At 38.2% G+C, this 121,384-nt stretch overlaps 6 protein-coding genes across 6 annotated transcripts; all 6 read right to left on the bottom strand.

Moving 5' to 3' along the window:
- Positions 1-69,688: 69,688 nt before the first annotated feature.
- LOC127665940 (keratin-associated protein 20-2-like) lies at positions 69,689-69,877 on the bottom strand. Its single transcript, XM_052158572.1, has one exon. It carries the CDS (start codon positions 69,875-69,877, stop codon positions 69,689-69,691), a length of 189 nt encoding a protein of 62 aa, XP_052014532.1.
- A 12,320-nt stretch (positions 69,878-82,197) lies between these two features.
- On the bottom strand, positions 82,198-82,362 carry LOC127665953 (keratin-associated protein 20-2-like). Its single transcript, XM_052158587.1, has one exon. The coding sequence runs from the start codon at positions 82,360-82,362 to the stop codon at positions 82,198-82,200; it is 165 nt and encodes a 54-aa protein (XP_052014547.1).
- Positions 82,363-86,186: 3,824 nt separating this feature from the next.
- On the bottom strand, positions 86,187-86,354 carry LOC127665949 (keratin-associated protein 20-2-like). Its single transcript, XM_052158582.1, has one exon. The coding sequence runs from the start codon at positions 86,352-86,354 to the stop codon at positions 86,187-86,189; it is 168 nt and encodes a 55-aa protein (XP_052014542.1).
- Positions 86,355-90,388: 4,034 nt separating this feature from the next.
- Positions 90,389-90,532, bottom strand: LOC127665962 (keratin-associated protein 20-2-like). The gene has a single exon (XM_052158594.1). It carries the CDS (start codon positions 90,530-90,532, stop codon positions 90,389-90,391), a length of 144 nt encoding a protein of 47 aa, XP_052014554.1.
- A 4,400-nt stretch (positions 90,533-94,932) lies between these two features.
- LOC127665939 (keratin-associated protein 20-2-like) lies at positions 94,933-100,353 on the bottom strand. Its single transcript, XM_052158571.1, has 2 exons — positions 100,251-100,353; positions 94,933-95,051 (listed from the first exon to the last, which is right to left on the bottom strand). Exons 1-2 carry the CDS (start codon positions 100,351-100,353, stop codon positions 94,933-94,935), a joined length of 222 nt encoding a protein of 73 aa, XP_052014531.1.
- A 15,203-nt stretch (positions 100,354-115,556) lies between these two features.
- LOC127665943 (keratin-associated protein 20-2-like) lies at positions 115,557-115,733 on the bottom strand. The gene has a single exon (XM_052158575.1). It carries the CDS (start codon positions 115,731-115,733, stop codon positions 115,557-115,559), a length of 177 nt encoding a protein of 58 aa, XP_052014535.1.
- Positions 115,734-121,384: the final 5,651 nt, after the last annotated feature.

A 121,384-nucleotide genomic window follows, 5' to 3' on the forward strand; every position in this document is an offset into this window, starting at 1 on the left:
TCCCCTGAACTTCAGGAAAACACGTAGTCTTCAAGGAAATTTCAAAGAAGGTCCCTGTAAATGCCTCTTTTTTGTCCTTCTCCAGAGCTTTATAAAATTACAAAAACTTGGGTTTTAGTGACAACTTATGAGAAGTATTAATTGCAGCCTATCATTTTAATCCTTCAGGCTCAATGAGACATATACACATACACCCCCAATATCTTTATTCATCATTTAATAAACATATAAATTGATTCCATAACTTGAATTGTGAATCTACAGCAAAGATCACTATGCAGGAATCTCTGTTATAGGTTGTCTTAGAGCCTTTCAAGTACCTATCAAAAAATAGTTTAAGTGACTGAAGAGATGGCTCAGTAGTTTGGAGTACTGATACCTGTTTCAGATGATACGGGTTTAATTCCCAGTACCACATTGTGAATGAAAATTGTAATTCCACTATTGCTCTGTAGTAAAGTTTAAAGTCTGGGATACTGAATCCCCCTGAAGTTTATTGTTGAGAATAGTTTTAGCTATCCTGGGTTTTTTGTTATTCCAGATGAATTTGAGAATTGCTCTTTCTAGCTCTATGAAGAAGTGGGTTGGGATTTTTATGGGGATAGCATTGAGTCTGTATATTGCCTTTGGCAAGATGGCCATTTTAACTATATTAATCCTGCCAATCCACGAGCATGGAAGGTTTTTCCATTTTCTGAGATCTTCTTCAGTTTCCTTCTTCAGAGATCTGAAGTTCTTGTCATATAGGTCTTTCACTTGTTTGGTTAGAGTCACCCCAAGATACTTTATGCTGTTTGTAGCTATTGTGAAGGGAGTCATTTCCCTAATTTCTTTCTCAGTCTTCTTATCCTTTGAGTATATAAAGGCTACTGATTTGCTTGTATTGATTTTGTAGCCAGCCACTTTGCTGAACTTGTTTATCAGCTGTAGGACTTTTCTAGTAGAGTTTTTAGGGTCACTTAAGTATACTATCATATCATCTGCAAATAGTGGTAGTTTGACTTCTTCCTTTCCAATTTGTATCCATTTGAACTCCTTATGTTGTCTAATTGCTCTAGCTAGGACTTCAAGAACTATATTGAAAAGATATGGAGAGAGGGGGCAGCCTTGTCTAGTCCCTGATTTTAGTGGGATTGCTTCAAGTTTCTCTCCATTTAGTTTGATGTTGGCTACTGGTTTGCTGTTTATTGCTTTTACTATGTTTAGATATGGGCCTTGAATTCCTGTCCTTTCCAAGACTTTAAGCATGAAAGGATGCTGAATTTTGTCAAATGCTTTTTCAGCATCTAATGAAATGATCATGTGGTTTTTTTTCCTTTGAGTTTGTTTATGTAGTGGATAGCATTGATGGATTTCCTTATATTGAACCATCCCTGCATCCCTGGGATGAAGGCTACTTGATCATGGTGGATGATCGTTTTGATGTCTTCTTGGATACGGTGGGCAAGAATTTTATTTAGTATTTTTGCATCGATATTCATAAGGGAAATTGGCCTGAAATTCTCTTTCTTAGTTGGATCTTTGTGTGGTTTTGGTATCAGCGTAATAGTGGCTTCGAAGAAGGAGTTGGGTAGTGTTCCTTCTGTTTCTATTTGGTGGAAAAGTTTGAAGAGTACTGGTGTTAAGTCTTATTTGAAGGTCTGATAGAATTCTGCACTGAAACCATCTGGTCCTGTGCTTTTTTTTGGTCGGAAGCCTATCTATGACCCCTTCTATTTCTTTAGGGGTTATGGGTCTGTACAATGTCAGGCAAGCAGATCAATGGAATAGGATTGAAGACCCAGAAATAAACCAACACACCTATGGTCACTTGATCTTCGACAAAGGAGCTGAAAGCATCCAGTGGAAAAAAGATAGTCTTTTCAACAAATGGTGCTGGTTTAATTGGAGCTCAGCATGCAGAAGAATGCAAATCGATCCATTCTGATCTCCTTGTACTAAGCTCAACTCCAAATGGATCAAGGACCTCCACATAAAACCTGACACACTGAAACTAATAGAAAAGGAACTGGGGAAGACCCTTGAATACATGGGCACAGGGGAAAAATTCCTGAATAGAGCACCAATAGCTTATGCTCTAAGATCAAGAATTGAGAAATGGGACCTCATAAAACTACAAAGTTTCTGTAAGGCAAAGGACACTCTCAAAAGGACAAAATGTCAACCAACAGATTGGGAAAGGATCTTCACCAACCCTAAATCCGACATAGGGCTAATATCTAATATATACAAAGAACTCAAGAAGGTAGAACCCAGAGAACCAAATAACCCCATTAAAAAGTGGGGTACGGAGCTAAACAAAGAATTTTCACATGAAGAACTTTGGAGGGCTGAGAAACACCTTAAGAAATGTTCAACATCATTAATCATTAATCATTAGGGAAATGCAAATCCAAACAACCCTGAGATTTCACCTCACACCAGTCAGAATGGCTAAGGTCAAAAATTTTTTATGTTGTGTAGTTCTGATATACATTGTTCATCCTTCTTTTCCTTTAGAAACACATGTTAAGTAGGAGGTATAACGCTATACATTGCTCTGGTAGAGCATGTTTTCTAATGTGGTATCTGGGTTCAGATAATTCAGGAATATTAGAAGAACCAGGATCAAGTGGGCCATTTTTCTTTCTGTACACTTCCTACAATAGTATAATTTTTGTGAACATTAATGTCTCTGTATTCCTAGTTATAGAAAAATGACATGATGTCTTGAATGAAGTACATCTCTTAGAATGATTTGACTCACAAGATAAATACACTTCTTACATCTCTTTCAATCCTTCAGAAGTGAAATCCTGACCCTGGTTACATGATCTGCCTGCTGGTCTCTCACTCAAGTACTCCACAAAGAAGAAATGTTGGCAATCAAAGAGTTATCATTGCTAAACAGAGTACATTTGGGGACTTCAAATATTTTTAGAGCCTTGGGTTTTTCAAATGAGGAATTTTGCATTGAAGACCTAAAGAAGAAAGAGAGCACATTTTTTAAAAGTTCTTGCTATATTGCACTTGAGAGAGGACTGAACAACACTGGCCTCTGGGCAGCTTCTTTATTTTTTAATTGGTTGAGTTGTCCAAAGGATGGCTTGAGTCTTGCACAGGTCAAAGGGGGTTTGAAGATCCTGAAACCATCTACAGAAAATTGTCCATCTCCGGTCAAATGCTCTGAAGTAAGTGCCTGTGGTGTTCTGTTGGTTCTTGAACAAGTATACCAGGGAGCCAGAGTGATGGCTCTATTCTATAGAACTGAAATTTTTAGAAAGAATTTGGCAAAGGGTATTAGAATAGTGCTGGGGACAGATTGCCAGCCAAAGAAATCATGCACTATGCCTCCCTAGAAACATATAACAAATGTCTTTAACTCTAATTGTTCTCAGTGTAAATTTTCATTTATTCTGAAAATGAGTTTTCTTCTGTGGTTATATTTGTTGGTACAAAACAGAAAACTAATTTGCATTAGCTACATTGATCCATGGGCAATTATATCTTTACTTATGGTGACCACATTTTTTTAAAATATATTTTTCTTCTTTGAGATTTTTATACTTGCATATGATGAACTTTGAACATATCCATCTCTACTCTTACCTCTAAATATTTTCAGATGTACTTCTAGATCACCAACCCTCCAAATGTCACGTGATTTTTTTTTTTTTTTTGTAATCTCCCATACCTAATTTGTGCTGTTCCTATACTCATTTATGCAGAGCCATACACTGGAGTCTAGTCAGACTACCAGAGACTACACTTTTAAAGAAAACAAACTATCCTTCTTAAATATTGTCATGACTTGTCCCACTTCTTACGTGGTGCCAGGAAGGGAGAATCATTCTTCTTTTAGGGTGTGGTCTCTAGTTAGTTCCCCAAACTCCAGTGGATAGCCCTGTAAGCATGCACATAGAAACAGTGCTAATTGGACATAATGGGTTATTATCAGGCAAAAGAGAAGAAGTCGTGAATCTGGAATGGTCATAAACTTGGGAGACATAATAAATGAGATTGTGAGTGAGCGGAAGAGGAAATGGGGGAATGGATATCATCACATTTTATTGTATCCATCTATAAATATCTTATGGGATGAACATCTTAATGAAAAGAGAATAATTTCTCTTACCATTTAGATAATCTTTGATTTTGAGACAGAATATCATTTAGGCCAGGCTCTCCTCTAACTTGGTACGTCATGGAGAATGACCATTGAGTTCTGATCCTCTCTCCTCTAACTTTCACACTTTTAGGCAAGAAGCATGCTCTACCATGGCTGGTTCATTTAAATAATTTTTACACAATATCTTTGCAAACCTTACCTATATAGTGACTGTGTCTCACATGTCTATATGTTGTAAGCTTGGACCTCCAGTGATAGTCTGGCACCATTAAATGGATGGATTGGGGGAGTCCTCAGAGCAATGGTGCCACTGTTTATGAAAGGAATTAATGTATTTCTCATTAGATTTGAATTTATTACCGGACAGTTATATAATAAAGAGAAAGCCTGACTCCTTTCCATTGTTTTGGTTTCCTGCTTTGCCATATTGCCTTTCTGTAGGGACTTTCCCCATGATACAGTCCTCTCTGAGGTAGTATAGCCAGGGTGGACTTCACCAGATTTGCACAAAACCTAATGCCCCGATGTTTGGACCATCAGCACTCACACTGTAGGCTTAGAAACATTCCTTCCTTCAGTCAATGCCTACCCTAAGATATTTTGTTACAGCATTGGAAAAATAGCTTAGTGCACTTACCAAGACAGATAATTTTGAGAAAACACGATTTTTAGAGTAGTTACACTTAATATAATCCCTAGATTTTCCTTCCTGGCTACATATTCTTTATTTCTCAGTGATAGGCAGGGAGACCTCTGCACATTCTTGTAAATCTGATACTTTTCCTACAGTGTATGCTCATGGTTGTAAGCAAATGCTTGCATGCATTAGTTACATTTTATTTACTTTAGATATTGTCTAAAATTTGTTTGTCTTAAAAAAAATCACTTGGTGACTCTGGGCTGATTATCATTGTGTTCCCAGCTTTTACATATTGAAGAAGTTCTCATTATGTTCTTGCTTGATAAATGATTAGAATAATGAATACATGCAGAGAAACTCAGTGGTTGAACAGCCAAGTATCTAGTATCAGAGGATTCATCATCTAGTTCTGGCCTTAGCACTAATTATCTATGTCACTTGAAATAAGCCTCTATAATTCTTGATATTTTAACTGGGGCTTTGTGCTAAATCACTGATTTCCAATCCTGCTCGTCCATTACAATCTCTCAGAAAGCTCTTTTAAAGCTTTTAATTTTAGGTTGTATCCCAATTGAATTATGGTTCCTCTGTGTGGGCACCTGGCATGGTAGATGTATACTTTAGACATTCCAGGTGTTTCTATTGAACATTCAGTTTTGATAGAAAGAGTTTCTTTTGTTTCCAAATCGGTTATGTTGCTTGTTTTCCCAGAAACGCAGAGCATCCTACTTTATCTGAGAAACTGGCACATTCTCTGTACATAACAGAATCTCTGGACACGTTTGCAGCTACTGAGCATGAAAGGCCTGGTTATCAAACACAGTGGATGGCTCTAGTTCCTGCATGCGCCAGCCTCTCCCTTTCTACCATGTTTAGATAAAAAATACTTCACAAACTCACAAAACAAATGGCACAGCATTTGTAGTATACAAATAATAACAAGCAACTTGTGGCTGTGAACACAGACAAATGGATATCCTGAAACAAAGTGGAAGTCACACACTCGACCCTGCATACATACAAGACTGAATTCAAGCCCTATTCATATACCAAAAATCCCAATAAGAGGCTTTATGATAGGAACTTTTATGACCTAGGAAAGAGATGACTAACATAGGATGAAGAAAGAATCAAGATCAGTTTTCTTCACACTTTGGGTCCTGACCCCTATGGGAGGCTGAATCACCCTTTCACAGAGGTCTAATATCAGATATTTAAATTATGATTTATAACAGTAGCACATTTAGGAAATAACAATGAAATAATTTATGTTTGGGAGTCATCATAGCAGGAGGAAGTGTATTTTGAAGGGTCACAGCCTTAGAAGTTTGAGAACTACTCATCTAAATAAGGATGCACCTATATTTGAGCTGGTCACTCTGCAGATACCAGGCTAATCACTATGATTGTAGTGGGATTCCATAAAGTGACTCTACTTGAGCAAAGGTGACAAGGGAAGTGGCAGTCCATAGGAAACCTTCATCTGTATGTGTTACCCCTGAAGAAGCTGGCAGTTACCCTCACACAATTTAATCTTTGTCTTCAATATGGAATTTATTGACTTGATATCATAGGTTTTAACTACCAAGGCATTTTAGTTACAAGTATATGGCTAAATAAATTACTTCAAAATGCAATTACTTAAAGCCACAAAGGCTGTTATGCCATTCTATGATGTGCTCAGGGATTCTGATATGGATTCTCTGGGCTTTTGTGTGTGTGTGTGTGTGTGTGTGTGTGCATTTCTTATAAGCATCCAGAAAGTGATTAACTGGGAACAGCTCCATAGTCATTGAGACTGGGTACAGACTGTCTTCAAAGCCTATTCACATGGCTGTGGAAAGGATTCAAACTTTTCTGTATGTTGGACTGATGACTTAGCTTCCCTGTAAACACCACTGCTCCATAACTGGGTCTTCCATCCGAGTGTGTATAAAAGAATGCTTGAGAGTGTCAGCAAAACAAAGACCTCCTTTTGTACCCTGATTGTGCAAATGGCATTGTGTTATAGTTTTCACATCCAATCCATTAGAAACAAGCCACAATTTTGGTTTTGCACCCAAGAGCCTAAACAAGGACACAGAATGAGGAAGCTGAAGGGCATTTAGCATCCATTTCAGAAGACTGCATGCCATTCATTCATGGACTAAATAAGGAAAACATGCCTCTGTTCATTGCTGTTAAGTTCCTTCTAATTGAGTTCTGAACATTCATGAGATCCTTAGTTGTCTGGTTGTTGTTATGACTCTAGTGCTGGCTATTACAGCATTTGAATTTCTAAAGAAGACAGATTATTGTTTCCTACTTTATAAATGATGTGGTCTCTTCTACATTCGGATCATGGTATACTCTATTAAAACTCCCACAGTGTAGCTAGTGCTCCAGTATTTCTTACCAACTTCCTCTCTTCTCGGCACCACTTTATCAGGTGTAAGGAGTTTAGTCTACGACCATAATCTTTCATTCAGTCACACTTTGAAATCAGAGTGCTTGGAGGCACTGTGCTCAAAGAAGGCATTCATAAATAATGACATTGGTTTTTATAACCCCTGGTTGTGTTGCTTATATAATTTATCTTCTATTACCTCCATGAGGAAGCCAATGCAAATGAGTTCCCTAATAAACTTACTTAGCTAAGCAAGCCCGCTATTTTTCTTCATTAACACACATCACGAACTTTATAGTCCTTTATACTTTATTGGACCTTGTGATTCCCACAGGGATCAGGTCTTTTATGCCACATAAAAGAACCACACTGAATGATGAAACTTTATAGCTTCACATCAACACCACTACCACCATGCCTTATTTATACAAATACGCATCACTGAATTAGGGTAGCCCTGAGGAAAGGGTGGTACTTGCCTTTCAACTTATGTCATGTAGAGCCTTTAGCCAGGTTGTTCTCAGACACAGCACAGGCTGATGATAATGATCAACTTTACAAAGAGAAGCTTTCAGTGTTCAGGTGAACCTTTCAGGAAATAGTTACTAGGTCAATATTGTACAAAAGACCCATCAGCATAGCAGAGTGTGTTGATATGAATGATCAGATTCAAATAATTTTATGACACTTATTCACACAGAGATTTGGGGAAGGAGCTGACAGGTATGAGCTATCAAGTAGCAGGCAAGGCAGCATGATGAAGTTAATTTTGGTAAACCTCATCAAAAGCCTATAAGGTAGATAGACTTTACAGTAGAATTTATAAATTAAAAAAAATGAGGGCATAAATCATAAAGTGATTTTATAGTAGCTGCCATATTGTTTAGGTTCTGACTGGATTCCATTGATTTATTCCATATTATATATATATATATATATATATATATATATATATATATATATATGACTTTGTGTTTATTTTATAGTTAACTGCATAAAAATATGCTCAAAATAATTTCTTGCCTTGCATTCAAAATGATTATATTTTTTATGTTTCCATGAACATTTGTTTAATCTGAAGATTTATATACTTACAATGAAAAGAAGTATAATATCTGCTGTCTACAGCACAATTTTGAAGTGTATTGGGATACAGTCTTAAGTGTTTTTCTATATATGCTAATAGAAACTTTAATATTAGAAAGGACTTTCAATAGTCCTTATGATTATTTTCAATACTCCTTTTAGGCAGATGTCTTCTCTTTCTCAACAAAGAATTAGCAATTGCATTGTTTAATATTTTCCTTTTCTGGTTACTCTTCTACTATTGAAAAGTCACAACCCTGCTCAGATTGGTGGCATTCACCATGTCCTAGTCTTTCAGTAGAGCAGTGGGCAGTGTGAGGGAGAGGATGGTAACCTGGAGAAACTCCCCAACACTCCAGTTCATGGAGGGCTTCCTTACTCTGCTCCATTTGTCTTTAGCATTAGGGTCCGTTTTAATACCTTGAAACAGCCTATCTAAAGTCACAACTTTCCTGAGGTGACCCATAGTTTATGAATTACCTAATCATGTGGAATACAGGCCTAAGTGGATGAATCCAATGTCCTTTTTCAGTGCCAGAGCACGTTGTGGGGTGGGACAATAGTATGCAGTAAGAGTTGCAGTGTGATTTCTTCCCCATTTATCCAATCATACTTTTTCTACATTTTTTTTAGGGTGTTGACACCAAAGTAACAACCTAATAAATACCCATGGCAATGATGACAATTTCATTTTTGATTTCTAGAAAACACAATGCATGGGCAAAATTTTCAATCATCTTTCAGTTTGTATCCAGATTACTATATCTAATATAGCATGGGCTATTCTCAGGATTTGTCCCTTCAGATTTCATAGAAGGTGAGAAAGCCTGCTAAGTTAAGAGGTACTTAACATCCACACACTGGGATTATGAACTACATATCTATTTTAGATTTTCTGTTTCCTTATAAGAATTTTCATCTTTCTCTCTCTCTTAAAACATTATTTTTATGTATAAGTGCTTTGTATACATGTAAATATGTGGACAAGATGAGTATCTGGTGTCCATGGATGTAGGAGTGTATTGATCCCTTGGACCTGGACTTATGGATGGTTGTGAGCCACTGTGTAGGTACTGGGAACTGAACCAAGATTCTCTGATAGCACAAGTGCTTTGAACTGCTGAGCTATCTCTCCAGCTCCTAAGAATCTGAAACTTTATGCCCCCTGGATTTAAAATTCTGTTGCAAGATAGGAATCACATTCTTAAAGAATTCTGTAGTCTTCATCGCTATATTTTAAGAGGTTCAAACATCAGCTTCAAAGACCGAAAATAATGTATGGTCTGTTCTCTCTCTATATTTTGTCTTTTCTTTTGACCTATTTTTCTTCAAAGAGTAGAACACATTTTTTTAGTTTGTTTATTTTGTTTTTAAAATTTTAAAATATATTCTTCTCTCATCTATTATATTCCCGTCTTAGTTTCCCCTCCCTCCTCTCCTCCTCTCTGGCTACTTTCTCATCTTCCTCACCACTCCTACCCAGTCCTCTGTTTTCCTTCAGAAAAGGTTATGACTTCCAGGGATATGAACCAAACATGGCATATCAAGTTGCAAAAAGACGAGGCATCTTTCCTCATATTACGGCTGAAAAAGGCAACCCAGTATGAGGAAAGGGGTCCCAAAAGCAGGAAAAAGACTCTGAGACAGCTCTGCTCCCACTGTTAGGCATTCCACAAGAAGACCATGCATACAACTATAGCATATATGCAGATCAGACCCATGCAGGTCTCCTGATTCTCAGCTCAGTCTCAGTGAGACCCTATGATCTCAGGCTAGTTAATTTTGTAGGTGTGTGTGTGTGTGTGTGTCTGTGTCTGTGTCTGTGTCTGTGTGTCTGTGTGCCTGTGTGGTGTAGGTTTGACCTTTCTGGTTCCTATAATCCTTCCTCCCCGCATCTTCCTTGGGATTCTCCAAGCTCTAACTGATGCTTGGTTGTGAGTCTCTGCATCTGTTTCCATCAGTTGTTGGATGAAACCTCTCTGATGACAATTATGTTAAGCTCCAGTCTAAGGCATAGTAGAATATCATTAGAAATAATTTCATTGACTTTTTTTTGCTGGCCTTCATGCTTAGTTCTATCCTAGGTCTCTGGTCTATCCAGCCTCTGGGTCCTGGACCTCCAGCTTCAGTGTCAGGAGTAGCCTCACTCCCATGGCCTGGGTCTCAAGATGGACCAGTCCCAATTTCTTTATTCTTAAATATAATAATTTACAGAGCCTAGTCTAGTGTTAATAATGACCATTGTTTTGATTTGCATTTCCCTAATGACTAATGAAGTTGAGCATTTTTTAAGATGCTTCTCCACCATCCGAAGTTCTTTAGGTGAGAATTCTTTGTTTAATTCTGTACCCCATTTTTAAATAGGGTTGTTTGGTTTTCTGGAGTCTAACTTCTTGAGTTCTTTATATATATTGGATATTAGCCCTCTATTTGATGTAGGATAGGTGAAGATCTTTTCCCAATTTGTTGGTTGCCGATTTGTCCTTTTGATGGTGTCCTTTGCCTTACAGAAACTTGGTAATTTTATGAGGTCCCATTTGTCAATTCTTGATCTTAGAGCATATGCTATTGGTGTTCTGTTCAGAAACTTTCTCCCTGTACCGATGTCCTCAAGGGTCTTCCCCAGTTTCTTTTCTATTAGCTTCAGAGTGTCTGGCTTTATGTGGAGGTCCTTGATCCATTTGGATTTGAGCTTAGTACAAGGAGACAAGGATGGATCAATTCACATTCTTCTGCATGCTGACCTCCAGTTGAACCAGCACCATTTGTTGAAAAGGCTATCTTTTTTCCAAAACAACCCTGAGATTTCACCTTACACCAGTCAGAATGGCTAAGATTAAAAATTCAGGAGACAGCAGGTGTTGGAGAGGGTGTGGAGAAAGAGGAACACTCCTCCACTGCTGGTGGGGTTGCAAATTGGTACAACCACTATGGAAATCAGTCTGGCGGTTCCTCCGAAAACTGGGTACCTCACTTCCAGAAGATCCTGCTATACCACTCCTGGGCATATACCCAGAGGATTCCCCACCATGTAATAAGGATATATGCTCTACTATGTTCATAGCATCCCTATTTATAATTGCCAGAAGCTGGAAAGAACCCAGGTATCCCTCAACAGAAGAGTGGATGCAAAAAATGTGGTATATCTACACAATGGAGTACTATTCATCCATTAGAAACAACGAATTCATGAAATTCTTAGGCAAATGGATGGAGCTAGAGAACATCATACTAAGTGAGGTAACCCAGACTCAAAAGGTGAATCATGGTATACACTCACTAATAAGTGGATAGTAACCTAGAAACCTGGAATACCCAAAACATAATCCACACATCAAATGAGGTACAAGAAGAAAGGAGGAGTGGCCCCTTGTTCTGGAAAGACTCAGTGAAGCAGTATTCGGCAAAACCAGAACGGGGAAGTGGGAAGGGGTGGGTGGGAGGACAGGGGGAGAGAAGGGGGCTTATGGGACTTTCGGGGAGTGGGGGGCTAGAAAAGGGGAAATCATTTGAAATGTAAATAAAAATATATCAAATAAAAAAATAATGGCCATTGTTTGGCCACTTTTATTGGATGCTCCCTCCTCTTCTTTATAAATCTTTTTAATAGTGAAAAGCCTGTGTAGGAGGTTTACAGCTGCATTGGGAACTGGGAAAAATGATTCCAAGATCACTCCTCTTCAAGTGAATACCTTTTGAGATTAAGATCTAAATAGATGGTCAATATGCCCATCTACACTGTCTTGGTCTTGATGTAGCTCACTTGCCACCAACCGCACTGTGGGCCTCCCCTTTCCAGAGGTTGACAGTTGATGGAATTCCTAAGATCTCTTTATCTGAGACAAGTTCGCCCTCTGGTTGGTGATGTTTTCTTATCCCAGTCTGAGAACCCTAGGACAAGTCCCATTGTTCCCTAGGGAAAGTCCGTTGCTTTAACAGTCAAAGAGTCTGTTGGGTGTCATCACAACAAGTGCATCTTTAAAATATCACCATTTTCCCAAACCAGCTACATTTTCCCACTTTATGCTTTAAAGTCTTGAGGTGGAATTTGCTTATGTCTGGAACAAATATAATAACAGAGCCAGGTGTGGTGGCACACACCTTTAGTCCCAGCACTCATGGAGCAGAGGTGAGTTTGGTATAGCTTGGTCTATAGATCATACTCCAGGACAGCTGGGACTACACACAGAAGCCCAAAATAAAATAAATTAACAATAAACAGAACATAAGTAGGAATCAAGGTTACAGCAAACTTGCTCTGTGCCAGGCAGCACTGCATAGGAATCATTTCTCATAACCTCTTGGCTTTTAATTACTTCTAGAAGCAGTGTCATAAGCAACTTGGTTTTTTTGGTTGATACAGGGCCAACTGCCCCATAGTGGCATAGTAGGAAGTTTTTATGGTTGTGCCCTAAAAAGGCATGTGGATATCCTAAATTCTAGTACTTTAAAAGATGACTTTATTTGGACTTAGTGCCTGGTAGAGGTAAGTTGTTAAAATGAGGTCACCTAATGCAATAATGACTGATGTGCTGGTGAGAAGAAAAGCGACCCACACTCTCTAACCAAGAGAATACTTGGAAAGCCCAGCCAAAACCTCGGCTTTGGAGAACTTACCTCCAAAATGGAGGGATTAGATCTCTGATTTCAAAACCATCCAGGTTGTGGTACTTTTGCTACAGCTGTCCTAGGTAATTAATGCAATGAGTATGTTTCTGTTCTTCCTGCCATTGTCTCTGGCTATTTACTTTTAATTGAGGGAGAATATCATGTAGCCTGGCTGGCTCTCAGTTCTCTGGGGGATAGAAAGAATGGCTTTACATGCCAAATGTAAACAAAGCATATAGAAAATAAAAATATTAAAAAAAAGAAAGAATGGCTTTGAAGTCTGTCTCCCTCTTTCCACCATCCAAGTGCTAGGATTACAGATGTACAAAGCGTGTCTCATTTGTAGATGTGAGGACTTGAACCTGGGGCTTTGTGCGTGGAGTGTAAGTACCCTTGCTACTGCCCTACCATCTCATTCTGGTCTCTGGCTTTTAAATTCTGAGCATATATTATGTTTAGAAGTCTGAACAGAAAGGAAATGTACTTAATCATGAACAGGCAAAAGTAAATAAGAATCAGATCTTATTACTTATTTCATAAAAATGCTAGAATATATTTATTAAGCAGCTCATTTTTTTCTCATAAGCATTTGTCCATTCCCGAAGGATATATCAGCTATAGTGAAGGGAAATTTACTTTTGGATTTTAAATGAGGTTACCTATAACATTATAAATTTAAATGAGTTATGTTAAAAAACAATGTTTGCAGGGATTAATTAAGCATTTTTATTAAAAATGAAAATGTAAGCTTTTTAAGATTTCAAGTATCAGAAAAGTAGTTAATATCGGAGCTAAAAATAAATTTGAGGAGAGGGGTTGGAATTAAAATGTTGAGATTTGCAATTCAAATGCCTAGTTGTCTGAGAGGCCAGAGACTCTGAGGAGAGGAAGAAAGAGGTTTCCTCCTTCACCCTTGGTGGCCAGCACAGAGGGGCTTCTGAGCAACAGAGCCGTAACTACGGTTATTATCATTGGATGAAAAACCTAGGCTCCCTTGTCTGTTGAAAGCGAGCTGATGAATCCTCAGGTAGCTGTTTTAGTTTTAGATTTTTAATAGAAGCCACAGGAAAGTTCAACCACACAGTAAAATGTATGTCAGAAAAAAATATCACCTCCATCATAACTGTTCTTTAACTTGTTCCATGCTTTCAAAGTCTCTACCGTAAGCACGGCCTAGATGTCCACAGCTGCATCAGCTACTACCATGACCTTCAGTGCAATATCAATATTTGCTATGGAAGACTCCGAATGTATGAATATAGGGTATAAAATCAACATCAAATGTCCTAAGTTTACTGTTACTATATATATGGGCTATCTATACATCAGGATTGGGTATGCAAAACTATAGGATTCCAACTTTTTTTTATTTAATGTATATGAGTACTATATCTTTAAGCATTGTCAGCCTGAGAGAGAGTGGGCACCTGTTCCCATCATATATATTTACAATCCATGATGTGGTTGCTAGGAATTAAACTCAAGACCAGGAAAAACAACAAGTGATCTTAACTGCAGCGCCATATCCAGCCCCACAACACTAATTTTTGATCTTACAATTTGTGTCAAATTATATCAAATTCTTCTACATATGAATCAATGACAGTTTTAAACAAATATATACTTATTTATTTATTGTGTGTGCCTGCATACATGACACAGTATGAATATGGATAGCAAAGGGCAATTTGTGGAAATCAGTTCTTTCTTTCTATCATGTGCTTCCCGGGATTAAACTCAGGTTGTCAGACTTGGTGGCTATGCACCATCTTACTGGCCTTGAGTACAAGTTTTTAAGGCAGTTGGAATCTTTTTCTTTTCTTTTTTTTTTAAATTTCACAATCAATTAAAAATCTGTTTGTTCCGTGACTCAAATGACAAATACATAGCCTACATGTGACATATACATTTGCATATAGATGAAACATATTCCTTCATAGGGATGAAGGATTCAGTTAACCACAAAATATGCCTTTAGTTTCCTTTATATTCTAAGCAGATGTAACCTCTTTGCTTTGGTTAAAAGATGAACATTTTCAAACAAGTTTTTGCTTGCACTGCTTCTTAATGTCATTTCATGACACCAGGCTGAAGGCAGTCATCTGAAGATGTACTATAATGGTTTTCACTGAATAGGTTTGTGTTTCATTTCTGTTGAGATCCCATTCTCTAAAAGTAATGATTCCAGCTCTGCACCGCAGAATTCAAGTGTGCTGCATTTTTTAAAAGTATACAGAAATATATGTAGAGAATACAAAATCAAGCATTTGCAAGCAGAGACACTGGGAATGAATATTATTCTGTAAATAAGCTTCAAACTGAATCTCAAGACAAAGCGATTTAGCTGGAGACCCATCGAAGATACTGTGGATTGAGGGCACGTCAAAGCCACATTCATCATGCTTACTGGGATCCTGGCAACTGAAATGCATAGTTGCCAGCAACATTGGGCTTTTGCAAAATGATAACTGCCTATAAGCTTATGAGATGACAGGGCGTGTCAGAGTTTAGTGTGGACTTTTCATCATTGCTTGCACAGCACATAGATAAATGGATAATAAACCCATTCCTCTGGGTGGAAAACAGTCAAGTAGGTGACAAGAAAATAAGATTTGTTGTTGTAGGAATCTGATTAAAAAATATGATGGGGAAGTTTTTGACAGTGAATTCCACCTGGAAGTCACTCCTCCCCAGTTTCCCCAAAGCTTCAATAGTTGCAGAGTAAAGGAAGGAGGAATCAATTTGTATCACCAATGTGTTAGCCATGATGCAAAGCATTGTCCAGCCCAATGATAAGTGATTGGAATAAATTTAAAATAAACAGTATGCATGGCTATCCTCTGAAAGGCTCTATCAACAGTTAACTGAGACAGATGCAGTTACAGTCAACCATTGGACTGAGGTCGGGCAACACTATGGAAGGGATAGGGAGGGATTGGAGAAGCTGAAGGAGCATAGGAAGATGGACAGTGTCAACTATCCTGGACCCCTGGGAGCTCCAGACTGACCCAAAGGGCAGTGCATGTGCTGGTTCAAGGCCCCAGCACATATGTAGCAGGGGGCTGTCTTGTATGGCCCCAGTTGGAGAGGATGTGCCTAATCCTACAGAGACTTGATGCTCCAGGGTGGAAGGACACCAGGGGTGGGGCATCCTTACCTCAGGGGCAAAGGGGAGGGAGAATGGGGAAGGACTCTGCAAGGAGGACCAGATACATTTGGGATGTAAATAAAACAATTAATAAAAATAGAGAAAAATAGCATAATTTGTGAAGAGGGATGAAATTGGAAGGCAAGAAGGTAATGAAGAAATCAATCTAATGAATGCACAAAGCCTAAGGGTGGTGACATTCTACAATGCAGTCTATTTTTATTCATTTCTCAAAACAGAGAGGTGAAAATGGATTCTCTTTTAATGTATTCTGAATGATGGATCAAGATACATTTACAATTACATCATGTCTCTATTTAAAATTGCTAACCAGTGAACAAAACAATCTGCTATGTGCTATAAACTTTTTGCATCACATTCTGATTTTAATAAGAGACCATTATGTGGACTGTAATCAGCTGGATCCAGTAACTCTTATCATTCCTTCTACTGTAGAGAAAAGTTACATTCAGGGATCTACTGAAATGGTTTATTACATAGGACCTGTTCACATTTTGGGGTGTGTGACACACAGACATTCTTGCATGTATAGAGGTCTTAGCTTTCCAACATAAGCCTGAAATGGTCAGGTTCAATACTGGTGTGGCTGAGGTTTAGATTAGGACTGTAGGAAGTCTTAGGACTTAGGACTTGGGGGAAGTCTTATACTTTTGCACAAAGATATAACACATATTTCTTTTAAGTTTGTTTTTCTGTACAAGAATCTAGCTCCTATTTGAAATCCTAAAGAACAAAGGTTTTATTTTATTTTATTTTTATTTTTTTATTTTTTATTTTTTGGCTCAGTTGAATTCTGGCTTCAGTAGGATTTGGTAGGATGCTTTCCTCTTGGTAGTTAGAGACCCTGGGACCTCCTTTGTTCATGTTGTGGTGGATGCAGGACATCATTGACAGGAGTGTCTGTGAGTGACTGTGACCTTGCTACTGGTCAGACAGTTTAGATTTGCAGACAGAGCTTAAGTAGTTGTGTTGTTCTGGGTATTTTTCTATTTCATCTTAAGTATCTAATATGGTTGCATGAAGCTCTTCAAGGGTATTCCTCATAATATCTATATGTTTAAAGTAAGTGGCAACATCTCTCTCTTCAAGTATAATTTGAATGGTTGCCAAGTTTTGTTTCAGAAGCTCAACCTTAGCTCATTTTGTTGACATACCTCTACCCCAGGGACAAACCTTAGTCCTATCAACTCTCTCTGTTGATTCCTATCCTGTATTTATTCACCATTATTCAGTTCATTATTCATTTTTTCTTTTAGCTTTGGATTTAGCTTTTGTTTTCCTTTCTAATATTTTCAGTTTGCTTTTAAAACATTGTTGAAATACATGCTTTTGCCTTTATAAATTTAAATCAAATTTATTTGTTATTTGATGAATGCATTGTTATACGTATAAATGGAAGATATTCTATGTTTCAAATTATGTATACATTAGGTAATGTTTAAACTAGGTTATAACAATGTTATTTCATTATGGTAGAATATTTGAAATTTTTTCTTTTGTGTCTTTGGACTATTCCATAATGTTCGTCTCTTCTTCCATTTGTGTCTAACAGAGTTTATAGAAACAATGTAGTACAGTGTGCATCCACTCTGGTTATTAGCTCTCCAGACTATGAAACTGAACAAATAAACAATGTGGCTCTTCCACTTTGAATCATAACATTGGGCTATTTCAAAAGGTGCTAAGCACCATCACAGTTTGTTTTGGTATAACAGAATATAAATTCAATTATGTGGTATGTATCTGCGTCTCCGTTAAATACCAATATAGGATGGTGGAAGCTTCTAAGAAAGGCAAGGAATTTCTCCTGGAAATGGAATAGAGGGCGCTTGTTAAAAATAATGATAATGCTGCAATTACGTTTTACATTACCTCATTTGATTGAATTTTGTGCACAATGTTAGCAGTGCTTTAGAGAAACTTGGATAAATACCTCTTCTTCTCAGGCTTTTAAAGCAAGGTAAACTTGATGAATACAAGAAATTAAGAACAAAGTATCAGCTGCTTATAAGCCCAAAGATTCCACACAATAAACATCAGCAAATAAATCATAGATTAAGAATGAGAAAATAAAGCAAACTCCAGAGACACTCTTGGCCCAGGGCTCTATGATTCAGAACTTTACTGTCTACAGCATTTACTCAGTTTATACATATTTCCTACATTTGATGTTTTCCTCTTTATAAAACAATACATATCTGTAATATGCAAATGATATGTAGAGATAAGGTGTCCATCATCTTTGATCTGAGTCAAAACACTAACCTTTATCTGCTTCTATTTCTAACATGTAAATTTGTCTGTGTTCATGTGTTAGGCAGAAACGGTGATCTTGGAATTGTTGTTTTAAACAACAACAAAAACGGCATCATACTGGGTTTTTTATATGTATCCCTTGTTTTGGAAGGACCCAGTGAAACAGTATATGGCAAAACCAGAACGGGAAAGTGGGAAGGGGTGGGTGGGAGGACAGGGGGAGAGAAGGGGGCTTATGGGACTTTCGGGGAGTGGGGGGCTAGAAAAGAGGAAATCATTTGAAATGTAAATAAAAATATATCAAATAGGAAAAAAATACCTAGTAAGTCAATAGATCCAATATTTATACTATATACACTAGAAGTATAAGCACGTACTTATGTTGTATATAATATTGTATTTGGAATTGTTTCAGAGATTCTTTTTTATTTCATACCTCTTTCTTATTTGTTTGTCTCATGAATTTCAACATTATATTCCATAAACATCTCCAGGCAAGAGAGACAGAAGAACAGGAGGATAAAAAGAAATTAGTCAGTTAATTATTTATAATCTACATACATGTATACTTGGTTGCATATATAGGGATATAGATATTTAATATATAGATATGAGTTTTCATCTTATTATTGTGATATCTTTTGAGCTACAAAAGTATTGAGCTCTTTACAGTATTCTTGAACCCTTATAGAGGCTTTGAACAAATTCCTTTGTTTGCAAATATATTTGAGTAAAATAGACATTGAGGGTTTTCAACCTCTTAAAAGTCATAGCCTAAATTTAAAATGGCCACAGAATGGTGAAATAGTAATAATGATGATGAATATCAAAATCCATTTTCTAAGCCTTAGAGAATTCTCTGACAGGCAAAAGTTTTCTCACAGACTATGTCCCTAGAGGAAATAATTTTCTGTAATTTAACATTCTTCTGGTCTCTAAGTGCATCTGTGTTTTCCTGATTCACAAATCAATTCTCCACTCCAATAAAATGGTCTTTGCTCTGTCTTAGAGTCATCTGTGACTCTGCTTTGAAAAGGGACGGGAACACCAGTGCTCATTGTCCTCTGTAGAGGGAACTTCTCAATGGCCTTTACTACCGTTTTGCTCTGTAATAATATGTCGGTGTAATTTTCTTCACAGACCTTTCTCAGAAACTTCCCAGTGCCATCACTTTGTGTGAAGTGACCCTTTTGACATCTCATAATGCTATATTTCTATAGTAGTGGAAAAGTTCATGTTTCCTTCAAAGATTTACCCTGGGGACTTTGTAAACACTGAGTGATATTTTATCTGCATTCATATGAAGGAAGCCAGGCTGAAAGTTTACTGCTCTGAGATTAATAAATAAGGAATTAGCAAACACCAGCATTCAAGGTCAATGATAGTTTCAAATTCACTTACAGCATTTAGACTTTTCATTTTGATTTTGGGGATAAAACTCAGAGCCACAAGACTGCTAAACAAATCCAGTATTATTATTCTACCTTTTCAACACTTAATCGCTTCTTTTTCTAATGGTGACCACTTATGGAGATTTCTAGCTTGAGAATTATTTCCTATGATTTGTCTCCAAGTAAAATGTAGAAATAATTGTTTGCCAGGTAGGACCCACACAGCAAACTTCAAACTGGCTCTATACAAGGACTAAAACAGAGCTAGTGATAGCTTTAGAGCATTAATATTTAAAATTTTATCACAGAAACATAGAGCTTGTGTGCTAATGCTTGGGATTTTCATCTTGGTCTAGGGGCTGGAAGTGTACTTAGCTTTGAACAATGTTTAGAGTCCATATTTAAATGGCCCTTCCCTTCTTAATCATAAAAATGTGCTCTCATGGATATTCCAAGATTTGGGGGCCTTAAGAGACACTTGCATATGACCACCAAGGCTTCTGCTGCGGTTTTTTTATTCATCTTGTTGATGATGTATTTAAAGCTCTGTGACAGCCAAGGTAATGTCATTATGTATAACTCGGTATCAGAACTGATGAGACCATGGGTTCTATGATCCTCCCAGAAAGAAGTCAGCCTGTTTCAAAAGCTGGATCTTGATTCCCTGCTGAGATGCGCTTTTCTGATTCACTTTTTAGCTTCCTTCTTTACTCGCTTTGCAATCTCACTTTCTCTCACCTGCTTCTAGGTTTTGGACTACTGTATTTGAAGTTATTATATTCTTCTCAAATCTACATCTCAAATATAGGTCCCCAGTTGCCTCTTAGAGTTAGAGATATCTACAGCATGGTACCACTAAGGTGCTTCTCTTACCTCCCATGGGAAGCAAGGACCTGTGTTTATACCTGGCAGTTCTCTAGATTTTCATCTTGATTGTCTTTGAAATTCTTTGCTCCTTGTAATCTGCCTCCAGTTTCACAGTCATAAATAGGTGGATCTCCAGTCTTGTCCTTAATATATGTTCTCCATTAAAAGTTTTCCTTATCTTCCTCATTCTCACACCAGATGAACAAGTCTTGTAAACTTTTAATTCTCAATATCTATTTTTTCTTTGTTCTTAGTTGTGGTACTTTTCCATTAAAACTTCACATGGACTGCATTCATCCCCCTTTAATGATATCTAGGTCTCCACCTCTTGAGAAAAACACCAGACACTGTTTTTGCAAGACAGAGAGAAATGAAGTCAAAACTGAGCTGAAAACTTCCTTTCTACTGGTACTCTTTTATGGTGATGGGAGGTGCTATGCAGGTTATTGGGGCATAAAAGGCATTGATTATCATACCCAGCTGTAAACCCAATCCATTACAAGGCTAACCATCCAAGCTAACTACGTCCACTGGCGCAATAGTGGCATAGCTCTTACGGGGCCTACTTACCACTCCCTAAGCGTGACAGACTTTTATACCATACCTGTTGTATAAACTTTGTCCATTCTATTTTGTTTGTTGAAGATTTTTTTCTCAAGTGTTACTTCCATATGCTGTGACCATTTCAGTCATTCTCTTAGCTCTTGAATGTTTCATTGTTTGCTACTGGTTTCCCTCAGCCACTGCATCATCCGCCATGCTGTAGCATGTGAAACAAAGGTTGTTTGTCCATTTAAGATACACCACTCACCAGTCAGATTGCCAGAGTCCACATCAGATATTTCCAGATATTTAGCTTCATATCCAAAGAATAAAAAAGAACAATTTACACATATTTTTGAAACAATCAGACTTTTTTTGGAGCAAAAGTATAGTTCAGGATATGGAAGGATATTGTCAAGATATTGTCAAGACTAACAACTATGTGAGTGACTATTGTTCAGAGGAAGAGTTGGTTACATAGGGGTTGTTGGTGTTTTGTCTAAGCTCCACCCCACACCTACCTGGCAATAGCCAGGTATGCCCTGTCCCAGAGATCTGGCCCACTATAAGAGAGGCTACTTGCCCCTCCTCTCTCTCTTTACTCTCTCCTCTCTCCCACATACTCTCACCTCTCTGCCCCTTGGGCTTTCCTCCCCCACTATATGTGGTCATGACTGGCCTCCACTCCACCCCTCTCTCTGTCTCTGTCTCTGTCTCTGTCTCTGTCTCTGTCTCTCTCTCTCTCTCTCTCTCTCTCTCTCTCTCTCTCTCTCTCTCTCCCTACCACTAACTCCCATCCCCTACTCTGAATAAACTCTATTCTATGCCATGCCTGTGTGTCTGTGGTCCCTCAGGGGGCAGAGGTGCCCAGGCAAGGGCCTGCCTGGGCATCCCCTTCCCCACACTGTTGTGCCACAGTCCCATAACCCCCCCCCCCATCCTCCTCTTTTTAAGCCCTCTTAGGGTTGGCTTCCTGTTTGCACTGATAGATAAAGTCATTAATTAATTAATTTATTTTTTGACCTCACATGACTCTCCACAAAATGTGTTTGCTTTTCATCACACACACGGTGAACAATGCAATAAATTAAATATTTGCATAAGATGGCAAATGAACGATTCTCTTTAAAATATTATGTAGTTTGTCTTACTGAATACAGGCCCCAAGCCAGTTCAGGCAGGATCAGCTCCTTATATGGCAAACCATGGTATACTAAATATACTTGAATAGAAAATGTGTACATTTAATTGTTACCAGGGGGGTGAGTTAGATAAACTTATACGATTGTTCAAAAATATAGCATGTATAGATCAATGAAGGTTGGGGATATAGATGGTTTTGAGGAGGTCAGGTACATTGTTTGGGGTAGGTTCTGTGTATATAGTACTTTTAGGTGAAGGAATTAGATGCATTATAACAATGGATTGGTGTGTACAACCCAAAACCAAATTCAAGGCCCAAGCTAAACTATCTCTTATACATTTCTGCCTTGTTATCATACAAGAAACATTATGTTCACACAGGTCTTGGGTAACAATTACTTAACAATGTGTAAAAGCTAATAGCGATGTATAACAAACCCTGTTACCTTTGTTCAGCCTGTTTAATATTAGTAGAAATTAACCTAAAGCTCTCTACTTAAGAAACACAACTTAATACAGCCTGTATAATTACACAAAAATATTTACAAATATAAGATACATTTATTCTAAGATGTTGCTCTAGGTGTGACATGAATTTAATTATACATAGTTGTTGCTTAAGATCATTTGTGATCATTAACAATTTAAATCGCATAAACAAGTAGAAAAGAGGCTTGGTAAGAGAATCACAAGAGTCAATATATGGTATGCAATCCATGTCTGTGGACAAGCATTTCCTCTACAATAACAGTGACAGCAGCCAAATCTATACTCATTACCACTATAGTCATATAGTTAGAGCTTACATTCTTAATGCAAATGAGTCATGACACAGCTACACCTGCAGAATAGCCACAACCCAGGCTTCCATGCTGGTTGCTACAGCAGCATATTCTGTTACTGTAAGCATTTAACTAAAGGCGAAATAGTTTCAGCAAGAAGGAATAAAGTTTTGATGTAATCTCATTGTGCTTGTGGGAAGCCACAGAGACTGCAGATAGTTTTGAATAAACCAAATATTGTTCAGTAACTTCACTGATTATATTTCATTCAATAAAGAAGACTGAACATATTCATGAAAAGAGTTCTTGGCATTTTACCTGCACCCCTCCCCAATTGATAAACCATAAACGAAAATTAAAAAATGCAGAGTTCATTGGCTCATTGTCTTGAATGCTGAGTTTGCCCTGCTGCCTGGCATCACATGGGGAGGCAAATGCCACTTTCTTATTATGATTATTTTTGATAACAATGTCCTTTATCATATATGCAGATTTTAAGCTCAGTTAGCACAGCTGTAATGCGATCCACATAAATCTTAAGAGAAAACGATATCTTTTCTGTATAAACTACAACCTTTGCCAATTGCATATTATTCTGTGGCTTTTGTAGTACGGTATTTTCTTGAAGGTAATGTCACTTACATGCATCTTCCATGTTTAAAAAAGTTATTCCATTCTTCTTGGACATACGTTTCTACATGAACAAGGAAAACATTTTTTTAAATTTTTTATTCGTAATAATTTATTTACATTTCAAATGATTTCCCCTTTTCTAGCCCCCAACTCCCTGAAAGTCCCGTAAGCCCCCTTCTATTCCCCTGTCCTCCCACCCACCCCTTCCCACTTCCCCGTTCTAGTTTTGTCAAATACTGCTTCACTGAGTCTTTCCAGAAACAGGGGCCATTCCTCCTTTCTTCTTGTACCTCATTTGATGTGTGGATTATGTTTTGGGTATTCCAGTTTTCTAGGTTAATATCCACTTATTAGTGAGTGTATACCATGATTCACCTTTTGAGTCTGGGTTACCTCACTTAGTATGATGTTCTCTAGCTCCATCCATTTGCCTAAGAATTTCATGAATTCATTGTTTCTAATGGCTGAATAGTACTCCATTGTGTAGATATACCACATTTTTTGCATCCACTCTTCTGTTGAGGGATACCTGAGTTCTTTCCAGCATCTGGCAATTATAAATAGGGCTGCTATGAACATAATAGAGCATGTATCCTTATTACATGGTGGGGAATCCTCTGGGTATATGCCCAGGAGTGGTATAGCAGGATCTTCTGGAAGTGAGGTGCCCAGTTTTCGGAGGAACCGTCAGACTGATTTCCAGAGTGGTTGTACCAATTTGCAACCCCATCAGCAGTGGAGAAGTGTTCCTCTTTCTCCACACCCTCTCCAACACCTGCTGTCTCCTGAATTTTTAATCTTAGCCATTCTGACTGGTGTAAGATGAAATCTCAGGGTTGTTTTGATTTGCATTTCCCTAATGACTAATGAAGTTGAGCATTTTTTAAGATGCTTCTCCGCCATCCGAAGTTCTTCAGGTGAGAATTCTTTGTTTAACTCTGTACCCCATTTTTTAATAGGGTTGTTTGGTTTTCTGGAGTCTAACTTCTTGAGTTCTTTATATATATTGGATATTAGCCCTCTATCTGATGTAGATCTTTTGGTGAAGATCTTGGTGAAGATCTTTTCCCAATTTGTTGGTTGCCGATTTGTCCTCTTGATGGTGTCCTTTGCCTTACAGAAACTTTGTAATTTTATGAGGTCCCATTTGTCAATTCTTGCTCTTAGAGCATACACTATTGGTGTTCTGTTCAGAAACTTTCTCCCTGTACTGATGTCCTCAAGGGTCTTCCCCAGTTTCTTTTCTATTAGCTTCAGAGTGTCTGGCTTTATGTGGAGGTCCTTGATCCATTTGGATTTGAGCTTCGTACAAGGAGACAAGGATGGATCAATTCGCATTCTTCTGCATGCTGCCCTCCAGTTGAACCAGCACCATTTGTTGAAAAGGCTATCTTTTTTCCATTGGATGTTTTCAGCCTCTTTGTCGAGGATCAAGTGGCTATAGGTGTGTGGGTTCATTTCTGGATCTTCAATCCTGTTCCATTGATCCTCCTGCCTGTCACTGTACCAATACCATGCAGTTTTTAACACTATTGCTCTGTACTATTGCTTGAGGTCAGGGATACTGATTCCCCCAGATTTTCTTTTGTTGCTGAGAATAGTTTTAGCTATCCTGGGTTTTTTTGTTGTTCCAGATGAATTTGATAATTGCTCTTTCTAACTCTGTGAAGAATTGAGTTGGGATTTTGATGGGTATTGCATTGAATCTGTATATTGCTTTTGAAAAAATGGCCATTTTAACTATATTGATTCTACCGATCCATGAGCATGGGAGGTTTTCCCATTTTTTGAGGTCTTCTTCCATTTCCTTCTTCAGAGTCTTGAAGTTCTTGTCATACAGATCTTTCACATGTTTGGTAAGAGTCACCCCATGATATTTTATACTGTTTGTGGCTATTGTGAAGGGGGTCATTTCCCTAATTTCGTTCTCAGCCTGCTTATCCTTTGAGTATAGGAAGGCCACTGATTTGCTTGTGTTGATTTTATAACCTGCCACTTTGCTGAAGTTGTTTATCAGCTGTAGGAGCTCTCTAGTGGCGTTTTTTGGGTCACTTAGGTAGACTATCATGTCGTCTGCAAATAATGATAGTTTGACTTCTTCCTTTCCAATTTGTATCCCTTTGACCTCCTTATGTTTTCGAATTGCCCGAGCTAGTACCTCAAGTACAATATTGAAAAGATAAGGAGAAAGGGGGCAGCCTTGTCTGGTCCCTGATTTCAGTGGGATTGCTTCAAGTTTCTCTCCATTTAGTTTGATGCTGGCTACCGGTTTGCTGTATATTGCTTTTACTATGTTTAGGTATGGGCCTTGAATTCCTGTTCTCTCCAAGACTTTAAGCATGAAAGGATGCTGAATTTTGTCAAATGCTTTTTCAGCATCCAATGAAATGACCATGTGGTTTTGTTCTTTGAGTTTGTTTATGTAGTGGATTGCATTGATGGATTTCCGTATATTGAACCAACCCTGCATTCCCGGGATAAAGCCTACTTGATCATGGTGGATGATCGTTTTGATGTGTTCTTGGATTCGGTTGGCAAGAATTTTATTGAGTATTTTTGCATCGATGTTCATAAGGGAAATTGGTCTGAAGTTCTCTTTCTTTGTTGGATCTTTCTGTGGCTTTGGTATCAGTGTAATTGTGGCTTCGTAGAAGGAATTGGGTAGTGTTCCTTCTGTTTCTATTTTGTGGAATAGTTTGAAGAGTATTGGTGTTAACTCTTCTTTGAAGGTCTGATAGAATTCTGCACTGAAACCATCTGGTCCTGTGCTTTTTTTGGTTGGAAGACTTTCTATGACTCCTTCTATTTCTTTAGACATTATGGGACTGTTTAGATGGTCTAGTTGGTCCTGATTTAATTTTGGTATTTGGTATCTGTCAAGGAAATTGTCCATTTCCTCCAGATTCTCCAGTTGTGTTGAGTACAGTCTCTTGTAGTAGGATCTGATGATTTTTTGGATTTCCTCAGTTTCCGTTGTTATATCTCCCTTTTCATTTCTAAGTTTGTTAATTTGGATACTTTCTCTGTGCCTTTTGGTCAGTCTGGCTAAGGGTTTATCTATCTTGTTGATTTTCTCAAAGTACCAGCTCCTGTTTTTGTTGATTTTTTGTATGGTTCTCTTTGTTTCTACTTGATTGATTTTGGCCCTGAGTTTGATGATTTCCTGCCTTCTACTCCTCCTGGGTGAAATAGCTTCTTTTTGTTCCAGGGCTTTCAGGTGTGTCATTAAGCTGGTAATGTATGCTCTCTCCATTTTCTTTTTGGAGGCACTCAGGGCTATGAGTTTTCCTCTTAGCACTGCTTTCATTGTATCCCATAGATTTGGGTATGTTGTGTTTTCATTTTCATTGTGTTCTAAAAAGTCTTTAATTTCTTTCTTTATTTCTTCCTTGACCAAGGTATCATTGAGTAGAATATTGTTCAGTTTCCACGTGTATGTGGGTTTTCTGTTGTTTTTGTTGCTATTGAAGATCACTTTTACTCCATAGTGATCTGATAGGAGGCATGGGATTAGTTCGATTTTCTTATATTTGTTGAGGTCTGCCTTGTGTCCAATTATATGGTCGATTTTGGAGAAGGTACCATGAGGTGCTGAGATAAAGGTATATTCTTTTGCTTTAGGGTGAAATGTTCTATAAATATCAGTCAAATCCAATTGGTCCAAAGCTTCAATTAGTTTTACTGTGTCCCTGTTTAGTTTCTCTTTTCCCGATCTGTCCATTGAGGAAAGTGGAGTGTTGAAGTCCCCCACAATTATTGTGTTAGGTGCAATGTGTGCTTTGAGCTTTAGTAAGGTTTCTTTTACTAATGAGGGTGCCCTTGCATTTGGCGCATAGATGTTCAGAATTGAAAGTTCTTCTTGGTGATTTTTCCTTTGACCAGCAAGAAATGTCCTTCTGTGTCTCTTTTGATGACTTTAAGTTGAAAGTCAATTTTATCTGATATTAGAATGGCTACTCCTGCTCATTTCCTGTGACCATTGGCTTGTAAGATTGTCTTCCAGCCTTTTACTCTAAGGTAGTTTTTATCTTTGACACTGAGGTGTGTCTCCTGTATACAGCAAATTGTAGGGTCCTGTTTCCTTATCCAGTCTGTTAATCTATGTCTTTTCATTGGGGAATTGAGACCATTGATGTTAAGAGATATTAGGGAATATTGATTATTACTTCCTGTCATTTTTGATGTTCTTTTTATATTTGAGTGGTTATCTTCTTTTGGGTTTGATGAAGGAAGGTAACTATCTTGCTTTTTCCAGGGTGTAGTTTCCCTCCTTGTATTGGAGTTTTCCTCCTATTATTCTTTGCAGAGCTGGGTTTGTGGAAAGATATTGTGTGAATTTGGTTTTGTCATGGAATATCTTGGTTTCTCCATCTATGGTGAATGAGAGTTTTGCTGCGTATAGTAGTCTTGGCTGACATTTGTGTTCTCTTAGAGTCTGCATGAGATCTTCCCAGGATCTTCTAGCTTTCATGGTCTCTGGTGAGAAGTCTGGTGTGATTCTGATAGGTCTTCCTTTATATGTTACTTGGCCTTTCTCTCTTACTGCCTTTAATATTCTCTTTGTTTAGTGCATTTGGGGTTTTGATTATTATGTGACGGGAGGTATTTCTGCTCAGGTCCAGTCTGTTTGGAGTTCTGTAGGCTTCTTGTATATTCATAGGCATCTCTCTCTTTAAGTTAGGAAAGTTTTCTTCCATAATTTCGTTGAAGATATTTGCTGGTCCTTTCTGTTGTAAATCTTCACTCTCATCTATACCTATAATCCTTAGGTTTGGTCTTCTCATTATATCCTGGATTTCCTGGATGTTCTGGGATACAAGCTTTTTGCATTTTGCATTTTCTTTGACAGTTGAGTCAATGGTTTCTATGGTATCTTCGGCATCTGAGATTCTTTCTTTCATCTCTTGTATTCTGTTGTTTATATTTGCATCTATGGCCCCTGATTTCTTCTCAAGGTTTTCTATCTCCAAAGTTGTCTCCCTTTGTGATTTCTTAGTTGTTTCTACTTCTGTTTTTAGGTCCAGGATGGTTTTGCTCAGTTCCATCATTTGTTTGTCTGTGTTTTCCTGTAATTCTTTAAGAGATTTTTGTGTTTCCTCTTTCATGACTTCTGCCTGTTGACTCTAGTTCTCCTGCATTTCTTTAAGTTTTTTTTTTTTTTTTTTTTTTTTTTTTTTTTTTTTTTGCCTTTCTTCTTTATTGGCGTCTATCTCTTGGGCCTTATTCTCCTGCATTTCTTTAAGTGTTTTTTGTGTTTCCATTATATGGGTTTCTAGCTTATTCATGTTCCCCTGTATTTCTTTAAGAGATTCATTCATGTCCTTTTTGTGTTCTTCTAGCAGCATCATGAACAGTGATTTTAAATCCAAATCTTGTTTCTCTGGTGTGTTGGCATAACCAGGACTTGCTGATGTTGGAGAGTTTGGTTCAGATGCTGCCATATTGCCTAGATTTCTGTTAGTAGCATTCCTGCGTTTGCCCTTTGCCATCTTGTTCTCTGGAGCTAATTGGTCTTGTCTCAGGCTGGTGTTTTAGCCTCTTGAGAGGCTCTAGGGCTATTTCTGCAACACTGGAGGGCAGGGTTTCCCCTGTTGCAGACTGCTGATGTGCTTTCCTCCTCTTGGGTGCCCTTGCAGCCCTAGTGTTCTTTGTCCCAGATTGTGTCTGTGAGCCAGAAGGTGCCCGTTTGCTCCTTCAGGGAGTGCTGAGGCTGTATGCTGCAGGGACCTTTTCTGCATGCTGATCTCTCTGCTGGGCAGCAGAACTCCCAACCGGGTTGGTGCACACAAGGCTAGCCTAGCTGCTCGGGCCCTGAGTCTAGGCAAAAGCCTGGCAGGCCAATGTGGGAGCAAAGTTCCCCTCAGCTGTGAGTGTTAATTGGGTCTGTCAGGTGGCCAGGATGGCGGAGTGCGAACACTCCCTGAGAGTGCTGGGAGAGTCTGCTGGGCTAACAACCTCCTGGCCTGGTCAGCACACAGATGGCCCACCGAGCAGCCCAGGGCCTGGGGGCAGTCCAGGGCCTGGCCGTCTGAGACCCCTGCTATGTCCGCCTCGGCCTATGCCTGTTAGTTGGTTTGGTTTTGTCTGCTAGTCTCTCTGGCTTCCCTTAGGCAAAATGGCGGTGGTGCAGGCGCCGGCCAGGGGGGAAAAAAACCTCCTGGCCGGGTTTGCACCCTGGTGGCCGCCCCCCCCCATCAGCCCAAGGCCTGGGTGCAGGCCAACGCCCGTCGGGCTTAGACCCCCGCGATGTTGGTCTCAGGTTATATTTGCGTACCTCAGTCTGATTTCTCTGGCGACCGAGAACCAATATGGAGGCCTCGTAACTGACTGGCGGGAGGCAGAGTTCTGATGTGGCTTCTGTGTGGTGAAAGGCGCCGTAAATCCGCCGCTGCTTGCAGCCTGGCTGGCCAGCGATGGCCAGTGGTCGTGGGCGCAGGGTCTGCCTGGACCCTGTCCGCTTGGTTCTACTGCTGATGGCCCTTCCTCTGGACCAGCCGCCGCTGCTGCTGCTGCTGCTGCTGCTGCTGCCGCCGCTGCCGCTCTGAACAAAGAAAATATTGACAATCATATTTGACTCCAAAGCCAAAGAAACATAGACTAGACATCTAGAGTCTAAGTTTGACTTTACTTTGCATACAGTCTGTACATGTCACATTCAGGCTTAATTTTGTAGAGAAATATTGGATTTGGATGTTATCTGCATTGGTTTGTAAATGGATTTTCCAAATATCCTTACCTTATAGGTTAAATTTCATCTGCCAAATACTTTTGATCATAGATTTTGGGAAACATTTGAGATTAGGAGGAAAAAAGAATATAATCTACATATATTTATAATTTATCTGATAATGGTAACATAACAAGCTTGGTAACAAGGCATGTGTTCCTGGAGAGTCCTAAAGACATGAAGGACAGGAAACTGCCTAGCATCTAGCCACTAGGCTAAGGTGCTATTTTTTAGATGTTTTGACTTTGAACTGAAGAGGATCAGACAGCGGCTTGAGGATGACCCAACAGCATAGCTTGAGTGACTGCACAGCTCCTGCAGGCAGAAAAACCCTCAAGCCTAAGGCATAAGGAACACTGAAGTTTCACTAATTAACAGCCTTAACCTGATGTAATGTGGACAGAAGTAGAATCATTGCATGCCCAAGGAACTGGGAAGAAACAGCTTTCAGTGAAGTTATTAAAAGAATGAAATTTAAAAGATAGCAAAGGGATTTCTGCACACTTTACATACAACACATAAATCTTACAAGTATTTGTAAATGAACCTAGATGTTAGTAACTGTATACAAGTTCACTGAAAATAAGTAGAAAATGTTCACATTGGGTTAGAATAGTAACAAAATGTTACTACCACAAAGTAAATTAGCTTTAATAAACAAGATGGCACAGATAGTTTTGGTTTATTGAGATTGAGATCTGCCAGATCTGAGTTTAGTATTTCAGATATTCTAGTATGCTTGTCATGAATCATAATAGAACTGTCAGAATGAAGAATAGTGGGAATAAAGACTGAATCAAAGAAAAAGACACCTGTCTGAGTTACTTGGAAAAATCCATACTACAGCCCACGGCAACAGAAGCTGCCTCTGTGCAAGGAGTGACTGCAGAGTGTTTGGGTAGACAAGCCTTTCCTGTAGCCAAAGTCTAGGTAACCCTTTGAGATCTACAGTGGTTGGAAAATATGCATGACAGACTATGGGCTTATACACTGGAGAACTGATGCACAATTCCAAGGAGTCTCAGAACTACAAGTTAGAATCTTGTCCTATGAATTACATAAAGTTTGTGTCTTATGAGTTAGCAAAGCTTATCAAGATAGAACAGTAGGCATTAGGTGATATTTAATGTCAATTTACTGGTTTGGACATTGGCGCATCTTTTGGACTCTAAATCTTGTAAACTACTTTTCCATAGTAAATGTGAATACCAATCATGAATGGACTCTGGAATTTCCAGAAACCTTCCAGTCCAGAAGCACTAAAACTAGGAGCTGTGTGTTTTCCTCTTGACCTCCACAAAAGTTTTGTTACTGCTCATGCTCCCCTCCCCTCCCCTCCCCTCCCCTCCCATCCCATCCCCTCTCCTCTCCTCTCCTTTCCTCTCCTCTCCTTTCCTCCCCTTCCCTCCCTCTCTTTCTCTCCTCAGTTTCAGTGGCTCTCAGTTTTTCTTTCTTTGTTCCATTCTCTTTTCCTCTTACATACATAAACACCACTGATTTCACAAAAGCCATTTAAAACATTGCTTACAACATGGAAATGCTTATTGAAATATGTACTACCATTTTCACATTTCTTCATTTTAACAAGAATTAATGAGGAAATAAAGGAGCTGTATCTCTTAATGATATACAATTAGAAGAAATGTAAAGGCATTAAGTAATAAAGATTTCACATGTTAATGTGAATTATGGTTTTCCTATTATCTTGGGTGAGTTTTCCCATCAGAAAACATGTAAGAGTAATGGTAATGCCATACTTGGTAGGAGCTGGATGAGTCTAAACAGGGTGAGTGGATCCTGAAGTGGCTTAGTAGACTCCGTAGGACCAGAATCTCCCACAGCAACATGGGCGGCAGCAGCCATATCCAAATCTGCCACAGCCATAGCCATAACCTAGGCCTCCATAGCAACAGCCACAGCCAAAGCCATAGCCAAGAGCCCCGTAGTAGTCTCCATAGTAGGACATGGTGTCAAGAGTAGGGTAGTTGACAAGTAGAAGATGTCCTATGGTTTAAGCTGCATTTCTGCAAGCCAAGAGCCTTTTATATATAAGGAGGGGAGGGTGGGGCAAACCACAAATATTGCACTCTCATAACATAAAGTAACTCCCACAAGAAAATGTATTTGATGTTTTGTTTACCTAGTAAAGGAGAGCTCCCCGGGAGATTGTGTTGCTATTGCATAAAGCACCCGAAGTTAAATCATGTGATTATTTTAGATGTTTTCCCAGCTATTTTGAATACCAATTACTAAGTTTTATCATTTTTTTCTCCACCCTCAAAAACCAATGAGTTTTCAAGCCCACGAACTACATTTTCTGAGAGGAATTTTAAAACAAAATAATTTCATGAATGGGAACCTAAAGATGCAAGAAGCTTTAGACATTCCAGAAATGTCAACATTTTGGATGCTGTCTTCACCACTGAAATGCGGCTATGTTTATTAGATTTATATTACAGTACTGCTAAATATTACAAGTTTTGTCTCCTCTGAGACTGCTCTTCTTTGAGTCTAACTGTCCCTTGAAACTTAATGTATTAAATAACTCTTTTTTCCAGTTATTTGGGGTACGTCTGGCCTTTTGATGTTGCAGCTCTGTCCCCTTATACCCTATCTGTGACAACGCTCTGCATCATCACAGGACCATAGCAATCATGTCAACAGTCTATGGGTGGAGTATTCTGCCACAAAAACCAAAGCTATGTCTTCTAGGATCATGTAAATACAAGATGGCTGTCAAAGAATTACAAGGCAACTTCTTAATTCTGGGGTCCTTAAGGATTTATAAAGTTGGCTACAGTATGTTGTTGTGGCAAGTGTAAGGTAAACAGACAAAGGATAAAGGTGAGCTGGGACTAAAGCCAGCCTACAAACATCATGGGAAATATTAAATTTTGTAATTTCAAGTGTAGCATCTAGGTTACAGAATAGCATTGGGCAGCCCTTCATTAGCCTTTCATCAGCAGCACACATGATCTCTCCCTCCAGGTGAATCACTACTTCCTGTGGCACTCTTTGACAGACATTCCACGTCGCTGGCATTTCTATCTCCCTAGAATTTCTGCTGTAGCTTCATGCTGCCAGTAACTACATCATATATTATTATCTCAGGGATTTATCCCAAGGATTCTCACAATACCATGCATTGCCTGGAATCCAAGGTCTTCTGTAAAGTCTGCGTAAAAGCCTCTCTGACACCGTGAGCTTTCTGTCTTGCATCTCTGCTACACAAGCATTATATTTAGAAGCAGTCATGTGTCACTGAACTACAGATTCATTTGTGCCTGGGTCCCTGAAGGCTAAATATGGGCAAGCTCTTCCCTATGTCTTTCTGTGAGAGCAAGGCATACTAGGGTTCCAGTTTTTATTTATTTATTTATTTATTTATTTATTTATTTATTTATTTATTTATTATTCGATATATTTTTTATTTACATTTCAAATGATTTCCCCTTTTCTAGTCCCCTACTCCCCGAAAGTCCCATAAGCCCCCTTCTCTCCCCTTGTCCTCCCACCCACCCCTTCCCACTTCCCCGTTCTGGTTTTGCCCTATACTTCTTCACTGAGTCTTTCTAGAACAAAGGGCCACTCCTCCTTTCTTCTTGTACCTCATTTGATGTATGGATTATGTTTGGGGTATTCCAGCTTTCTAGGTTAATATCCACTTATTAGTGAGTGCATACCATGATTCACCTTTTGAGTCTGGGTTACCTCACTTAGTATGATGTTTTCTAGCTCCATCCATTTGCCTAAGAATTTCATGAATTCATTGTTTCTAATGGCTGAATAGTACTCCATTGTGTAGATATACCACATTTTTTGCATCCACTCTTCTGTTGAGGGATACCTGGGTTCTTTCTAGCATCTGGCAATTATAAATAGGGCTGCTATGAACATAGTAGAGCATGTATCCTTATTACATGGTGGGGAATCCTCTGGGTATATGCCCAGGAGTGGTATAGCAGGATCTTCTGGAAGTGAGGTGCCCAGTTTTCGGAGGAACCGCCAGACTGCTTTCCAGAGTGGTTGTACCAATTTGCAACCCCACCAGCAGTGGAGGAGTGTTCCTCTTTAGGGTTCCAGTTTTAAAGCAAAGCTATCAACCTCTATGTGGAAACAATTGCAATAAATATAGAATTTTTGAAAGAGTAAAATAATTGTTGCATATCAAAATTAAGCCCAACATGGTGAGGTATGTTGAGTATAGTTTTTCATTGTGCAGGTGAAATGGTCTATGAAACACTTTGTGCTGTTTGAAACAGGGAGTAAGTTACTTGAGAAAAGAAGCATGGAAGAATAATCACATGAAGTATTTGGGAGTTCTATTGTCTGAGTGACCCCCCAAAATTCTCAGTAGAATCCACATGACCGATTCTTACCATAACAAGATGGGAAGCAATAGAAATACTCTACTCTACAACGGCCATAACTATAGCCATAGCTCAGGCCACCACAATAATTGCTGTAATAGTTCCTGGTGTCAGGAATGGAAAATGAGGTTGAGAATCAGAGAAATACCTTAGCTTCTGTGTCATCAGCCACCTTCATTAAGTGGTATTTGAGGCAAGCCACAGGCTTTTCTTGGCCTCATGAATGGGAATATCTTGTGTTTGAAATTTTTATTGAATCTTTTGTCTACTTAAGCAAAAAGAGTTCTGTGTGGATAAGATGGCTTTGTTATTGTTCAAAGTCTCACAAAGTTCAGCCACATGATTTCATAAAACATGCTTATTCTATTTTGAAAAGCAATGGTTTTATGTTTGGTTAGATAGATTATTAATTCATTACATCTATTCAGCCCCAAATAACTTTAGTTGAACAACCCTAGAAACCACACTTTCCAAAATGAAAAGATTCTGTATGAAGTTCTACCAATAAGATATGAGACTGCAATTTTGAAGGCATTATATGCAGGATAGGTTGTCTTCTCTCTAGGTTCTCACAAAAGAAGTGAAAATATTATTGCCAAGCTTGCTCAAGATTTGCGTTCAAATGGCATCTTTGAAATCATGTATCTGAGATAGTCTATTTACCCTTTCTTCCCCCATGGAAACTCACTTACTATTGTAAATGATATATTCAAATTGCTTGACATAACATAAGGCACACAGCATTGTCTATAGAAGAGTGCAAGTTTGCTTGTTTCCAAAAAATACTCTCCGTTTCTCAAAGCACAGTAGAAGATGTCTCAGCAGCTGTGAACACTTGCTGATGATCTGAGTTTAAGTCCCATGAACCCACATAGCAAGTGAAATATGGTGGTATGTGCCTATAACTCCAGTGCTGAAAGGGGCAGAGACAGGAGAAAAAATGGGGCTTGTTGGGCATTAGCCTAACTCTGGATTCAGGGAGAGATCCTGTATCATGGAAATAGGGTAGAGCAGTATAGAGCCTCTTCCTCCCTCCCTCCCTCCCTCCCTTTCTCCCTCTCTCCCTCCATCCCTCCCTCCCTCTCTCCCTCCCTCCCTGTTTCCCTCCCTCCCTCTCTCGCTCCCTCCCTGTTTCCCTCCCTCCCTCTCTCCCTTCTTCCTTCCCTCTCTCCTTCCCTCCCTCCATCCCTTCCTCTTTCCCTCCCTCCCTCTCTCCCTCCTTCCCTCCCTCTCCCTCCCTCCCTCTCTCCCTCTCTCCCTCTCTCCCTCCCTCCCTTCCTCCTCCCCTCCTTTCTTTCTTCTTTCTTTCTTTCTTTCTTTCTTTCTTTCTTTCTTTCTTTCTTTCTTTCTTTCTTTCTTTCTTTCTTTCTTTCTTTCTTCCTTCCTTCCTTCCTTTCTCCCTCCCTCCCTCCCCCTTCCTTCCTTCCTTCCTTGATTGCTTCCTTCCTTTTTCTCATAGACTATGCACCACAACTTCACATATAGCTTTACAGCACATATATACCACTCCTCAGGTTCCTTGAGTTTTGCTTCACTTAATGAAAATGGCTCATTACCAACTTACTCTGGTTTGTGTCAGAATGACATGCTTCAAATCAACTTATTTTTATTTCCCTAACTTTCTGTCCACATTAGTTCATATTTACTAATTGAATTAATAGGTCCCCATTATTTGTTGTGGCTAAGATGGACAGTGGATTCTCCGAATTTTGGATTCTTGAGTTGCTTCCCCCAAGTAGCTTAAACTTCTCAGAATAAATTGCAAGAACACCATTTACCTATATGCCTTTGTGAATATATGGACCACACAAAGAAAATGGGACTGGACAGAAACGATCACTTCCTCAGTGTGGAATTTCTGATTTTAATGATGTATTTGTGTTTAGGATCTGCAGATGCTGCCGCATAGGTTCCGTGGGGGCTGTGCTAATTACAGGCTCCATGGGAATGCTTGTTATAAGTTCCAGGTTCTGAACATTCTCAAAATTACCTGGTATTTTCAGTTTCTAATTTTATCCACTCCGATGGGTGTGCAATGCTGTTTCCCTGGGGTAATAATTTGCATTTTCTTGCTCTAATGAGATTGGCCACCTTTGTTTTCATACCTATAAAATGATTGTTGGTGTTTTGGGCTCTCTTTAATTGTGTTGTGTGGCCCTTTTCAGTGTTTTATTAGTACTTTATTTTTTCTATGATTCTTGTTATATACATGTATTATAAATACCTTCTCTTTAGAGGTGACCTTTTCTGTGTTCAGAATGAAACTTTAATTTAATTTAAATACTATTCATGTCTTTCATGGATTCCTTTCTTTTTGTCATTTAAAGGAAATTGTTACTTCAACTATTAAAGACCTTATATCTTGTTTTGGTGCACGATGTGAATCAAAATAGTTCTTATGTGGTCATCAAATTATTAATGTAACATTGCATATAGTTTTGTTTTCTGTTTGCATTCACAGTTCATTTTTACAATCTGCTTACTTATATGTGCCTGAGTGCAAGATCCTTTTCTTTCTCTTGGTCTCTATGCTCCTTTGGAGATGGGTTCACCTATCTTCTCATGATTACACCATTTTCCAATAACACAAGTTTGTTTCCTTTTATTAATGTGTTAATTTCAGTAGTTGTGATCTGTGGTACAAAGGCGAATCCATACTCAGTGATACTCATACTTACCTTCTCTATTGTCTCAAGGAGAAATCAACCTGTATTTCACTATCAGCTGTGATACGTAAGCTGTGAATTATATGCAGGTGCCGTCTTCCAAACTGAGGAAGTTATTCCTTGTCCCACTTTACTGATTTTTGAAAATTCACAAATAAGTATTAGGTACCATCACATTTTATCTTAATCTATTTAATTATCCACATAAATTTCTTTCTTTTCCTGTTAATATGATGGATTGCATAGGCTAAATTTCTAAGTGTTAAACCATTCTGGTATGGTGAAAACTTGAAGTGTATATATAGACCATTTGATTTGAACTGTTGATGTATATTTTTAAAAAAGGGAGTTTTATAATAGTATTTCTCTTTGTGTGTGTGTGTGTGTGTGTGTGTGTCGCGAGACTCCATCACACAATCTCAACCTAGTGAGTAATTTTGCCATTTTCCCATTCTGAAAACTTGTATGGATTGTTAGTGCTTTCTGCTTCTGGGGCTTAGCGATTTCCTCAGTGAAAGCATCCAGGCTTAAGGTTTGGGTTGTGCAAAGATATTAAAATGTACATATTTTCTTTTGATAAATGTCAAATATTCAGGTTTATTTCTTATTCTTAATGACATTACCAAAATGTGATTTTCTCAGATAAATTTAATTTTCCTGTTGTGTCGTGGTAAGAAGACACATTTTCAGCAAATGAACAGTACCGTGATATTGAGAGTGGGATCCACAGAGGAGAGCATCCTTGATGTGTGGTGAAGCCCCTGAGCCTGATGCCGAGAGCTGTTCACAGGACACCTTTATGTGGAAATCCCTGAGCCAGATGTGCAGAGCTGGTCACAGGACGCCTCTGTGTAGAAACCCCTGAGCCAGATGTGCAAAGCTATTCACAAGGACATCTCTCTGGAGACCTCTCTGCAGATGGAGGCGGCATGAGCCAGTGAAGTAACAACTGTGATGTTTGCCAGATAGTTTCCTCTTGTTGTTTAAACTTTGGAGGATCATTTAAAGAATGTCGGGTGGAAGTAACAAGATGAGATTTCACAAAGAAACCATGTCACCAGGAGTCTGCCATAAGTTCCAGGCTCTGAGCATTTTCAAAATTACTTGATTTTTTTTCGTCCTCTAATTTTATCCACTCCGATGGGTGTGTAATGCAGCTTCCTTGCGGTGATAATTTGTATTTTCCTGCCCTAATGTTTTCATACGTATAAAATGATTGCTCCTGTTCTGGGGCTATCTTTATATCATTTTATATGAGTGGATTAGATAAAACTAGTGAATGTTTTATTTCTTTTCTTGAAAACATTTTTGTAAGTGGACAAGTTATTTTGGAGAGAGTTTGATATTAATGCAAACAATCTCTCCTTAACAGAACATTCCTATGTTGACATTTCTGTACATATGCCTTTACTGTTAATTTTTCACATCTGACTCTCTGCTTTCACTCATTCTCCATCTGAAATACATATACTTATATCACAAACCCACTGTCCCTAATCTGGGTTTTGTAGAATAATGTTCTGACATTATTGTACATCAATTGCAGAATCGGGGCTTCCCAAACAAAATTATGACAGTTTTGTTTACCTTTTTTGAGTCTGCTGTGATCCTAAGTTTACCAAGACTTGGGGAAGACATTTTTCTTTAGAGTTAGAAGATGTGAGACCATTTTAAACATTTTATTCTTCAGACAAGAACAGTTTTGTCTGTGGCAATGGACAATTTTATGTTTGGTGAGTCTAAGTCAAAACACAGAGAAGGAACATGGTCTAAAAATGTTATTGAAGATTTTATTAGCAAGTGCTATGTGTATCCAGTGAAATATTACATTACACACCATTAACATGCATTTCCTTTGCATGCTAAAATTTGACAAGTGAGTGCACACATCCCCATGTGTTGTATTGTTGTAAAGAGGTATATAACTTCCTTCTCACTCTCAGTGCTATGGATTTTGCAGTCCGGATGACCAAAAGTTAAACCAGTTGGAAATTCTACAAATTTGAGATATTACTCTTACAGAAGAATATTAATAATGTAATTTGTAGTGCCACCTTAATTATGCATTTTAAATAATTCATCAGTGAACACACCTGGGCCCAAGTTTCTTTTGCTTGAATTTCTGTAAGAAATTTCTCTCTTTACCTGACATTTGCCATTTGACATGTTCCATGAAAGGCCATTGCTCAGATGAAGTTCTATTTTGCAGCCAATTCATGTGTGAGTGGAGATGGAGGGTCCTGAACCAAGCAGAGTGCTGTGACATCTAAGAGCAAGTTTGCATCACTGGTTCCTTAAGAATCAGTGAGAAAAGAGAAGCCCAGCCACATAGCAATAGTGACAGGTTCTTTGTGGCAATCCTTTTCTTTTCTTTTTTTTTTTTTATTTCCCATTTTCCTTCCTTTCATCTTTTTTTAAATTTATTGATATATTTATTTACATTTCAAATGATTTCCCCTTTTCTGGACCCCCACTCCCCGAAAGTCCCATCAGTCCCCTTCCCTCCCCCTGTTTTCCCACCCAACCCTTCCCACTTCCCTGTTCTGATTTTGCTTTATACTGCTTCACTGAGTCTTTTCAGAACAAGGGTGTGGCAATCCTTTTATGCTTTGAGTTTTGTTTTCAGTTTTAGTGCTTGGCCTTAAAGACGCCTGGCATCCACTCTAAGCACAGAGTGGTATTCCCAGCTCAAACGTAACACCTTCTGACAATTGGACACATTCATTTTTATTTTCTAACTCATACATACCTTACATTAGTTAAATTAGCTACCAGCTCAGTCCTGTTGTTGGTATTTTATATAAAATTGACAGAGATAGAACCAGCAATGAGCAGACATTGCAAGCTTTCTAATCTTTTGTTATCTCCTTGAATTGTAACAGAATTATCACAAAGGTGTGATGTGAAGAAACATTGCTATCACACAGAAGCACAGCAGTGTCAGGAAATTAAGACAGTATGTATGGGGGAATAAGTGTTTTTTATGTTGGCAATATATCACTTACATTTTAATATATGAGAGAAACAAGGCTGTTAGGTCAGTTCCAGATAATGAGTTATACAAAAGCAGATAAAAACATTTTATACAAGCTATTGTCCACTAGGCATTTGGCATTGTAGTTTATTTCTAAAATATTTAGTATAATTTACATTAAAAGAATTTAAAGATAAAAATATCAGGCCAGTACACACACACTCTCACACACACTCACACATACACACTCTCACACTCACACACACATACACTCACACACTCACACATACATATACACACATTCACACATACACACTCAAACACATACACACAGTCATACATATACACATACACACTCACACACACACACACACACACAGTCTTCTCTCTTCATATTACCTAATCATTAATATTTCTATTTTTAAATTAATATTTTATTTACATTCTAATTGTTTCCACCTTGTTCCCCCCCTCACACAGTTCCTCATCTAGTTCCTCCCCATGCCCCTGTCACCAAGGCAGAGCTCTCCCAGCCCCAGGTCTTCCCCTTTCCTGGGGGCCTCAAGTCTTTCAAGAATTAAGCACTCAAGACACAATTAGCATATCAAATGATTCCCATGAAGAAGGAAGGAGAGGGCTCTTGTCCTGGAAAGGCTTGATCCAGCCTTGTAGGGGAGTACCAGGACAGAGAAATGAGAGGGGGGTGATTGGAGAATGGGTGGAAAGAAGAGGGCTTATGGGACATATGGGGGGGGGGCGGGAAACTGGGAAAGGGGAAAACATTTGGAATGTAAACAAAGAATATAGAAAATAAAAAAATTAAGCACATTTTCTCTCACTGAGGCCTGACCAGGCAGGCAGTCCTCTGCTATATTAGCCAGGGACCTCAGGACCTGCTCCTGCATGTTCCTGGTTGGTGACTTAGTCTCTGGGAGCTCCCTGGGGTCTGGGTTAGTTGAGACTGCTGGTCTTCCTATGGGGTCGTCCTCCCCTTCAGCTTCTTCAACCCTTCCCCTAATTCAACCATAGAGGCTCCCAACTTCAGGCTAGTGGTTGGGTGTAAATATCTGCTTTTGACTCAGTCAGCCGCTGGTAGGGCCTCTCAGAGGACAGTCTTGCCAGGCTGTTGTCACAGCATCAGAAATAGTGTCAGGCCTTGGCACTCCCCATGAGATGGATCCAAAGTTGGGCTGGTTTTCAGACTGCCTTTCCTTCAGTCTCTTCTCCATTATTGTCCCTGCAGTTTTTTTTTTTTTTTTTTTTTTTTTTTTTTTTTTTTAAGACAGGAACGAACAGTTCTGGGTCAGAAATTTTGACTGTGGGTTAGTAACCCAGTGCCTCCACTTGAGACCCTGTCTATCTACTGGAGGTGGACTCTTGGAGTTCCCTCTCTCCAATGTTGGGCATTTTGTCTAAGATCAATCCCACTGATTTCTGAGAGTCTCTTACCTCCCAGGTCTCTGGTACCTTTTAGGGGGTCACTGAGCCTCCTACTCTGGAGGCTGATTATTTCCATTCATTCTCCTGGTCCTCTGGGGGTTTCCTCTGCCTCTCCTACCTATACCTGATCTGTTCCCCTCCACCTCCTCTCTCCCAACCAGGTCCCTCCTTTTTTATGCCTTCCCTGATTATTTCCTTCCTGTTCTACGTGGAATTGAAGCATCCTCACTTGGGCCTTTCTGCTTGTTGTACTTCTTACTGTATATGGGTTGTATCTGAGCAACGCTGTACTTTTTGGCTAATACACACTAATCAGTGAGTACATATATTGCATGTCCTTTTGGGTCTGAGTTACCCCACTCAGGATGATATTTTCTAGTTCCATCCATTTGCCTGCAAAATTCATAATGTCCTCATTTTTAATAGCTAAACATTTTCTGGATCAACTTTTCTGTTGAGGGACACCTGGGATTTTTCCAGCTTCTGACTACTGCAATTAAGGCTGCTATTTACATGGTGAAACATGTGTCCTTGTGGTATGGAAGGGTATCTTTTGGGTGTATGCCCAACAGTGGTATAGCTGGGTCTTCAGGTAGAACCATTTCCAACTTTCTGAGAAACTGCCAGATTGATTTTCAAACTTCCTGGGTAGCAAGGAGGCTATAGCCTGTGGGCAGGTATTAGGTTACTCAATTGGTCTGGGTAGGAAGAGAACTGGAAAAAATGTGGAGTTGGGGGTTGAGGTAGGAGGGCGGACATGGGTGGGAGGGAGGGGTGGGTCCTGTGTCAGCTGTGCCCTGTGATTGTCCCAGTTGGCTTGGGTATTTGTGTGTTTCCTTACTGTGGACCTCCTGGGAGGCTCTCAGGCTGTAGCCTGCAGGCAGGTATCTGGCCACTGATCTCATCATTAATATTTCAATACATTTAAATTTTACTAATTCCTCTCTACCTCCCTCCTCCTCAGCTTTCTTCTCTACCTCTGCCATCTTATCTTGAGACATTTATTGGTTAATTTGCATGAGACCTGAAAATTCTACACATTCTGCATATTTCCCAGAGGTACCCCTGTGGGATTACACTTCTAGGAATGGGGTCCTTCCAAATAGCATCCATTTTGAAAGTCACCATTTGTTTGTGGCTGCTTAGGGTTCCTGAGAATATTACAGAGCAGCAAAAGCAGAGAAATACTTTATCATTTAGTTTCCTTCTGATGGGAAGAGAAGAGCTTTGTGCAAGTGCATAATGTTTTGTGTTTATGGAAAGTCAAAATCATTGGTTAGGGATGGCTGGGCATAAGATTGTTCCTTGGGATTCAAATGTAACACTGTGCATCCTACTGACTATTCATCAAGGAGTCGGCAGGGGGCAAGACGATGCCTTGGTAGATCTCCTAAAGAACATAGCGAGAAACTGACAATAAGCTTGGTCATGAAACTAGAAATGCATAGAGCATTTCTCAAGCCATCTGCTTTATGCTCCCACACTAGGGAATCACATTAGCACTTTTATTTGTTCTTAAAAGTAATTTTATTCGTTAATATAGTTTTAAATAAAAGAAATTTCCGGCTGATAGAATGACTCACTTAATCGCTGTGTTTTCTTTGTATTCCCTACACTCTAGGTGGATGGAACATACTTGCCTTGATTTTTACATAACTGTTGAATAGATTTCCCACTCTTAGCTGTGACAAAAAATTGCCTCTTTACACTGTCATCTGACCTGGCAGCTACTCTAGATAAATAAATTCATTTCTGTTAAGTTTCCTATTTCATCCATATGCACACCTTAACATTCACATAAAGTAACAGAAAAGTCAATACAAGTACAAAGTATACTCCAATGATAGACAAGCTTTATTAGAAAAGCGACAACTTTTTTCAAATCAAAGCTGTCAAGCTACTGCAAATGAAGAAATAATACAGTATCAACTCTATAAACATGTTCTTGAATAGTGAGCGGTTGCATGTGGCCTTGGAAAAAACCTAGCTGAAGCACTGTGAAGCCAAACTAATAACTGAAATAGTTTAGAATACATTTTTCAATATGGTGAAAAGGTCCCTTATATAAAGGAAAGTAGATAGATAATTGAGAAATACAGGAGGAAGAGTTCTATAGGCTGAGCAGCTCCAGGTGTTTTTCAGTAGAAGACGTAGAACTAATATCTCCCATAGGAATATGAGCAGCAGCAGCCATAACTGTACCCAGCATAGCCATAGGCACAGCCACAGTAGTAGCCATAGCCACAGCTGTTTGTCACAGTAGTTGCTATATTAGCTTTTGGTTCTGAGGGTGGAAGGCTTTAGTTGAGCAGATTGTCAGTTTCTCTTTTTTGAATGTCTCCAATTGCCTGTGGCTTTTATACACTTTCCATGGTTGGAAGGGCAAACACCAGGCAGGTGTTACCCTCATATTAACATTAATGGAGATTTTCAAGATTTAGGCTGTACAGTTTCATAGGGACACAGAAGTCTTCATAGCTAAGGATCCTTTGGCATTATGTCAGGATTCCAATAATCTGGAGATATCTTTAACCGGGAACTCTAGTTATTTGTGACTGCCCAAGCATTCAAGACAATGACTTTATTGGTTTACTGTCCATATGAGTTTTCTCTGGAGGCACATTCTTCTCATGTTTTGATATCATTTTGTTACTATGTTTTCACTCCTGGTATACTGGATGGTTTGGTGTGTCAACTTGACACAAGCTGGAGTTATCACAGAGAAAGGAGCTTCAGATGAGAAAATGCCTCCATGAGATCCAGCTGTAAGGCATTTTCTCAATTAGTGAGCAAGGGTGGGAGGGCCCAGCCCCTTGTGGGTGGTACCACCCCTGGGCTGGTGGTCTTGGGTTCTGTACAAAGCAAACTGAGCAAGCCAGGGGAAGTAAGCCAGTAAGTAACATCCCTCCATGGCCTCTGCATCAGCTCCTGCTTTCTGACCTGCTTGAGTTCCAGTCCTGACTCCCTTTGGTGATGAACAGCAATGTGGAAGTATAAGCTAAATAAACCCTTTCCTCCCCAACTTGCTTCTTAGTCATGATGTTTGTACAGGAATAGAAACCCTGACTAAAACATCCAGTAAGATGTATGTCTAGAATGTATGAATACTTTCATGTAGACTTTCAATTTCATGACTGGAGATATCAATGATATTGTCAAGCCCCTTATCTGTTTTTAACATGCTCATACTATTTATTCCAGGATGGGGCTTGCCGAGGCTTCTGCCCTATGACTTTTTAATCTTTTCCCTTGCTTTTATGATGCTGCCACTTCATCCATAGTGATTTTTCTGCTGTACTTATCACATTTGCCTAAAATGTGTGAGTTGAAACTCTGCACTGGGTAGAGAGAGGTCTTTGCACATTTGAAGGCTGCAGTGTTGTCAGCTTGCTGTCCGAGAGTGGGGTACTGAAGATACCTCATGTCTTTTTCCAAGAGAGGGAGGAGATCTTCCTGATTTTCTCTTTGCCCTTCTCTGGAATCCTTGCCTAGAGTGGCCCTCGTTAAGAACAGGGGTCCTCACCCTTCCTAATGCTGTGGCCTTTTGATACAGTTCCTTATGTTGTGGTGATCCCCAATCCTAAAATTATGTTTACTTTTACTTCATAACTGTAATTTTACTACTGTTACGAATTGTAATGTAAATGTTTGATATGCAGAATATCTGATATGTGACCCTTGTGGAAAGGTCACTCAAATCCAAAGGGTTGTGATCCTCAGGTTAGTAAATGCATTGGTTTTAAGAGCATGATGAACATTGTTGGCCTTGCACTTGGCCAAGATTTACATGTGGTATGGGTAGGTAGCTGTCACTTTAAGTAGGGAAACAGGGTGGGTCTTCAGGTCTTTGAGACATCTTCTTTATTGGAGTTATAAGATCTAGGACCCCTTTCTATTTGTCTCTTGAATTTCCTGATTATGAAGTTAGCATTTTTTGCTATCAAATACTCCCACCTTAATTGTCAAAAAAGTGGTTAGTGCAATAATTTTAGAACAGATTTATTAAAACATAAGAAAACAATCATTTATTTTTGTAGGTAGATTGTCTCAAACAGCTTTTCACTTTAACATAAAGTAGAAAGATATATATGCTTCAAGTTATGTGAAGTCATGTAGTTGATGTTTCTTTTTCTTGATTTAAAATGAACAGTACCTTTCATGATATTATTGGGGAGGTGAAATCCCACTAAATCATAATTCCATACTCATTGACAGCACCAGTCTACATTTAATGCCAAATAATTATTTTTCAGGGATCAAATACACCCATTATTCCTCCACTAAGAAATACTAAAAATTGTTTTCACAGTAGAAACAAGGTCTCAAAAGAAATATGTGAATTGACTAAGTTATGGGGGCCAAAGAAAGGTGAGACACAGTTACATTTAATTCTTTGTGAATAACCATCACTGTGGAGGGAATAGCGACATAATGGAGGGTGCCACAGAGGCCTGAACCATTTTGGAAAGCAGGAGGCCATTCACCTGGCTTTATGTAGCATGACTGAGCAGCAGCTGAGTCTACACTGTGGTTGTTTGTGGAAATGAATAGAAGTGAAGCAGCAATTGTGGATATCAGCTGTTTGTCAGCCAAATGCCTTGCAGTTTATACATGCACACACACACACACACACACACACACACACACACACACACACACACACACACATATAAAATCTCTTTACTATGTTGGCTGTTTTGTTTGATATTTTTAAGCTTTTCATCGGGCTACAATCCCATTGCCTATTTTTAGCTTTTGTTTCCAGAGATTCTGTAGCTTTAATAAAAATCATCACTTCTAACACCACAGCCAAGTAGTTTTATCCATAATTTTGACAGTAGTTTTATAGTTTCAGGTCTATGTGTAGGTCTTACATCTTAGCTGATTTTTATGTATGGTATTACACATCTATTCTATTTCATTTTTTTGCACGGGGTCATTTGGTTTTTACAGCAGCACATATTAAAGCTATTGTTTTTTCAGTATTGTACGTGTGTGAGAACCTTGCCAACGTTAAGATGAAAATATGTGATGGAAATTTTGTGAGTTCTATATTATGCTTTATGGGTCTGCTTCCCTGTTATTTTTCTATAGTACTTTGACACTCCCTCTTTTGAACATAATTTAAAAACAGTCAATTAGATGCTTCTGGATTACTTGATCATTTGCAAAATTCTTTTGTCTTTCAGGGTCTTCTGTGGGTTCTGGTTACATTTTAGGATTGTTTTGTTTCATATTGTTCTAAAGAATGTCTTTGAAAATTTGATAAGGCTTTCATAGGATACTTTGAACACTACAGACTATTAATGTTTCCAATAAATGAATATGGAACTATTTTTCTTTTTACTTGTTCATGAATTTTCTTTATTCATGTTATAGTTTTCTCTGTGTAGTCTTATATCTTTTGAATTATTGTTAGTTCTACTGATGTAATTTTGTCACTGCAGAAAGTAGGGTTTTCTTGGTTTGTTTCCCATGTTGTTTATGCATACAAATGTCATCGGTTTGCTAATGGTTTTTTTTTTTTATGTTTTTGTGATAGGTAACCTTATCCCACTGGTTTATAACTTTGTTTTTCTCCAGATGGTTTTCTGTATTCATTATTATAGGCCATCTTCAAACAAAGTTGAATTTGCTTCTTCAATTTTTACTTACATGTTTTACTTTATTAGGTGAGGTTTGTTTGCTTGATTCAGTCAGTCATGTATACCACAACCGACTTATTTATTCATTTCCGTTATAAGGTATTCTTTGTGTCTCTAGAGGTAGAGTGGAGGCTTATTATAGGCTAAACCTACATCTGACTTTAATTTGCTTGTTATTATTAGGGAGGTATTTCTGTCTAAACTCAGAAATCTGAAAAGGGCTTCATAATGGACCATTATATATGTATATGAACAAATAGAAAAAATACATTTCTTGTATGGAGAGACCTATGGCATAGAACTCTCTGAAAGTCACTCATTTTCATTCTCTACTTTTTATGTTTCATTTATCATAAGAATTGGACACTGAAGTTCTCAGGATCTTTGCTTTGAGGTATTTTTAGAGAAACTATTTCAGTGATATGTATGCTCTGGGCCAAAATTGAGCAACATAGGTTAAAAAGAAGAGAAAACCAAATTATCAGAAGATACCAGAAATATCATATATGGTACTGCTAAAATGTGAGTTTCTATGTGAACTACTGGCTACTCTGCCAAGTCTTCCCCAGGTGCGCCCCCCCACCGAGGTAGAATCGTAATTATGATCAGTGGAAAAAAGCATCTCTCACTCTGTACCTCAGGAACCTCCAGTAGATTATGAAGCTACTATTCTTTGAAGTCTTTCCTTGTCTTAAAAAATTATGAATGTATTCTGTTTTTTTTGCAATTCCCATTTAAATGTTTAGCATAGTCTTACTATTCATACAATATTATAAAGTAGATGCAGATTTTAAAATTATGTGCAATTTAATCTCTACATGTTAATCATGTAGAAAAATCAAATCTTGCTTTTTTCTTATGAAAATGCAAGTTCTAATATGCATAATTATTTCCCAGTAAAAATATTTACATCATAAGAAAAACTAATACAAATTCCCTGGATAAAAGTACAATGGGCGAATGTCCCTCTAAAGGATTTACACTTGAAGAATATTAAAGGAAATTGATTAGGCAGAAGAAAATTTATGTCACTTGGAAACACACAAAGTTGGAGGGGCAAGGAACAGCAGAATATTTTATAATGTTTCTATTCATATAAGCAAATCTGAATGCATACTACATACATACATTTTATCATCATCATTATCATCATCATTGTATCAGTGGATTATGTACATAAATTCACCATGCTTGGATTTATATTAAAATATACAAATGCAATTTAGTTAAAGGTTCTGCCCCATAAGTAGTAAACATGATATTTTATATTGGAATACAATAGGTACATATATATTCTGTTCACAAATAACCACTTCAAGAATAACAGAGAAATGTGTACTTCTCAAGCCAAGAGTAGAAAAAGTGGAACAAAGTATTTTATTAACTTAAAAAAGTTAACAAAACTGAGAAATAAGAAAAAACCCCACAAATGTAAATATAACAGTAATATAGAAATAGTAGGATAAATATCAAATAAAACAGCGGTATAATCAGATTGAATAATTCATTGGAAGGAAGGAGTTTTTAAATCTGGAAAAATGTAAAATATTTAGTGACTTAGTGATTAAAATAATCAACATTATCATGTAACAAAATGTTTGAAAGCCAAAGTATCAGATAATTATACATTACCAATCTCAGACTAATAAACAAACAAACAAACAAACAAACAATGTAGCTACATTAATGTCAGATATTGATGAATTTTAGGTAATTAAGAGTTGCTAGAATTAAAGAAGACAATATTATAATCATATAGAGAACATTACTTTAGGAAAACCCATCAACTTTTGTTTCATATAATATAAAAATCTTTATAAATAAAATATACTGAGCGAAATGTTTGCCATCATAGGATAAAATAAACCATGTCAACAGGGCAAATGAGCTAAGGAGATTAAAACTGAACAAAGGATGTGGAACACCTAACAATGAAATGGATGAATTTAACTAAAGTATAACAGTAAAGGACAAAATCTAGAGCCAGAAAAAAAACCAGATTAAGAGGAACCTCTTCAGGGGAACATGAGCTATTATAAAATTATTCCAAGGTGAGAAAAATTCATCCTGCAGGTTACCGCTAACACAAGAGCCATGGATGTTTTAATTCACTGAGAGATTTGACTTGTGAGTATCAAAGACAAAGATCACAGTGAAGATTCTGAAAGTTTGGAGAGGAAGTGATATTGGATATATGATGTATTAAAATTGTCAGGGTAAAGAGAAATGTTTACATAGAAATATAACAATTTTTATATATGTAGAGTGTCTTTTGTGGAAGGCACCTTCCTTGATGGATTCAACCATGTTGGAATTGATAATCTTCCAGTGAGTGTGCTCATGCCTTTTTTGTCACTATTTGCCAAATAACAGCATACCACATCTGTGATCAAATGCATTAGGTGTTGGAATTATCTATAAATGACTCATAGTCTAAGGGTTTTGCGTGTAGGCTATATGCTGTGGTAAAGTATTGGAGTTTCATGAATTTTTTTATATATGCAGATTGCCCTTAAATTAGTATCCAGTGGATATGGGTGTATGACTTCAGAGACTAAGAATATTGTAATAGAAACTGAAGTTAAAAGTTTGTTAAACAGGATTCTCTTTTCAGTAAATAGGTTTGTGTTGAGGTCCTCCAACACATATATAGCAGAGGACTGCTGGGTCTGGGCTCAGTCAGAGAAGAGTCACCTAACCATCCAGGACTGGAGGCCTCAGGGAGTTTAGAGGTCTGGTAGGGTGGTGGGGGGGCGTCCTACTGGAGACAGAAGGAAGGGAGGAGGTATGGGATGTGGAACAGTTGGAAGGTGGACCAGGAGGGAAATAAAATCTGGAGTGTAAAAATAGATAGAAGGACAGCACAGACTCTGGTCCCCTGCCATCCTGTGCTTGGTGCAGCATATCTAAGCTTGAAGTCATGTCTGCCATGCATCACTCACTTCATTGCCAAGGGAACTTTGGTATGTGTATGGGCAATACTGGTATTTTGAACTGTGGCTGACACCCAGAGTGCAGAAAATGTATGCTTTCTCTGCAATGACTAACATTGTCAAATTGACATGATCTAGAATCAGCTAGGAAACAAACCTCTCTGCATGTCTGTGAGGGAGTTTCTAGGTGAGGTTAACTGGGGTTAATTTTCTCTGAATCTGAGCAGTACCATTATAGAGTCTGGCATTCTTTACCAAATAAAAGGGGGAAAAAAAGCAAACAAATGACAGCCTCCACATCTCTTTACTTCCTGTCTTATGCTGTCTATACCATGACTTTATTGCCCTGTGTACCAGAATAAACCTTTCCTACATTAAAAAAAGATAGATAGATAAAAAATAAATGATTTAAAAAGGTTACCTCTACATCAAATCACACAAGAATCATTAAAAGGGACTATAAATAGTATTGTAAAAGATTAATAAAAGATTTGGTGAAGTATAGAAACTATATGGATAACCAAAAACTAGTTAACAATTTCTCAAAAATATAGGGATTGCTAACAACAAAACAAAAATGTGAATAGAACTATACTAAGAATCTCGTATGAATCTGTTTAGAAAGCAAAGACTAACTAAAATACATAGATTTCATATTTCCAGAATGTACACGGAGGTCTTTTATGTACATGAAAGACAATCAGTAGACCCTCGATCAGTGAGTCTCAATTTGTGGGTCGCAATCCTTTGGCATTAAAACCACTCTTTCACAGGCGTTGCGTATTAGATATCCTACTGTCATATGCTTACATTATGATTCATACCTGTAGCAAAATTATAGTTATGAAGTAGCTATAAGAATATATATTTGGGTCAGCACAACATGAGGAAGTGTATTAAAGGATCACAGCATTAGGAAGGTTGAGAACCACTGCTCCAGATACTGCTGTTAAAATAATGGACACGCTGTGTACGGCCTTCAGTCTTCCTCAGGAAACCTGTTTTCTTCCACAGAGCATCAGTCAGTGCAGACTCACTATTGGTCAATGTGCTGAAAATAACTGTTGAGTGATCAATACTATGGATCATTCCTAATATCATTACCTACAGAGAGCTGGGAACATTACAAAAGTGAGACTGGGAAAAAAATATAAGACCCATGTTTCAGTCAGGGTTTCCATTCCTGCATAAAACATCATGACCAAGAAGCAAGTTGGGGAGGAAAGGGTTAATTCAGCTTACACTTCCATGTTGTTGTTCATCATCAAAAGAAGTCAGGACCAGAACTCAAGCAGGTCAGGAAGCAGGAGCTGATGCAGAGGCCATGGAGGGATGTTACTTAGTGTCTTGCTTCCCCTGGCTTGCTCAGCTTGCTCTCTTACAGACCCCAAGACCACCAGCCCAGGGATGGCACCACCCACAAGGGGCCCTCCCCCCTTGCTCACTAATGGAGAAAATGCCTTACAGCTGGATCTCATGGAGGCATTTCCCCAAGGAAGATTTCATTTTCTGTGATAACTGCAGCTTATGTGAAGTTGACACAGGCAACCGGCTAGTACAGACCAGAAGATGGGAATGAGAGCTATAATGTGGCCATGCGACATAGCCATTGCACTAACAAATTCAAAGTGGCAGTGGCTGCTTTCACAAGACCTGCACATGATCCAGCCAATAGATGTGGGAGGAACTCAGAAGAACCAATCCCATCCTCAGGTTCTTTGTGTCCTTAATAGTTGATAGGAAAGGAGTTTTATTCCTCAGTGATGTAGCCACTGAAAAACTACCTATTCCCTAGTAAATAATTTCCTACTAAAGCTGATGCCAGAAATCGCAATTAACTTCTGTGGGTTCAAGAAAAAGACACATGGAAGTAGAAGAAAGTGTTGAGAAGAAGGGACTTGCTAATACTTATATTAATGGAATTTAAAAAAAAGAATAGTAAACCAAAGCTATAATATTTTGTTTCTTTTTTTATTCGATATAATTTATTTACATTTCAAATGATTTCCCCTTTTCTAGCGCCCCCACTCCCCGAAAGTCCCGCAAATCCCCTTCTCTTCCCCTGTCCTCCCACCCACCCCTTCCCACTTCCCCGTTCTGGTTTTGCTGAATACTGTTTCACTGAGTCTTTCCAGAACCAGGGGCCACTCCTCCTTTCTTCTTGTACCTCATTTGATGTGTGGATTATGTTTTGGGTATTCCAGTTTTCTAGGTTAATATCCACTTATTAGTGAGTGCATACCATGATTCACCTTTTGAGTCTGGGTTACCTCACTTAGTATGATATTCTCTAGCTCCATCCATTTGCCTAAGAATTTCATGAATTCATTGTTTCTAATGGCTGAATAGTACTCCATTGTGTAGATATACCACATTTTTTGCATCCACTCTTCTGTTGAGGGATACCTGGGTTCTTTCCAGCATCTGGCAATTACAAATAGGGCTGCTATGAACATAGTAGAACATGTATCCTTATTACATGGTGTGGAGTCTTCTGGGTATATGCCCAGGAGTGGTATAGCAGGATCTTCTGGAAGTAAGGTGCCCAGTTTTCGGAGGAACCGCCAGACTGATTTCCAGAGTGGTTGTACCAATTTGCAACCCCACCAGCAGTGGAGGAGTGTTCCTCTTTCTCCACACCCTCTCCAACACCTGCTGTCTCCTGAATTTTTAATCTTAGCCATTCTGACTGGTGTAAGATGAAATCTTAGGGTTGTTTTGATTTGCATTTCCCTAATGACTAATGAAGTTGAGCATTTTTTAAGATGTTTCTTCGCCATCCGAAGTTCTTCAGGTGAGAATTCTTTGTTTAACTCTGTACCCCATTTTTTAATAGGGTTGTTTGGTTTTCTGGAGTCTAACTTCTTGAGTTCTTTATATATATTGGATATTAGCCCTCTATCTGATGTAGGATTGGTGAAGATCTTTTCCCAATTTGTTGGTTGCCGATTTGTCCTCTTGATGGTGTCCTTTGCCTTACAGAAACTTTGTAATTTTATGAGGTTCCATTTGTCAATTCTTGCTCTTAGAGCATACGCTATTGGTGTTCTGTTCAGAAACTTTCTCCCTGTACCGATGTCCTCAAGGGTCTTCCCCAATTTCTTTTCTATTAGCTTCAGAGTGTCTGGCTTTATGTGGAGGTCCTTGATCCATTTGGATTTGAGCTTAGTACAAGGAGACAAGGATGGATCAATTCGCATTCTTCTGCATGCTGACCTCCAGTTGAACCAGCACCATTTGTTGAAAAGGCTATCTTTTTTCCATTGGATGTTTTCAGCCTCTTTGTCGAGGATCAAGTGGCCATAGGTGTGTGGATTCACTTCTGGATCTTCAATCCTGTTCCATTGATCCTCCTGCCTGTCACTGTACCAATACCATGCAGTTTTTAACACTATTGCTCTGTAGTATTGCTTGAGGTCAGGGATACTGATTCCCCCAGATTTCCTTTTGTTGCTGAGAAGAGTTTTAGCTATCCTGGGTTTTTTGTTGTTCCAGATGAATTTGATAATTGCTCTTTCTAACTCTGTGAAGAATTGAGTTGGGATTTTGATGGGTATTGCATTGAATCTGTACAGTGCCTTAGGCAAAATGGCCATTTTAACTATATTGATTCTACCGATCCATGAGCATGGGAGGTTTTCCCATTTTTTGAGGTCTTCTTCCATTTCCTTCTTCAGAGTCTTGAAGTTCTTGTCATACAGATCTTTCACATGTTTGGTAAGAGTCACCCCAAGATACTTTATACTGTTTGTGGCTATTGTGAAGGGGGTCATTTCCCTAATTTCTTTCTCAGCCTGCTTATCCTTTGAGTATAGGAAGGCCACTGATTTGCTTGAGTTGATTTTATAACCTGCCACTTTGCTGAAGTTGTTTATCAGCTGTAGGAGCTCTCTAGTGGAGTTCTTTGGGTCACTTAGGTAGACGATCATGTCGTCTGCAAATAATGATAGTTTGACTTCTTCCTTTCCAATTTGTATCCCTTTGACCTCCTTATGTTGTCGAATTGCCCGAGCTAGTACCTCAAGTACAATATTGAAAAGATAAGGAGAAAGGGGGCAGCCTTGTCTGGTCCCTGATTTCAGTGGGATTGCTTCAAGTTTCTCTCCATTTAGTTTGATGCTGGCTACCGGTTTGCTGTATATTGCTTTTACTATGTTTAGGTATGGGCCTTGAATTCCTGTTCTCTCCAGGACTTTAAGCATGAAGGGATGCTGAATTTTGTCAAATGCTTTTTTCAGCATCCAATGAAATGACCATGTGGTTTTGTTCTTTGAGTTTGTTTATGTAGTGGATTTTATTGATGGATTTCCGTATATTGAACCAACCCTGCATTCCCGGGATAAAGCCTACTTGATCATGGTGGATGATCGTTTTGATGTGTTCTTGGATTCGGTTGGCAAGAATTTTATTGAGTATTTTTGCATCGATGTTCATAAGGGAAATTGGTCTGAAGTTCTCTTTCTTTGTTGGATCTTTGTGTGGCTTTGGTATCAGCGTAATTGTGGCTTCGTAGAAGGAATTGGGTAGTGTTCCTTCTGTTTCTATTTTGTGGAATAGTTTGAAGAGTATTGGTGTCAACTCTTCTTTGAAGGTCTGGTAGAATTCTGCACTGAAGCCATCTGGTCCTGTGCTTTTTTTGGTTGGAAGACTTTCTATGACTCCTTCTATTTCTTTAGGCTTTATGGGACTGTTCAGATGGTCTAGTTGGTCCTGATTTAATTTTGGTATTTGGTATCTGTCAAGGAAATTGTCCATTTCCTCCAGATTCTCCAGTTGTGTTGAGTATAGGCTCTTGTATTTGGATCTGATGATTTTTTGGATTTCCTCAGTTTCCGTTGTTATATCTCCCTTTTCATTTCTAAGTTTGTTAATTTGGATACTTTCTCTGTGCCCTTTGGTCAGTCTGGCTAAGGGGTTATCTATCTTGTTGATTTTCTCAAAGAACCAGCTCCTGGTATTGTTGATTTTTTGTATGGTTCTCTTTGTTTCTACTTGATTGATTTCGGCCCTGAGTTGGATGATTTCCTGCCTTCTACTCCTCCTGGGCCAAATAGCTTCTTTTTGTTCTAAGGTTTTCAGGTGTGTCATTAAGCTGGTAATGTATGCTCTCTCCATTTTCTTTTTGGAGGCACTCAGGGCTATGAGTTTTCCTCTTAGCACTGCTTTCATTGTGTCCCATAGATTTGGGTATGTTGTGTTTTCATTTTCATTGTGTTCTAAAAAGTCTTTAATTTCTTTCTTTATTTCTTCCTTGACCAAGGTATCATTGAGTAGAGTATTGTTCAGTTTCCACGTGTATGTGGGCTTTCTGTTGTTTCTGTTGCTATTGAAGACCACTTTTACTCCATAGTGATCAGATAGGAGGCATGGGATTAGTTCTATCTTCTTATATTTGTTGAGGTCTGTCTTGTGACCAATTATATGGTCGATTTTGGAGAAGGTACCATGAGGTGCTGAGAAAAAGGTATATTCTTTTGTTTTAGGATAGAATGTTCTATATATATCTGTTAAATCTAATTGGTCCAAAGCTTCAATTAGTTTCATTGTGTCCCTGTTTAGTTTCTGTTTTCCTGATCGGTCCATTGAGGAAAGTGCAGTGTTGAAGTCACCCACAATTATTGTGTTAGGTGCAATGTGTGCTTTTAGTTTTAATAAAGTTTCTTTTACGAAAGAGGGTGCCCTTGCATTTGGTGCATAGATGTTCAGGATTGACAGTTCTTCTTTTTGTATTTTTCCTTTGACCAGCAAGAAGTGTCCCTCAGGGTCTCTTTTGATGACTTTGGGTTGAAAGTCAATTCTATCTGATATTAAAATGGCTACTCCAGCTTGTTTCCTGAGACCATTTGCTTGTAAAATTGTCTTCCAGCCTTTTACTCTAAGGTAGTGTTTGTCTTTGACCCTGAGGTGTGTTTCCTGTAAGCAGCAAAATGTAGGGTCCTGTTTACATATCCATTCAGTTAGTCTGTGTCTTTTTATTGGGGCATTAAGTCCATTGATGTTAAGAGATATTAAGGAATAGTGATTGTTACTTCCTATCATTTTTGATGTTATTTTTTAAATTTGAATGCTTAACTTCTTTTGGGTTTGATGAAAGGTTACTATCTTGCTTTTTCCAGGGTGAAGTTTCCCTCCTTGTATTGGTGTTGTCCTCCTATTATCCTTTTTAGGGCCGGGTTTGTGGATAGATATTGGGTAAACTTGGTTTTGTCATGAAATATCTTAGTTTCTCCATCTATGGTGATTGAGAGTTTTGCTGGATATAGTAGTTTTGGTTGGCATTTGTGTTCTCTTAGAGTCTGCATGAGATCTGCCCAGGACCTTCTAGCCTTCATAGTCTCAGGTGAAAAGTCTGCTGTGATTCTGATAGGTCTTCCTTTATATGTTACTTGGCCTTTTTCTCTTACTGCCTTTAGTATTCTTTCTTTGTTTAGAACATTTGGTGTTTTGATTATTATGTGACGGGAAGTATTTCTGTTCTGGTCCAGTCTGTTTGGAGTTCTGTAGGCTTCTTGTATATTCATGGGCATCTCTCTCTTTAGGTTAGGGAAGTTTTCTTCCATAATTTTATTGAAGATGTTTGCTGGCCCTTTAAGTTGTAAATCTTCACTCTCATCTATGCCTATAATCCTTAGGTTTGGTCTTCTCATTGTGTCCTGGATTTCCTGGATATTTTGGGTTACAAGCTTTTTGCATTTTGCATTTTCTTTAACTGTTGAGTCCATGGTTTCTATGGAATCTTCAGCATCTGAGATTCTTTCTTCTATCTCTTGTATTCTGTTGTTGATATTTGCACCTCTGTCCCCTGATTTCTTCCCAAGGCTTTCTATCTCCAAAGTTGTCTCCCTTTGAGTTTTCTTAGTTGTTTCTACTTCTGATTTTAGATCCTGGATGGTTTTGCTTAGCTCCTTCACTTGCATGTTTGTGTTTTCCTGTAATTCTTTAAGAGATTTTTGTGTTTCGTCTTTCATGACCTCAGCCTGTTGACCAAAGTTCTCCTGTATTTCTTTAAGAGCTTTTTGTGTTTCGTCTTTCATGACCTCAGCCTGTTGACCAAAGTTCTCCTGTATTTCTTTAAGTGTTTTTTGCATTTCCTCCTTGTTGGCTTTTGTATTCTCCTGGATTTCTTTCAATGATTTTTGTGTTTCCCTTGCAAGGGCTTCTAACTTTTGATCCATTTTCTCCTGAATTTCTTTATGTATGACCTTCATGTGTTCCTGTACCAGCATCATGACCAGTGATTTTAAATCCAAATCTTGTTTTACTGGTGTGATGGGGTATCCAGGACATGTTGGTAGAGGAGAATTGGGTTCAGATGTTGCCATATTGCCTTGGTTTCTGTTAGTGACGTTCCTGTGTTTGCCTTTTGCCATCTAGTTCTCACTGGTGTTAGTTTATCTTGTCAGTGCTGGACTCACCAGTGCAAGCTGCCCCTTCCCAGTTGGCCTCTGGTGCACAGCTTACCTCCTGCACTGCTTGTAGACAGTGTGCTGCTGCCCAGGCTGTTCTGATCCCAAAGCAGGCACCCGAAGGCTCCCGCTGGGGCCCGCTGGATTCACGGGAGCACACTGACTTCTCCCAGCTGGCCGCCCGGAAGCCCAGCTAGCCACTTGCAGGACTTGGAGATGTAATGCTGCCGCCCAGACTGATCTGGATCCTGAAGCAGAGAGAGTAGAGTTAAGGGCTTCTGCCTGAGGCCTTGCCCCAGATTGTGTCTGTGGAGCAGATGGAGCCCGTGTGCACTCCCAGGGAGTGCTGACTGTGACCTCCCCTGTGTTCTGCTCACTCTGCTGGGCAGCCGATCCACCAACCAGGCTGTCGCACACAAGGTTAGCCTGGCCGCCCAGTCCCTGAGTCCAGGCAAAAGCCTGGGAGGCCAAGGTCCTAGCAAAGTTCCCCTAGGGCTATGACTGTTAATTGGGTCTGCCAGGTGACTAGGATGGCTGGCGTGCGTGCCGCGCTCCCTGAAAGCGCCGGGAGAGTCTGCTTTGCTAACAATCACCTGGGTGGGTTGACTCACAGATGGCCCACCAAGCCGCCCAGTTCTTGGGGTCAGTCCTGTGCCTTTTGGGGCCTGGACCCCCGCTTTGTTAGCCTTAGGCTATGCCTGTTACAGGTCTGCCCGCCTGAGCTCTCTGTCGTCCTGCAGGCAAAATGGCGGCGGCGCGCTCGCAGGCCTGGACAAAAAACCTCCTGGCTGGGTTGGCACCCCGATGGCCTCCCGACCCGCCCAGGGCCTGGGTGCAGGCCGACGCCCGTCGGGCTCAGACCACCGCGGTGTTGGCCTCGGATTATGTTTGTGTACCTCAGTCTGTCTGATCCCTGGAGTACGGAACCAAGATGGATGCACCTCTCCTGACTGGTGGGAGAATATTTTGTTTCTTATGCAAAGTAAATATACAAAAATAACTGAAGGAAACCCAATAGACTGTTTTCAATGAACACTTAGACAGGAAAGATTTATATGAGAACATATCCACAGCTATTCATTCCTGTGTCATATATGACTGTCCACACTATTGTGGTGGGGTTAGGTATTGACACCTGACTCCAGAACCTGCAGAATTTTACTTCCTTTGTGTCACTTACTAAAAGGAAGTGTTCTTGCACTGTTCTATCAACATAGGAATGGAAATTGAATGTAAACCCAGAATCAAAATTGAGTGGCAAATGACCGTGAGTTTTCAAAAGTTCAGTTTCCCTTTGACAATGAATTTTACATTTTGTACTTTCTTTTCTTTTTCTTTTTTCTTTTGTTTTTTGTTTTTGTTGTTGTTTTGTTTCTTGTAGTTTTTTTTCAAGACAGGGCTTCTCTGTATAGTCCTGGCTGTCCTGGAACTCTGTAGACCAGGCTGGCCTCAAACTCAGAAATCCATCTGCCTCTGCCTCCCAAATGCTGGGATTACAGGCATGCGCCACCACCACCTGGCTCCATTTTGTATTTTCTGATTTCTCCAGATTTACTAACTGGTTACAGCCTGGTTCAACGTATTATATGTCACTTTTTAAAGTATGTTTATGCCCTTGAGTCAAGCTACCATTGTACTCTGTTCTTTCTTCTATGCTTTTCATGTATACCATTTTTAAATACTTGTCTCAAAAGGTTTTTCATTACTGTTTATGTATAATCAATATTTACATATAAGTAATTCCTTTTGTGACTCTTTATGTTCTTCACTGGATGTTTTTCTTAACCCAAAAATGACTATAACCATTTTACAGATACCCTAGATAAATTTATTTTTTTTAAAATGTGCTGTAAGTCTTTAAGTTTTTTTGTTATTTCTTTGTTTAGATTTTGTTAACATACTTATTTATTTTTATTATATGGAAACTTTGTCTGTAAAACATTCTAGACCAGAATTTATTCATGATCCAATCTCAAGGCTCTCTCTGTCTCTGCTTCAGTGCCTGTTCTTCTAGCTCTCTCTGTCTCTGCTGCAGCTCCTGTTCTTCTAGCTCTCTCTATCTCTGCTGCAGCTCCTGTTCTTCTAGCTCTCTCTGTCTCTGCTGCAGCTCCTGTTCTTCTAGCTCTCTCTGTCTCTGCTGCAGCTCCTGTTCTTCTAACTCTCTCTGTCTCTGCTGCAGCTCCTGTTCTTCTAGCTCTCTCTGTCTCTGCTGCAGCTCCTGTTCTTCTAGCTCTCTCTGTCTCTGCTGCAGCTCCTGTTCTTCTAGCTCTCTCTGTCTCTGCTGCAGCTCCTGTTCTTCTAGCTCTCTCTGTCTCTGCTGTAGCTCCTGTTCTTCTAGCTCTCTCTGTCTCTGCTGCAGCTCCTGTTCTTCTAGCTCTCTCTGTCTCTGCTGCAGCTCCTGTTCTTCTAGCTCTCTCTATCTCTGCTGCAGCTTCTGTTCTTCTAGCTCTCTCTGTCTCTGCTGCAGCTCCTGTTCTTCTAGCTCTCTCTGTCTCTGCTGCAGCTCCTGTTCTTCTAGCTCTATCTGTCTCTGCTGCAGTACCTGTTCTTCTAGCTCTCTCTGTCTCTGCTGCGGCACCTGTTCTTCTAGCTCTCTCTATCTCTGCTGCAGCTCCTGTTCTTCTAGCTCTCTCTATCTCTGCTGCAGCTCCTGTTCTTCTAGCTCTCTCTGTCTCTGCTGCAGCTCCTGTTCTTCTAGCTCTCTCTGTCTCTGCTGCAGCTCCTGTTCTTCTAGCTCTCTCTATCTCTGCTGCAGCTCCTGTTCTTCTAGCTCTCTCTGTCTCTGCTGCAGCTCCTGTTCTTCTAGCTCTCTCTGTCTCTGCTGCAGCTCCTGTTCTTCTAGCTCTATCTGTCTCTGCTGCAGTACCTGTTCTTCTAGCTCTCTCTGTCTCTGCTGCGGCGCCTGTTCTTCTAGCTCTCTCTGTCTCTGCTGTAGCTCCTGTTCTTCTAGATCTCTCTGTCTCTGCTGTAGCTCCTGTTCTTCTAGCTCTCTCTGTGTCTGCTGCAGCGCCTGTTCTTCTAGCTCTCTCTGTCTCTGCTGCAGCTCCTGTTCTTCTAGCTCTCTCTGTCTCTGATGCAGCACCTGCCATCATCCTGTTCTTTGCTCTCTCCAGGTAACGAATCTGTACTATCTGACTAAATTAAGATTTGCAGCTTGAATGTAATCTTCAGTGATTCTATTATGCTTGTATAAGATTTTAATTGTGTTTCTTTCTCCCTGGACAGTGTATAGACAATCTTTTAACAATATTGCAAAACATAAAACATTTGAACAAACAGCTCTACTGCATGTGTTTGTCATCCTTGACGAATTATGATTGCATGTGTTCCCCCATCCTCGAGCTCTGAGAGATTCTTCACGCTGTCTTCAGTATTTTATGTCCCATTTTGAAATCATTGTGTTCAACTTAATTAATCTGCTCAAATTTAAGTTTGATTACTTAGCTCAGTGTATTGAGTTGCTAACTCTACTCTTCCCTTGTGTTATCGATTTTGAACCAAACTTCTTATTTTATGGCGAGTTTCCACAGCTTTCTAAACCGAAAACTGTAATGCGTGGCTCACACTTTTGGTAGTTGTTAAAATCTGTCTTTTGTAATTTTCTGTAGGCTTTCACAAGCTCAACATTCTGAATTTAAATTATGGAGGTTCCAGAACAACATTATAGACAGGTGGACAAGTGCACGTGCACTTACCTGTGCAAGCGGGTGCGCGCGCCGGCGCGCGCGCGCGCGCGCACACACACACACACACACACACACAGAGAGAGAGAGAGAGAGAGAGAGAGAGAGAGAGAGAGAGAGAGACAGAATTTTGCTTTAAATTCTAACATGATCTAACAAATTCTAACATGAAATGAAATAAAATTTCTGATATTCCAGTCAGGATTTGTCTTCACTTCCCTGTCTATAGCAGATAATAGTCTCTTGTACATTTTAATAAAAAATTATACCTATTAGTATGTTTTGAACTTTGCTCATTATTTTCTTCCAAATCAATATGAAAATGTTTTTGATCTAATTATTAAGCAATTCAGTTTTGTCTCATAGAAAACTAATCCTGGCAACTTCTGAACTGAAAAATAACACCCTCACTGGAAGCTTCTGGTTATAGAAGATGGCCTGTTCATGCTTCCCGTATCCCTCCTTACTACGAGTCTTTCCTAAGGTCCCTCATATATTCCTGGGAGTTTCCATTGTGTTGGATTTCCACCTCATCCCTGAAATGCCTTCCAATTCCATTTGTCTTTCCCAGTACTCTCTCCAACCATCTTTACTCAACCTGATCTTTTTTTTCCCATCCCCACCCCATCCCCAGTCAACCTGCTATATCTTTTCTATTTCCCCTTCCTTCAGAGAATGCAGAGATTCATGCATTCCTTTTGAGCCTTCCTTGTCACTTAGCCTCTCTAGATCTATGAATTGTAGCATGGTTATCCTTTATTTTACAGCAAATATCTGCTTATAAGTGAGAATGTACTATGTATGCCTTTCTGGTCTGAGTTTCCTCACTCAGAATGATTTTCTATAGCTACATCATTTGCCTGCAAATTTCATGATGTTATTTTTTTTTAACAGCTGAGTAATATTCCGTTGTGTAGATGTGCCACATTTTCTTTAACCATTCTTCAGTTGAGAGACAACTAGATAGTTTCCTCTATCTAGTTTCTGGCTATTGTGAATAAATATTATGAGCATAGTTAAGAGTATCCTTGTGGTTAGATGGAGTGTCCTTTGATTATTATTTTTTTGTTGTTGTTGTTGTTGTTGTTGTTGTTTTCGTGTTTCAAGATAGGGTTTCTGTCCTGGCTGTCCTGGAACTCACTCTGTAGACCAGGCTGGCCTTGAACTCAGAAATCCATCTGCCTCTGCCTTCCAAGTGCTGGGATTAAAGACACGCACCGCCACGGCCTGGCAATATAGCTGTACTTTAAGATAGAGCAATTCTAATTTTTTGAGAAACTGCCATATTTATTTCCAAAGTTGCTGAATTAGCTTGAACTTCCACCACTAATGCAAGAGTTCTTTTTACTCCCCATCCTTAGCATAATTAGTTACTTTAAAAATATTACTTGCGTTTTTATCATAGGCATTTTGACAGTTGTAAGCTAGAAGCTCAGAGTTGTTTTGGTTTTCATTCCTTGATAGTTAAGGATGTTGAATATTTTTAAGTGCTTCTTGGCTTTTTGAGATTTCTCTATTGAGAATTCTCTTTAGATCTATACTATATTTTTAATTGGATTATTTGGTTTGTTGCTTACTAGTTTCTTGTGTTATATATGTGTTTTTGAAATTAGCCCTTTGTCAGATATAGAGTTGGTGAAAATCTTTTCCCATTTTGTCCTATTGATTGTGTGCTTTGCCTTACAGTAACTTTTCAGTTTCATGAGGTCCTATCTACTAACTGTCAATCTTAGTACCTGCACTATTGGTGTTAAGTTCAATAGAAGTTGTCTCCTGTGCCAATATATTCAAAGCTATTCCCCAGTTTCTATTCTATCGGGTTCAATGAATTTGATTTTGTGTTGAGGACTTGGATCCACTTGGGCTTGTTGTTTTCCCCATGGAAGAACTGGGACACCAACAAAACCTCAAAACATTTGCTCTACAATTTGCCCTTCCTACAAGATGTGCTGATATAAAAGCGGTGCAGAACTTTGGAGAGTGGCCAGCCAATGACTGGTCCAGCCTGGGACTCATACTATGAGAAGATACCCATCCCTGACACTGACTGGAGGATCAGGAACCAGAAACCAGACACCTAGAATAGAACCAAACAAGACCAGAAACGAGTCAATAAAATAATTCCTAATGATAACACTGTTATACTTGTAGATTGGATTCTAGCATAATTGTTATCAGAGAGGCTTCATCTAGTAACCGAGGCTTCATACAGCGACGGATTGGAGCAGATTCAGAGACCCAAATGCAAATGAATTGGCAACGTTTAGGGAATCGCAGTGAAGAGAGGTTGGAAAGATTAGAGGAGCCAGAGGGGTCAAGCTCACCATAAGAAATCTCACAGAATCAACCTAATTTGGCTCACTATGGCTCATAGAGACTGAAGCACACTTCTGGGCATATAATCAAAGGACACTCCATCTAACCACAAGGATACTCTTAACTATGTTCATAATATTTATTCACAATAGCCAGAAACTGGAAACTATCTAGTTGTCTCTCAACTGAAGAATGGTTAAAGAAAATGTGGCACATCTATACAACGGAGTATTACTCAGCCATTAAAAAAATAACATCATGAAATTTGCAGGCAAATGATATAGCTAGAGAAAATCATTCTGAGTGAGGAAACTCAGACCAGAAAGGCATTTTCCCTCCACATATCTTGGCTTTCCTCCCTCCTTCCATCTCTCACTTTAAAAAGCCTCATGCTTATGTTAAAAAAAAAACAAACACAGATACATAAATACATGTGACAAGTTAAGAGATTATTTAATAAAACTCCAAGAAAGCAAAATCTACAAGGAAATACACTAATAATAATGTACACAGTTTGATAAAACGTGGAGGATTCACAGCTGATCACACTTTACAGATCCTTACAAAATCACTGATAAAATTATCTGCAAGCTGTCACAGAGTTCAGACGAAAATGATAGAGATGGTCAGGCACTGTTGATTTTTCTCAGATATATTTAGCATAAAGTTTGAAATTATAAAGATATGTAAGAACTCCTCATGTGAGGAAGCTTGAAGATATGTCAGTAAGACAGCAAATGACAGACTACAGGCTGGACAGCTATAGAAAGAACCTCCTCAGTAGAAGCCATAGGCCCAGTACCTTCTACAATACAGTGGTCCGCAGCAGCCACAGCCACAGCCATAGCCGTAGCCCAGGCCTCCATAGCCATAGCCCAGGCCTCCATAGTAGCTGCCGTAGTAACACATGGTGTCAGGACTAGATGAGTTAGCAAAAGACCAGTAGTAGGATCCTTGTGTCTGGTTGTCATCAACTGACAAAGACCTTTTATATACCTGGGAGTTTGGTAGAAAAAACCACAGGCATTAAAATGTCACATGTCTCCACCATGCTTCAGAAAATATCAGGGTATCATAGTTTACAGGGTAAACAAAGCTGCATGACTGGAGATAATTATGTGCACATGTCAGAATTTCATCGTCAAATCACAACACTTTAACATGAAATTCTGATACTGCATTTAAGACTGTCCGATTCTCACGCTATTTTATTTAATACCTATAACACTCGTTTGTGCCACAATACAAATCATTGAACTAGCTCTCTCTTGTTTTTATGTCTGTTTTGTAATACTCCATAGATGAAGGGTTTTTGTGTTCTCTTTGTTTGCTTTGTTAATGTAGAATAATTCTATCAGGAGGAATGCATTCACCAAGACTTTCTAATGAAGAATGGTTATTTGTTAAGTTACTGGTAACTTGATGATAGTTAATATCTACATGAACATATTTTGGTTTTAGTTTGTATTCTATTCATACATATTCTTTAAATTTTCTGAATGCTTTTTATGTGATATTGTCATTTAATTTTTATTACTATGGCTCTGTGGTATAATTTGAGATCAGGTTCTATGGTAGGTCCAGCCTCTTCCTTTCTGCTTTGTATTATTTTGGCAATTAATGTTATTTTGTGCCTTCATATGACCTTTAATATTGTGTTTTCTAATTTCGTTAAGAATATAATTGGAATTTTGATGGAGATTGCATGAAATCTGTGCATTGTTTCAGCAAACAGCCATTTCTATGTTATTAACTCTGCCAATCCATGAACAGGGTATTATTGTCATTCTATATTCTAGTTTCTTATAAAAATTATTTCCCTGCCCCCAAATAGGTACTACCGGTAATTATATTAAGTAAAATAAGCCATACTGAGAAAGTCAAATTCTGGGCTTATGAGATAATTCAGAGGGGAAAGTCACATACCATCATTACACCTGAGGACCTGAGTTTGATCAGAGCATCTCACACAGTGTCATACATTTTCTTCTGACTTCCAGATGCATCATATGGCATATGCACATCCCTATTCCAGCACAGGAAGAAATAATACAAGAATAAATGTAATGAAAAATTAAAAACTACAGGTTCACATGTCCAAGAGGCAAGCCAAATTTTAATTATCCTGTGAAATGGGCATACTATTTAAATGATCACTACTGGCTTATGCTAATAGATCAATATATCCCTTAACCAAGGAAGCTTTTGCAGTAAATGGCAGTTAACAAAGAGATGGGCTATCCAAACTGGTTAATGTGCCTTTAAAAGTAGGTGATGAAACATGTGAAAGGTCTGTATGACAAGAACTTCAAGACTCTGAAGAAGGAAATAGAAGAAGACCTCAAAAAAATGGAAAAACCTCCCATGCTCATGGATAGGCAGGATTAATATAGTTAAAATGGCCGTTTTGCCAAAAGCAATATAGAGATTCAATGCAATACCCATCAAAATCCCAACTCAATTCTTCATAGAGTTTGAAAGAGCAATTCTCAAATTCATCTGGAATAACAAAAGAAAAAAAAAACAGGTTAGCTAAAACTATTCTCAACAACAAAAGAAATTCCGGGGGAATCAGTATCCCTGAGCTCAAGCAATACTACTGAGCAATAGTGTTAAAAACTGAATGGTAAGCCGGGTGGTGGTGGCACACACCTTTAAGCCCGACACTTGGCAGGCAGAGGCAGGCAGATTTCTGGGTTCGAGGCCAGCCTGGTCTACAGCCTAAGTAATGGTTTGATCTGGAAAATATCATCCTAAGTGAGGTAACCCAATCACAAAAGAATACACATGGAATGCAATCTCTGATAAGTGGATATTAATTAGCCCAGAAGCTCTGAATACTGAAGGCACAAATCACATATCAAATGACTTCCATGAAGAAGTATGGACAGGGTCCTGATCCTGGAAAGGATTGATCTAGTGTTGGAGGGAAATATAAGGACAGAGAAAAAGGAGGGAGGTGATTGGAGAATGGGTGGAGAGAAGAAGGTTTATGGGACATATGGCGAGGGGGGATCTGGGAAAGGGGAAATCATTTGGAATGTAAACAAAGAATATAGAAAATAAAAATATTAAAATGAAAAAAAACACTGCATGTTATTGATACAGTGACAGGCAGGCAGATCAATGGAACAGGATTGAAGATCCAGGAATGAACCCACACACCTATGGCCACTTCATCCTCGACAAAGGGGCTGAAAACATCCAATGGAAAAAAGATAGCCTTTTCAACAAATGGTGCTGGTTCAACTTGAGGTCAGCATGCAGAAGAATGCGAATTGATCCATCCTTGTCTCCTTGTACTAAGCTCAAATTCAAATGGATCAAGGATCTCCACATAAAGCCAGACACTCTGAAGCTAATAGAAAAGAAACTGGGGAAGACCCTTGAGGACATCGGTACAGGGGGAAAGTTCCTGAACAGAACACCAATAGTGTGTGCTCTAAGATCAAGAATTGACAAATGGGACCTCATAAAATTACAAAGTTTCTGTAAAGCAAAGGACACCATCAAAAGGACAAATCAGCAACCAACAAATTGGGAAAAGATTTTCACCAACCCTACATCAGATAGAGGGCTAATATCCAATATATACAACGAACTCAAGAGGTTAGACCCCAGAAAACCAAATAACCCTATTAAAAATGGGGTACAGAGTTAAACAAAGAATTCTCACCTAAAGATCTTCGGATGGTGGAGAAACATCTTAAAAAATGCTCAACTTCATTAGTCATTAGGGAAATGCAAACCAAAACAACCCTGAGATTTCACCTTACACCAGTCAGAATGGCTAAGATTAAAAACTCAGGAGTTGGCGAGGATGTGGAGAAAGAGGAACACTCCTCCACTGCTGGTGGGGTTGCAAATTGGTACAACCACTCTGGAAATCAGTCTGGTGGTTCCTCCGAAAACTGGGCACGTCACTTCCAGAAGATCCTGCTATACCACTCCTGGGCATATACCCAGAAGATTCCCCAGCATGTAATAAGGACACATGCTCCACGATGTTCATAGCAGCCCTATTTACAATAGCCAGAATCTGGAAAGAACCCAGATGTCCCTCAACAGAAGAATGGATGCAAAAAATGTGGTATATCTACACAATGGAGTACTATTCATCCATTAGAAACAATGAATTCATGAAATTCTTAGGCAAATGGATGGAGCTGGAGACCATCATACTAAGTGAGGTAACCCAGTCTCAAAAGATCAATCATGGTATGCACTCACTAATAAGTTGATATTAGCCTGGAAAACTGGAATACCCAAAACATAATCCACAAATCAAATGAAGTACAAGAACGGAGGAGTGGCCCCTGGTTCTGGAAAGACTCAGTGTAGCAGTATAAGGCAAAACCAGAACAGACAAGTGGGGAGGGGTGTGTGGGAAAACAAGGGGAGGGAAGGGGGCTTATGTGACTTTTGGGCAGTGGGGTCCAGAAAATGGGAAATCATTTGAAATGTAAATAAAAATATATCGAATAAAAAAACGAACCAAAAAAAAATAAAAGTAGGTGATGTTCTACTAAATTGGACATGCACATTATACTGCCTTCCATAGCTTCACAGATGTTTGTAGAAGAAGGGGCAGGAGGACTGTAAAAATCAGAGGTGGTGAATGACTTCAAGGGAGTTGTTTTCAAGCCATAACATGGTAAACAGACATTTCAACACACAGTGATTATGACAATATGCATAAGTCCTGGGCAGGATCCCAATAGAAAAATTAAATCCTAGCATGGATGCAGGAGATAGCTCAGTCATCATTCGCTGAGAAGCATTTAGCATATGACATCTGATGAAAGATCAGCTTTTGCTAGTGATATGACTCTGGTGGTCTGGCCACACACCAAAGCAGGTCCCACTCACAAGACAAGCTGGGAAACAAAAACTGGATTCCATGAGTGGGGATTACTATAGAATATGAATCTCAACGTTGGCTGGAAAGATGCACACAAATAAAGAAAACAAGTATGTCAGGCAGAAGACTAATGCACATTTTGGGGGGTATACACAGCTAAGTTAATCAGTTAAAATGATAAACATGAATGCTAACATGAGCTGAGCTTTAGAACAAGTGTTTTTCAAAGAGCCAGATGGACACATGGACAGAATGATTCTTTCTGCCACTAATATCTCAAAGATGCAAACAAAAGAGGTGATATTTCAGACCACAACTGTCAGATAAGTAATATTAGAAATAAGAAAGATGAATGTTACTAAGCATGTAGAAAAAAAACTCACCCTTCTTCATTGTTAATGGGAATATAACTTGGTGCAGCCTTGCCAGAAGAGAGCATGTGGGATGTTTGCAAATACGTAGGGAAGGGACAGGTGATCTAGAAGTCATAGAGCTTCTTATAAAATTAGAAGAAAATTACTGGATCTTAAAGAAATAGGCACACTACCATGCTTATTGTCACATTGCTAATAATAGTTGTTTTTATAAACAACCAAATGTCCATTTGTAGATAAACATCTGTAGCTGAAACCTCTGCAGCTTATGTAACTTTCTCTTTTCTTCTTTATTTCTCTCATTTTCTCCTCCTCCTGCAAATCCATTTCCTTCACTTCCCTTCTACTTTCCCAGAACCCTCTCCTTATAAGGAGATACAAAAGCACAGAACAGACAGAAATTTTTTTGTACAGTTTAATCATCTAGCTGATACTACACTTTTTTTTTTTTACAAAAGTTGACAGTCAAACTAAAAATCATTTTACAGAGTATGATAAAGATAACATAAAACACAATCATAGCCAAAATTCAGATGAGGAATTAGATGACCATATTGCATTTCAATTACATTTTAGATATTTTGTCCTAAAGTTAGAATTTTTGAAGACATTTTGAGTTCCTGGTGTGAAAACACTTGGAAGCCCTTCTAGTTAGAAAGGCTGGGCATCTGCATAATGTCCTCAGTAGAAGCCACAGGACCAGTACCTTCTACAGCACAGTGGTCGGCAGCAGCCATAACCATAGCTACCAAAGCCACAGCCATAGCCGCAGCCACAGCCACAGCCACAGCCACAGCCACAGCCATAGCCACAACCTATGCCACTGTAGCCATAGCCCAGGCCTCCATAGTATCCTCCATAGTAACACATTTTTTTTAAAGGAGTGGAGTGTTCAGACGAAGAGAAGCACTATGTTTCTGGAGTCTGGATTTCACCATCTGTCAATCGCCTTTTATACACCTGGATGTTTGGTGGTAAAACCCACAGGAATTATGACATCACACATATCTCTGCTGTGCTTCAAAAATATTAGGTGCCATAGTTTACTACCCAAACAACGCGGCATAACTGAGATAATTGTGTTCATATGTTAATATCCCAAGGTCAGATCATGAGGCTTTAACGTGAAAAATCTGGATCTGGTTTCAAGACAATGCCTCATTCTATATTTAGTTCATTTAATACTCATGAATCTCTCCTGTACCACAATGTAAATCACTGAAATCTCTCTCTCCTATTTATGTCTGTTTGTTTTGTAGTAATCCATACCAAAAGCATCTTTTTGTCTTTGCTGCTTTGCTTGTATTGTAAAATAAGTATTTCCTAAGCATTTATGATGAGGAATGATCTCATCATTGGTTATGTTATTGGTTACTTGATGATAATATATGCATAAGCATATTTTAGATCTATTCTAAATTTATACAGTTCAGACATTTTTTTCATATATTTTACTATGTTAATTCTACTGATCCATGAGCAAAGTAAATCTATTCATCTTCTGATTTCTTCTTCATTGTCTTACTTGTATTCCTGTTTTTGTGCCATTATTTAGTTTTTATTACTATGATTCTTGGAATAATTTGAGATAAGATTCTGTGGTAGATCTAGCATCTTCCTTTATGCTCAGTATTCTACTCACTCTTCGAGTCATCTTTTGCCTTCATACAGTCATTAGGATTGCACTAATTGTGTTTATAACACAATTTGAATTTTCATCGAGATTGCATGAAATCTGTACATTGGTTTATCAAACATACTATTTTTCCTTTTAGTAATTCTACCAATCCAGGAACAGGATGTGTCATCCCATACCTTAGATTCTTCATTAAATTATTTTCTCCAGAGAAAATGGATATACTGATAATTTTGTTAAGCAAAATGGGGCAAACTTAAGAAGGTGGACCACTGGTAGCTAAAGTGTGTTTAGCATTTTATTCCTGCTTAAAGAACAGTTTTTATTCTTAAAAATGTCACCTTTGGTAGGGCTACCATATACTAGATCATGCTTCAATTATCAGGAAAGCTGTGCAACAAATTGGACTGAGGGAAATTAGACAACAAAATATAATCTCAAAATTGGTTGGGAAGAGAGATGGTGTCTTAGCGTCCTCTTGCTATGCTGAAAAAGCAGAACAAAAGCAAATTGAGAAGGAAAGGGTTTATTTGGTTTACACTTCCACATTACTATTCATCATGGAAGGAAGTCTGATAAATAATTCAGATAGGGGAGAAATCTAGCGTGGCTGCACAGGTCATGATAGGTGCTGCCTAATGCTTGCTCAACATGGATCGCTCAACCTGATTGATTGAAAGCACTCAGGACCACAAGTCCAGAGTTGGCACTACCTCGAATGGACCTGGCCCTGCCTCATCAATATCTAATTAATAAAATTTACTACAGCTGCCTACTTCCCCATTTTATGGAGTCATTTTCTTAACTGTGCTAATATGGCTCATGCCTATGGTATGGATTTAGTTTGTGACAAGTTTATATAAACTCTTCATTACAATTGATCCCTTGTTAACCTGACACCCAAACAAACTTCTGTAAGTCACAAACTGTCCTTTCTCATTCATTCCCAGGATCTTGCACACAAACAAAACACAAATAACTTTAAAAGTCTCAACGCTTTTATAGATTCAGACAAATTTAAAGTTCATTTATTCCCTCTGAAATAAAAGATCCTTTAAAAAAATCCAGAATCTCTTTGTAAAGTTCAAAATCTGTCAACTGTGGGCTTTTGAAAATTTCAGATTTTCAAAACAGGAAATACATTTTTACTTAAAGAGGGAAGAACCAGGGCACAGTCACAATAAGATAAAAGCAAAACAAATCTATCAATCATAAATAACACACAATGTCTGGAATCTACATTCAAACTTCTATGTTCCTGTAAGTATCTGGATGTTTTCTATCACTCAATACCTGCAGCACACACACTGCTTTTCTTCTATGCTTAGGCAAGATTCACTACACTGTTGCCACTGTTCTTGCTGGTCATTCCTTGGTAATAGAATCCCCCAATTCCAACAAAATGTTGGATATCAGTATTGGGGTGTTGATGTGACAGGCCTAACCACTCTGTTCACAGAATGTGAATTTTGGATTAGCAAAGCAGGTGAATGCTTTAAGAGTAGCTTAATAGGCCCTCTTAGTAGGAACATGGAAGATAATGTTGCAGATCAATGCAGTTTATGGCAGCCTAGCTCAAGGGATTTCAGAGAAAGATATTAGTAAATGGCCTAGAGAATATTTTTGTGATATTTTGGCAAAGAATGTGGCTGCTTTGTGCCTTAGTCTGAAAATTTGCCTGAGGCTAAATTTCAGTCTCTTGGATTAATGGTGTGGGCAGAAGAGATTTCAAGATAGCCTAGTAATTGTTGTCACATGATTATTATTCTTGACCTTTGTGCACATTTATCTTCAAAAGAGCAAACTAACCAAGAAAAATACAAAATATAGAGTTTGAGGAGAAAGGGAACACGAGGAAGTATGATGGAGCTAACTCCAGTGCTTAAGGATATAAAATGATTAAAGAAAAGACTAATGCTAAAGAGAATAGGGAGTGGTAACTACAGGGAAAGATGCCCCTAAAATAAGCTTCCAGCTTCTGAGAAGTAATTAGAGATATTCTCAAGCAGTGAAGGATAATAATTGGAAATAGAAAGCTGATAAAATATAATTGAATGAGGTGGCCATGTTCCAAAAACAGCAAGAGGCACAGTTTGGCAGCTTTGCCTATGTAGCTCTGGCTTTAGAGTCAAGGATATAAGAAAGGGTTTTGAAATTTTTCTTTTCAGCTAAAGAACGTTTTAAGGCCTGGCATGTATGAGAGGTGTCACTCCTTGGAGTCATATTAAATCCATTGTGGGAAGCTGTGAAGACGGTTAAGAAAGGAGACAACACAATGTTGGAAAAACTGGAGATGTGGAATTCTTACCAAGAAGAGCTCAAGACTGGGTATAGAAACAATCCAAGAGAAGGAAGTACATTTTAGATAACAAACCTGAAAGAAGATGGAGAGGCCTTTGACCTCAGACATGGGGAAGCAGAGTTCAGAATTTGCACATCTGTTTTTTGACTTTTTTTGGTGCAGTATTTCCTCACTATACCTACTTTTCTTTTTCCTTTTGGAATTAAAAGTCCAGTTCTTAAGGATATAAAATGATTAAAGAAAAGACTAATGCTATCTAACTAAACACATTGAAACTGCACACAATGTGCAATTGTATGTTGGAAATATATGATTTGTTTTTTCATTTTTCTTTTAAAGGGTTTATAGTTAAGAGATGGCCTTGAGTTTCAAAAGTGACTTTGAAAATCAGACTTTTAAACTGTGTTGAGACTGTCATAGACTATGAGGACTTTTGAAGTTGACTAATTGCATTTTACATTAGGATTCTGCTATAAGCCTGTGGAGGCAAGGAAGTGGAATGTTATAGTTCTAATGATAATGGCCACAGAGGTCATGGAGTTGAATACTTGGTCAGTAGGGTCTGGCATTGTGAGGAATAGAAGGTGTAGTCTATTTGGAGGAAGTGCATCACAGGGGATAGGTTTTGAAGCTTCAATAGGCAATGCAAAACCCAGATTCTCCCTTCTGCTGCTGCTTGCAGATCCACATTTAGAACTCTCAGCTACTTTTCCATCACTGTGTCAGCCTGTGTGCCATCATGCTCCCCCTAATAATGCAATAGGTCTACACCTCTGAAACTGCACACAAGTCCCAATTAAATGCTTTCTTTTTTAGGAAGTGATATGGTCATGGTATGGATCACAACAATAGAACATTGACTAAGATGTATGGTTAGGGTGAGAATTGAGTTGAATATATTTAAAATTCATTATAATTAATTTTTACTGAATACAGAATTTTTATATTTAAAACAGTTTAGGAAAACAATTAAAGAAAGGCAAATGACAGAGCACTTCCGGCGGTGGCGGCGGCGGCGGCGGCAGTGCAGCAGTGGCTGGTCTGGCTGAAGGGCCATCAGCAGTGGAACCAAGGCGACACAGGGTCCAGTTAGGCCCTGCGCCCACAACCACTGACCTTCGCTGACCAGCCGGGCGGCAAGCAGCTGCAGTTGTGCGGCGCCTTTCCTGCACTGAAGCCACTTCAGAACTTGGCCTCCCACCAGTCAGGAAAGGAGCATCCATCTTGGTTTCGGACTCCAGGGATCAGACAGACTGAGGTACACAAACATAATCCGAGGCCAACACCGCGGTGGTCTGAGCCCAACGGGCGTTGGCCTGCACCCAGGCCCTGGGCTGGTCGGGGGGGCCATGGGGTGCCAACCCAGCCAGGAGGTTTTTTGCCCAGGCCTGCGCGCGCGCCGCCATTTTGCCTGCAGGACGACAGAGAGCTCTGGCGGGCAGACCTGTAACAGGCATAGCCTGAGGCTAACAAAGCGGGGGTCTAGGCCCCAAAAGGCACAGGACTGACCCCAAGAACTGGGCGGCTTGGTGGGCCATCTGTGAGTCAACTCGCCCAGGAGGTTGTTAGCACAGCAGACTCTCCCGGCGCTTTCAGGGAGCACGGGCGCGCACGCCCACCATCCTAGTCACCTGGCGGACCCAATTAACAGTCATAGCCCTAGGGGAACTTTGCTCGGACCTTGGCCTCCCAGGCTTTTGCCTGGACTCAGGGACTGGGCGGCCAGGCTAACCTTGTGTGCGCCAGCCTGGTTGGCGGATCGGCTACCCAGCAGAGTGAGTGGAACACAGGGGAGGTCACAGCAGCATACACCTTCAGCACTCCCTGAGGGTGCACACGGGCTCCATCTGGTCCACAGACACAATCTGGGGCAAGGCCTCAGGCAGAAGCCCTCAGCTCTATTCTCTCCGCTTCCGGATCCAGATCAGCCTGGGCGGCAGCACCACATCTCCAAGTCCTGCAAGAGGCTAGCTGGGCTTCTGGGCGGCCAGCTGGGAGAAGTCAGTGTGCTCCAGTGAATCCAGCAGGAGCCTTCGGGTGCCTGCTTTGGGATCTGAACAGCCTGGGCAGCAGCACCCTGTCTACAAGCAGTGCAGGAGGTAAACTGTGCACCAGAGGCCAACTGGGAAGGGGCAGCTTGCACTGGTGAGTCCAGCACTGACAAGACAAACTAACACCAGTGAGAACTAGATGGCAAAAGGCAAACGCAGGAACGTCACTAACAGAAATCAAGGCAATATGGCAACATCTGAACCCAATTCTCCTCTACCAACATGTCCTGGATACCCCATCACACCAGTAAAACAAGATTTGGATTTAAAATCACTGGTCATGATGCTGGTACAGGAGCACATGAAGGACATACTTAAAGAAATTCAGGAGAAAATGGATCAAAAGTTAGAAGCCCTTGCAAGGGAAACACAAAAATCATTGAAAGAAATCCAGGAGAATACAAAAGCCAACAAGGAGGAAATGCAAAAACACTTAAAGAAATACAGGAGAACTTTGGTCAACAGGCTGAGGTCATGAAAGATGAAACACAAAAATCTCTTAAAGAAATACAGGAGAAATTTGGTCAACAGGCTGAGGTCATTAAAGAGGAAACACAAAAATCTCTTAAAGAATTACAGGAAAGCACAAACAAGCAAGTGAAGGAGCTAAGCAAAACCTCCAGGATCTAAAATCAGAAGTAGAAACAACTAAGAAAACTCAAAGGGAGACAACTTTGGAGGTAGAAAGCCTTGGGAAGAAATCAGGGGGCAGAGATGCAAATATCAACAACAGAATACAAGAGATAGAAGAAAGAATCTCAGATGCTGAAGATTCCATAGAAACCATGGACTCAACAGTTAAAGAAAATGCAAAATGCAAAAAGCTTGTAACCCAAAATATCCAGGAAATCCAGGACACAATGAGAAGACCAAACCTAAGGATTATAGGCATAGATGAGAGTGAAGATTTACAACTTAAAGGGCCAGCAAATATCTTCAATAAAATTATGGAAGAAAACTTCCCTAACCTAAAGAGAGAGATGCCCATGAATATACAAGAAGCCTACAGAACTCCAAACAGACTGGACCAGAACAGAAATACTTCCCGTCACATAATAATCAAAACACCAAATGTTCTAAACAAAGAAAGAATACTAAAGGCAGTAAGAGAAAAAGGCCAAGTAACATATAAAGGAAGACCTATCAGAATCACAGCAGACTTTTCACCTGAGACTATGAAGGCTAGAAGGTCCTGGGCAGATCTCATGCAGACTCTAAGAGAACACAAATGCCAACCAAAACTACTATATCCAGCAAAACTCTCAATCACCATAGATGGAGAAACTAAGATATTTCATGACAAAACCAAGTTTACCCAATATCTATCCACAAACCCAGCCCTAAAAAGGATAATAGGAGGACAACACCAATACAAGGAGGGAAACTTCAGCCTGGAAAAAGCAAGATAGTAACCTTCATCAAACCCAAAAGAAGTTAAGCATTCAAATTTAAAAAATAACGTCAAAAATGATAGGAAGTAACAATCACTATTCCTTAATATCTCTTAACATCAATGGACTTAATGCCCCAATAAAAAGACACAGACTAACTGAATGGATACGTAAACAGGACCCTACATTTTGCTGCTTACAGAAAACACACCTCAGGGTCAAAGACAAACACTACCTTAGAGTAAAAGGCTGGAAGACAATTTTACAAGCAAATGGTCTCAGGAAACAAGCTGGAGTAGCCATTTGAATATCAGATAAAATTGACTTTCAACCCAAAGTCATCAAAAGAGACCCTGAGCGACACTTCTTGCTGGTCAAAGGAAAAATACAAAAAGAACTGTCAATCCTGAACATCTATGCCCCAAATGCAAGGGCACTCTCTTTCGTAAAAGAAACTTTATTAAAACTAAAAGCACACATTGCACCTAACACAATAATTGTGGGTGACTTCAACACTGCACATTCCTCAATGGACCGATCAGGAAAACAGAAACTAAACAGGGACACAATGAAACTAATTGAAGCTTTGGACCAATTAGATTTAACAGATATATATAGAACATTCTGTCCTAAAACAAAAGAATATACCTTTTTCTCAGCACCTCATGGTACCTTCTCCAAAATCGACCATATAATTGGTCACAAGACAGACCTCAACAAATATAAGAAGATCGAACTAATCCCATGCCTCCTATCTGATCACTATGGAGCAAACGTGGTCTTCAATAGCAACAGAAACAACAGAAAACCCACATACACGTGGAAACTGAACAATACTCTACTCAATGATACCTTGGTCAAGGAAGAAATAAAGAAAGAAATTAAAGACTTTTTAGAACACAATGAAAATGAAAACACAACATACCCAAATCTATGGGACACAATGAAAGCAGTGCTAAGAGGAAAACTCATAGCCCTGAGTGCCTCCAAAAAGAAAATGGAGAGAGCATACATTACCAGCTTAATGACACACCTGAAAGCCCTAGAACAAAAAGAAGCTATTTTGCCCAGGAGGAGTAGAAGGCAGGAAATCATCAAACTCAGGGCCGAAATCAATCAAGTAGAAACAAAGAGAACCATACAAAAAATCAACAAAACCAGGAGCTGGTTCTTTGAGAAAATCAACAAGATAGATAAACCCTTAGCCAGACTGACCAAAGGGCACAGAGAAAGTATCCAAATTAACAAACTTAGAAATGAAAAGGGAGATATAACAACGGAAACTGAGGAAATCCAAAAAATCATCAGATCCTACTACAAGAGCCTGTACTCAACACAACTGGAGAATCTGGAGGAAATGGACAATTTCCTTGATAGATACCAAATACCAAAATTAAATCAGGACCAACTAGACCATCTAAACAGTCCCATAATGCCTAAAGAAATAGAAGGAGTCATAGAAAGTCTTCCAACCAAAAAAAGCACAGGACCAGATGGCTTCAGTGCAGAATTCTACCAGACCTTCAAAGAAGAGTTAACACCAATACTCTTCAAACTATTCCACAAAATAGAAACAGAAGGAACACTACCCAATTCCTTCTACGAAGCCACAATTACGCTGATACCAAAGCCACAAAAAGATCCAACAAAGAAAGAGAACTTCAGTCCAATTTCCCTTATGAACATCGATGCAAAAATACTCAATAAAATTCTTGCCAACCGAATCCAAGAACACATCAAAACGATCATCCACCATGATCAAGTAGGCTTTATCCCGGGAATGCAGGGTTGGTTCAATATACGGAAATCCATCAATACAATCCACTACATAAACAAACTCAAAGAACAAAACCACATGGTTATTTCATTGGATGCTGAAAAAGCATTTGACAAAATTCAGCATCCTTTCATGCTTAAAGTCTTGGAGAGAACAGCAATTCAAGGCCCATACCTAAACATAGTAAAAGCAATATACAGCAAACCGGTAGCCAGCATCAAACTAAATGGAGAGAAACTTGAAGCAATCCCACTGAAATCAGGGACCAGACAAGGCTGCCCCCTTTCTCCTTATCTTTTCAATATTGTACTTGAGGTACTAGCTCGGGCAATTCGACAACATAAGGAGGTCAAAGGGATACAAATTGGAAAGGAAGAAGTCAAACTATCATTATTTGCAGACGACATGATCGTCTACCTAAGTGACCTAAAGAACTCTACTAGAGAGCTCCTACAGCTGATAAACAACTTCAGCAAAGTGGCAGGTTATAAAATCAACTCAAGCAAATCAGTGGCCTTCCTATTCTCAAAGGATAAGCAGGCTGATAAAGAAATTAGGGAAATCACCCCCTTCACAATAGCCACAAACAGTATAAAGTATCTTGGGGTGACTCTTACCAAACATGTGAAAGATCTGTATGACAAGAACTTCAAGACTCTGAAGAAGGAAATGGAAGAAGTCCTCAAAATATGGGAAAACCTCCCATGCTCATGGATCGGTAGAATCAATATAGTTAAAATGGCCATTTTGCCTAAAGCACTATACAGATTCAATGCAATACCCATCAAAATCCCAACTCAATTCTTCACAGAGTTAGAAAGAGCAATTATCAAATTCATCTGGAACAACAAAAAACCCAGGATAGCTAAAACTATTCTCAGCAACAAAAGAAAATCTGGGGGAATCAGTATCCCTGACCTCAAGCAATACTACAGTGTAATAGTGTTAAAAACTGCATGGTATTGGTACAGTGACAGGCAGGACGATCAATGGAACAGGATTGAAGATCCAGAAATGAACCCACACACCTATGGCCACTTGATCCTCGACAAAGAGGCTGAAAACATCCAATGGAAAAAAGATAGCCTTTTTAACAAATGGTGCTGGTTCAACTGGAGGTCAGCATGCAGAAGAATGCGAATTGATCCATCCTTGTCTCCTTGTACTAAGCTCAAATCCAAATGGATCAAGGACCTCCACATAAAGCCAGACACTCTGAAGCTAATAGAAAAGAAAGTGGGGAAGACCCTTGAGGACATTGGTACAGGGAGAAAGTTTCTGAACAGAACACCAATAGCGTATGCTCTAAGAGCAAGAATTGACAAATGGGACCTCATAAAATTACAAAGTTTCTGTAAGGCAAAGGACACCATCAAGAGGACAAATCGGCAACCAACAAATTGGGAAAAGATCTTTACCATCGTACATCAGATAGAGGGCTAATATCCAATATATATAAAGAACTCAAGAAGTTAGACTCCAGAAAACCAAACAACCCTATTAAAAATGGGGTACAGAGTTAAAGAAAGAATTCTCACCTGAAGAACTTCGGATGGCGGAGAAGCATCTTAAAAAATGCTCAACTTCATTAGTCATTAGGGAAATGCAAATCAAAACAACCCTAAGATTTCATCTTACACCAGTCAGAATGGCTAAGATTAAAAATTGAGGAGACAGCAGGTGTTGGAGAGGGTGTGGAGAAAGAGGAACACTCCTCCACTGCTGGTGGGGTTGCAAATTGGTACAACCACTCTGGAAATCAGTCTGGCGGTTCCTCCGAAAACTGGGCACCTCACTTCCAGAAGATCCTTCTATACCACTCCTGGGCATATACCCAGAAGACTCCCCACCATGTAATAAGGATACATGTTCTACTATGTTCATAGCAGCCCTATTTGTAATTGCCAGATGCTGGAAAGAACCCAGGTATCCCTCAACAGAAGAGTGGATGCAAAAAATGTGGTATATCTACACAATGGAGTACTATTCAGCCATTAGAAACAATGAATTTATGAAATTCTTAGGCAAATGGATGGAGCTAGAGAATATCATACTAAGTGAGGTAACCCAGACTCAAAAGGTGAATCATGGTATGCACTCACTAATAAGTGGATATTAACCTAGAAAACTGGAATACCCAAAACATAATCCACACATCAAATGAGGTACAAGAAGAAAGGAGGAGTGGCCCCTGGTTCTGGAAAGACTCAGTGAAACAGTATTCGGCAAAACCAGAACGGGGAAGTGGGAAGGGGTGGGTGGCAGGACAGGGGAAGAGAAGGGGGCTTACGGGACTTTCGAGGAGTGGGGGGGGCTAGAAAAGGGAATCATTTGAAATGTAAATAAATATATCGAATAAAAAAACAAAACAACAACAACAAAAAGAAACCTTTACAGAAAGTCACGGGTGGTCAAAATGCAGACAATAACAGGCCATAAAAAAAAAAAAAAAGAAAGGCAAATGCTTCAAGGATTAGGTCGTATATAGAATCAACAGTTAAATCATGTTTGTGTTTATATATACATGTGCATGTGTATATGTGAGTGTGTTGTGTGTGTTTTCAGAATAGGTCATGAAACATAGTCACCAGGAGAAGAGAAGATATAAATGGAATGGGTAAACAAGAAAATAATGTCATGCATGAGACATGAAAGCAGACAAGGGGTAGGGGAAGGGGGTGTGGAGGGGTATTAAGGAGAATCTAATCAAATGACCAGTGTATATGTAATAATATCATGACATCCACAGCAGACTCCTTAAAGGCTATCTGAGTGTGTCAGACCACCTTTAAATCTGCCAAATTAAGTGGACTTAGATGTATGGCTAGATTAAAAATAATCCCAGATACCAGCTTGCATGATTCTACCTCAATATGTAAGGTGGAGACCAAATGAGAAAGATTGAAGCCCCTAAACAGAAACTCTCCCACAAGGATACACTTCTACATACGATCCTGTGCGCGCGCGTGCACACACACACACACACACACACATCAATACATACAAACACACATGATGTCACAAATATACATAAAAAGACATGGAGAATAGAAAACTTTTCAGGAATTCAGCTAAGAAAGATCTGAACACAAAACTACTGCACAAAATGGGGTTCCAAACAAATAAAGGAAAAAGTGTATCGGGAGGGAATTCATACAGAAGTGTGTGGGGACAAACTCAGCTAAGAAAAAGCTAAGGGAATATCAATGGACACTAAAAGGAATTGAAATTTATAATAGGTATTCTTCAAAGAAATAGATGTTGGTGAAAAATGGACATAATAATATCTCAGAGATGCAAATTAACATCACGGTGAGATTAGTTCTCACAACTGCTTGATCTTTAAAATTAGAGAGAAAAATGAATGTTGCAGGGCATGTAGAGAAAAGGGCAGCCTTCCTAATTGTTGATGGGAATATAACTTAGAGTAGCTATGAAAAAAATTAGCTTGTGGCATAACTGCAAATATACAGGGAAGTGACAGATGATCTAGAAGTCATATTGCTTCTTATATAATTAGATGTAAATCACTGCATCCTAAAGAAATAGGTACCCTACGAAGTTGCTACAATCTCTGTAATAGTCTAGTTATAAATACAAGAAAATGGCCATCTGTATTTGAAATGCTGTCAGGAATTGCTTCTTTGTCTCTATAACTTCCTTTCCTCTTCATTATTTCCATCCTCTCCCTTCCACATGTCTGTTTCCTCAGATATTTTCCTCTTTTTTATTCCCCTTATGCACTCCCACAACTACCTCCATCCCAGTAACCAATCAGATACAAAAATCACAAAACTTACAGGAATTATTTTGTAAACTTTATTCATTTAATTATATGATGCTACATAGTTTTTGTTTATTTTAATAAAGGTTGAGAATCAAACTTGATATCACTTACAGAGTATGATGAAGATAACATAAAACACGACGCTTTGTCCTAAAGTTATAATTTGTGAAGACATTTGTGAGTTCCTGATATGGAAACACTTGAAAGCCCCTCTGGTTAGAAAGGCTGGGTATGTGCATAATCTCCTCAGTAGAAGCCATAGGACCAGTATCTTCTACAGCACAGTGGACGGCAGCAGCCATAGCCATAGCCACCAAAGCCACCATAACCACAGCCTAGGCTACCATAGCCATAGCCCAGGCCTCCATAGCCATAGCCCAGGCCTCCATAGTAGCTGCCGTAGTAACACATGGTGTCAGGAGTGGAGTGGAGTGTAGAGAGGAAGATTAAGTAGTAGGTTTCTGGAGTCTGGATATAACCATCTCCCGAGGGCCTTTTATACACCTGGATGTTTGGTGACAAAAGCCACAGGCATCATGACATCACACATGTCTCTACTGTGCTTTAGAATACATCAGGTGCTATAGTTTACTGGTCAAACAACACTGCATAACTGAGATAATTGTGCTCATGTGTTAGGATCCCAAGGTCAGATCATGAGTCTTTAATTTGAAAACCTGGATCTAGTTTCAAGACAATGCCTCATTCTATATTTAGTTTATTTAATACTCATGAAACTTTCCTGTGCCATAATACAAATCATTGACATCTCTCTCCTGTTTATGTCTGTTTGTTTTGTAGTGCACTATACTGAAAGTATCTTTTTGTTTTCCTTGCTTTGTCTTGCTGTTGTAAAATAAATATGTATTTACAAAGTTTTTATGATGAAAAATGATCTGCAAATTGATTATGTTGTTGGTTAGTTAATGACCTAAGCACATTTTTTTCCATATAATTTTACTATGGTATGTAAATTACACTGATCTATAGCAGAGTAGAACTTTCCATCCTGCGATATATTCCTCAATTTTTCATTTGTATGCCTCTCTTTGCCTTATTTTTCAGTTTTATTACTTTGATTCTGTGGTATTCTTTGAGATCAGATTCTGTGATATATCTAGCATCTTACTGTCTACTTAGTGTTTTTTTTTTTGTTCTTAGAGTCATCTTGTGTGTTCTTATGATCATTAGGATTGTGCGGTCTAGTTCTGTTCAGAATAAAATTGCAAATTTTTACAGAAATTGCACTAAATCTATACCTTGCTTCATCAAACACACTCATTTTCGTGTTAGTAATTCTACCAATCTATTAACAGGATGTGTCATTCCAAATCCTAGTTTTTTCTTCAAATTATTTTCTTCACACAAAAATATTTCCCCATGGAAGTTACTTTCTTAACTGTGCTGAAATGGTTCACTCTTATCATAGGACTTTAGTTTGTGTCAAATTGATACCAACTCTTTAGAATAATTGATCCATTTCAACCTGACAAACTCAGGCCTATTAAACACAAACTCTTGTTATGAATTTATCACCAAGATCTCACCAAAAATGCAATAACCTTAAAGTTCTCTGTGTTTTTACAGGTTCAAACACATTAAAAGTTCAGTACCTCTAATATATGCAATCTTTTTTTTTTCCAAAAATCCAGAATCTCTTTTAAAAGTTTAAGATGTGTCAACTGTGGGCTGCTGTAAGACTTAAATAAAACTGAATACATTCTTACTTGAATTGGGAAGAACCAGGGCATAGTCACAATCAGATAAAAGCAAAACAATCTACCACTAGTGTAAATAACACCGTGTATAATGCCTAATATTCACATTCAATCTTCTTGACTCCTCTAAACCCCTGGGTCACTTCTCTTCTCGTCCCTATGCAGCCCATACAGCTTGTCTTCTCCAGAAGGACAGGGTGAACTGCACTGCTGCTGCTACTCTTCTTGGTTGTCCCATGGTAATGGAACCCAATCCCTTCCCCCAACATTTGATATTGATACTATTACTGCAACAGGCATAACCATGGTGTTGGTTCACAGAATATAGACTTTGGATTGGAAAAAAAGGTGACTGCTTTAAGAGTCCCTTATTAGGATGTCTTAGGAGGAATGTGGAAGATAATCGTGCCAAGAGTAATGTGAATTATGCTGCCCGGTTCAAGATATTTCAGAGGAGAAGAATATAATTACATGACCTTGAAACAATTCTTGTGGCATTTTGGCAAACAATGTGGCTGCTTTTTGCCTGTACCTGAGGCTAAATTTAAGACTTTTGGATTACTGGTGTTAGCGTTTAAGTTTCAATAGAGCATGACATTTCTAAAGTTTTCCTTCTCCTGCTGTCTGCAGTTACAGATTTAGAACTCCGAGCTATTTCTTCATCACTATGTCCACCTCATGCCATCATGCTTCCCCTTATATAGATAGAAGACTCTACTTCTGAAACTACACACAGGTTCCAATTAAATGATTTATTTTTAGGATGTGTAAGAAACATACATCTTCACACCAATAGAATATTGACTGAGATATATGATAAAGGGAGGGGTTGATATGAATGTATCCAAAATTCATTAAAATTAATTTTTACTTAACACAGAATTTTTGCATTTAAAATAGATTTATAGAAATATAAGAAGGACAAATGCTTCAAGGATTAGGCCATATAGAGAGTCAACATTTGAATTGTGTGTGTGTGTGTGTGTGTGTGCATGCTATGTGTGTGCTACGTGTGTTTGTATGACATCTCATGAAACTAAAAGGCACAAGGAGAGGTTATAAATGGAATGGATAAACATTAAAATAATATTATGCATGAGCGATTTTTAAAGAGGAGACATTGGGGAAGGTAGTGTGGAGAAAGATGAAGAAGAATTAAATAAAATAAACTACGTCTATGAAATAATATCACAACACCCAAAACAGACATCTTAAATACTAGTTGAGTTTATCATCCCAACATTAAACCTGGCAGATTAAATGGAATCAGATGGATAACAAACTATTAAGAATTCCAGATAGCAGTTTACATGATTCTACATCAATATGTAGGGTGGAGAGCAAATGAGAAAGGTAGAAGCCCCCAAGTGAAATCCTCACACAAGGACACACTAACGCATGATCCTGCACACATACACATACACATGAATACATGCAACACACACACATGCAGTCAGAAAAAACAAAAGAATAAAAATATTGAAATAGAAAACTTTTCAGAGATCCAGCTAAGTTAGTTCTGAACAAACCACTATATAAAAAGATGCTCCACACAAATGAAGAAAATGAGTATATCAGAAAGGGGATTAATGCACAAATATAAGTTGGGAGTGATATACATAGCTAACCTAGCCAGCCAAAAGAATATAAATGGACGCTAAACTAAGCTGAGATTTAGAACAGGTGTTTTTCAAAGGAATAGATACAGATGAATAAGTACACAAAATGATGTTCTACTTCACTAATATCTCTGAGATACAAATAAAAAACAAGATGCTATTTCAGCCAATGACTGTTAATTAATATTGGAGAGAAGAAAGATCAATGTTACAGAGCATGTAGAGAAGAAATGTTGATGGAAATGTAACTTAGTGTAGTAATGTGAAAAATAGCATGTGGCATGTTTCCAAACACACAGGGAAGTGACAGATCATCTAGAATTCACACTGCTTCCAATACAATGAGATGAAAATCACTGAATAATAGAGAAATAGGTATCCTACCAAGTTTATTGTTACAGTCTTAATCTTCAAGTCTTAAATACAAGAAAATGAACATCTGTATTTGAGCACTGACAAGAATTGCTTCTTTCTCTAACTTTCTCTCCCCTTCCTTATTTCCCTCCCTTTTACTTCTCCATGTCTGTCTCCTCAAATATCTTCCTGTCTTTTACTCCTCTCACACATTCCCACAACTACCTCCACACATATACAAAAGCACAGAACATACAGAAATTATTTTGTAGAGTTTATTTATTTAGTTATTTGATGATACACCCTTTTAAATTACAGGTTGAGAGTTAAATTTATAATCATTTTACAAAGTATGATGAAGATAACACAAGACATTATCCTAGTCCATATTCAGAGGGGGAATTGGATTACTATGTTGTACTTCAATTATATTTTACATAGTTGGTCCTAAAGTTAGAATTATTGAAGACATTTTTTAAGTTCCTGGTCTAAAACCACTTGGAAGCACTTATGATTAGATAGCCTGGATGTCTTACTAATGTCCTCAGTAGAAGCCACAAGACCAGTATCTTCTACAGCACAGTGGGCGACAGCAGCCATAACCATAGCCACCATAGCCACCACAGCCACAGTCACAGCCACAGCCATAGCCATAGCCTAGGCCACCATAGCCATAGCCCAGGCCTCCATAGTAGCTGCCGTAGTAACACATGGTGTCAGGAGTGGAGTGTAGAAAGGAAGATTAAGTAGTAGGTTTCTGGAGTCTGTATGTCACCATCTCCTGAGGGCCTTTTATACAAGTGGATGTTCAGTGACAAAAGCCACAGGCATTATGACATCACACATGTCTCTACCGTGCTTCAGAATACATTGGGTGTCACAGTTTACTGGCCAAACAATGCTGCATAACTGAGATAATTGTGCTTATATGTTAGGATCCCAAGGTCAGACTTTGAGGCTTTAACATGAAAATCTGGATCTAGTTTCAAGACAATGCTTCATTCTGTATTTAGTTCAATTAATACTTATGAATCTCTCCTGTGCCACAATGTAAATCATTGAAATCTTTCTCCTCTGTCTGTTTTGTAGTATTCCATATTGAAAATATCTTTTTGTTTTCCTTACTTTGCTTTGTTATTGTAAAATAAATATGTATTTTCAATGTATTTTTTGATGAAAATGATCTACAGATCGGTTATATTGTGGGTAAGCTGATGATCCTTATTATATACATAAGCATAATTTGTCATTTGTTTTTACTCTCACATGTTAATTCTGATGAGCATACTAGATCCTTCCATCTTGAGATATGTTCTTTAATTTTTCATTTGTATGCTTGTTTTTGCCATTATTTTTCAGTTTTTATTACTTTGAGTCTGTGGTATAATTTGAGATCATATTCTTTGGTAGATCTAGCATCATCCTTTCTGCTTAGTGTTGTTTTTGCTCTTAGATTCGCCTTGTGTGTCCTCATCATCATTAGTATTGCCCTGTCTAGATCTTTTCAGAACAAAAATTGGAATTTTTATTGAAATTGCACGAAATCTGTACATTGGTTTATCAAACACACTCATTTTCATGTTAGTAATTCTACCATTCTATAAACAGGATATGTCATTCCATATCTTAGATTTTTCTTCAGATTACTTTCTTCAAAAAATGGATGTTACTGATGATTATGTTAAATAATATGAGGCAAATGGAAGAAGTTGGACCGCTAGTAGATGATGTACATTTAGTATTTTATACATGTTTAAACATCATGCTTTGTTAACGATGTCACCTGTATTAGACTGACCACATGCTAGATTATTCTCCAATTAGCAGAAAACAGCTGGATAGCACAAATCAGATTGAGGCAAATTAGACAACAAATAATAATCTTAAAGTTGGTTGGGAAGAGAGATGAAGTCTCAAGTCCTCATTGCTATGGTAAAATGCCATGAACAAAAACAAGTTGAGGAGGAAAAGGTTTATTTGACTTAAACTTCCCCATCACTGTTCATCATTAAAGGATGGCAGGCTCCTGGAGGCAGGAGCTGATGCAGAGCCTTGGTGGGTACTTCTTATAGGTTTGCTCATCATGGGTTGCTCAACCTGACTTCTTTCTTACAGCATCCAGGACCACAAGTGGCACTACTCTGAATTGGCCACATCCCTCCCTCATCAAAAATCAATTAATAAAATGCCCTACTTGCCTACTTCCCTATTTTATGGAGTCACATTGTTAAGTGAGCTGAGGTTGTTCACTCCTATCATAGGACTTGAGTTTGTGTCAAATTGATGCAAACTCTCCAGGATAATTGACCCATGTCAGCCTGACAAACACATGTCTGTCAAACCACAAACTCTCCTTGCATATTTATCTTCAAGACCTCACAAAGAAACACAAATTTAAAATTTTCATTGCTTTTACAGATTCAAGCACATTAAATGTTCAGTACCTCTAATATATACATTTTTTTAAAAAAACCCAGAATCTCTTTGAAAAGTTTAAAATATGTCAACAGTGGGTTACTGTAAGAATTAAATTAAACTGAATACATTCTTACTTGAATTGGTAAGAGCCAGGGCATAGTCACAATAAGAAAAAGCAAAATAAGATACCAATGCTGTAAATAATGTCTAGAATCCACCTTTAATCTCAGTTCTCTAAACACCTGGGTCCCTTCTTCACTCTGCCCTCTGCAGCACACACAGCTGCTGCTTGTCTTCTATGCATGGCCATGCTCCACTGCACTGCTCCTGCTGCTCCTCTTGGTTGTCTCATGGTCATGGAATCCACATCCTGCCCCCCAAAACAAGATGGCATCAGGCATTGGGTATTAATATGGCAGGCCTAACCTTGGTGCTTGTTCACAGAATAAAGACTTTGGATTGGGAAAACAGGTGGCTGTTTTAAGAGTCCTTTATTAGGCCACCTTAGTAGGAGTGTGGAAGATAGTTATGCCAGTACCAATGTGGATTATGACCACTAAGTTCAAGATATTTCAGAGAAGAATATAATGAAATGAATAGAGATCATTCTAATGTTATTTTGGCAAACAATGTGACTTCTATTACTGAAAGTCTACCTGAGGCTAAATTTAAGATGTTTGGATTAATGGTTTTGGCTTTGAAGTTTCAATAGACCATGCAAAACCCAGATTTGCCCTTTTGCTGCCTGCAGTTTCAGACTTAGAACTCTTCTAGTTCTCCGTCACTATGTCTGCCTGTGTGTCTTCATGGTTCCCCCTCATGATAAGATACCTCTGAAACTGCACTCAAATTGCAATTAAGTGTTTTCTTTTTTATGCATGAGAGATGAAAGTCTAGGAAGGGTTGGGGAAGGTAGTGTGCAGAGGGATGAAGAAGAATTAAATAAAGGGACCAATGTCTATGAGATATTATCAGGTTACCCAAAGCAGAGGTCTTAAAGACTAGTTGAGTGTGTCATGCCACCATTAAACCTGGCGGATTAAATGGAATCAGATGGATAGCCAAACTAACACGAATTCCAGATACCATCTTGCATGCTTCTACCTCAATATGTAAGCTGGAGAGCAAATGAGAAAGGTAGAAGTCCAAAAATGAAACTCTTAAACAAGGACACATTAATACATGATCCTGTACACATACACATACCCATGGACACATGCGACTCACACACACACACACACATGATGTCAGAAATATAAACAAAAGAATAAAAAACATTGAAATAGAAAACTTTTCAGAGATCCAGCTAAGAAAGTTTTGAATAACAAAGCTACTTTATGAAAAGATGCTCCACACAAATGAAGAAAAATGAGTATATCAGAAATGGGATTAATGCAGAAATATAGGTTGGGAGTGATATACATAGCTAATCTAGCCAGCCAAAAGAATATAAATGGAAAAAATAAGCTGAGATTTAGAACAGGTGTTTTTTGAATGAATAGATACAGATGGAGAAAAGGACACAGTCATGTTCTCATTTACTAATATCTCTGAAATGAAAATCAAAAAAAAAGATGCTATTTCAGCCCATAACTGTTAGATAATTAATATTGGCAAGAAGAAAGATCAATGTTACAGAGTATGTGGAGAAGAGAGCACCCTTCTGTATTGTTGATGGAAATGTAACTTGGTGTAGCTATGAGAAAAATAGCATGTGGCCTGTTTCCAAACACACAGGGAAGTGACAGATCATCTAGAATTCACACTGCTTCTTATACAATGAGATGAAAATCACTAAATCTTAAAGAAATAGGTAGCATACCAAGTATCTTGTTACATTCTTTATAATAATCAAGTTATAAATTAAGAAAATGAACATCTGTATTTGAACACTGACAAGAATTGCTTCCTTCTCTAACTTTCTCTCCCCTTCCTTATTTCCCTCCCTTTTACTTCTCCATGTCTGTCTCCTCAAATATATTCCTGTCTTTTATTCCCCTCACGCATTCCCATAATTACTTCCACATGTGTAACTATTCGGATACAAAAGCACAGAACAGACAGAAATTATTTTGTAGAGTTTATTCATTTAGTTATATGATGATATACATTTTTAAAATATAGATTGAGAGTTAAATTAATAATCATTTTACAGAGTATGATGAAGATAACCTAAAACATCATCAAGGTCCACATTCAGAGGAGGAATTAGTTGACAATGTTGTACTTCAAATATATTTTATATATTTTGTGCTAAAGTTAGAATTTTTGAAGACACGATTGAGTTTCTGGTCTAAAACCACATGGAATCCTTTCTGCAAAATGTCCTCAGTAGAAGCCATAAGACCAGTATCTTCTACAACAGAGTGGGCGGCAGCAGCCATAACCACATCCATAGCCACAGCCATAGCCGTAGCCCAGGCTTCCATAGCCATAGCCCAGGCCTCCATAGTAGCTGCCATAGTAACACATGGTGTCAGGAGTGGAGTGTAGAGAGGAAGATTAAGTAGTAGGTTTCTGGAGTCTGGAAGTTACCAACTCCAGAGGGCCTTTTATACACCTGGATGTTCAGTAACAAAAGCCACAGGCATTGTGACATCACACATACTTCTACTGTGCTTCAGAAAACATTGGTTTGCCATAGTTGACTGGTCAAACATTGCTGCATAACTGAGATAATTGTGCTCATATGTTAGAATCCCAAGGTCAGATCATGAAGCTGTAACATAGAAACCTGGATCTAGTTTCAAGACAATGCCTCATTCTGTATTTTGTTTATTTAATACTCATGAATCTCTCCTGTGCCACAATGTAAATCATTGAAATCTCTCTCTCCTCTTTATGTCTGCTTGTTTTTTAGTGCTCCATACTGAAAATGTCTTTTTATTTTTCTCATTTTGCTTTGATATTGTAAAATAAATATGTATTTTCAAAGTATTTCTGATGAAAAGTGATCTGTACATTGGTTATTTTGTTAGTAAGTTGATGACCCTTATCATATATATACACATAATTTGTGATTTAATTTTACTCTTGTATTTTCATTCTGCCAATCTGTGATCATAGTAAATCTTTCCATTTTGAGATATGGTCTTCAATTTTTCATTCATATGCCTGCTTTTGTGATTATTTTTCAGTTTTTGTTACTTTGATTCTGTGGTGTATTTTGAGATCAGAGTCTTTGGTAGATCTAGCATCTTTCTGTCTGGTCACTGTTGTTTTTTGCTCTTAGAGTCACCTTCTGCATTCATATGATTATTAGTATTGTGCTATCTAGTTCTGTTAAGAACAAAAATGTGAATTTTTATGGAAATTGCATAAAAATCTATACATTGATTCATCAAACACACTCACATGTTTTCATGTAATTCTATCAACAGGATGTGTTATTCCATATCCTAGATTTTCTTCAAATTATTTTCTTCAAAAAAGTGGATGTTATGGATCATTTTGTTAAACAAAATGAGACAAATGGAAGAAGGTGGACCACTGGTAAGGTATCTTTAGAATTTTATATATGTTTAAAGTTGAGGCTTTGTTAATGATGCCACCCCTGGTTGGCAAACTACATACTAGATCATTCTCCAATTAGTAGAAAAGGAGCTGGACACCACTAATTAGACTTACGGGAATTAGACAACAAATAGTAATCTTAATGTTGGCTGGGATGAGAGATGGTGTCTTAAGAGTCCTCATTGCTATGGAAAAATGCCATGACCAAAAGCATGTTGAAGAGGTTAAGGTTTATTTGGCTTAAACTTCCCCATCACTGTTCATCATTGAAGAATGTCAAGACAGGAAATCAAACAGGGCAGGATCCTGGAGTCAGGAGCTGATGCAGAGCCATGGTGGGTAATCCTTTCAGGCCTGCTCATCATGGGTTGCTCAACCTGACTTCTTATAGCATCCAGGACCACAAGTGGCGCTACTCTGAATGGGCCACGCCCCTCCCTCATCAAAAACTAATTAATCAAATGCCCTACAGGTTTGTCTAATTCCTTATTTTATGGAGTCACATTGTTAAGTGAACTGAGGTTGTTCACTCCTATCATAGGACTTGTGTTCGTGTCAAATTGTGTGTATAATTTACCCATGTCGACCTGACAGTCAAACACATGCCTGTCAAATCACAAACTCTCCTTGCATATTTATCCCAAAGACCTTACAAAAAAAAACCCAAATAATTTTAAAGTTTTCAGCTTTTTCAGATTCAAACACATTAAAAGTTCAGTACCTCTAATATATAAAATCTTTTAAAAAATCCAGAATGTCTTTGAAAAGTTTATAATACATCATCTGTGGGTGACTGTAAGAATTAAATTAAACTGAATACATTCTTACTTGAATTGGTAAGAACCAGTTCATAGTCACAATAAGAAAAAGCAAAATAAGATACCAATGCTGTAAATAATGCACTGCACAATGTCAAGAATCCACCTTTAATCTTCTCAGCTCCTCCAAACACCTGGGCCCCTTCTTCAGTCTGCCTTCTGCAGCACATGCAGCTGCTGCTTCTCTTCTATGCATGGGCATGCTCCACTGCACTGCTCCTGCTGTTCTTCTTGGTTGTCTTATGGTCATGGAATACATACACCCCTCCCTCAAACAAGATGGTATCAGGAATTTTGTATTAATGTGGCAGGCCTAACCTTAGTGCTTGTTCATAGAATATAGACTTTGGATTAGGTAAACAGGTGACTGCTTTAAGAGTCTCTTATTAGGCTACCTTAGTAGGGGTGTGGAAAATAGTGGTGCCAATACCAATGTGGATTATGACCACCTAGTTAAAGATATTTTAGAGGAGAAGAATATAATTAAATGAATAGAGATCATTCTCATTTTATTTTGGGAAACCATGTGACTTCTTTTTCTGAAAATCTACCTGAGGCTAAATTTAAGATTTTTGGATTAATTGTGTTGCCTTTGAAGTTTCAATAAACCATGCAGAACCCAGAGTCTCCCCCTGAAGTTTCAAATTTAGAACTCTCTGCTACTTCTTCATCACTATGTCTGCCTGCATGCCATTGTCCTTCCCCTCATAATAAAATAGGACTACACCTCTGAAACTATAGACAAGTTGCAATTAAATATTTTCTTTTTCAAAGTGTGGTCATGATACATCTTCAGAGAAATAGAACATGGACCGAATTACTAATAAGGGAGAAGAATTGAGATGAATATATCTAAAATTCATTGTAATTAATTTTCACCTAATATAGAAATTTTACATTTAAAACATTTTTTGAAGAAATGCTTAAAAGGAAGACAAATGCTTCAAGGCTTAGGTTATATAGAACCAACATTTGAATTGTGTGTGTGTGTGAGTGTGTGTGTTTGCACAATACCTCATTAAACTAAAAGGCACCAGCAGAAGTCATAAATAGATATACAAGAAAGTAATATTATGAATGAGAGAAGAAAGTAGAGGAGGTGTTGGGGAAGGTAGTGTGGAGTGGGATCAAGGAGAAATAAATAAATTGACCAACATCTATGAGATAATATCATGATACCCAAAGCAGACATCTTAAAGGCTAGTAGAGTGTGGTAGTCTACCATTAAACCTGGCATATTAAGTGGAATCAGATGGATAGCCAGCCTAACAAGAATTCCAGATACCATCTTGCATGTTTCTATGTAAGCTCAATATGTAAGCTGGAGAGCAAATGAGAAAGGCAGAAGGCCCCAAACAAAATCCTCCCAGAAGGACACACAAACACATGATCCTGCACATACACACATATACATGGACACATGCAACACACACACACACACACATACACACACACATGATGTCAGAGATACAAACAAAATAATAAAAAAGCAGTGAAATAGAAAACTTTTCAGAGATCCAGCTAAGAAAGTTCTGAATAACAAAGCCACTGTATAAAAAGATACTCCACACAAGTATATCAGAAATGGGATTAATGCAGAAATATAGGTTGGGAATGATATACATAGCTAAGCTAAGCAGCCAAAGGAATATAAATGAATGCTTAAACAAGCTGAGATTTAGAACAGGTATCAATCAAAGGAATAGATACAGATGAACAAATAGACAAAATGATGTTCTACCTCACTAATATCTCTGAGAGGCAAATCAAAAACAAGATGACATTTTAGCCCACAACTGTTAGATAACTAATATTGGAGAGAAGAAAAATTAATGTTACAAAGCACATAGAGAAGAGGGCGCCCTTCCCTATTGTTGATGGAAATGTAACTTGGTGTAGTTATGAGAAAAATAGTATGTGGCATGTTTCCAAACACATAGGAAAGTGACAGATTACCTAGAATTCACACTGCTTCCAATACAATGTGATGAAAATCACTGAATCTTAAAGAAATATGTACACTACTAGGTTTATTGTCACATTGCTTATAATGGTCTTATTTTAAATACAGCAAAATATCCATCTTTAGCTGAATGCTGAAAAGAAGTATTTATTTCTCTCCTACTTCCTGTCCTTTTCCTCATTCCCCTTCCTTTTTCTTTTCCTGTCCATTTTCTTGAATATTGTCCTCTCTTCTACTCCCCTCACACTTTACCACAAACACCACCTCAAAAGTTATGAAGACAAAAGCACCGACAGGAATTATTTTGTAAAGTTTATTTATTTAGTTATTTGATGATTCACATTTTTAAAACATAGGTTAAGATTTAAATTTAAAATCATTTTACAGAATATGAGGATAACATAAAACATGTTCATGGTTCAAATTCAGATGAGGAATTAGATGACCATGTTGAACTTTAATTACACTTTGTATATTTTGTCCTAAAGTTAAAATTTTTGAAGACATGTTTGAGTTCCTGGTCTAAAAACACATGGAAATCCTTCTGGCTAGAAAGGCTGGGTATCTGTATAATCTCCTCAGTAAAATCCATAAGTCCAGTATCTTCTACAGCACAGTGGCTGGCAGCAGCCATAGCCATAGCTACCATAGCCACCATAGCCATAGCCACAGCCATAGCCACAGCCATAGCCACAACCTAGGCCACCATAGTATCCACCGTAGTAGCACATGGTGTCAGATGTGGAGTGTCCAGAGGAAGATTAAGTAGTAGTTTTCTGGCGTCTGGATGTAACCATCTCCCAAGGGCCTTTTATACACCTGGATCTTTGGTGACAAAAGCCACAGGCATTATTACATCACACATGTCTCTACTGTGCTTCAGAAAATATTGGGGAGACATAGTTTACTGGCCAAACAACATTGCATAACTGAGATAATTGTGCTCATATGTTAGAAACCCAAGGTCAGATCATGAGTCTTTAATGTGAAAACCTGGATCTAGTTTCAAGACAATGCCTCATTCTATATTTAGTTCATTTAATACTCATGAATCTCTCTTGTACCACAATACAAATCATTGACATTTCTCTCTCCACTTTATGCCTATTTGTTTTGTAGTGCTCCATACTGAAAATGTCTTTTTGTTTTCCCTGCTTTGCTTTGTTATTGGAAAATAAATATGTATTTCCTAAGTATTTGTGATGAAAAAGGATATGGTCATTGGATATGTTATTGGTAACTTGGTGACAATATATGCATAAAAATATTTTGGATTTATTCTAAACTTATTCCATTCAGACATATTCTGTCATATATTTTTACTATGGTATGTTAATTCTACTGATCCATGAGCATAGTAGATCTTTCTATCTTCTTAAGTATTACCAATTTCTCATTTGTATGTCTGGTTTTTGGCCACTTTTATTTAATTTTTACTTTATTACAATGATTCTGTGGAATCATTTAAGCCCAGATTCTATTGCAGTTCTAGTATTTTCCTTTCTGCTAAGTTTGTTTTGGCTCTTAAGAATGATCCCGGCCTTCATCTGATCATTATGATTGTCTGTCTACTCTGTTCAGAATTTAATTGCAGTTTTTTATGGAGATTTCATAAAATCTGTACATTGCTTTAGCAACCGTACTATTTTTCCTTTCAGTAATTCTTCAGTCTATGAACAGGATGTATGGTCCTATATCCTAGTATTCTAGTTTCTTCTTCAAATTATTTTCTTCACAGAAAATGGATGCTATCGATCAATATGTTAAGATGAGCAAGGCAAACTAAAGAAGGGGGAATCACTTGTAGCTATCAGGCCTTTAGCATTTTTTACTTATGTAAATCATTTTTTCTTAATGATGTCCCTTCTGTTAGGTTGATCACAAATAGAGCAGGCTTCAATTAGCAGCTAAGATGGGCAATAAAAATTGGACAGAGGGAGGGGAATTAGACAACAACACTAATCTCAAATTTGGTTGGGAAAAGAGATGGTGTCTTAGAGTCCTCATTGGTATAGTTACATCACGACTAATACAAGTTGAGGAGGAAAGGGTTTATTTCATTAAACTTCCCCATCACTGTTCATCACTGAAGGAAGTTAGGACAGGGATCCAAACAGGGCAGAATTCTGAGGGCAGGATTTGATTTGGAGGCCATGGTTAGATATTGCTTACAGGCTTACTCATGATGGATTTCTCCACCTGATTTCTTATAGCTCTCAGGACCACAAGTCCAGAGTTAGCACCACTCTGTACAGGCTATGTCCCTCCGTCATTAATAACTAATTAATAAAATGCCCTATGGGGCTTGCCTAATTCCCTATTTTACAGAGTCACATTGTTAAGTGTGCTGAAGTAACTCACTTCTATTATATGGCTTCAGTTTGTGTCAAGTTGATACAAAACTTTAGTATAATTGACCCATGTTAACTTGACAGACACATGTCTGTTAAACCACAAGCTCTCCTTACATATTTATTCCCAATATCCCACAAATAACTTTAAAATTTTGACATTTTTACTTTAACATTTTTACAGACTCAAACACATTAAAAGTTCAGTTCCTTAAAATATGCAATGCTTGTATTTTTTCCAGAATTTCTTTTAAGTGTTGATAATCTGTTAAATGTGAGCTTATGTAAAAATAAAATTAAATTTAATAAATTCTTATTTGAAGAACTAGGACATAGTCACAATGAGATAAAAGTAAAAGAATCTCCTTGTAGTATAAATAATACACTGGGTAATTTGGGATCTGGTTCCAATCTTCTTACCTCCTCTAAGGTTCTAGATCACTTCTCTCACTCTGACATACAGCTTGTCTTTTATGCTTGGGCAGGCTCGACTATATTCTGCTGCTCTTGGTAGTGGTCCCATGGTAATGGAATCCCCCTCTACAAAATGTTGGTATAAGAATTGGGATGTTAATATGACAGACCTAACCATGGTGCTTGTTCTCAGAATATAGTCCTTGGATTCACAAAGCAGGTGATTGCTTTAGGAGACACTTAATAGGCATTCTTAGTATGAGTATGGAAAAAAGTGGTACTAAGAAAAATATGGATTATGACTGCCTTGCTTGAGAGATTTCCCAGAAGAAGAATATTCATAAAATTCTTGTGATATTTTGGCAAAGAATATGACTGCTTTTTGCCTTTGTCTGAAATGTACCTGAGGCTAAATTAAAAACTTTGGAGTAAATGGTGTTGGCAGAAGATATTTCAAGATAGTCTAGTCTTTACTGTCACATAGTTATTTTAACTTTTATGCAGATTTACAAAAAAGATACAAGTGCTAAAGATGATAAAAAAAGTTTTAATCAAAACGTGATGCTAAATGCAATAAACAAGTGATTACCTCAGAGAAAGATCCTGCCAGCCAAGCTCCCAACTTGTGAAATGAAATTAAAGAAAATCTTAAGCAGTGAAGGAAAATAATCAGAAATAGAAACTTGTTAAAGTATATTTGAATAAGGGGGCCGAGTTCCAAACCCACCAAGCTATGTCTGGGTTTGGTAACTGTATATGCTATGGATCCCCAGGTGGGGCATTTTCTGGATGGTGTTTCCTTCAGTCTCTGCTCCACACTTTGTATTTCCTCCCATGGGTATTTTGTACCCCTTTTAAGAAGGACCAAAGTATCCTCACTTTGGTCTTCCTTCTTCTTGAGCTTCATGTGGTCTGTGAATTATATCGTGGGTATTCTGAACTTCTGGACTAATATCCACTTAGCAGTGAGTGCATACCATATGTGTTCTTTTGTGATTGGATTATGTCACTTGGGATGATATTTTACAGAAGGGATACTTTCAGCCAACCATTGAACTGAGCACAGAGTCCCCAATGGAGGAGCTAGAGACAAAACCCAAAGAGCTGAAGGAATTTGCAGGCCCATAGAAGGAACAAAAATACAAGCCAACTCCCCAGTCCCAGAGTTGATGGGACTTAACCATCAACTGAAGAGTACACATGGAGGGTCCCATGCCTCCAGCCGCATGGGTACCAGAGAATGGCCTGGTTGGTCATCAATGAGAGGAAAAACCCTTGGACTGTGAAGGCTCATTGCCCCAGTGTAAGGGAATGCCAGGTCAGGGAAGCAGGAGTAGGTGGGTTAGTGAGCGGGGGGGGGGGGGGAGAATCTGGAGTTTTTGGAGGGGAAATGTGGAAAGGGAATAGTATTTGAAATGTAAATAAATAAAATATTAAATAAACTAATTTATATAAAAAGAAATGCTGCTAAGGTCAGATATGTAATAGAGGGGTCCCGGAATTAAAGCATAGGAAGTCCATTGTGGGAAGCTGTGAAGATGAATTGTATGGGAGACCCCACAGTGCTGGTGACACCAGGGTTTTGGGGTTCCAACTGAGAAGAGGCCCAGACTGCTTATAAAACCTGCCTAAGAGAAAGAAGTGTGTTCAAGTAAAAAAAAAAAAAAAAAAAAGAACTGAAAGAAGATAGGGATCTGGAGAGTTCTTTGACCTCAGACATGGGTATGCAGAGTTTAGAATTTGCCCATCTGGTATTTGACTTCCTTTAGTACAGTATTTAATAACATACCCACTTATCTCCCTTTTAGAATAGTAAGGTATATTCTGCACCATTGTATATTGAAAATGTGTGATCTGCTTTTTATTTTGCTCTCAAAACTGTTACAGTTAAGGGATTGCCTTGAGTCTCAAAAGAGACTTGGAACTTTGGACTTTTAAATAGTGTTGAGATTGTGGTATACTCTGGGGACTTTTGAAGTTGGACTTAATGTATTTTACATTATTATTTGGTTATAAGATTATGGGGTCTAGGGAGTACAATGTGATAGTTTCAATGAAAATGGCCACATAGACTCATGGAGTTGAATATTTGGGCAGTAGGGTCTGGAATTATTTGAAATGAATAGGAGGTGTGGCCTTGTTGGAGGAAGTGTATCACTGGGGATGGGCTTTGAAGTTTCAATAGCCCATGCAAAACTCAGAGTCTCCCATCTGCTGCCTGCAGATCCAGATTTAGAACTACTTCTCCATCACTATTTCTGCCTGAATGCCATCATGCTTCCCCTTATGATGAAGTAGGACTACACTTCCGAAACTACACACAAGTCCTAATTAAATGCTTTCTTTTTTAGAAATTGCTGTGGTCATGATACATCTTCACAGCGATAGAATATTGACTAAGATGTATGGTAAGGGGAAGTGTTGAGGTGAATGTGTTCAAAATTTGCTGTAATTAATTTTCACTTAATACAAAAATTTTAGATTAAATACATTTCATTAAAAGGAAAATGTCCGCTACAGAGTTTATTGTCACATTGCTCATAAGAGTCAAGTTATAACAACATGAGATGTCCATCCACAGGTGCATGCCTAGAGGATGGGATTATTTCTCTTTCCTTATAACCATCTCTCTTCCATTCTTCTTTCTTTCTGTGTTCATTTTCCATGTCTATCTTCTGAAATATCTTCCTCTTTTTTACTCCCTTCTCACTTCTCCACCCCCATGTGATCAGGCAGATACAAATACACAAAAATTACAGAATTTTTTGTCCAGTTTTTGCATTTATTTATTTGGTAAACCAGATAATTTTTATGCAAACGTTGAGAATTATTGTTGAAAACATTTAAAAAAGCATTATGAAGATAAATGTTTTTATAAACACCTCTGTTAATGATGACTGTCCAACCTAAGGTGAAACATTAGATGGTCATGTTGTGTTTCAATTGTTTTTTTGCAGATATTTTGGTATAAAGTTAGTATTTTCAAAGACATTTTCAAGTGCATCCTGTGAAAATTCTTGGAAGCACATCCAGTCTGCAAGGCTGAATAGATACAGAAATTCTTCAATAGATGCCGTAAGAGCAGTATCTTCTACACCATAGTGGGCGGCAACAGCCATAACCATATCCACCATAGCCACAACCATAGCCACAGCCACAGCCATAGCCACAGCCATAGCCTAGGCCACCATAGCCATAGCCCAGGCCTCCATAGTAGCTGCCGTAGTAACACATGGTGTCAGGAGTGGAGTGTTGAGAGAAAGACAGGCAGTGGGTTCCTTGAGTCTGGGTGTCACAATCTGCCAAGTGCCTTTTATACATCTGGTTGTTTGGCAGGGCAAACCACAGGCATTGTGGTGTCACACACAGTGCTTCTGAAAACATACTAAGTGCCATGTTTTGCTGGATGAACAAACAAGGCTGCATAACTGACATAATTATGCTCTGTGTCAGGATCATGATCAAACCATGGGTGTTAAAATCACGGCCTGGTTTTATTTAATAATTTATTAATAATTCATTCTAAATTTAGTTTATTGTATATATATATATAATATATATATATATTATATATATATATAATATATATATAAAATCTGATCCTGTTACATAATACAAATAATTCAGTCATCTACTTTTAATATCTGTTTCCTTCACAAGACTTCATAGATAAAATTCTTTGTGTTTTCTCTCTTTTTGCTTATTTTGTTATTATAGAATATATCTTATCTCTGTGAATACATTTCCTGGGTCTTGCTAGTAAAGCATGATCTAGTTATTGGTTATATAATTGGTGACTTATAGTGACCCTACATCTATAAAATACATATTATCAGATATTATGGATGTAATTTCATATATGTTGATTTAATGTTTTTTAGAAACATGTCAATGACCATGTAATGATCAGACAATTGGATGTCTACTTCTCTTTTGCCCATGTCTCATATGGTAATGTTTTAGATATAACTCTGAAATATGCCTCTGTTGGGTTGGGTGCTCCATCATCAGCTTTTAGGTACAGTTTCTTTTTTTCATTGGCAGTCACATTGGCTTTCAAAATGACTGTGAAGTTACCTATAGCAGTAACTTGTCTTTTGAATATTTTTTGGAAGAGTTCTAGGAATACATTTCAGTTTTAAATGCTTTGTCCAGTATGAATAAAATGAGAGATGACACCGACATTATTGTTCCCCTTAAAATGTGCCTGTATTCCTTAAAATATATGTACTCATTCTTTGTCTCTCAGTTTGTAGCTCATGAACAAAGATTTGCTGTAAACGATGAAACCAATTTATGAAAAAAAGTAATACTCATTTATGACCATATATTTAAATAAAATACAATAATATATTTATATGCTCATGTATCATTATACAGTCTGAGCAAGTTAAATATATTAAAACATATTTGTGTGTATACATATAGACATATGCATATAAAAACAACTGAGAAAGAAAGGATATAAATTTGGGGGAGAACAAGGCTGGATATGTGGGAGGTTTTGTAGGGATGAAAATGAAGGGGAAAATGGCATAATCATATTATAATCTCAAGATGAAAGAAACAATAAAAGAAAAAACTGTTGAAAAATAAAACCAATCAGTGAGTTTGACAGTCAAAGAGACACATCTATAGGTGAGGTACCAGCACTCAAACATAGGAACTGAATAATTTAGGAGAGGCTTCTACTTTTACTTTACAGAGCCTGGTCCCATAAATAATCCCATTTTAAGAAGGGATGGAAGAGCTCAAAGAAGCACACTTTAATAGGACATAATGCTATATGTAAAGAACCCCAAAGATTCCACGAGAAACTAAAAATTGGGAAACATTTTGAGCCTTAAGAAACAGGCTATAAAATCAACATACAAAAAAAAATCAGTAGCATAGTTACATATCACTAATGAGCTCGTCTAGAAACCAAAGAAACAACAAGAATTAGAGCCCCACTTGTGGGCACACTCAGGAATCCCATAAAAACTCTGGAAGCCATAATTTATACTCAGAGGACCTTGTGCAGACCTGTGCAGGCTGTAAGCTTTTTTTGCTTTAGTCCCTGAGTTCATGTGAGCTTCACTCAGTTGATTTAGAGGGACTTGTTTTCCCAATTCCTCCATCCCCTCTGGTTCTTATGCATTTTCCACCTTCTTGTTCATGGGTTTCTCTGGTCTCTGAAGGGGGAATTTGATGGAGATTTAGAGAAAAGTGTTCCGATGTTTCTCATGGTGAAAAATGGCAGGCCATGGGTATTTGTAATTATTTACATCCACTGTAGGAGGAAGCATCTCTGAAGACACCTCAAAAAGACACTGATCCAGGAGTACATCAGAATATCTTTAGGAGTCATTTTATCATTTTAGACCAGTATTGTTTTGTTTTAATATAAGTCTTTGGGATATCTAGTCTCAGGTTCTTGGTCACTCAAGTAGTGAAAGATATGAGTTCCATCTTGTGGAATGGGCCTTAAGTAAAACAGTTTTTGTTGGTTATTTCCACAAGCTTTGTGCTACCATTTCCATAAGCATACCTTGAAGGCAGTACACCGTTGTACATAAAGAGCTTGTATATAGCCTGGTATTCACATTTCTCTTTTGAGAGCATGCAGAATATGTTCCTGTACCAAAGATGCTGGAATGTAGAAGTGTTGGTTCTATGTGAACACCAGTTAGACATCTGCATCTTCAATAAGTTCTGTAGGTGTTCTCATTAGTAATGGGTCTCTGCTGTCAGTCTGTAGACAGTCTTCCCTTGATCCCTATTCCTTCTTTTGGCCTGGTTTGTTCTACTTCTGTGTGATAGTTTTTTATTTCATTATATTTTATTTTGTTATAGTCTTAAAATTGAATGAATTAATTAAAGCAAATCTAGCCACTATGGTTAGTTTAATAACTGAAATGTCACTTATACCTGTAGGAAAGACACAATTGTTTTTCTTCTCCAATAGAGTGACACTGGGTATGTCCACCACTCCAGGACAGGTCTTATGTTCTGGAGTTGTTGAGCAACATTTAATTGGATTCCACAGTATTTTCTAGTATGTTTTTTTATTTGGTTAAAGTTTGGTGTTATTTATTTTCTTTTTGGTGTGGTTTTGGTTTTATTGTTTTTTGGGGGGTATTGGATTTTTGTCTAATTTTTGAGAAAGGACGTAAGTTTGGATAGGTAGGAAGGGGGAGAGAACTTGGAGGATACAATCAAATTACTTAAATTTTAAAAATTGCTTTAAATAATAAAAATTAAAAATAAATCTTCAAAAAATAAAGAGACCAAAGAATAACTGTATCCATAAAGTTTATAAATTATCCTGTCCTAAACCAAAGTAAATAACCTCTATAATGAAAACTTTAGAGAACAGAAGAAAAACTTAAGAAGACGCTAAATAATTGAATGACATCCCATGATCGTGGGCTGTCAGAATTAATGATTTAAGAATAATATGTACCAAATCAATGTACAGATTCAATGCAATCTCTATCAGAGTCCTAATTATATTGTTAGTAAACTAAGACAACACAACACTAAAATCATGAAATCTACGTGCTCTCTATTCAAAACAGTGCTAAAGAGAGAGAATGAGGATGAGGTTATTATAACACTTGACTTCAAATTATTCTTCAGAAGCATAGTTAATGACACTAAATGCCACTAGCATAAAAACAGACACATGGCTTAGTTGAAAAGAAGAGGAAACTCAAGGAGAAAATCCATAGGACCATGGTTACTTAATCTTTGACAAGGATATCAAAAAAAGCTACAATGCAAAAAGTCTCTTGAGCAAATAGTGGTGTAAAAACACAATATGTATGTACATAAGGAAGCAATAAGCCAGAGTGCACATGGAGGGGCACAGGGCTTCAGCCATATATGTAGCAGAGGATGGCCTTGTCCAACGTTGATGAGAGTAAAGGCTCTCGGTGCCCCAATGGAGGGGAATCCCAGGACAGGGAAGCAGGAGTGGGTGGGTTTGTGAGCAGGGGCAGGGCTTGGGATAGGGTGTTTTGGGAGGGGAAATGAGGAAAGGGGATAACATTTGAAATGTAAATAAAAATTATCTAATTAAAAAAAGGAAAAAAGAAAGAAATTAGAATATGATCTCAAAAGGGACCTCCAACTTAATTTTAATCCTAAAAATTTGAGAAATCTAGTGGAAAACAAAAGTAACATTTTTCAGGATGAGTTTTCATGAGAGAACTCCAATGGCACCAGCATGATAACTGGATAACACAGAACATCATGAAAGGAAAGGAAAGCAGCAGCAAAAGGCCTCTGTACAGCCAGTGCCAGCGTGATAAAACGTGGGGCAAGTCTTTGGCATCTACTCATCACATCAGTGAATAGTACCTTTAATACATGCGATTTTAGTAAACCACACACTTGAGACTAAGAATAGTGGTCAGAGACAGAGAAATAACCAAGTTAATTAAATATGGCCAAAATAAAACTACAGGGGATATACTTTCTTTTCATACAGCTAAGTACTGTGTCTTTGGGTTTAGCCAATATTTGCATTACAACACTACTTCAGAGGGGATGACAGATGGCTTGGTTATTAAAGGGCATGCCACACACCCAAGAGAAAAAATATATAAAAAGAGACAACTTTGTATGTATCCAATGAAGGATGTTCTGTACAACAGAATAATCATCTGTACACAAGGAAAGAGAACATGTGCTTCAGACAGGGTGTTAATACACAAAATTGATATGGATACACACAGCTAAACAGCCAAAAGGAAATACACTGGTGCTAAAATGAGCAGATAATTAGAACAAATATTTATCAAAAGACAAGATACAAATGGCCAAAAGGATATAATAAGGTTCTGTTCTGCTAATATCCCAGAGACGTCAATCAAGAACAAGATGAGATTGCAGCCCACAACTGTTAGACAATTAATATTAGAATGAAGAAAAGATTAATGACACAGACTTTGTGGAGAAAAGGGCACCCTTCTGCATTGTGGGAGGGAATGTGAGTGGGTATAGCCACAACAGAGTATATCATAGCATGTATCACTCCCTGCAACACATATAATAAATATATAGAATACTTTAATATATTATACATACTAAGTATGTAATATATACTCATAATAAAATTATATAGATACACATATATATTCTACGTGTGTGTGTGTGTGTGTGTGTGTGTGTGTGTGTGTGATAGGAAATAAAAGTCATGCTGCTGCATTTTAACTAAAGGAAATCCAATCCATCTCAAAGCAGTACCCACACTATCAAGCCACAGTCACATTGTTCACAATAGCAAAGGTATGGAGCAAATGCACATGAGTAGATGTGTTTTTCTTTCTCTTTCCTTTCATTCTCCTCCTCCTTCCCCCTCCTTCCTTCTTTCTCATTCCCCTCTTTTTATCCAGCTCTAAGTATAATTTTACCTATCCTTTTATCCCTCACACTCCTTTCCTATGTGAACATGCAATGTGACAAACTAGATGCATGCAAATGGACAAACATGAAAACTGGTTTAATAAAGTGCAAAAACCCAATATTCTCAGTGGAAGATTTATTTTTTAGAAAGTTTATTTGATAATATGTGTATTTCTATACCCAGGTTGAGAGTCATATTTGATCATGTTAAAATATGTTTTATAGATGGTGCCAAACTACCAGTCCTTACATAATCCAGGTGAAGGTAGGGGTATAAGCTGAAGATGCTGAGTTTCATGTATTTTTTATCAGATATAATATTATAAAGTTAGAATATTTGAAATTATTTAAGAGTTCTTGATGTGAAGAAGCTTGTAGCACTTCAATAAGATGGCAGTTAATAGGCAACATTCTGGGCAGCTGCAGAATCTCCTCAGTAGAAGCCACAGGACCAGTATCTTCTACAGCACAGTGGGCGGGCAGCAGCCATAGCCACCATAGCCACAGCCACAGCCACAGCCACAGCCATAGCCATAGCCTAGGCCTCCATAGCCATAGCCCAGGCCTCCATAGTAGCTGCTGTAGTAGCACATGGTGTCAGGAGTGGAGTGTTCTGAGGATGACAGGCAGTAGAATCCTAGAGTCTTGGTGTCACCATCTGTCAAGAGCCTTTTATATGCCAGGGTTATTGCTGTGGAAACCACAGGCATTGTAGTACCACAAAGCTCACTGCTATACTTCATAAAACATCTTGAGTGTTGTGATGTACTGGACACACAAGGCTACATGACTGAAATAATTGTGTTCCTACATGATTCTACAGTCAAATTATGGGATCCGATTTGTTTTTCAACTCTTCATACCATTCTTTATAGTAGATTAATGAATACATGATATGATTCTGTCAGATGATATGTCATCATATTATTTTCTCTATTTTACACACACACACACACACACACACATATAAAATTTCCATTGCCCTAGAGAAAGAAGAAGATTAATTTTTTCTCCCTTTTGTTTTGTTATTTGGAATAAATTTGGTATTGAGGAGTAAGTTTATTGAGTTTCTCTCATGAGCAATTGGTTAAGCTGTTTGTTAACTTGGTGGGCAGTGGGTACCTTATATTAATATATTTGGCATTTTTCTTTGATTACACATTATAAATCAGCAGAACATAACCATTTTGTGTGCTTAAACAGAATATGTTACATGTCATCTTTTGAGAGCCCATGGGAAGATCTTGTAGGTGTAACTGTAAAAGGCATCATGGATGTGTGGGTGAACCAAGATAAATAATTATAAACTTCTTTTTAAATCATGGTCATGCAAGCATCTCTCTCCCTCCATCTCTCTCTCTCTCTCTCTCTCTCTCTCTCTCTCTCTCTCTCTCTCTCACACACACACACACACACACGAAGAAAGTGCCTGTATCTTAAATCATATATAAAATCTTAAAGAAAAAGGACAATACATAAAGTTGAATCTACAAACTACTATAACATTACATGAGATAATTGTGAGAAGAATGCATATTTGAGGGTTCAAATCTAACATCCACAAAATAGGTGGCATTTTGCTTTTAGGTCTCATTTAACTTATTGTTATGTGCCCACTCTTTCTGTTGCAATTTCACAATTTCATTTATCCTAACAGTTGCATTATCTTTCATTGTATAACTATTGCATAGTTTTATTATACATTTGTCTGTAGATGGGCATTGAGACTGTTTTCTGAACATATTGAATAGATTAGTAATGGTCACTGATATGCACATATAGTAAGATATAGAGACTTTTGTGTATATTGCCAATCTTGGTAAACCTGTATCATGCAGTAGATCCATTTCTAGGATAATGTTTTTTTTGAGGAATGTTCACACATATTTTTACAGTGGATGCACAAATTTGTGCTTCCAACAACTACAAACAAATGTTTCCCTTTCTCTAAATCCACACTAGCATTTGTAGTTCTTTTTGCTTTTCTTTTTTCTTTTATTGTTTTATTTATTTACATTCCAAATGTTGTACTTTTCATCTTAGCCATTCTGACTGAGATAATAAGTCTCAAAGTAGGTTTTGGGTGTTTGATGGTGATTGTTGTGTGAGTGATGGCGTTCTTCACTGTACAGCGATTTTTAGTTTTATAAGGTCATGTATATATGTTGATGGCTTAAGTTTCAAGTTATTGTTGTTCTTTACCTGAAATCTTTTTCTGAGTCACCAAGGTCCTGTGCTATTCTTTGTCAGATTCTATTTTCAGTGTGTCTATTTTAATGTCAGCAACTTGCAGTTAAAATTACTATATCTTTTTAGAGGTCAAGATATTAATGAGTCAATGTACATGTGTATGTGGCAAGTACTCTCCGTGGAGTTGAGACAAAATGCAGTGGTATCAAGGGGGGTAAAAGTTATAATAGAACAAGAGGGTTAAGTAGGCTGGATGGAGAAATGCAGGAAAGTCATTTTAAATAACAATAAGGACCTTATTTAAAAAACGTCATGTGGAAATCTGCTTGTCACTGTTGAAGCTTGAATTCCAAATATATTTAAAAGGGAGTACACTATAATGAGGGCAACAGTACCCACCCTAGGCTCAGTAGGATAACAAGTAAAAATGCCAGTACCAGAAATATGCTATGTTTTTTGGAATTCTTGACATGTGTAGCCCCATATACCTCTAAAAATTACAGGCTACAGCCAATGTTATTTGTTTATCTTTGAGAATCTGACCACAAGACCTTGTTGATGAAGACACAGTTGTGTCACAGAACACGAAGAACTCAAGCTTGCCCTGACCTTGAGGCTTCACCCCCATTATGTAGCTTTCATAGTACTGAATGGTAGTATGTACACTACTGGAAGAAAAATTGCATGATCCTTTTTAGCTACCTCTGAACTCTGAGCTGAAAAATAATGACTGGACACATGCACAGCTGTAGAAGTAACATTAACAGCATGGCAGTAATATACCCCTTTCTAATTGAATTTAAGTTTACCTGACAGATGCACTCAACCAGGAGCCATTATTTGGATAAGAACCTGCAAATGACCCACGTAAGATCCTATTTGTAGTATTCTAATAAATAGACCCAGTTTTAGAGAAACTCCTAAGGATATTGTTATAGATAGTGATTATCACAGAGACCCAAACTGGACAAAATGCACAAAGTAAGAGTGAAGTATTCTTAGCTCTACTTGAGGAAACACTAAGTGACTTTAAGAAAATTGTGTTTTCCCAACACAGTAGGTAGCTGCTCTTGAGAACTCCCACAGGATGTGACAGCACAGAAAGACCTATGGACACTTGATCCTCGACAAAGAGGCTGAAAACATCCAATGGAAAAAAGATAGCCTTTTCAACAAATGGTGCTGGTTCAACTGGAGGTCAGCATGCAGAAGAATGCGAATTGATCCATCCTTGTCTCCTTGTACTAAGCTCAAATCCAAATGGATCAAGGACCTCCACATAAAGCCGGACACTCTGAAGCTAATAGAAAAAAAACTGGGGAAGACCCTTGAGGACATCGGTACAGGGAGAAAGTTTCTGAACAGAACACCAATAGCGTATGCTCTAAGAGCAAGAATTGACAAATGGGACCTCATAAAATTACAAAGTTTCTGTAAGGCAAAGGACACCATCAAGAGGACAAATCGGCAACCAACAAATTGGGAAAAGATCTTCACCAATCCTACATCAGATAGAGGGCTAATATCCAATATATATAAAGAACTCAAGAAGTTAGACTCCAGAAAACCAAACAACCCTATTAAAAAATGGGGTACAGAGTTAAACAAAGAATTCTCACCTGAAGAACTTCGGATGGCGGAGAAGCATCTTAAAAAATGCTCAACTTCATTAGTCATTAGGGAAATGCAAATCAAAACAACCCTAAGATTTCATCTTACACCAGTCAGAATGGCTAAGATTAAAAATTCAGGAGACAGCAGGTGTTGGAGAGGGTGTGGAGAAAGAGGAACACTCCTCCACTGCTGGTGGGGTTGCAAATTGGTACAACCACTCTGGAAATCAGTCTGGCGGTTCCTCCGAAAACTGGGCACCTTACTTCCAGAAGATCCTGCTATACCACTCCTGGGCATATACCCAGAAGACTCCCCACCATGTAATAAGGATACATGTTCTACTATGTTCATAGCAGCCCTATTTGTAATTGCCAGATGCTGGAAAGAACCCAGGTATCCCTCAACAGAAGAGTGGTTGCAAAAAATGTGGTATATCTACACAATGGAGTACTATTCAGCCATTAGAAACAATGAATTCATGAAATTCTTAGGCAAATGGATGGAGCTAGAGAATATCATACTAAGTGAGGTAACTCAGACTCAAAAGGTGAATCATGGTATGCACTCACTAATAAGTGGATATTAACCTAGAAAACTGGAATACCCAAAACATAATCCACACATCAAATGAGGTACAAGAAGAAAGGAGGAGTGGCCCCTGGTTCTGGAAAGACTCAGTGAAACAGTATTCAGCAAAACCAGAACGGGGAAGTGGGAAGGGGTGGGTGGGAGGACAGGGGAAGAGAAGGGGGCTTGCGGGACTTTCGGGGAGTGGGGGGGCTAGAAAAGGGGAAATCATTTGAAATGTAAATAAATTATATCGAATAATAAAAAAAAAAAGAGAGACAAACATATGTCATTCTATAAACTTCTACAATATTACATAGGGTATTCTAAAGGGAATACATATTTAAAAATTCCAAGCTCACATCTACAAAATTGGTGACATTTGATTGTTAGGTCTACTAACTCCCTGTTCCAGCTCCATCCATTCAGCTGCATTTTTCTCAATTTCACTTTTCCTATCAGCTATATTACGCTCAGTTGTGGAAATGTAACATGACTTTGATATACATTATCTGTAGCTGCATATCAAGACTGTCTCTGTTTCCTGGATAGAGTGAAGAGAGCAGCAATGATTATGGAAAAGCACATATGTTTATGTGGCCAAGCATGGCATAGCTGGCCTTAGTTTTTGTTTTTAGTTTTCTTTTTTCTTATTCTTCAGGAATCTGTGGTACGCCTGTCAGATGTGGCATGTGTGCTGGGGACCAGCTGTTGACCGCTGTTCTCCATTTCCTTCCTCCTGGTGCTCAGGCACCTCCCTCTGAATACCAGGCTGAGAGGATGAAGTGGAGTCCAGAATGGGTGGGGTCTGCTGGATCCCATTCATTGTAGGAATGACTGTATGGTAGTGACCATCTGTTGGGAATTGGTTCTAATGCGTTGTCTTAATTTGGCTCCCAAAAATAGTGCTTCTAGACCTGAGGGTTTCTGCCCCCATTTGGCTTTGATTGCTGATAAAGAATTGCCATATAACAATGGCTGGGCAGGGAGATAGAGGAAGAACTTTTAGATTGCTCATGCAAGAGACCAAGGAGAGAAGAAGAAGAAGAAGAAGAAGAAGAAGAAGAAGAAGAAGAAGAAGAAGAAGAAGAAGAAGAAGAAGAAGAAGAAGAAGAGAGAGAGAGAGAGAGAGAGAGAGAGAGAGAGAGAGAGAGAGAGAGAGAGAGAGAGAGAGAGAGAGAGAGAGAGATAATATGAACCATCAGGATGGGGAAGCAGAAAGATGAAACTTAAAGGCCCACCAGCATATAAGAATTGGGGAAGTGGCCATTGGGGGTGCTTCCCAAATTGGGTCTGAGGTAGCAGAGATGAAAGATAAATTTTAAAAGATGTTAACTCAGGAATACAAGAGGGGATTGTTTTCTAGCCATAGGGAGGTTTAAAAGTGCCCATTCACTGAGCTAGAGAAGGCATATCAAAATTAGCTGGTGTGAGTATATTTTTTTATTCTTGAATCCAGAGGTCTTGGGCAAGTGTAGCGCATGTGACCTACTTGCCATTATGGCTAAAGTAAGAAGTTTCAAAGGAGTTTGATTTATATTTCTCAGATGACTGATCACACTAAGCAAGTTTAATATGTTTCTCCATCATTTATATTTCATCTTTTGAGAGAATCCTGTTCAGTTCTGTATTCTATTTAATATTTGGGTAGTTAGTTTGCTTGCTCTTAGTTTTATGAGTTTTTTTTGTGTATTCTAGATATTAGCCATCTCTTTGATGAGTAGAAGTTAAAGCATTATGATTGACTTTATGGCTTTCTTTGAATGAGATACTATACAGAGATACTGAGTTTCATGAAGTCATATTTATAGGTTATTATTCTTAAGTCCCTGGTTATTTCTTAAAGTGCTTTCTTGTGGCAGGCAATTGATATATTCATTTAGATTCCATTAATCAATGCATCTATTTTATTGTTAGTACCATGCTGTTTACTATTACAGCTTTGTATATGTCAGCATATTATTAAAGGACCATGTGCATTTGCCTGAGCGTGTGTTCTTAGAGGAGTCAAGATAGAATGCAGTGGTTTCAATGGGTAAAATTTATAATGGGATAGGAAGGGTTAAGTAGATTATTGGATGGAAATAAAGGAAAGTAGGTATAATTAACACTAAGGACCTTACAAGAATATTGCATGAAAGTCTGTTTCCCATTGTAGAAGCATATATATATATATGTGTGTGTGTGTGTGTGTGTGTGTGTGTGTGTGTGTATGTGTGTATGTGTATGTATATATATATATTTTTTTCAAAATGTAGTCACCCTATATTGAACCAACATACTCATGGAAGACATCACAGGATAAAAATAAAAATCATGGTCCACAAATGGGCTATCTCTTTAGGAATTCTTGACCAATGCAGTCCCATAGACCTACAAATATTATAGGTTGTTGCCAATTTTATTGTTACTTCCAGACTCTGACCACAAAACCCTGTTGAAAAAGGCTAAGTTGAGTCACAAAACATGGAAAACTCATTTGTCCTGACCTCATAGCTTCACCCCCATGGTGTAATATTTATTGTGCTGAATGGCCAGATGCACCTTAATGGAAGATAAAATGCATGGTCATTTTAGCTACTCATGAACTCTGAGGTAAATATGTGATTAGACTGTAAATATATGTGCATAGCTGGAACAAGAAGAGTGGGAGTATCTTACCACTTTCTGATTGAATTTAAGCTCACCGAACACATGCAACCAAACTGGGAGTCATTATTTGGACAAGACCATGCAAATAGACATTAAGAGAGATCCTACTATGGCTATTATGATAAATAAAATGGATGTTGTTTATTTTTAGATTGGACAACCTCTCCACTTTGACCAGTGGTATGCCATTTTGGAGCATATTGTGATTATCACGGATATACCAAATGACAAAATGCATAGAATAAGAATTGTTGTTTTTAGCTCTATTTGAGAAAACAACAGATGACTACAAGGAAACTATTTTCCAGACCCAGCAGGGAGCTGCTCCTATGGAATCACAGAGATTGTGGAAGAATGTATAAAACATGTTCAAACTCAAGCCAGAAAAATTTATCATGATATCAGTAGGTAGGCTCACATTCCTAATTTTAGGTAAGGAGTTATTGCCACTTTATAGCTGTTAAGGTGTGGACAGTCAGTTTTTTTGGGGTGTGGCCTTAGGTAGGTCAGCTAAACTTCAGGTGATGGCTGCCCATCCTAGAGAATATAGGTATATTGATTGATCCTGATGAGATTAAGGAAAAATAAACAGTACATAATGCATATTGGACATAAAATGTTTGAGTCAGAGAAGAGAAGGTGAAAAACCTATGAAATTTATTCACATATATTGTATAGGATTCTCTAATTAGTTTTCTAAGAACTAATAAGAAAAAGAGAATGCACAGTTAAAAGATTCTTTGTTCATTCTCATAAATGTTTGAATATGAATCCAAAAGCCCAAGCCTCAGAAAGAAAATAGAAAAGTCTGATTGTACCCATCTATCAGGTTCTTCATAATGGAAAAAAACACAGACTATTTTTTTTAACAAAAAATGGAAGCCCAACACCAAAAATTCATCTTAAATATCTACAAATAAACAGAATGAAAAACGTAATTGACATTAAAATAAAGAATCCTCATAAAAACTTTCCTAAAGAAAATCTACAGATGAACACAAGTGAATTTTCAAAATTGTAAGTTAAAGTTACAATGATTTTGTTCCACATATTTATTAAGAAAATGGATGTTAGAGACTACATGACATAAAGGAAATGTCTATACTATGAGACTGTGTATGTTGACACTCATTATAGAAGGTTTTGTAGAGAGTGCAAAAGGTTTAGAGAACAAACTTGTATTCGTGTTTTAAATATAAGTTGCAGAGAAAAGGATTTGAAATGCCAGGAGCCATCTAGGAGAAGCTAAAACCTAGTAGATGATCTTCCTGAGATTTGTATGCCATGGACTATAAAGCTATGATGGATTTGCTCCGTTTGCCAAGTATGGAGAGATTGTATTTGAAGAAAGATTCCTGCTCTTAATATGCTTTTCATGTAGTTATTCAATATATAACAATCACTAGGTACTGACCCACCCTTTTGAGCAGATTTCTGCACACCTGTGAAAATGTACTATCTTATAGTTATGCTACATAGACAAATAGATAATGATTTTATAGAATTTCTGATTTGATTAAAATAATCTTAGGAATAAAGTTTTTGAGAAAATCATAGTTGCTAGAAAGATTAATAAAGTTATAATTAAGAATAGAAAGTTTCCACTCCTCATTATAGTAAGTAAAAGCTGAATAATAAGAAATACAATGAACTTTCAGAGTTAGACTTAAGAGACATAGACGTGGGACAAATTTGTGTTCAAGAAAAAACATTCACGTCCAATGATAAAGTTACATTTGTGTACTATATGGCAAGGTCATGCAAGAACTTTTGCTTTGAACTTATAATGAGTATATAGAATGAAACACTGCTGTGAACTTAATATCAACATTCTTCTGTAACTCCCATTTTATGTAATATTTTATATTGATGTAATTTTCTGAAGAACTTTTTTTTCTAAGAAGGTATAAAAAGTCCAGAGAAAATAAAGTTTTTGGTTGATTGGTATGGCATGGGGAGCTCTGCCCCATCTATCCATCTGTCTGTCTGTCCATCTGTCCATCCATCTATCCAAATGTATATGTATATTTGTCTAAATGTATGTATATGTATCTATTTAAATGTGCATGAATACTTGTGAGTTGATTGTGAAAGATGATCAGGACTAGCCAGAGTGTGGGTGTATGTATATATATGTATCTGTGCATATCTGCCTGTATAAACCATCTTTTTTTTTGTTTTTGTGCCTCTCTGGTTCACAGAATTAACCAGACAGGCTTCCTGTTGACTAATCCAGAGAAAGGAACACTAGTAATAAATCCTTCTCCTTAAGCCCCTGCTGTTTTACTATGAGGTGCTAAACATCAGAGACTATAGTCTCTGCCTTTAGAGGAACTCAGACAGGCTGGCGACCACTGCAAAGTAACTTAGATTTAAGACAGGTAAATGTTTTATTATAGAAAAGGCAATACTAAATATCTCCTAAGAACAAATCTTGCCTGGCCAACACTCTTCCCCCTTGGCTACCATAAAGAGAAAAGCCCAAAAGGAGAACTGCTGCATTTGGCATCCAGCAAAGAAATATCTTCACTTACAAATTCATAGTAACACCACAATAGCAGAAATATGAAAATATCAAAATTATTTACCAATAAAAGCATGTTTAAATAGAATGTTTCCTTTCTTCCATCACTTTTTTTACTTCTCTCTTTAATACTGTAACATTTGTCCACAAAAATAAAAAAATCACACCTTTACAATCAAACTGATATACATTCAAAACTATGCATCTCACATGTGTCAAAAAAATTAGAAAAAAGTATTTTCTGCAAATTATTTATTTGAAGTACGTATATACAGAATGGAAAAAATAAAAATGGACTACATTCTACAAGGCATTATAATGACAATGAAGAGCTTGGACGTAAATATTTATGCAACCAAGTTGGAGAAGAGGAATAGGATGGACACGTTGTATTTCATGTATTATTGCTCAGAGATTTTTAAGTTAAAGTTGGAATTTATGAAGATATGTAAGAACATCTGAAGTGAAGAAAGTTGGAGTGAGCAGCTGCTAAATCTCCTCAGTAGAAGCCACAGGACCAGTACCTTCTACAGCAGAGTGGGCGGCAGCAGCCATAACCATAGCTACCATAGCCACCATAGCCACCATAGCCACAGCCGTAGCCACAGCCATAGCCATAGCCTAGGCCACCAAAGCCATAGCCCAGGCCTCCATAGTAGCTGCTGTAGTAACACATGGTGTCAGGAGTGGAGTGTAGAGAGGAAGACAGGCAGTAGGTTCATTGAGTCTGGGTGTCACCATCTCCCAAGGGCTTTTTATACACCCAGGTTGTTGTTGGGAAAACCACAGGTATTATAGTGTCACATGTCTCTGCACTGTGCTACAGAAAACATCACGAGTTACTGGATACACAGTGCTGCATAGTTGAGATATTTGTGCTCCTTCATCAGGATCTCAGGGTCAAGTAATGGATTTGACATAATTTTTAGGTCTCTAGGAAATTCATGTAGTTTATTGAATACAGCTCATGATTCTCTCAGATTGTATAAAGCATTAAATAGTTTTCTTCTTTTTTTTTCTACATGCTGTGTTTTCATTACCCCAACAAAAGAAATTCAGTGTTTTCTCTTCTATTTTGTTATTTTAAATGAATCATATCTTGAGGATTATGCTTATTGAGTCTTTCTCATGAACAATAACCTAATCATTCATTGTGTTATTTGTTCCTTGGTGGATAATTGTCATCCTATGTTAATGTGTTTGTATATGTTTCTAAGAACTTTTATTTTATTACACCTTGATTTTAAAATAACTGAAAATGTAAGACCATTTATATCCAAAAACTATATGTTTCCCTTTGAAAGGCCATGGGAAAGTTTTGTAGCTGTAACTTTTTAAGGCATTATGATTGTGTGGTTGAACCAAGGCAAGGATTTATAACCTGTTAAAATTATGGTCAAGTTAGCTTTGCAGAGATATGATAAATGTGAAATCTTCTGAGTTTGTACAATGGCAGGGGAAATAGGTCAGTGGATAAGATTACTTGCTGTACATGCATGAGGACATAGTTAAAAATCACTAGAACCGAAGTAAAATTTTGGGTGGATTTATATATCATAATGCTACATGGTAGAGTGCAAAAGGATCACTATGACTTGCTTATTATTAACCTAGCAAATTGAACATAATATGGTGGGTTCATTCAGCCACTGTACATATCCATTAATTTACTCAAACACATGTGTGCTTATACCACACATATTATGCAGAAATATATGTATACATATATATGTACATACAAAATGCAAGCACATACCTACTCACAGAAATCCTATGGATATTTGCCAGTATATGCTTCAGTGAATGCCTACATAGCTTGCACAAAAATTAGGTGGAATTATCAGTGTACTCCCCTCAAAAACAAAAGTAGAGTATAAACAAAAACAAATTGTATAGTCTCTTTGAAAAAGACCAAGTCAGGTACATGAACTGTTTCTCCATTTGTAGCTGATGGAGAGAGTATTGCTATGAAGGGTGAAAAGCATCACTGACAAAATTAAATTTCAAACTTTTTGCAAATTTATCAAAATATATGTTGAATAACATAAAATATTTGTACTTTTTCATTTAATTTGGAGTTTTATAAAGCAACAAGTGTATATAAATGGGGTGACATGGTAAATATACTTTTTGAACAATTTTATGAAGACTTACTTCTGATTTTGCAGTGTCCAATCTGAAGTTCTTTGGGCCTGCAAATACTGTCAGTGGTATAATTTTGTGGTTATTAGCTAAAAAATCCCAGTTATTTCTCTTTTCCTCTGTCTTTCTGTCTGTCTGTTGACGATCTGTGTCTGTCAGTCTCTCTTGGATTTTGGAAACAGAGTTTCTATGTGTAACAGAGCCCTAGTTGTCTTGTAACTAGCATTGTAGGTTAGGCAAGCCTCAAACTCACAGAGTTCTACCTGATTCAACCTCTCCACTGGTGGAATTAAAGGGTTGTCTGGCACATAAACCAGTTTTGTGTATAGAAATATGGAGAAAGAAGAGATCAGGCAGTTTCAGGGTTCATGGAAATCTGTGTAACACACACACACACACATTTTTATTTACTTTGTGTCCAAATCAATGTTCTCCTCCCAGTCTCCCCTAACCCCATACCACCTCCCCTTCTCCTCTGAGAGAGTGGAGTACTCCCCTTCACATCACTCCCAACCCTGGCATATCAAGTCTCTACAGGACTAGGTCCTTATTCTTTTATTTAGACCATAGAAGACATCCAAGTGAGGGGAATGAATTCCACAGGCAGGCAGGAGTGTTAGGGACAATCCCTTCTGCCTGTTGTTCTGCAGTTGTTCAGGACCCATATGAAGAATGAGCTGTACCTCTGCTACATACGTGGTGGTGGTGGGGTATCTAAGCACAGCTTTTATATGATCTTTAGTTGGTGGTTAAGTTTCTGAGAGCCCTCAAGTGTCTAGGTTAGTTGACTCTGTTGGTCTCCTTGAGAAGTTCCTTTCCCCTTCAGGGCTCTCAATTCTTCCTCAAACTCTTCCATACGAGTCTCCAAGCTCTATGCCATGTTTGGCTATAGGTTTTTGTCTGAGTCAGCTCCTGGGTGGAGTTACTCAAAGGGCAGTCACTCTAGGGTCTGCAAGCATAACAGTATCATTAATGGTGTCAGGGATTGGTGCTTGCCCATGGGATAAATCTCAAGTTGGACTGGTAATTGGTTAGCCATTTCTACAGCCTCTGCTCCATTTCCTGTTCCTGCATTTTTTTGTAGGCATGATAAATTTTAGGTTGAAATTTTTGTGTCTACAGTCATTTCCCTATTGGTCCAAAGAGGTTCCTACCTGACTACAGGAGGTGGCCTCATCAGGTTGTATATCCCCAATGCTGAGAGATCTCAGCTAAGATCACTACCATTGATTCTTGTGAGCCTGCCACACTCCAGGTCTTTTCCATGTTCTCAAGATTTCCCCAGTCACTCAGCCCTGACAGCTGCAGATTTGCATTCATTCTCATGATTCTCTGGTCATCTTCCCTGACTGTTCCTACACCTGATCCTGAAAGTTCCATTTCTCTTCCCATCCCTTCTCAAAGTTAGATAGTTCACTCCATCTACATCCTGTGACTATTTTTCTTTCTAAATGAGATTCAAGCATTGTTGCTTGTGCCTTCCTTCTTATTTAACTTCTTTAGATCTGTGGAATGTAGTTTTGGTAGCCTGTATTTTATGGCTAATATCCTTTAGCTGTTTAGTATTCCATTGTGTAGATGTACCATGTTTTTATTCCATTCCTCAAAAGAGGGACAGATAGGCTATTTCCAGTTTTGGGGTATTATGACCAGTGCTGCTATGAACATAGTTGGGCAAGTTTTTTTGTGGTCCAGTAGGACATATTTTGAGAATATACCCAGAAATTGTATAGCTGAGTCTTGAGGTAGAACTATTCCCAGTTTTCTGAAAAACACCAAATTGATTTCCAAAGTTGTTGTACACGTTTACACTCTGACTAGCAATGGCGGAGTGCTCTCCTTGCTCCGTGTCCTCACCAGCATGTGCTATTACTTCAGTTTTTTATTTTTGCCATTCTAACCAGTATAAGTTGGAATTTCAGAGTCAATTTGATTTGCATTTCCCTGTTGGCTAAAAATGTTGAACACTTCTTCTAATTCTTCTTAGCCAATCAAGATTCCTTTGCTGAGAATTCTATTAGGTCTGTATCCCATTTTTTAAAATGGGTTTTTTGGGTTGTTGTCTAACTTCTTGAGTTCTTTATGTATTTTGCATATTAGCTGCCTTAGGGTTTCCATTTCTGTGAAGAGACACCATGACCAAGGCCACTCTCAGACATCATGACCAAGGCCACTGTCAGAAATCGGTTCCCCTGTTTGGAGTTCTGGAACACCAGGCCCATAAACCTCTAAATATTACAGGTAGGTTCCATGCCACTGTTTACTTCCAGAACAAGATTGCAAGATCCTGTTGAAGAATTAGTTGAGGCACAAAACATGTACAGAACATCAAGAATTCAATCTTGTCCTAACCTTGAAGCGTTCGCCTCACTCCTCCCATTGTGTAGTTGTCATAGTGCTAAATTGTAGCATGGACAATACTGGAAGATAAAATGCATGATCATTTTTAAGTACCTGTGAGCTAAAATATGGACTGGACTGTTAATACTTGTGCACAGTTATAATAGGCACATGAACACCTTGGTTGTAGTCTACCCATTTCTTATTGAATTTAAGTTCACAAGAAAGATGTCAACCAAGCCGGAGCCAAATTTGGATGAGAACATACAAACAGACACTAAGATAGATTATACTATTAGTATTCTGTCAAATAGATCTGTTTTAGATAAAATCTTAAAGATTTATTGTTATATCATTAGATTCATGAACCTTTCAACTTTGAGCAGATGGATCCCTTATTGTAGTAGATGGTGATTATCATAAAGATCCTAAACTGATGGTATTCTCAGCTCTACATCAGGAAAGAATGGATGACTAAAAGGAAACAATACTTTTCCAATATAGGCAGCTGCTGTTATGAGCTCACAGAAGTTGTGACAGCACATGCAAGCTCACACCAGAAAATTTCCAGCGTGGTGTCCAGAGATGGGCCCACATTCCTACTTTTAGCTAAGTAGCCATTGCCATTTGATGGCTATTCAGATGTGTAGAGAGGCTTCTTTAGGGGATTAGCCATGGACAGGTCAGCTATACTTTCAGATGATCACTAGTCACTGCAGAGAATATAGGCACTGTAGATTGAATGTTATGAGTTTCAGGAAAAAAAAACGGACATAAAGAACATTTGACATGGTGGTGGGTGAGTCTGAGAAAAGAAGGTAAAATACATGAATTTTATTTAAATACATTGCATAATATTCTCTAATAACTAGCAAGAATAATAATTCCTAGTATGAGTTTTCTTTTCTTTCTTTTCTTTTCTTTCCTTCCTTCCTTCCTTCCTTCCTTCCTTCCTTCCTTCCTTCCTTCCTTCCTTCCTTCCTTCCTTCCTTCCTTCCTTTTTTCTTTCTTTCTTTCTTTCTTTCTTTCTTTCTTTCTTTCTTTCTTTCTTTCTTTCTTTCTTTCTTTCTTTCTTTCTTTCTTTCTTTCTTTCTTTTTTTGGTTTTTTGAGACAGGGTTTCTTTCTATAGCCCTGGCTGTCCTGGAACTCACTCTGAAGACCAGGCTGGCCTCGAACTCAGAAATTTGTCTTCCTTTACCTCCCAAATGCTGGGATTACAGGCGTGTGCCACCACTGCCTGGCTTACAAATTTCTTTTGTATATTCTCATAAATAATTGGATGTGAATTCAAAATGTCATGCAAAATACAGAAAATAGAGAAAGCATGATTATATGTATCCAAAGTTTTCTGCATACAGGACAAAACACACAGTATTTTATATAAGTAGGAAGTCAAAAACCAAAGTTTAGGGAAATATCTTCAAATAAATAGCATAAAAATTAACTCACAATAAAATGATTAGAGAAACATCATAAATATTATCCTAAAGAAAATCTACCGAAGACCAATGGTGAATTTCCAAAATTGTAATTCATTGATACTGTTCCATATATTTATTAATAAAATGGATTTTAGAAGGAAATTTGGTCTTAGAGAACACATGCAGTATAGGAGGTAATGGAGAGTCTGCAAGATATTTAGAGAACTAACTTGTATTATTTCCGCAAATTTAGTTGTAGTCAAAAAGATTTGTATAATATGAAGACTATAAAATTGTCTACTAATAGAAGAAATTTAAACAGATGTTTCCTTCTCTCTACCATCTTGTTCTCAATCCTTATCCCTTTACCAGTCACATTTGTTCAGAAGCGTGCATTTGTACCCAAACATATATAAAGTCACA

This window comes from Apodemus sylvaticus, chromosome 15 (assembly GCF_947179515.1).
Source record: "Apodemus sylvaticus chromosome 15, mApoSyl1.1, whole genome shotgun sequence".
Lineage (NCBI taxonomy): Eukaryota > Metazoa > Chordata > Mammalia > Rodentia > Muridae > Apodemus > Apodemus sylvaticus.

Coding starts and splice junctions, on each gene's coding strand:
- LOC127665953 (XM_052158587.1), bottom strand. CDS start 82,362: ATGTGTTACTACGGCAGCTACTATGGAGGCCTGGGCTATGGCTATGGA.
- LOC127665962 (XM_052158594.1), bottom strand. CDS start 90,532: ATGTGTTACTATGGCAGCTACTATGGAGGCCTGGGCTATGGCTATGGA.
- LOC127665943 (XM_052158575.1), bottom strand. CDS start 115,733: ATGTGTTACTACAGCAGCTACTATGGAGGCCTGGGCTATGGCTTTGGT.
- LOC127665939 (XM_052158571.1), bottom strand. CDS start 100,353: ATGTGTTACTACGGCAGCTACTATGGAGGCCTGGGCTATGGCTATGGT. Junction 95,052..100,250: donor TGGCTATGGTTGTGGCTATG/GTGGATATGGTT, acceptor ATGGTGGCCTAG/GTTGTGGCTATGGCTGTGGC.
- LOC127665940 (XM_052158572.1), bottom strand. CDS start 69,877: ATGTGTTACTATGGAGGATACTATGGAGGCCTGGGCTATGGCTACAGT.
- LOC127665949 (XM_052158582.1), bottom strand. CDS start 86,354: ATGTGTTACTACGGCAGCTACTATGGAGGCCTGGGCTATGGCTATGGT.